A 121,896-nucleotide genomic window follows, 5' to 3' on the forward strand; every position below is an offset into this window, starting at 1 on the left:
GTCATATTTATCGAAAACACCAAATGTGACTTGTAATCAGTGGTATGGTAAAAAAAAAAAAAAAAAACAATAAAAAAGTTACTGTTCTGCAATGCCTCGGACCTTTTACAAGAGAAATGTGGAACTACAATATGGAACAAAGAATAGCTTCTGCCCCTCTCGGAGGAATTATACTTGACTGGGCGAAAAACTCAGATTTACATTTTATCTACAGTTATCTTAACCTATCAATCGAGTAGATCATATTGTCAGGTTTGTTTTTGATAAAGCATATTTATTTGCCACCAATGCTTGGTCTTGGTTTTTATTACTCAAGTTGTTACTTGGAGTGCTATATTCCTTAAAAAAGCACAAATGCATGGTTCAGTCCAAGAGTGTAAATGGAAAAGGTGCTGAACTAGAGATTATAATAAAAGATTCTGAGAACTGTTGGGGCTTGGGGGCTACACTCACTGTTTTTCCATCTTGCCTTGTGACCTTTCTAGATAACCGTGGCCCCAGCCATGATGCCATTGAATTATTGCTTGCATTACTGATAAAGGTTTTACCCATTTTCAGAAACATTGGTGCTTGCCTATTTTTCTCTGTATCCAAAAAAGTGATGGGTGGAAGGTTTTGAATAAATCTAAACCACTGCAAAAGGAGTCCAACCATATGCAAATCAGTCAGGTACTGCCACCAATGGTAGCAGCCCAGCCTGCAATGCTAGGCCAGGTCCCATCTGCACCGAAACACAAGCAACCCCAGACTTGTTGGGCCTCCTCAATGAGGTGCAGCTTGGTTTCTTATGGCGCATCGAGGAAGGCACCCACGTCTAGGTATACCCTCTCTCACATAGGGAGACAAACTGTAACCAAAAAAGTGATGGCTGGAAGATTTTGAATAAATCTGAACCACTTCCACACCACCATTATTTAGCACGCCTGCGCCATTGAAAAAGGGGGGTCCAGCAAATCAGTCGGGTACTGCCATCAATGGCAGCAGCCGAGCCTGAACTGCTAGACCAGGTCCCCTCTGCACAGAACTATATAACGTATGTGTGTCCCAGTAGGTTCGTTTCAGAGCACAATGATGTGCATTCAAATGCTTTATCTTTTTTTTTTTACAATTAATGTCTTCAAATATACCAGCAGTATTGCTAATATTTCAATACGATCACCATTTAATTATGTTATGTTACTTTGAATTTATGTAGCGCCTTATGTACCATTGGTATGGTCTGAAGGCGCTGGTAGGTTGAACGCCCTTGGGAACCGGAGTTCGAGGGAGTCAAAGGTGCATGTGAGCACCTGATATGTGTGCAGCTGGTGTGGCATTCGTGTAATAGCTGCTTCTTAGCAGTAGGTGTGGTGGTTGAGCGATCAGGAGTATGTGTTCGTTCTGGCAGGATTTATCCAGACCAAATGTGGTTGCGTTAGGCCTGAGGAGAACACCTGGCTGGGGGGTGTGTAACCAGCAGTGTTTACTTAGAGTGATGGGGAGTATGCGGCAGATGTTGGTATGACAACAGTTATACCGAATGTTGTCATAGAATCTCTGTGTTCTAGTTGAATGGTGGTGTAAAGAAGAGAGTAAGCGTGTTGCTGTGATATAATGGGTTACATGCTCTTTCAAACTTTCCATGCACCCCAGTCCGCCCCACGCATTCGAATCTTCTTTTTACTCCGGTCCGTTCCGTGTATTGCAAGTTGTTTAATGCACTTCATCCACATATTTCACCCGCACCATCCAGACGTCATCCATCTACATAAGTCACCCGTTTCATCCACATACGTTATGCGTTCTATTCACATACATCGCTCGTTCTATTCATATGTCACCCATTCCATCCACATACTTCACCCGTCTGGTCCGCTGTACGCAACTCATCCGCTCTATGCACCCCTCCTTTCATACGCACTTGTTGGCTCTACCCACTAGTCTGTTCTACACAATCATCCATTCTTACACACTCCTCCATTCTTCCACTCTATGCATTCATTCTTTCCATGCATTCTTCCGCTCTATACACTCATCCATTTTGCACATTCATCTGCTCCAGCGTTCTACAGACACTTCCGCACTCATCCGCTCTGCACACTCCTCCATTCTGCACATTTATCTGCTCTACGCACTCCTGCCTTCTACACACTTCTCTGCACTTACGCACATATCCGCTCTACACACTCATCCGCTCAACGCATTCTTCCGTTCCACACGCTTCATCCATTCTAAAGATTTCATCCTCTCCATTCACTTTGTTCATTCATCATGCATATCCATTTCATTAATTTAAATCTCGTTACTGTTTTCGTAAGATTTATTCTTATTAACCACTTCACTGCTTTGATCTACTCTACTTGTCTGTCCTTTTATTTTGTATTAGCGGTTATTAGATGTCAATATCTCGCATCTAGTAGTTTGTTGGATTGGTGCCATTGAGATGCGGTTATTCTGTTTGGGTTAGTTTGCGTACGGGTTGGTTTTAGGGGAAGAGACAGGTTTGCGGAAAGACACTAGATCTTCAGTTAGGTGGATGTGGGGTGGGAGTGCGTTCCACAGAGTGGGGACCAAGGCTGAGAATGATGATCCGCCTAACCTGACTGAGTTTGTCTTGGGTATGAGTAGGAGGCCGGCTGAGCTTGATCTTAGAGTGCGTGGAGGGTGATAGGGTTTTAGCATGTCTTGAAGATATTGAGGTCCAGTTTTATGCAATGCTCGATGGGAGATGCATAAGGTTTTGAAAGTCACCCTTCGGGCCACTGGAAGCCAGTGCAGAGTCTTAAGGGCTGGGAAGATGTGGTCTCTTGGGCCGAGCGCAAGTAGCAGTTTAGCTGCAGCGTTTTGTGCCCTTTGAAGTTTATTCAGTTGGTAAGCGTGGACTCCGAGGTAGAAGGGATTTGGAAAGTCCAGTCTTGATATAACAATTGATTGGACCGCGGAGAGCCTGTTGGGAAAGGAGAGATATGGAAAGATGCGCCTAAGGGTTTTAAGGTGGTAGTGGCAGGACTTTAAGACGTTGTTGACTTGGCGCGAAAGTGTTAGGTCAGAGTCAGTGGTGCATCCAAGGTTTTTCACTGCGTTGGAGGGGGTCGGTGAGTTGCGGATGTCCAGGGTATTGGGTGTCGTATAAGTTTGGAGTTGCCACATACCATGATTTCAGTTTTGGAGGGGTTTAACAAGAGGTGGCTTTGGGTCATCCAGAGCTCTGTCAAGGAGGCAGGAGGCGAGGTCAGGTTGGCAGTTGGGTTTTGAGTTCAGGAGTTTTAGAATTGGTGGAGTGTCATCAGCGTAGTTGGAACACAGGATGTTGTGTGAACAAATTATTGGTGGGAGGGTGATCAAGTAGAGATTGAACAGGAGGGCAGATAGTCCTACTCCTTGTGGGACGCCTGTGTTGACTGGTCGGGCTTGGGAGGAATAGGTGGAGAGTATTGTTATTTGGTACCTGTCTTTGAGGAATGAGGCTATCCATTTGAGAGCGGTTCCATGAATTCCTAGGGAGTGGTGGCGGTCAAGGAGGATTGAGTGATTGATTGTGTCGAAGGCGGCGGATAGGTCAAGAAGGATTAATGCGGCGCATCCCACGGAGTCAGCCGTCATTTTAAGGTCGTCCCAGATTGAGTTTAGGGTGGTTTCAGTTCCGTGACGGGCTCTGAAACCTGATTGTGCGGGGTCTAGGAGATTGTTGGCTTCGACCAAGGCATTTAGTTGGGAGTAGATGGTTCGGTCAATGAGTTTGGCAAGGAACCTGGTGTTTGAGATGGGGCGGTAGTTTTTGGGCTCGAGGGAGGATTTTTTAATTAGAGGTTTGACATGAACCGTTTTGAATGCGTCAGTAAAGATACCCAAGGAAAGCGAGTCATTTATGATGGATCTTGCGTGTTCTCCTGCACAGGTGGAAGCGAACATTTCTTTGAGGGTTGTGGCCAGGCAAGGCTCTAGCGGAGAGCCGGATGTTTGCAGACAGATGGAAGTTTGAGAAATTGGTCTGGTGATTTTGGACTAAAGGATTCGAACGTTGGTTGTATAGTGGTTGCAGGCAGTGGGTTGGTCGGTATGGGGGGGGGGGTTGTCTGGTGGATGTAAGAGAGCCAGTTTGGTGGTTAGAGCATTTGTTCTCTCTAGAGCCGTAGAGAGAGGGACAGAGACGCACAGTGATTTTGAGGGGGGGGGGGGGGGGTCGGGACGTTCATAGTGCGCGCCGGTTTGGTGAATTCGGGGATGATTTTGTGAAGTTCTTTGCTGGGGTTTTTGTAGTTTAGGATTCAGGAATTGTAGTGGGTGCTTTTTGCTTTCCGGATTTCGGCCTTGTACTGATGCAGGTGTCGGGCCAAGGTGGCTCTGCTCTCCTGGGTTTTGTCTTTCGGCCATTTGCGTTCTAGGTTTTTATATAGTTGTTTAGTGGTCTTCAACTCAGGTGTGAACCATCTAGGGAACAGGCCACGGCGGGCTGATGGTTTGCAAGAGGGTGTGAGCCGCATTAGTGAGGTGTTGAGCCATGAGTCAGTTGTTTATTGAGTTGGCAGGTAGGAGGTGGAGAATGGAGGAGTGCGTTGGCTAGGTCAGGAACGATTATTAAGTTTTTTTTTTTTCCAGCATTTGCGAAGCTTCGGAGTTTCAGATTAGAGTACGGGAAGGGGGTTGGGTGAGGGAATGGCAAAAGAAACAATGAAGTGATCGTACCAGATGATAGGGGTCGGGGGGTTTAGATGTATCCGGTTGTGGGAGCTAAATATGGCATCAAGAGTGTGTCCTTTATAGTGAGTCGGGCCGTTTATATGGGGTTGGAGGTTAATTGCGTCTAGACAGTCAACCAGAGTGTGCCATAGGGTTGGTGGGGATGTCAAGCCATATGTTGAAGTCTCCAAGGAGGGTGAGGTTGGGTTGGTTTAGTTGAAGAGTGGCAATAGAGTCACAGAGGTTGTTTGAGAATTGTCTATCGTAGCCAGGGGGCTGTAGATTATTAGTAAGCTGTGTGAGAATGACTGGGAGAGGGATAGTTTAACGAGGATTGATTCGCAGGAAGGAATGGAAGGTTGGTTGTCGATGATTGAGGCGTGGAAGTGAGACTTGAAGACGAATGCTATTCCCCCCCCACCTCTAGAGGGACAGTTCAGTGGGATGAGGGAGTAGTCGGGGGGGGGGGGGGGGGGGGGAGACTTCATTGGCGATTGGGGCGAAGTTGTCAGAGAACCAAGTTTCGGTGATGAAAGCCAGGTCTTGTTTTGTCAGAGGCGAGGAGGTCAAAGATGCAATGTCTGTTTTTTGCTACCGATCGGGCATTAAATAGGATGCAGTTCACTTCGGTAGGTGAGGTTGGTGTCAGAGCGGAAGGGGGTGGGGGGAGAGAGGGGAAACTGGAGAGGGGTACGGTGGTTGATGATCGATGGGAAAAGAGGGCGAGCAGAAACGTTGGCGGGTTTCAGGTGGTAGTGGGAGGATGCGTGTGCTAAGATGATTGGCTTTGGCCCAGGGGGTGGGCGGTTAGGAGTTGCAGTTGGTGAGAAATTGAGGGAGAGGGGTTTCAGGAAGGGTGAAGTGAGGGGGGGGGAAGGTGGTGATTGGGGGAAAGAGGTGGTGGGTCGAGACAGGGAAGGCGAAGAGTGCTGAGAGATTGAGGGAGACCAGGTACGTTTCCTCTTTAGTGTCTTTGTTGCGATTGGTGTGATAGAGTGTAGGGGGGTCGGAGGGGGAGAGGGATGAGGCTTCTGTTATTGCTAGGGCTAGGTGTGCAGTTTTTAGGGAGGGAAAAGGGTGTGTTGGAGGGGGGAAGATGGTGGGGGTTTGTGGGAAAGGCGTGGGGTGGATGATTGCAGAACGGGGTGTGCCCGGTATGATAGTGAGGGGAGCAGGCATGATCAACGTAGGCTGGTCGGAGGTAGGGTTCGGGGGAGCAGTGGTTTTAGGGTGGCTGGCTCGCCATCGTACCCCTCTGGCTTGGTGTTTGGGAAGGGTAGAAGATGTGAAGGAGGGTGCGATGATTTGGGAAGGGGGAGACGAGAGGCAAGGCAGACAGGAGAGTGGAGGCGGTCCACAGTGGTCGTTTCCGGCAAACCCTGGTGTGGAGTGTGCACGCATGGTTAGTACGAGCTATTAGGTGTAGTTTCAGGTGCAACTTACACTTTATTGGACTTTATAAGTTCGGCTATATCACTGGGTGAGATTAGTCTTGGTTACAGGGTTCCGCTAAGCACAGAGATATTATTCATTTATTCTAGGCTTTAGTGTATTAGTTGTACTGGGTTGCAGATATTAGGCCGTTTTGAAGTGTAGCTAGACTTTAGGATATGCGGATTAGGCGGCCTATTTAGTTGCAACTACAGCACAGTTGTGCTGTTGGGTAGGCTTTCTTCTAGTAAGCTGGAATACAGGTATGGTTTTAGGTGGACTTTTAAGTGCAGTTTAGGAGGGCTTTCTAATGGTAGTTTTAAATTCAATGGGGGCATGCTATTAGGCACACTTCTAGATTTGAGCAAGGGGTGCTAGTAGGCCCCCTTCTAAATTTGAGTTTTGTACAGGTAGGATATTAGGGATGCTTCTATATTCCGCTAATAACTCAATGCTACTGGGCACACTATTGCAGAGAGAGGGATATTATGTACACTGAGATGGTATTAGGCATACTTCCTAGTTCAATGTACACAGAGAGTATATTAGGCACACTTACAAGTTCAATTTCCACAGAGAGGGTATTAGGGATACTTCTGAATTCAGCAAGGGCACGTTATTAGGCACACTTCTAAATTCGGGCAAGGTGCACTATTAGGTCCACTTCTCAATTTGGCTTTGTAGAGAGGATATTTAGGGACACTTCAAAATTCAACTTTGGGCAGAGGGGATATTTAGGCACACTTCTAAATCCAAGTTTTGCACAGAGACGCTTTTAGCCACACTTCTAGATTCAAACTTTACATAGAGATATTAGGCTATTGGGTACATTTCTAAATTCAACTGTACCCAGAGATGATGTTGGACTATTAGGTACACTTCTAAATTCAATTGTACACAGAGATATTAGGCTGACTTCTAAATTCAATTTTGTACAGAAGGGAATTAGACTATTAGGCACACTTCTAGATTCTACATTACACAGAGATATTAGGCATACTTCTAAGTTAAACTTTGCACAGAAGAGATATTTAGGCACGGTTCTAACTTCAAGTTTTTCACAGTGCGGCTATTAGGTACATTTTTAATTTCAACTTTACACAGAGCGGAAATTGGGCACTGTTCCAATATTCTACCAGGGTGGACTATTGGGCGCCCTTCTAAATTCAACCAGGGCACGCTATTAGGCACATTTCTAATTTCAACTTTGAACAGGGAGACTATTAGGGACACAAGTCAGTTCGACTAGGGCACGCTATTAGGCACTCTTCTCAATTCAACTTTGCACAGAGGGGATATTTAAGCGCACCTTAGATTCAAGTCTTGTACAGAGAGGCTATTAGGCACCCTTCTAACTTCACTGGGGTACGCTATTAGGTACACTTCTAGATAGAACTATGCGCAGAGAGACTATTAGGGACACCATTCAGTTCAACTAGGGCACGCTATTAGGCACACAATTCAACTTTACAGAGAGATGCTATTAGGCACAATCTTAAAATCAACTTTGCACAACAAGGTTATTAGGGAGATCGGTCGGTTCAACCAGGCACGCTATTAGGCACAGTTCTAAATTCAACTTTACACAGAGCGGCTATTAGACACAATCCTGAAGTCAACTTTGCACAGAGAGGCTATTAGGTACAATTCTAAGTTCAAGTCTTGTACGGAGAGGCTATTGGGTATAGTTCTAGATTCAACCAGGGCAGGCAATTAGACAAACTTCAGATTTAAACTTTGCACAGTTCTAAGGTCAGCTTTGCACATGTATTAGGTGCACTTCTATTTCCAGTTTACACAGAAAGGATGTTGGGCACACTCCTAAATGGAACTTTCATATATACGCTATTGGACACATTTCTAAATTCAGCTTTCACAGAGAGGATGTTGGGCGTACTTCTAAATTCAACTTTCACAGAGAGGGTATTGGGCACACTTCTAAATTCAACTTTCACAGAGAGGATACTGGGCACACTTCTAAATTCAACTTGTCAGAGGATATTGGGCACGCTTCCAAATTCAACTTTCAGAGAGAGGGTATTGGGCACACTTCTAGGTTCAATTTTCATAGCAAGGGTATTGGGCACACTTCTAAATTCAACTTTTCACAGAGAGGATATTGGGCGTACTTCCAAATTCAACTTTCACAGAGAGGGTATTGGGAGCACTTCTAAATTCAACTTGTGTCAGAGGATATTGGGCACACTTCCAAATTCAACTTTCACAAAGAGGGTATTGGGCACACTTCTAGGTCCAACTTTCACAGAGAGGTGATTGGGCACACTTCCAAATTCAACTCTTTGCAGAGAAGCTATTGGGCGCACTTCTAAATTCAACTTTCACAGAGAGGATGTTGGGCGCACTTCTAGAATCAACTATGGATGGAGAGGATATTATGCACATTTCCAAATCTAACTTTACTCATAACAAGAACAAAACCCCACAGGAAACGGTTTCCTTTGAAAAATGTGTTCTGAAAACAGTAACATCACTACAATTAAGAACAGTCTCGACACAATTTATCAGTCGGAGAAAGAGCAGCCCTTAAATCCCTCAGCAACAAAATGCAAATTACCATCAAACCTGCAGATAAAGGGGGAGGGATTGTTGCCCAATCGGTAGAACAATACCAACAGATGTTGGGTGATTTGATCAATAATGAAACCAACTATAGAAAATGGAGAAAAGATTCAGCGGTAGAGATATCCCTGCAGATCGTGGAAGCCACCCAATATGCATATGAGCGCAAATGGATCACCAACCTTTTTTTTAATATCTCACCAACTCACAGGGGAAAACACCTGCCTTTTATGCACTACCCAACATACATAAGGACTTGAGAAATCCACCAGGAAGACCGACTGTATCAGGATGTGGCTCTATTTTAGAACCGCTGTGTAAATTCATCGACCGCTTCCTGAAACCCTTGAGCCAAGAAACTACCTTGTACTTCAAGGATACGATGAGTACTAGTACCCGTTTTGAAGACCAACCCTTTGACCAGACAGCAGAAATACCAGTGACCATGGCTATCAAAGCCCTATATAAATAGAGCTCCTCACGCTAGAATTATCTATAAAATGTTTCACGTCCAATGGCCTGTTCTACCTGCAGATCCGTGGCACAACGATGGGGGGGGCAGCGTTCGCACTGAGCCTATGTTACGCTCACCTGGTATCCACGGGAACGCTACCCAGCCCTGGTTGGATGATTTGCACTCTCGAACCCTCTCCCGGTCCCTTGGTAAGGCCTCTGGTTAAAGATGGGTCTGCAATATAGGAGAGCTGGATTCAATACCAGATTCTTTGTTTTCCCACCTCCCTTGGCCTCAACTCCTTCCTCCCTCTTGGGCCTTCTCCTAAACTTAAAATTGTAAGAGGTGCATTCTCCGTCCTGCTCCTTGTGGCAGGGGTGCGTATATGTGGGGGGTGAGCAGCGACCAAGTTACTTCACTGGTTCAAGCCCCCCTGTGGGAATCCAGGCCTGCTGCAACTCTGTAGGTTTGCTGCTTTACAGTCTTTATATGCAGTTCTTATGTTCCTCTTAGTTCGAATAATAATGTCTTGCTTCTTTCCTTTTAGGTATGGAAAGGTATTTTGGTGGTGTCATGCAGTTTGAGGATTAGCATGGGCCGGTAGGCAAAAGTGCGGTGTGAGCTATGCTGTCCGGTGAGTAATGCGCAGTGCTTTTTCGCCTTTTATATTGCTAACCTGTGTCTTTTCTCTCCTTGCAGGTTGCGATGTTCCTCGCCGAGCGCCGTAATGTTCCAGCAATGATACTGACCAGGAAATGACTACCCGGGTAAGAATTGTGTGGCTTTCTTAATTCAGGAGGAAACGTGAGTAAACGCTTACTAATGCTGTCTTTCTTTCTCCTCTTTCCAGGTTATCGTATTCCAGGATGCATGCGGTGCCGGATGATGGAGTGTGTCACTTCAGGTGAGTGGAACTGAAGTCGGCGATGGATTGAAGACAAGATACTGTTCCAGGTAAGTTCCGTAGTGTTCTCTCTCTCTGCAGGTCCTTGGTTTCAGGTAAACTGGCATCAAAGAACTGGACACGGTGAACGTTACGCTGCCCACAGCAGAATAACACAAAGCATGTTCTGCTGTTTGGGTGTGGTTTAAATAGTCTCAGGTAAAGTAGTCCAGGTAAAATAGTCCCAGGCCTGCCACACCCAAAAGACTAGACCGCATAGCTCAGTTCCTTGTAACTGAGCTATGTGTGTGCCTCTATGTTGGCTGAACCCACCCCTACCCCCCCCCCCCCCCCAAGTTAAATAGTCACAAGTAAATAGTCCCATTCTAATGTTGGTTAAGGACTGACTCCAAGAGAGTCTTGGATGAGGTTTTAAGGCCTTTGACCTGGCCCTAACTGGAAGGCTGACTTGCCAGTGAGGGACAGGGGCAAGGGTCATGACAGCCTAGCCATCTTACACATGGCAGCGTATGAAGAGAAGTATATATTTACAGACAACCCATTCAACCAACAGATAAAGAGTTGGAAGCTTTACATCAATGACGTGATCTCGATTTGGCAGGGCAACAAAGAAAGTCTGGACGGTTGCCACACCTGGCTTAACAGGATGCCAGAAATTCAATTCATCATGAACAGTAGCCACAACTCTTATCAATTTGTTGGACCCAACCATTGCCAGCAGTGGAGGGAGACTCTAGTGCACACATTACAAGAAAGGTACAGACCGCAACATGCTTCGACATTTTAGCAGCCAGTACCCTAGGAGTCTTAAAAAATAAAACTACTCTATGGACAATACTTGAAGATACATCAAAATTGTTAGCATGTGTCAGACTACCAACAACACGCCAACCGCTTTTGGAAAGGCTAGGGTTAAGAGGATACCCTAAGAGAATCCTTAAAAACTCAACAAAACAAAGGGGGCAAAATACACTCCACGAGAGCCCCTACCGGCCCCAAGAGATAAAGCCCAGGATGAAACAACACTGACGTGTGTATCGGCGTTTGCTCAATCAACGGGCAAGCTGATATCGATAATAAAAACATTCTGCCCAATTGTACAGACAAGCCAACCTGGGGAGCCTCTACCAGGAATGGCCCTGAAGAGGTCTAAACATCTCAAGGAGTATCTAACACATTCGACTGAAATAAACTGACTCAAGGAGCTCGTTATGGAACCAGAGGGAAATTGTGGGACACCACCCATGCGGCACCTGCTCAGTCTGTAGATTTACTATGAAGATTAAAACCTTCACTGTAACCGGCAGGACTTGAACTCAGACATTTCACAAAGTGTAAAACCAGTAGAGTGGTTTATGTAATACAATGCCCATGTGGTTTGAAATCTGTGGCCAAACCTCTAGAGCTGTGAACAAAAGAATACAGGAATACTGCTTGAAAATCAGGTGTAGAATACATACTGCCCCCTTGTTGACACACTACATAGAGCACAAACACGGCCCCGTCGGCATGTTATGGTGGGTGGTGGATGTAGTTAACACCAATACCAACATCGCCAATGCCCTCCTCTGCAAAGAGGCCTGGTGCATTCATAAAAACCCAAGTGAATGGCCTCAATGAACTGATCCCCTTCCCTACAAAAGGGTATGAAAGCCAACTGAGGGCAGTCTAGTTATGCAATATGTCAAGTTGATACATCTGGCACCTTAAATCTGGAGCAATATGCCTCCACCAACTCCAAATGGGCCCCTCAACATGCACGTCTAACCTTGCAGACACCCCTGTACCCTGCCCCACCCCCAACGTTACCACACTGAGGGGCCCTGGCCTTGACTGTCTCTGAACTTTACGATATATCCCTTAGTGGCACTTCCTTCCTTTTACACATCAGGTTCTCGTGAAGTCCCTTGAGAGTGGTGCTAGTATTCTGTGCACCTGCACTCACAGCCCCGATTGAATAAACTCCATGCCTCACAAGGTCAGCGTCTATGGGGCAATAATAAATAAAAACTCCCTTCTCTTATGTAGCAGTTCTGCATACGTGCAAATCAAGCTACATATTTTGTTTTAACCAGCAACTACACCTCATAATAATTCAGTCTTGGTGTTTCCAAGAGAAAAGTGCCGTCTAAAGCCCACTTGTACCTTGTCCAATAGTTGGTGTTTTTCAATGTGTTCCAGTGTTTGTTCGTTCGTAGTTTTGCTGGTTGGGGAATGTTTGAGATTGGTCTGTAGTTTGAGAGCTCTTCCACGTCACCCATTGTGTTTTCTCCTTGAGAAGGTTTGATGTACATAGATTTGAATGCTTGCGGTACTTTCCCAGTAGAGAGTGATAGGTTGCAGAGGTTTTGGTAGCATTCAGATGGTGTACCCTGTGTAAGGATTGTGTTATAGATGTCTGGTGGGCAGGGGTCCATTGTCGAACCTGCCTTGTTTTTTCACCCGGCTGAGGAGTTTTTCTCTTGGACATTTGAGTGAGGCTGTTTAGCTTGTTTTCAGTGTTCCTGCGATGGTTATAGGGTGGTTCACGGTCTGATTGATTGATCTACTTTAAATGATTAGGTGTATGTTGGTAATTTTATTTTTTTAAATTATCTGCAAGAGCATCACATAATTTTTGAGAAGACACCGGGGTTATTGCAGCCACGCAGATTTCACCTCTGGTTTACGATGTTTAATAGTTCCGAGTGTCAGTGACTTTTGTGATACAGTCGTCTTAGTGTTTACATTTGGCTTTTAGTGTTTCCTTTTTGTATGCTTGGATTGGTTTCTGAAAAATTATTCTTTTCACTTGGTCATAGTATTTCCTCCATTCTTGTTAGTTTCCGGTTTGGTTTTTACATCCAAGGTTGCCATTGGTGGTTTTCATGATTATAGCTGTTCTAAGTTACTGGTTTTGATGGTATTCCAGTTTCTCGTCCAGACCAGAGGGTACTTTCAGCTGTATGTGTTTTTGCTGGTAGTTTGATCACAAACAGTATGAGGTGATCGCACCATAGTAGGTTGTATTGGTGGGGCTGTTGAGATTTGTTTTTTTACTGGCAAGGAGTGTGTCCCGCCGTGTGTTGCTCCTCTTACCACCTGTCCTAGTCTCATTGTCTCAAGCTGCTTCGTGATCTCTGAATTTGCGTTCTCTTCTTCGAACCATATGTTGAAGTCCCTGATGATGATCAGGTGGTCTTGTTCGATGGCCAGGTTCATGACAGCTTCTATGATTGCGTTGTAGGTCAGCGGTCTATAGAAGAGTAAGAATGTAAGGTTTGTATGTGGGCCATGTCAGGTGAAGGACGAGGGATTTACCGTTAGGGATGTTCAGTGGGTCAGCCGCTTTTATTTTTAGGTCTTCTTCGTAGGCAAGTCCTCCTCTTTTTACGTTTGCCTGTATGCATTTGAAGTTGTCGGCAGACAGCTGTGTAGTATGCCTTTGTAGTGGTCATCTAGCCAGGTTTCTGCAACGAATAAGAGGTCAATTCTTCTGTCGGAGAGGTGGTCGTAGATCTGTTGCATGTTTGGACATTGATCTTGCATTGATTAGATTGCAGTGCATCTTTTTCTTAGGTGTCCTCTTTTTTTCTTGCTTTTGTCCTTCTGTGGTCTTGTTGGGGTTTTTCCTCATTACCCTCAGAATGTAGGTTGCGTTTGGTAGATCTGTTCCCTCATTGAGTAGGTCGGCCTGTAAACAGTCGTTTTTAGAATGCACTTTTAACTTTATGGAAATCCTGGCTCGTGCTCCATGTTGTTCCACACCTTCTATACCAAGTATTCCGGGGTGGAACACCTCATTTTCTTTCTTCCAGCACCAAGAGAAAAGTTGACCACTCACCACCATCATGTTCAATTAAGAGCCTTAACGGGCCAGTCAGGACAGAAATCCGTTTTTGTAACATCCCCCCTAATGGAGTGCAGCTTGGCATATTTGTTCCTTCTGTTAAAAAAACTGAGTGTTTGCAAACAACTGGCCAATAATTCTTTGAAATGTGCTAAGTTCAGAACCCGTCAAAGATCATATACAGTACAAAAAAAAAAGACAATTTCCACAAGAGCAATCATATGCATTTAATAAATGAAAGAAGCCAAGAATAAGACAGACACAAAGGAACAAATAGAGTTTGGAAAATGCCTCAATCTCCCTAATCCAGAAGGTATTTTTCCTACCTCAACCAAACCGAATTGGTCTGTCTTTTAAGATTTCCAGACAAAAAGTATGTCCTGTGTCCATAATCCTATTCTAGCCCTTGCACTCTAAAACTAACTTAAAAGGTATAAAGGGTAATGTCTCTTGATTTCTCAAAGTGCTGAAATCCAATGAAAAGGTTTCCAATGGACAATATTCACAGTTCCAGGGAATGGCTCCCTTCCCCAGATTCCTTGTATCAATACAATAAGAAAAAAAAAAAAAAGAACTATCAAGTTCCCCAAAATCCAAGATGATCACTCTCTCCCCTTGGTGTATTCACAGTTCTCGGGGAAACTGCTCAGTTCCCCAGGTTTTCTCTTCACATTTAATATGCTGCAGCTTTTTGAAGTGCAGCTTCCACACTCACACATGGTCTGGTACCTTCTCTGCCAGACTTTTCTCACACATTTATAATAGTTCATAATCTCAAGGGCATGGAGCTTCCTTGAGATTCTCTTTACATTATCATTTGCACACACACACTTGTCTTCACCTGGTGTACTCTCCTGCCAGGACATTATTGTACAAACATTTAACTTCACCTGAAATACTCTCTTGCCAGGGCTTTATTTAAATAAAAAAAAAAAACACACACACTTTCCCTTTAACATTAGCCCATTGCTGGGTCATGAAACCTAGTTTGTTCTCGTCATTACATATTTACCTTTTCCCAAAAGGCGGTTGAGGGGTTATCCTTCTCTCCCCTTGACATCTATCAGGCTTTGCTTCCCTTGTCCAAGCACCTTCAATTTTAGTTTGGTTCCTCCTTTAAGGTTGAGGTTCAATAACCCGTTCGTAGTCTGCTTTGTAATTATTTTCACTTCTTTAATGGCCTCCCTTTTGGTGTCTCACTGCATTTTTGTGAAGCAACACACTTGTATTCTTTGGGCTTAGCTGTCGTTTCAGGCCTCCCCTCGGTTCCCTTATCTCTGTGTTACTCCTACAGACAGCATACGCTTGTAGGCAATCTGGTAACCCACTTTTTTCCCTGCACTTACCAGTTGCATTCAGTGTTTCTTTGCGTCCGTCTGTTTCAATTTGTTGGCTCTGCATGCACCCAGTAAACCCATGTACTCTTTCCTCGAGCGGTGAACTGCCTGCACCAGGGCTTCTCCTTCCCAGGGTCGGATTTGCCTCCAAGCCATCTGCCACAGCGTGTTTCCCCTCAGCGTGGTGCTTGGCATCTGTACGGGTTGCGATGCAGCACAGCATCTGCAGTGCTCCTCTGTCAGCTGTGTCAGACACGCATTTAAACTTCGCTGCCAGATTATACATTTTCAAACAACTAGACCGCTGCATTGGTCGCCCAGTCTTGGTGATCTTCATTGCTCTTTTCTTTCTCATCTCAGTGGCGAGGGGACCATTTCTTGAATGTTGAGGAAGTGGGCTCCCTGCCTCTTCCTCGTCCCAGTTGTCAATATACTATTCTTAGTGGGATGTTGGGGAGTATCCACAATAGATCTACCAAGAGATTGGTGAAGAGCGTGACAATACAACATTAAGGCATGTGGAATAGAGGCAATATCACTAAGAGGAAAACGGTGCTTGGGGGGGAGGGGGAGTTATGTGGTTATCTCCAACAGTGCTCAGTCATCTTCCCACAGTTAACCTCCCCAGGTGGTGCTCCCTAGTATAGCAGCTCCCAGGTTCAGGTAGCGGCTGCCGTCCCCTGGCCACATAGGGACTGAAGTGAGACCATCACGAGATTCATTACTTTCTACATTATTTTTTGGTAGTCATATGGTAGCTAATAGGAAATGTATTCATTCTGCCATGGTGGAAGGAATTTTAGACATGGAGGAAGTGGACAGCAAAATGTAATTTCCTGTATAGCTGCAAATAATCCCTTTACTAGCCATAGCACTTGAGCAGTATGGTAGCAGTTATGTTCAAAGGTAGTGTTTGTAAGATTTGTGCATTGCACAAGCAAAGTATGATAACCTGCCAATGCTCTGTCTTAATTCCAGTAAGACCGAGATCCTTCTCATTGGAACTCCTGCCCCTTCCTCCCACCACCCCCAATGTCTGCCCTCCTTGGGGGGCCCCACCCTCTTGTGAGGCAAAGAAACTCAGTCATCTTAGAATTCCCCTCTCTCCTTCCTGCATCACATACCTTGCCAAGAAGGCCCACTTTCAGCTCTACCTCCTAAGAGGCATTCACCATTTCCTCGCCTTCCCCCAGAAACTCATGTCTCCAGAGCTCTGGTTCTCTCCAGGCTGGACTACTGCAACAGCCTCTTCCTCAATCTGCCTATTTCCTACCTCTGCCCTCTCCAACTAATCCAGAATAGGACTGAGACATATCCTTGGCCTCAAGCCCATGGAGCACATCTCTCCAGCCCCAGAAGGCTGCAAGCATCAAATTAAAGACCCTCTGCATCATCCACAAGGCTTTCTAGGGCCTGGGACCATGCTACATCCACCTTTCCCTCCCTGCTAGAGTCCTTTGGTCCTCTAGCTCAAACTCTCTGTAGGTCAAACGATTCTCCAAGCAGAGATTGGGGTGGTAGATTACTTCACTCGGCAGGAGCCGCCCTCTAGAATGGCCTTGCTGCCCCTATCAGACTTGAGCCGGATCATCCTTAAGTTCTGGAAACTCAAGACTTTCCTCTTCTCGTCGTCCTCTGCCAATGTCCCACCTCCCCCACCCCCTGCTGCAATAACTGGCTGTCTGGTCCCTTCTGAGTCCTACAGGGGCCAGGCAATCCTCTGCAGTACCCCACTACCAGCACTTGCCTTCGGGCTCCTCTCCCTGACTAGCCAGAGTCTGGTCCACCCCGGTTCCTTGCACTTTTACCCTTACCCCTGTGCACTTGCCCTCCATGGGCTCCCCTAGCACTTAACCTGCTTCTAGCCTGGGTCTTCAGCTCCACCCCATGCAGTTTTATTGCACTTGCATGATCAGAATGTCACAAGGCCTAGTAGGACTGTTTCTTTTCGTTTTATCCTCCCCTGTTCCCCATCCCCTTTTTACTTGTGGTGCCTGGAAACACTTTCTGCTGTATAAGCACCTTACAAAATGTCAACAAAAAAAAAAAACTCAGTATTTGTTACAAAAATTCACACCCATCGTGTACTCTCATCATCTAGGTCCTCTGTTATGCAGATGTTAGTCATTCCCCAAGCCAATTTTAATATATTACAACAAAAATACTGGAAGACCCTCTTGTTGCTGTATTGTAGCACACATCACCATAGCATGGGTTGCTTTGTATCCCTTTCTTTCTTTTTTAACACTTTCTATCGCATGCACCTTACCAGGCAACGCAGTGTTGTTAATACTGCCCTGATGTGGGGGTTGCGACTGTCTCATCCAAATACACATTCCAGGCAGGGGATGGGCCACTGCTTGGCGAATGTGGGGCAAGAAGTTGTCCATGCCTGGACAGCCCTTGCAAGTCTGAATGGTGCAATTAATTTGCATTGGAGGGCTGGGGCAGCCCCCTGCTGAGATGAAGCAGCAGTCTTCTATCAGTTTCCCAGATCGTGAGGGCTTGGCTCCAAACGACAAAGAAGCAGCCAGCTAAAGACCCAAAGACTACCACTGAAGATGACCAGCCTTGCCTTCAGTCAAGTCCCTGAAAAGCCCTGCCCATCTGCATCAATCCACAGGTGACCTTTGTGCTAGTAGGACCCAATGGTCTGGACCCCTGCACGAGAATCCCAATTTCAGAAGCCTTCGGAAGTGTCCTGGTACGTTCCTGTAGGGTGACCAGCTTTGTTCAAGATATCTCCTGTAGATCGGTCCGCATTCCAAGTTGCAACTTACCTGTTCATCAGAGTGTGAGATGGTGATCTGCTGTTGTGCACAATTAGTGTGCAACCGGGCGGAATGCCTCCTCCTTCTGCTAATGCTCTCCTGCATTAAGAGTGGGGCCTTCCTGGAGCAGAGTATTATTCGTCATAGGTTTCCTGTTGGCCCCTGAACAGAGTGAATTTCGCTGCTGCCAGTCTGTAGTGTCCTGGGGGTCTGGCTGTCCTGCCCCAATACTTCTGGAAAATTCTCTAGAGCGTGTAACTGCTGTCTAGTCAGACCCAATCCCTACACTGCACCTGTGGCCCCTGGACCCCCAGAAACCTGACCAGCTACAAAAGCAGTTCTGAAGACTATCAATAAACCAGAGTTAGGGGCAGGTTCTTGCATACCTGTTTCTACTTGCCCCCCACCATAGTGATTGTATGGGTGTAAATTTCACTCCCTCACCTAGCTGTGATCAGTGGAATCCTGGCCAAAGACCCCTCGGCCCCAAGGGTATCCTCCAGTGGTGTGGGATGTACCTTCATATCCTTTTAAGTGCTTAGCTTCTGGGACATTTACTCTTGTTTGGCTTTCCCCAATACATGCTCTGCACCTTCCCTGCGACATGTACTTGCCTGGGACCTTGACTGAGACATTAGGCCTGCTTACCTAGAGGGGAGGGACCTAAGAGATAGGGGTCTTACACTCTAAGGCAGGATATATAATTTGGGATTGCTTTGAACGGTTTGTTTACTTGCTCATTTCTTTTAAAGTGGTTTGTGGTTTTAGTGAAAAGTGTAGGTGAACTCCAATTGAAATGTAATTTGTCATTTATATAGCGCCTTTTCCCATTGGTATGGCCTCAAAGTGCTGTAGATGAATGCCCTCGGGGGACCCAAGTCCAAGGTATGGGGGGACCGAAGTCCAAGGTCTGGGGGGGGACTAGTCGAGGAGTTTAGACTGCATGTATGCATTTTAACCAATAGAAAGGTAGGAGTGGCCAAGTCCCTATTAGCTACCCATGTTGAGCTGGCATGTGGATGGGTGCTGCAAGGTAGTCTGTTGACTAGACAGGGGGTCAGGGGGATAAGAAATTTCCCTAGGAGGGATTCGCAGTCTGCACTGCATGCTTGTTCCCCAGAGTGAGATGGTGAGACGTGATTTATGGAGCATGGCGATCCTGCCTGATCTGCTGGTGCTGTTGTGCGTAATTAGTGTGTAGCCTCGTGAGGAATTCCTAGTGTGCGATGGGCTGGAAGTCGGAGAACCAGGTTTCTGTGATGAAAAAGCTGTCTGGGTTTTCGGGAGATAGTTGTATATTGTGTGTGTACATTTTTTGGCAACCGATCTGGCATCAATTAGGATGCATGAGATTTGGATGGAAGGTGAGGGTTGTTGGCCCCTGGAGAGGCGGGCGGTGGAGGACCGGAAGGGGAGGAGAGGGAGATCCCCTGCTGGAGGCCCCGCAGGGGGAGCAGGTACTGTGTGAATGAGGGGGAGGGCAGTGAGAGGGTAGAGGTTAAACAGGGAAAGGTGTGTGTGTGTGTGTTTTGCAGCCGTGGAAGGGGTATTGGGCAAAGGAAGCACAAGCGACACCTAGGGATGAAAAGACTGAGGAGGGATGTGTTCGGGGGTGAAGGGAGGGAAGAGGGCAGTGTGGGAAGGTCACCAACTTTGTATAAGAGTGCTATACATGTACTCCATTGCGTATTCACTGGAGCACGTATCATACAGCCCACTGTCTTTACTGGCAGATAGGGAGGGTTACTTCCCTTAAAAGGTTATTCTATATTTATTTTAGGTATTTTGCATAGCTATCACATGCGATTGAGACATTTAAAAAAGGCTTGCTGAATTCAGAAAACACTGAGTCTCAGCTAGTGTACATAAAAGGGGTCCAGAAGGTGAAGGGCTAAATACCTTTATCACTGAGTGCTTGGATGTACGTCCGCCCTTATTATCATCCCCCCCAAAGTTTAGTCCCGCTCATTTTCAGTACATCCATCCTTTTTCTTTCCAAACCACATCTCTAAGCATTTTACATAGGCGAACATGTCCCAATTTCGATGTGGAGTCTACAGATTCTCAATCTTTCAGACGATCTGAAAGCAATTTCCAATTATTTTTTGGCATCCCTTTATTTTGTCACCTAAAACCTCTTGCGTAGAGACAATGGATTGTCAGAAGGGTAATATACTCTAGTCAGTGGGGTTTCTTCTTATACAACAGGCTATGAAGTTCAAAGTGCCAAAGACGCACAACCACACACATTTTATGTCTGTCACATTTATTGTCTCACTTTGATGATTTTAAGTGTTGTAAAGCTCAAACTGCAAAAGAGTACAGACCCACTTCCAGGCCACACCCAGCAATTAATGCATTTGTCTTTTGTGGGACCCATTCACAGGTTATGTTGCTTCGGGTTACAGGATTTACAGCCACTGTCCATATGCTCAAGAATTAGAAGTCTTTCAACCACTTCAGGTCAGGCCCAATGTTATCCATAGGGTGGTTGGGGATATCAGGCAGGTTTCCATCATCCCGAATAGGAACTGAAAGTAAGTCACAGAAAAACATTAGAAAGTAAAACAAAATATATAATACAGCATCAGAGCCGGCATTAGCCAGGGGTGGCACAATTTTGTTTCTTTAGAAGGGTGAGCTCTTGGAATTAAGCACAAAAACATTATTGGATAACACCCGCCCACATCCCCAGATCTTTTGCTTTGCCCAAATTATCCTACCAAAAGGATAGCATGCATCAGGGAGGGGGTATATGCTGGAGGACTGGCTAGGCTCCATATTATTTTACTGGCTATTTATAAGGTCTTTTTGGGAAGACATTTTATAAAACGGCTGCTAACCAAATAAACTCCTCTTACCTGGGTAGGTGTATGGTGTTGCATCGTTTGTCATTGCTGCATATTTAGTGTATGGACTTAAAATTGGGAACACTACAGCTGAAATAGAAAAATGATAAACATTATCAGGGTGATAGTTTTATTTTCTGAAAAGACCTTGCTGTCAATCTTGAAGTTATCACTCACTTAGGTTTTACCATCATCCCCCATGATCACACTCGAGGAAAGAAAGGCCAGGCATGTAAACTTGCAGGAATGTGAACTGTAGATTGCACACTACATTTTAGACCACCTATAGTTTTACATATTCACAACAAGTAGAGCATCATCTTACCATTCGCAAACAAATCGCCACCGAGCCCAAAACTCAAGCAAGAAATGCTACTGGCTCCTTCACTGTATTAATATAGCAGGGGCCATAAGTAGCAGAATGCAAACCAGTGCCTAGAGCAGTGTCTTCAAGCTTGTTTGGCCTGCCCTCCCCCGCCCCTCCCTGAGTAAACTTTGGGCAGGCCAGGCCCCCCCATAAATGCCAAATGGACAGTATGTACAAATGGCTATGAACTATTGCGCACCGTCACTGCACCCTACTCCCAGTATAGTCCCTGGGCTCCCCCACCTGCTCCCATCACAATCTGTGGGCTCCCTCATCCCACTCCTACCCAGTCCCTGGACTCTCCCCACAACACTATCTCAGTGCTCCAGCCCATCCTGCTCCCACCAGTGTCCCAGGACTCCCCTGACCCTGTTTCCCAGCACAGTCCGAGGGCCAGGCGGAGCTGGTGAATTTTTTAAATGGAGGGGCATAAATATTTCCTACAAAAATGCCATAGCGACAGAGCGCAGCAAGGGCTCCCTAACCAATCAAGGCAGGGTGGGGGGGGGGCCCCACCACCCCCCTTATTTTTTTACAAAAAATAATGGGTTAAAATGTTGCATTTTAGAGCGAACTTAAAATTAAAAAAAATTGATAAAAGGCCAAACAGTTTTCAATTGGTGCTGGGGGGGGGGGGGGAAGCATGGTATTTTTGACTGGACATCAATGATAGATAACCAGTTTAAAAGAAAATACATTCTTGTCCCCTGGGCACCACAGCACCTCAGAAGGAGAGCTGATTTTGGTAGGTGGGTAGGGGGAATTGTGCAACAGTCATTTTTAAAATTTCTTTGTTGTACAACCCTCCCCCATCCCCCTCCATTCGCCAAAATCAGCTCAACAGACCAAAACACAAACACATTCACACAGCAATCACTATCATTCAAACAAGCACCCATCACCATACACTCCCCCATAATACACACATCCATACACATAAAAAATATCAGCTCATGCAACCCGACTCATGGACTATATACGGTTTTCTCTCTCGTTCGTGAACCACCACTACAATGTTACTGATGGTTTTCTAACACTTATCCCATTTTTTGGGTATTAGAAAGTACTTGGGCATGGCCATGGAACAACATCTATGCACTGTGAGAAATAATGAATGAATGCGTGGGGGACCGTGGGGGGGAGTGGTACATGAGGAATAATAACTTTATATTTATTATGGAAGCATAGCCAAATATGGATCTGGCAGAAAAGCCACTTCATTTTTTAAAAGACAACAGTGATAGGCGATCAAGGTTTTTTGGAGGGAAAAGACAAGAGGCGGACTGTTGCTCATCAGACTACTAAAGACAAATAGTACACAAGGTAACACAAAACAGAATTTTAAAAATAACTTTAATCTTGCATATGAAAGTTCTGTGGTCCGTTAACCAATTTCATTTATAAAACGAGAAGCCCTACAAATCAACTTTATTTACGTAGCCTTCCATAGCCCAAAAAGTACCAGGTATGGTTATCGTCCTCGTTTGCATAAGACTTCTGCGTGGATAAAGCTGTGAAAAAATATAAAACACGAAAAGAAAACCCTCTGCTTTTATTCCATTTAACCACAACTTCAACACAAAAAATAAATCATGTAGCAGAGCAGTGAAATATTACTTGTGCTGCTCATGTTACATTTTGTGGATGTGATCCCTGCATCATAACCTCTTTTGGACTTGCTGTTCTGGGTTACAGAATGTATAGATAAAGGGGGAGGATAGGGTTGCATGCTAATTAAAGTTCAGATTTTAAATTTAGAATCCTCAAGAGTATGAATATCTTTTTCATTATATTTAGGTTTTATTTTGTATTAAATTCTTTCAAATATGTGCTTTGTGTCTTTTTGCTGTTATTTTGGCTAAAAGGGTGATTGTGGAGCTTGGATACTTGCTTTAACAAAGGACTTTTTTCACCTTCTTGGCATCCATCCCTTAGTCTAGAAATCTGCTGGTCAAATGTTCCAAGTGCTTTATGAATCAATGCCCTACACGAGATGTTCACCACGTTTTGGGTGGCCCTTCATTCAAACTAATTTATTGCAGTGGTCTTTCTAAATCGCGTGCTGTGGAGATTGTACAGAGAAGTGAATGGAAAATGGCTCTTTTATACCTAGAACAATGTAGAAAACAACTTATGGCCAGTTTAATATTGCAAGTACTATTTAGAAAAACAACCTTTATTCAGTTCAGCAATTCTACCTTTCCTTATCAAACGCATATTGTCGATATACCTGCCACAGTATAGGGCAAATTGAAGAGGTTGGCAAACTGTGGGCATTGTATGTAGATTGTGCCTTAAACAGAACAATTGGTGTAACCTTTAGCATATGTGAAAGGACTTATGTTCTGTATAGTACACAGATAGTATAGTGTTTCAAGAAATGTGCAGTGGTAGTCATTCCCAAGTTCTGCCCAATACTCTTCTAGTGAGCGAATACATCCATGGCAACCAACAACATCCTGATCTTTAAGTCTTCTCTTTGGCATACGATGCAAGTGTGCTTACCACCAAGAGGATGAATCAGTTCACATTTGTGAATGTATGGTCGGTCTGCATGATGGGAACGTGGCTTCCTTTTCCTGAAGAATTAGATGCGAGCAACTAAATGTGTACTCTTCTTTTGCTCGCAATGCTAGTCTCCTCGACTTTGGTAGACCAGCTTATTTTTGCAGCTCAGTAGACCTCTTTCGATATTCCCCCCTAAACACCGAAACCGTTTGTGTGCTGGCCTGAGTAACCCATAAGGTTACGTGAGTGGTCCGAGTTAAGATCCAGACATAAGGTTGGTAGTTTGTTGTTTCCCTGTCTCAAGAAAACTAATGAGACTGTCAGGATGTCCAAAATAATCTTCACCGTCCTGTGTCCAAAACCTAATCTAACCCTCACACTCCATTTTCCCCTTGTAGTATGTTTTGTAGAAGCTAAAGTGTCTCGGCTGTTCTCTTGCAGTCTTCCTCAATTCCTGTGTATAAAGTTCCGATATGAAAGTACATCAACTCAAAGTAATGTTTGCTTACATGTTGGTTTATTTCCTGAAGTAGCTTTATTCGCCTAAACAGAGTCCAGCAATGCCAAGGGGAACAATCCACTTCCCCTGATCTTTCCTGTTACAAAGTTTATAGAGAGCGATTGTTTAAAGTGTGTTTACCCGGCCCCTGGCAACCTTGGTTTACTCTCTTACCAAGTATTCCCAAGAGCAGGGGTCTTCCTCGCTTTACAAGCACAGGTATAGTAGTTAGCTTATGCCCATTGGTTTGTTATTGCATTTCATCTGTTATGGGATCCACTTTATTATTCATCATTTTACAGTTCAATAGACCGCTTCCACCCCTTTTCAGCCGGTAGCGGATGTTCTGGCTTTGTGTTATCCTCCGGGCGGCAGCTGGGACTCGCCCTTTTGGTACACCTGGTTTCCCCCCCCCCAAAGTCCAGCAGTGCTAATGGGGATGAAGTAGAGCTCTCCTGGGTTTCTCCAGCACCCACTTACAGCAGCTTCACCATCGTGTAGCAAACCAGCTGTTCGCCGGGTCTTGGTGTCTGATTCAGCATGTGTGATTACTCCGGCATTCTCCTTTCCTGTGCTGTGCACGTGTCCTTTTACATTGACAGCAACTTTAAACATGCGTGTTAAAATGCTCTCCGCTTGCTGGCAACATGTCTCAACTATGACAGGATACAGTAGCAGTCTGCATAGTTTGCGTTCACATCGCCCTTCGGCTCCACAATGTGTGAGTCTTTGTTGTGCGTTGTGAAGATCAAGGTGGCATCGCTGAGTGAAGCCTTGGTTTTCACCGTCTATTGGGCTCCCACAGCAGTCTTCTGCCGGTCTCCGTGTGGACTGGTTTGTAACTTACAGTATTGCACTCCCCCGGACTTCTCCATTTACTCCCAGTATACGGCCCGGATGGGAGGCCCGGGCCGTATACTGGGAGGTTTGTGCAAGGTCCGGAGGGGCAGCACCCACTTAGCATGCACATGGTGGGGCGGGCTGCTGGGTCCCCAAGACAAAGGGGACCCAGACTGCGCGTCGCCAAGGCAGGAAAGCTAGGTGAAGGGGGCAGGTGACAACAGGTAGTCCCTGTCACCTCGCTCCAACTTCAAAGGTCCCCCCCGCTTCCCATCCTGGTGGATGCGGAGCAGGGACCTTTGAAGTTCAAAGAGGGGCCGCCTTGCCCGCAGGTGGAATTTTGCCTATATCTGGTGGGGGCAAGATAGCCCCCCTCATTCTTTTTCCCCCGCCGTTCTCGGTGCCAGCAGCAGGTCAGCTGCACGATTAAATACCACCTCCCTCCCACCATGCAAATAGCTGTAAGGAACCCCAATAGCGGGGGCCAGGTAGACTATGGAACGGGCACAAACAAGGGGAGGCTAAAACGCTGCGCCTTAAAAATAAAATACAACCCCAAGAAGGGCAATTAAAACCTCAGTGAGGACCCAACTATTGGGTCAGGAGCAGAGGGTAAACCTGTTAGGCTCTAGAACCCTCCGTAGACGGAATCTGAACAAATCAAGCACCTACTGGTGGTTTCCTTCCTCATTCAAAACAAAAGCGGATCACGAGCTGGAAGGATCCTTAGTAGTCTCCAGGAACCCTTTTCAGATAAAATCAATACAGGTTAGAGCCTGAGGGGTCTTAAAAAACAGAAAAGGGGTGAGGACCTTTAGCAATAACATGTACTAGTAAGCCTCAAGAACCCACGCATGCATGGGGGGGGTCTCACCGCAAGTGGATCAGAAGCAGGGTAAGTTCCTAGTAAGGCTCTGGAACCCACCCCCCCCCCTGCATTTAATACCCAAGATAAGTGCACTGGGGTACACACTGCTCCAGATAGGATTTTGAGGTGGGAGTATTTTACGCATGATTTTTGAAATTAGAGAGTAAATGCAATTTTAAGAGAGTAAAAATGAGTTCTCCTCTGCAAGAGAGTAAAACGTATCCAACATATACACCCAATGCATACGTAAAGTCAGACCCGTAGACAAAAGGAGTTGTAGATCAAAGTTGTCTGGCTTGCCTTTAACCATTTTATTACACTTGTGGAAAATATTCTGCCATAAAATAACTTGTGAGTACATGCTACATACGCAGCTTCATTTTCAAAATTCTGGGCCTAGAAACTCTGTTAAGAACTATAGAATGAGACTAATGCATTTCCTGCAGATGGAGCGTGAGTAAGCAAGTGTTACAGTACAGAACTTGCTTACATAGTTTGAAAGAAGTGAAAGCAGTCAACAAAACAGTGCCAGGCTAGAGTTTAGGAACTATATAACTTCAAAATCAATTTCTATAACATGTTCTGTGTGTTTTTCTCATTGGAAAGATAACATGTGGTCGGTCTCCTTTCCTATAATTTAAAACAGACTTCACAAATTCTGAAAATAACATGCAACGCTTCACAAATAAAAGTGTTACCCTTACGTAGAGCCAAGATAATATGTTTTGATCACCAAGTATTCCACACATTACTCACTAGCCAGAATCAACTTTTACTGGCTTACATGGTAGCTCGGAGCAAGGTAAACTGAGCCACCCATTACACAATCACACACTAAAACATGAAAAAACAGCCCGATACACTTAAAAAGCAAGCTGATTATAGGTGTGTGTGATTGTCACTTAGAGAATGGAGGTAAACGGATCAGTCTACATTTCAAAAGACAATTTTATATATTGTTGCAAACATCTGCATCCACTAACACTCCTGGCTACACAGTACATGACTGCCCTGTTTTGGGGTGAAGTTTAGTCTCTGGCAAATAAAGTCTCCACTTTCACTCCTCCAACCATGCTTAAGAGGATTGACTATGCAAAACTCCAGGCTTGCTGTGTCCTTGCTAATACACACACACCCCCATCAAATGTATATAATGCTTTTGAAAGCATCACGGCAGAAACAAAGTACCACGGTGAAGAAAACCTACAAGAATTCAGTTAATTTTAGTTTTCTTTTGTCTAGGTGTGTATGGCTGTGAAAGCCTGGCTGGACGTCTTTTCTTCCTTGCATGCCATAATTTTATTGCAGTAGTTGGGTCAAAGTCCCTAAAGGATGGTCCTAACATGACGATTTTCATCAAAGTGTCTATGGTTTCACTTTTAAGGGAGCATCTGAATTTTGTTTTAATCCTGTTTTGTGTGCTAAATGCACGTTCGCATTCTACACGGGTTACACACAGACAAAGCAATTTTGCATACTTTTGCAATATTTGGCATCAAATCACCATGTAGACTAGCAACACGCCTGCAGATTTGTCATACTGCAACCCTTATAGCTCCCCTTAATCATACCATGCAACAGAGGCCATTCTTTTTTCTGTAAAGTTTGGCCATCTAATAAAGAAGCAATCTCATTTTCCTCAACATGCAGACCTTCGCTGTCATACTGAATTCTTACTTTTTTTGCTTGTCCATAAAATGTGGATATGGCATTGAGTGCTTCCCCGATTTCTGACTCACTATTGTCTAAAACTGTTGCTGGTTCTAACAAGTTCCCTAAATGAGTAGAAATGGCATTATCCTCATTTTGGAATCTCTTCACAATGTTTTCTTTTAGATTTGTGACATACTGTTCTCTTAATAAGTTAAACTCTGCATCCGAAAGAGAACTATAAGATAGTATTACACCTTTTAGTGAGATACATTTGCCCTCTGTGTCAGGCGACCCCAACGATAATCTCAAATAGCCTAAATTATCACCATCCTCTTTGAGTAAGGATTCAAGACTTATAAAAGTAGCATCTACCAATGGCTGAATTTCAGTAAATAGTAAAGTCTGTTTCTGCAATTCCCGGCAAAGAATTCCCACAACATTATGTACATCTAACATAAATGCAGTAATAATGGCTGACTTGTAGCTGCTAAAGTATTTGTGCAGTGAAAATGCAGTAGCGTTCCCATCAGCAGCAAGCTCCGATAGAGAAACTACAACCGAAGGGTAGCTTCTGTGGACTGCTTCAACCGCTTTTCTCATACTAAGCCACCTAACCAAGTGTGTCTCTTTCATTTTTAAAACAGGATCGTCGATTACTTCTTGCACCTTCTCAAGTTTTGTTGTTCTTATTGCAGAGGTATGAAATAGGGCATATAAAGAATTAAACCAGGATGTAAATTTGTCGAGGACTGGCATTTTCTTCATAGAGTCTGTGCATGCTAGACTGAGTCTGTGTGCAAGACAATGTGTTTGAGTAAGGAATGGTGAGTATTTGGCCCGGAGTTGCACACCAACACCTGTCTTTGATCCCAACATAACTGCAGCGCCATCAGTTCCAAGAGATACAAGCTTTCCCATATCAAGACCAATACTCTTCATTTTTTCTGTCACCCGTGCTACAATTGTGCTTGCTTTACCGTCGTCAATGCGTAAATTACACAAAAACTTAGTAATTGGTGCTCCTGTACTATCAAGGTACCGGACACAAATAGCCAGTTTCTTTTGAACACCAAGATCCTGACTTTCATCTATCATAATACCAAACACAGGCGATTGCTTTAGTTGCTTAAATAGTTGTTTTTCTATCACAGATGCAATGCTACTTTGTACATCCTTCACCGAATCCCAGCTTACATTTTTGTAATCTTTACTGTGTACAGTAGTAACTCCATTTTTAGCTTGAAGTTCAAGTAAACTATTTACTTTTTCGGATGGCAATTCCTCTTTTGCTGCATAAAATACTGCACTGAACAATCTTTTGTAATTCTCTTCTACAACAATGCTGACATCTTCCTCACTGTCACTACTACCTAGACATTCTGAATCGATGTTGGACATCACAAGGTATGCAATTTTCCGTTCAGCAGTTTGATGATCTTTGGAATCCTTGTGGCGCGATATGGTTGATAATTGAACATTGATGGCTCCTTCCTGTCCCCACACATTACGAACGTTTGCCTTAACACAAACTTTACATAGAAGTCTCCTATTGCCTTGTTGATCCATTTTTGTTTCCAACCATGGATACCTAACTTGCCATTCAGCAAAAGTGCTCCCTTTAACATTTTCTCCTGTATGGTTTTTTTCTGCCGCTCAACTTTGTCAACTACGTTGCGAATAATGTCATGTACAATTGCTCCACATAACAGTACAGGATCTTCCTGGGCTTTTTTTGTACTAGGCGCAAAGAAATCTAGCAGTGTTCTCTTTGTAGCCATTTTAGCGGTCCTCCCTCTGCGTTTCTTTTCTTGCTTCTCCCTAGAATTCTGCCACTGCCAGGCACCTTGCTCCTACCTGGAAAACAGCATGAACAACCCTTCCCGACATGACCTTTCATTCTATATTAGTTATGCAATTGAACATAAAGTTCAAAGCGTATCATAGCTTGAGCTTTTGAAACTATAGCGTACTATACATAACATAATAAATATCCCTCCTGGCAATGTTCTTAAAATGCCAAGCAGATAGTAAGAGTAGTGCCAAGTGTGTAGACATTAATCTCTGCAATTAGCGTGATTCCTTTCCCATGTATTTGAAGTTCTAAGTACATGAGCTGGGATGGTTCTTCTGTTCCCGCCTCCCCACTTTTAGTTCAGCTCTTTGGAGTCCGAGTACTGGTTGGTCCAGCAGGGCCTCCGATACTCTGGTTTTGCTGCTTATTGACCATATACCAATGAAGACCAGAAACATTGGCATAAAGAGGTCTACGAGATGGCATTAATGTGCAGTGAACAGAGGGATTGTTTTCTTAATTTAGGCCTGAACTCCATACAAATCTATGACTGTTCACAAAAGGCGACCGGGACCCACAAGACTGCATCAATTAATAAATGTAGGAAGCTACAGAAGCACACACAATTTAGCTAACTTGGAGGAAAGGAAGACACCAACTCACTCCCGGAAATAGTAATCCAGTGAAGAACAGACTACTTGGGTAAATTGTGCATACTTCACCCCAAGCTTGGTAAAGTCTTTATGCATCTCTCTGCATTGTTACTTTACATTTAAACAGCGCCCCTCCACATCCATCCCTATATAATCCCCATATGTGCCTGGTCGTCTAGTAGCAACAGCGCAGGGCTCCTCTACCTTCCAGGTTCCGTTTGTGAGTGTGCTTTCTGTTCTGCCTTCTTCTTGGTTATGAAATGCCTTCAACAAACTTTACCACCATTTTAGCTAGTACTTCATGCCAGATTCCCCCTACTTCTATGCACTTTAATCATACCTGCCTGGTCAAAGTAAATCCCCCCCCCCCCCCCAACCCAAGGTCGGGAACAGGGGAGCGGAGGCCTCAGAGTGGTACACAAAGGCCTAAAAAAAGGGGAGAGGGCCCCAGGGGAATGAGATGATCAACTCGGCCCAAGTGAATGAGAAGAGGGGTGGGGGGAATGATGCGGCAGGAGCTAGAAAGGAGAAGAAATGCCAGGAAATCAGGACAGGGCCCCAAGGGATGGTTGTGGGGCCCGGCCATTAAACCCCCAGGGCTCATGTCAAAGCAAAATGGGTTGGCCGGAGTCGTCAAAGTGCGCAATGCAAGCCGGAAGGGAGAGACAGGGCTGGTCGGGGCAACGTCAGAAAATAGTCTGGGCACACTTGGAGGCTCTGCCCCCGTCTATCCCCCTCCCCCACTGTCTGGAGACCAACTATCAAAGTATATTTTAAAGCGCAATATGCAGAGAGGTGATGAAGTCTTTCGTGAAAGTAGCAGCTTTAAAGTTTTACTGTGTTTGTTCAAGTACATTTTTCTGAGCAAACACTGTAAAACTTTAACACCGCCAGTTTCGGGGAAAGGCTTCCCTCACCTCTCTGCCTAACAAAATGCAAGTGCACACATCCAGGGGTGCACCTACGCTAAAATTTAGACGGGGTAACCCTTCAAATGTTGGGAGAAACAATAACTTCGGAGATGGTGGAGGGGTGGCAAACTTACTTGTGAAGGGGCATTTAACTTGATTACTTGTAATAAGACTATTCTAGTGCAGCTTCAATGTTACAATCAGTTAACTCTCCTTTAAGTCTGAAACACCCACTTCTTGCAGATCCTGAAGGTCCTAGAAAGTGTCAAAATGGCAGATGGTGTGCAATGAAAGACTCAATATCATAGCATAACAGGACATTGCAGAGTGTGGGGCAGTACTCTGGACGGCCCAAGCAACTTCAGTGGCTGGGAGCAACAGGGGAGAAAATGTAATGTTGTTTCTACCAGTCTGCTATACTAGAATCTCTGCTGCACGGACTGGCTGTGAGACCGTTTGCCTGTCAAATCCAGTTTTACAAGACTGGAAGAGGGCCAGTGCAGCAAGAAGCAAGAGACCTTTAAAATAAAATATGTGACAAAGAGTGCATTTGAAATGCAAGTCATGACATCAAACAGCTCACATCATGATATCACATGAGTGTGCCAATGGCGCTATATAATGTAAGCAAAAACAAAAGAGGTGATGGCTGGAAGGCTTAGAATTAATATTAAACCACTGGCATTGCTCTGGGCAACCCTCCTGACCATCGTTTTTCACCTGCCAAGTCATTATAGAACGGGGAAAAACCATATGCAATTCAGGCATGGCCCCATCCCCAAAAGGGCAGTGCAGCCCGAACTGCTAGGTCACATCCCTTCTGCACAGCAACCTGGGCTCCACATCTGGGTATACCGGTCCCAAACAGGGAAAGGTACAAGAGGGAGACATGGGGCATGTGCGGGGGTGGGGGGGTTACAGGACAGACATGGGGCATGAGCGGGGGGTGGGGGGGAACAGGGCAGTCACGGGGCGTGGGGTGGGGGGGAACAGGGGAGAGACACGGGGCATGAGCGGGGGTGGGGGGAACAGGGGAGAGACACGGGGCATGAGAGGGGGGAAGAAGGGAGACACGGGGCATGAGCGGGGGCCGGGGGAACAGGGGAGAGACAGGGCATGAGCGGCGGGTGGGGGAGAAAGAAGGGAGAAATGGGGCATGAGTGGGGGTGGGGGATAAAGAAGGGAGAAATGGGGCATGAGCGGGGGGTGGGGGATAAAGAAGGGAGCCATGGGGCATGAGCGGGGGTGGGGGAGAAAGAAGGGAGACACGGGCCATGAGCGGGGGGTGGGGGATAAAGAAGGGAGATGGGGCATGAGCGGGGGTGGGGGAGAAAGAAGGGAGACACGGGGCATGGGTGGGGGAGAGAAGGGAGACACGGGGCATGAGCGGGGGTGGGGGGGGAGAAGGGAGACACGAGGCAGGAGTGGGGGTGGGTGGGGAAGAAGGGAGACACGGGGCATTTGCAGGGGGTGGGGGGGAAGAAGGGAGACACGGGGCAGGAGCGGGGGGTGGGGGTAAGAAGGGAGACACGGGACAGGAGCGGGTGGTGGGGGTAAGAAGGGAGACACGGGCCATGAGCGGGGGGTGGGGGGAAAGAAGGGAGACACAGGCCATGAGCGGGGGGTGGGGGATAAAGAAGGGAGACACGGGCCATGAGCGGGGGGTGGGGGGAAAAGGAGGGAGACACGGGCCATGAGCATGGGGTGGGGGGAAAGAAGGGAGACGCGGGGGGTGAGGGGGAAGAAGGGAGACACGGGCCATGAGCGGGGGGTGGGGGGGGAAAGAAGGGAGACACGGGCCATGAGCGGGTGGTGGGGGGAAAAGGAGGGAGACACGGGCCATGAGCGGTGGGGGGGTAAGAAGGGAGACACGGGCCATGAGCGGGGGGTGAGGGGGAAAAGGAGGGAGACAGACACGGAGCATGATTTACAACTGTTGTAAATTGCGTTTTTTTCTCTCTCTGGCAGCCCGGACCATGCGAGATTATATCAGATAGAGGTCCGGGCTGTCAGAGAAAAAATAAACGCATTTTAAAACAGTTTTAAACAGACAGTTGCTTGATCATCCGACCCGACTTCGGAAAGATCAAGCGCTTTTAAATTGCATTTTTATTTTCTCACCGATAGCCCGGACCATGTGAGAAGCCCGGACCATGTGAGATTATATCAGATAGAGGTCCGGGCTGTCAGAGAGAAAATAAAAATGCAATTGAAAAGCGCTGCCAGCAGCAGAAACACAGAAACAAACACCTAACCTCCAAACGGTGCTGAAAGTGCTACAAAACACCTCAAACACCCTCCACGTGTGGCCCTGCTACTTGTACATTTCCCCCTCACAGCCTACAAAAACGCACAAGGGAATAGGAATTAAACTGGGCCTTTTAAATACAGTTTAACTTCCTTTAACATTCGGGATGCTTACCTGGCTGATGTCACCGCGTTTGCAGCCTCCACTCTCAGCTCACTCTGCATATAAAAAAATGCAGCAGGACACGTGTGTTTCTGGAAAGGTCTTCCAGGAGGGGGTGGTTTGAGTCCTGGATTAGGATACATTCTTCTGAGAGATACTGTGAAGGGAAGTGTCTGCCTGCCTCAAGGCAGGAGCTTGCGCACTACAGTGCCATCTAGTGGCAGAAAGTATTTTTTTTTAAATAAATACAGCGTACATGGTACGCAGTAGAAAAATAAAGAATCCGTATTTCCTTTCATTATGTGCGTAAAATGGGACGTTACGCACCTTAACTGTAGGGCTGGCCCGGGTACACAAACACAAGTGGATCATGGGCAGGGGACGTTCCCAGTAAAGCCCTTAAAAACTACCCCAGCGGTGAAATAGTACAACACAAGTGCTGAAGGGGTCTCACAACACAAGTTGATCGAGTGCTGGGAATATTTCTAGTAAGGCTCTTGAACCCACCCCGGCTGAAAATTAAGCAATCTAAAGCGCAGAGGGGGTCTCATAGCACAAGTGGATCAGGAGCCGGGAAGATCCTAATAAGGCTCCTAGAATCCACCCCCAAAGAAATAACTATCCCACAAGCAGAACGTGGGGGCTTCAAAAACTCAAATGGGATCATGCGAATAGAAGATGCCAAATTCATCTCTAAGGACTACACCAAAAGGCTAAAACGCCTTCATCAATGGTAAACTACAAAACACATGACCAAAAAAACTTAATGGCTCGAAGAACCCACCCCGAGGAGTATCAAGTGAAAGGGTTCTCAACGGGGGGGTTGTTTTGCCAAGAAAAGTGGATCAAGCGCCATAACTTCAGTGAAAATCACCATGTGAGCAAGCGAGGGCGCAAGTGCTAAACCTGGTCAGGTTGGACATCAATGAAAGGCACATAAGCGCACACCTCCCCATCTTACTTGGAAAGTACAAGAGAAAGCAGGCAGAACCTGCTCGAAAAGGCAAGCACATTTTGAATAGGTCAGTGCTCACACGCTGTGTCCAAACAATTGTCACAAGCATTCATATGAATGGTGGCGGGGATCAGCCTCGAGTGGGCCCTAATTGGGAGTAGGGGCCTCCCGCTCACCTGATCCCTCTGTCCCCAAAATATACTATTGTTATCCTTCTTATGTGACGTTATGGTTGGTTTTTCTTTCGCACCATGGCTGGTACTAAAATAAAGCTTGTGGCCAAAGTTTTTCCACCTCACATCCTGGTTTGTCTCATTCCTGTAACTGTCATTACTGTCTTTCCTGTCATGTCATACTTGTCATTCATGATACCAGTCACCCGCATCACTCCCCCGCACAAAAACACTTCCAGGCTTAGGTTCTCTGCCTCGATTCAGGGAACGCCAGTCGAAAACTGTCTGCCGGCTGTTTCTCTGGTAGCTTTACACACAACTTCCTCTACCAATCGTACAGGTTTCCCCTGACTCTGTACTTTCTTGGCACGGCGTCCGTTACATGGGTTTCTCCTCCAGGTCGTCCTCTTTCGTTTGCTGCGGACCACTGCTGCTACATCATCATTCTATTTGGCACTTTTTGCTTTTTAAACCATGGTTGCTTTCGGGTAGCAGACAACTAGAATGTTGGTTACAGTTCTGTGCATCCTCGTGTAGCGTTCTTGTCCGAGTACTAGTTATTACTAGTGCTGGTATTTCTTTACTGAAATATATTGATTGATGTATTCCATCAGGGTTTCGAGACGAGTAAGTGGACAAAACCTTCTGGATATGTCGGCTTACCCACACGTGTCGTGTTAGTTTGCCAATGAAAAGGGGCAAAACCTTTAGGTTCATCACAGTTACCAGGGAAGTAGCACTGCAAATTGGTCCCCATTTTCCCCAAAGGGCGTTCCCTCACCCTGTTAATGTATTTGTGGCACAGACTAGTGGCAGCTTTACATAACTCCTGAAAAGAATTTGAGATATTTAGTCACCTACAAAATGTTATTGCATACTTGTTCCTACTGTGGGATTGAAATTTTTAAAGTACTCAGTGGCGAGATGAAAGGGTTCACTTCTGATGGAAAGAGGCAGGTGTGCGTTGTCATCCACGTAGCAGCCCTGCAGATGTCCAGCAAGGGCACACCAGACAAACTCTGTAGTTGCACTGATCGCTCTGGTCGAATGGGCCCTCAGACAGCCAGGCAACAGTCGGTTTGCCAACCGGTGACAATGGCCGATGCAGCCGGAGAGCCACCTGGAAATGGAAGCCTTGGAGAGGGCCTTCCCATGGTTCACATGGCCAAAGTGCACAAAAAGTTGTGACGTCTTCCAGAAACTCTTTGCGCCGTCCACGTAGAACTTCAGCACTCTAGCCACATCCAGCGAGTGCAAAGTCCTCTCGGCCGGCGACAAAGGCGTCAGAAAAAACACAGGCAACACCAAGGGCTTGTTTAGATGAAAGTCCGACAGCACTTTGGGCATGAAGGAGGGGTGCGTCCGCAGCACCACCCTCATTTCGTGAAATGTCAAATAAGGTGGCTTACAGGACAGGGCCCGAATCTCACCCACTCGTGCAGATGTGATTGCCACGAGGAAAGCAGTCTTCCACGGTAAGAACTTCAGTGGAACCGTCTGCATAGGTTCGAATGGAGCGACCATGAGCCTAGTCAGCACCACATTGAGCTCCCACAGCGGGGCTGGAGCCTTCACCGGTGGGAACGAACGGAAAAGTCCTTTAATAAACTCCTTAACCAGACAGTGAGACCATAACGAAGACCGTCCCAGAGATCTGGTGTAGTGGGAGATAGCCGCCAGATGAACTTTGATGGAGGTATGGCCCAGTCCTGCTTTGGCTAACAGCAGCACCTGTGGAGCCATGACTCGTAGAGGGTCGATCTTCTGCGTATGGCACCAAACGGTGAACCTCTTCCATTCATGTCTGTAGCATTTAAGAGTATATGATGCCCTGGCCTTGGCAAGCACCTCCTTGCAATCCGCTGGGAGGTCATAACCCCCAAACTAACGCTGCAGGAGCCAGGCCTTCAGGTTCAGCGGTCCTGGGTCGTGATGCAGAATTGCGCTGCCTTCTCTGGCTAGAAGATCTGCGATCACCGGAAGCTTGACTGTCGAGAAGGTCCGGGTACCAGAGCTGCCTTGGCCACGCCTGTGCAGCGAGGATCATACTGCACCGGGGCCGCATGAGTTGATTAACTAGTCGTAGAAGCAATGGCAACCGTGGGAATGCATACAGAAACTGGCCGTCCCAGCGGAATGAGAATGCGCCCCCATGCTCTCCGACTGGGGAAACCTGCTGGTGAACCTCTGACACTTGGTGTTAGTCGCTGTCACAAATAAATCGATCTGGGGATTGCCCTGTCTGCAGAACAGGTGATCCACTTGGTCCTGGCGAAGCTCCCACTCGTGGCAAGAGCGTAGCTCCTTGCTGAGCGAGTTGGTGACTGTGCTATTCACTCCTGCCAGATGAAATGGGATGAGTGACATCCCCTGTGCGACGGCCCAGTGCCATAGGTCCTGCGCTTCTCTGGAGAGCGCCGGGGATCTGGTTCCCCCCTGCTTCCTGATGTAAAACATTGTGGTGGTATTGTCCTCGACGACCCGCACCACCTAGCCCTTGAGGGACAGAAGAAAAGACTTGAGGGGCCAAAACACTGCTCGCAGCTCCAACAGTTTGATGTGCAAAGTGTTCTCCTCCGGTAGCCACAGGCCTCTTGAGTGGAGACTTCTGGTGTGATCTCCCCATCCTTCCAGGGAGGTGTCAGTCGTGACCGTCTCCTGGTGCGGTGGGGTCTGGAAATCCACACCACCGGACAGATGTGCGCGAATCCCCCCACCACCGTATCGCTCGACAGAAACTATCGTCGTGTGACCTTGTCCTCGAAGCTTGCCAACACTTGAATCCAACAGGCGTCGAGGAACTCCTTTAGGGGACACATCCGTAGCCTGCACAGCCAAATGAGGTATATGCACGACGACATCATGCCAAGCAAAGACTTGATGGACCTCACCCATGCCATCTTCAGCGCCAACAGCCGTTGTACCTTGCCCAAGATGGCCGCTATCCTTTCCTCCGACAGACGCCAGGCACAACACGTTACGTTTCATCCCTCGGGGGGTTAGGGGGCGAAGGGTTGCAAGGAGTTGGAGGGTGTGTTCTTCTTGGCCGGGGTTCCCCCATGGGAGGGAGGGGGGTAGGGGGGGGGGGTTGACTGAGTGACTGAGGCTGGAGACATCGAACGCGCCCTGGCCGCCACGGAGCCCGCTGCAACGGGGCTCCCGGTGACAGTGGACTTGTGGTGCTTAGCCTTCTGTTGGACGCCAGCGGGAGGGGCACCCTCAAAAGGTCTTGGGAGCCCGCTCAACCTTCTTGGCACTGGGAGAGGCATGCTGCTGGGACCCCACCCAGAGCAGGGGCCTTGGCCTGTAGCCACTCGTTCAGCCGCCTGTTGGTCCTTCATCGTGTGGGAGGACATCTCCTGGCAAAACGCACAATCCTCCTTGTGTGCCGGATACAGGCAGTAAATACATTCGGAATGCTTGTTGTCCGAGACGACATTCCGCAAGCCGCAGCTGGAGCAGCTCTTGAACAGGGGAGCCGAATCCTCCTCCTCCGACGACATGGTCCATGCGGCGTAGGCCTGAGAATCTTCTGGAAGCCTCCACAAAGAAACTTGCCCAAATTCGCCCTTATGGGACATTGAGACATCAGACAAGAGGTCCCCGTTGATCAATGGAGCACAAGGCCCGATTGACCAAACAATAGAGTAATACTCTTCCAAAAAACAATAAACGCAGTAAAAGCTTGAGAGCTAAACATGAGGACTCCCAACACTAATCTGCAGATGGCTGCCAGAGGAGGGGCTTAGGTAGAGGGCAGTCATTGGCTGGGGGCAGTATGACCCAGAGCTCAGTGATTGGTTATTAGGAGAAAGACAGTTCAGAAATGAAAACAAACAGCCTGACGACGGGGAATATTCATGACCATGTGACTCCATGCTAGAGAAAAGTTAAGTTTAGCACTACACCCCTAGAAATGATCAGGACAGACTATATAGTTCAGCCGTGGTTATATTGTCACTAGAGGTAATTTACCTTGTTGGTTTCTGCTGCAAGATGGCACAGCCACTCAGCTGGGGAGTCAGGATGTCATATCGGAAGAATTTTAAGGGCAGGCCCAGGTTCCACTACCAAAGGCAAAGAAACGTATGGCTGCAGCAACGCGCCTCAAGCATTGTGGACAAACACTCATCCAAGGGGGCCAGTAAAGGGGATATGTAATCCGAACACACAACAACTGATAACTAGTGAGTGAATATGGGTCCAATGATCTGTGGTAGGGTACTCACTAAGATGTCTGCTGCTAAGGAGGCCTAGAGGGGAGTTTGGGGGGGGGGTGGTGGTTACAGGTGCATAAATAGGTTCGGATGTTTGAGGGTAGTGGGTAGGGGTGCGTTAGGTCAAGCTAGCTTTGTGTCCCATCACTGGTCGTAGACTCTCAGCTCCAGGAGCGGAGTGAGAATTACTTTTTCCTAAAATGTGTGCAACTCTGCATAGCATGGGAGTCCAAACCAACCTCATTGGCCACTGGGGGAGTCTGTACCCACTTTTCCTTTTGGACAAAGTAATGCAACCGAAGAGCGGACTGGATACCTCAGCTGTGCTCTAAGCAGGTCTTGAAAGCCCTGGGTTTGAGCAGTGTGACGAATCACACAGACTCGTCACAGATTCCCTGGAGGGAAGCTTCTCCTATGTGGCCAGGGAAAGGCAGAAGCCACGCGACTCCCAACCTGGGGGTGGCCATCTGCAGGAGGACCACATAGGGGAGGATAAACTCCAGGGGGACACAGGGGGTTATTGAATAAAAACTACTCTTCAGATCTCTTCGTACCTTTGGAACACTCAATTATGGCGTACTGTAATGTGGCTGGGGAATTCCCACCTTTTTCTAACCAACAACACGGTTTGCCTCCTCCCCCTCTTACTCCCCCCCCCAACCCCCTTTTCAACGGAGACGGGGAAGAGCGATAGAGTAATGTGGATGACCAGATGAGGAAACCAATGCTGCGTTCTAGTTGTTGGAGAATGCAAAATAAGCCCAAAACATTTAAAATGGCCACAGGTGACGAGAGAGAGAAGCAGGCAGCGAAGCAACAAGACTGGCAGACGCTGCAGCTGGGATTAACTTGTTTGACGCTGTTCGTAAGGCCAGGAAGGACCAGACTTCAGAACGCCATACATAGGAGACAGCATGCAGAGAAGCGAAACCAGGAGAGGTTTGCCGCATCCCTGTCCGTACACCGACCGAGGGAAGTTGGAAGCAGAACGGCCCGCAGAACTCACTGTTAGCCAGCGGAGCTAAAGCAAAGCTGTGGGTGAAATGATAGGAACACTGAAGCAGCCACAGAAGGCCAGTGAGCCAGAGGAGAATGAACGGGTTGCAGGTGTGCTTTAGGGTGCCACGTACAACACAGTGGGAGAGGGCCCAAGATAAAGACGTGAAACAATAGACACCAATTTTTCTTTACTTTTTTTTTTAATTAATAAAGCTTTTGGCTTAAAATAAACCTTCTGCCAATAACATTTCCAAACATTAATATCCAAGTAACATTTCTGCAGTTCGTTGCCGCACGTTCTGCATATGGGCAAGGGCAAGGTTGGGGCTAGGTAGACTATCATTATTGTATGCCAGGAGGGATTTCTTGTAGACAGAGGCAGACACTGCAAGGGGGGGGGGAAAGAGTTGTAGCTTTGCGGGTTCGAGTGTCTGCTGGGGATGAAGTTGATAAGGTTGATTGGTGCAGGGCGGAGCGGAGCTGTGAGAACGCCTTCCTGCGGGCGGCTGTTCTAGAGCGGATGCAAGTGTTCCTTAACATTGTGGAGGTGGGTTTGAAACTGTGTGGAATTACCATAGTACGGCTCGAGAGTCGTGCATTTCGAAGGTGTACCCAGTGGGGTGGCAAGGATCTGGTTACAGGCGGCTGTCACTGTTTGAGGGAAGTGACCGGGGTGGGCCTGGTTGGGATGTTAAGGCATCAGGTAGGAAGGGTTTAGTTTATTATTTGATAATGCACTCCAAACACAGGGGTAGCCGGGCGCAGCAGTTACAAGAATACTTAAGCTTAGGTTACATACAGAGGATGCATACAGAATATACATTACAAGTGTTATTAACGTTTTTTTTAACATACAAATATAAAGGGATACAGGATGTGGGTACCTCACATCACAAAGGGCAATGAGGTAGTCTAAAGTCTGGTTTCAGAAGTATCGTGGTAATTATTTACAGTGGTTGATCCGGGCCTAGAGCGGGGGGGATCAGTTTGTTAGTCGTCATTAGTCCAGAGCCAACTTTTCACATTACATCTAAATCTAGAGTAGGGTGGATTAGCTCTCAATGCAGTAGGGAGTGCATTCCAGGCACGGGCAGCTTTAACAGGGAAGCTAGCTCTACCCGCTTTTGTTGGTCTGAATCTAGGCGTTTCAAGTAAGAAATGGTTAGAAGCTCTAGTGTGGTAGGTAGAGGATTTTCTGGTCAGTCTGGCCGTGATGTATGGGGGTGCGGTATTGTTCGGTCCTTTGTGGTTGAGAGATAGCATCTTGAGGAGAACTCGGTCACTGATTTTTAACCAATGATGGTTTTTCCCAATGTTGGATATGTGTGCTCTGGGGGGTATGTCCAGGGCTGCTCTAAGAGCATTATTCTGCAGTATTTGCATTTTGTTTATGATAGTTTTACTGGCGCCTGTATCAAGGGCGTTACACTAGTGCAATTTAGACATTAATAGGGCATTGGCTAGTGTGATACAATTGGTTTTGGAAAGGTGAGGTCTGCAAGCCCCAAATAATTTGCAGGTGTAAGCAGTGGAGGAAGCGAGGGAATTAACTGTTTGAGAGATAATGTGGAATCGAGGTAGAAACCTAGAGTTTTTACCTCAGTTGCAACTTTAATTATATTGCCATCTATGTTGAAGGCGAGATAATTGGGGCTAAGTTTTTTGAGGTTAGAGTCGGAACCCAGGATCAGTAGCTCTGTTTTGTCGTTATTCAGGCGAAGGCCGTGAGAGGCCATCCATGCCTGAATGAAGAGGTAAATCTTGTTTACTAGAGCTGTGTCTTCGATAAAGTTGCCAGATAGTGGTATAAGGATCTGCGTATCGTCTGCATAATTGGTCTAGGTTAGTTTGTCGAAGAGTGGCTTAGTGAAGATATTGTACATTGTGGGGGAGACACATGAACCTTGTGGGACGCCACAGGTGATATGTATTGGGTCCACAGAAGCTAAAGGGGAAAACACTCATTGTACGGTTGGCTAGGAAGGATTGTACCCAGGCTATAGCTTCACTTGAGAAATAGGCGGCAGACGCTAGGTGGTTGCATAACACTGCATGGTCCACCAAGTCAAAGGCTGCCGATAAGTGAAGGAGGAGGAGCATAGCTGTTTTACCTTTATCCTTCAACTCGTTGATTTGTGTCTTAAGGTCAATTAGGGCCGTTTCAGTACCCTGTAATGGTCCGAATCCAGATTGGTGTGATCCTAGTAGCTGTTTCGTCTCTAAATAGTTTTGGATCTGGAGGTAGGCTACTCGGTCGATAATTTTAAGGAGAAATGAGACCGTGGTGATGGGCCTGTAATTGGTAGGGATGGCTGGGTCGAGGGTCTGTTTAAGGCGAGGCAGTATCCAAGATTCTTTGAGGTTTGTGGGTACAGTGCTGGTTCTAAAGAATGTGTTAATTAATTTGGATATGAAGGGTGCCAAGTCTCTAGCTGCGTCCTTAACTTGTGCAGGGCATCTAAAGGATGTGTTAATTTGGATATGAAGGGTGCCAAGTCTCTAGCTGCGTCCTTAATAGCTTGTGCTGTCACCTTGACAATTAGATGGTTTCAGGCATGGTGTCACCTTTTCAGTTTCCAATATGGATATGCTGGTGAATCTGAATGGTTCGCAGTTGCTTTGAGTGACTGTTCTAGGTGTATCAGACAAGTGGGTAGTATGGGTTCCAGTGGAACTCAAGGAAGCCGCCTTCTTTGCAATTTTGGTTTGTAGAGTTCTGATTTTATTAGCCAAGGCATTTTGGATGCTGGTGCACCATTGTTTATCCTTGGGGATGTGGTCTATGGGAGCAATTGGATTTTCCATTTCCCGGAGGGTGGAGAAGAGTTCTTTGGAGTTAGAATTAGCTTTACTAATTCTCTAATTAAATGCATCTTTTTTTAGTTTGGAGTATTTCCTTCTTGCATTTTTTAGCAAGGTTGTCAAGTAATGTTTTATTCTCAACTGAGGGTGTGTGCCTCCAGATAGCTTGGAGTTTACGTTTTTGGATTCGTAGTTCTTTGAGGTGGGGGGTGAACCATGAGTTAAGATGGGATTTTCGTTTACTTTTACGTAGTTTGATAGAGGCAATTGCGTCCAAGGCTTTGGACATAGTGTTGTTGAATGCCTCAACTAGCGTATTAGGGTCAGAGTTAAAAGCGCTTGCCATGAGATCTGGTAGGAGGAGAGGAAGTAGTTTTTCAGAAGCAATTTCTTTTTTGTTTCTAGTAGGCATGGGTGGTACCGTTTCCAGATTATCTAGTTTAGGAGGCTCTATGGTAGATGAGAAGCAGATGAGGTGGTGGTGGTCGGTCCAGGTTTGTGGTAAGATATTAGAGATGGTGGTGGTACAGTTTCGGTTGGCTATGCAATCTAATGTGCGTCCTTTTATATGTATAGGGGCTAAAACTTTTTGGGTAAGGCCATGATCGACTAAGATAGATTGGATGGAGTGGGCCCGTTTGTCCTCATCATTGAATCCCAAGTTAAAGTCACCTAGTAGAAGGAGCTGGGTGGAATCTTTCATATTAGTGAGGAGGCTAGATCGGTCTTCCTCAAAGTGACCTAGCGGGCCCAGTGGTCTGTATACCAGAAGGACAGTTAGTGTGCTGTTATTCGAGATAGGTATTTTGGCAGAGAGAAGTTCACAAGATGTAATTGCTGGGTGTGGGGTAAGTCTTGCAGCTAGCTTAGTTTTGGCGATGATGGCCAGGCCACCTAGTACACCTCGGTAGGAAGCACCCAGATGTGAGGCATCACAGTTTAGGCACAATGCACTAGTGTCGCACTAGAAAAACGGGATGGCACAAATAAACATTAAGTACAAAAGCGTGCGGTCGTAATAACGGTTCTCAGTAGGGCGAGGGTGGCAGAGTGCAGGGTATAGACATTTGTATTTATGAATGCGAGTATGCGCTAGAGTATGCGCTAGGCATACAAGGTTATATCAGAGTGATGGTATACTGAGGCAGACGTTCGTTGCAACAGAGTTCAGGTAAGTTTGTAGAGGAGACTGATCGGTTGTGGTCTCTACGTGCAATATAGTTGCGGGCGCAGAATGTTACCTTAGCGGATGAGTGTTGGAGGTCCAGGGGGTCTGGCAGACGGCAGAAAACAGGCTGAGAAAAGGCAAAGGGTGATGGAGGGACAGAGTGAAAGCAAGGTAGAATGTCGGGAGCTCAAAGCCGGAAAGAGAGCACAGGATTTGGTACATACCCTAATTCCTGGAATGCACGAAATGACCGGGCAGGATCCAGACAGGGGATACCACTGGCCTTAAGAGTGGGCCGGCAACGCAAGCCAGCTTGCAGGAAGTCTGGGTACGTTAGGCACGATTTCCCAATTGGAACACAGTGGCAGTGGGCTGATGGCAGGGCCTGCAGCTCTGTAGGTACGAGAGGACATCTAGATGAGACGGATATTGCACATTAAGAGAAACCCAAGCAGGGTGAACGCCAAGGGGCTAGAGGGTCCAGTAAAGGTCCCATGCAACCAAACCAAGATACGAAGCGGTCCATGAGAGAAAGTTAACCAAAATACAATGACTGTCCTCCGAGCATCATAGTGGTCCTGGAAAAGGAGCTAGCCAGACATATCCAGAGTATTTGGAAAGGGGTGAGAAAGGTAACTTTTTTCTACTGCCAAGTTTGTGACAACTAAAAGTGAAACCAAATGATTGGACTTTTCTGTGAACTGCAGCACCACAGAGAGACTTGAGTGAGGGACTGTTGTAAAGTCCAAAAGCAGAGCACTGTGACGAACATTTATTTTTCAGGAGCTGTTAGCAGAGAAGGGGGTCAGCTACAAACCAAGCCCAACTGGCAGTTAATTTGCATGTTACATTTTTATACAGTGTGGCAGGGCCAGTTTAGTGAGATTAGGATTCGTATTGAGAAAACACATTTTTGGTTTACAAAAAATCATGACAAGCACCTTAGGTTTTCAGTTGTAGATTGGGAGCTCATCATAGCAATAAGAACATGTAAGGTAGGTTTTTCATTTTAAGTTAATACATCTTCTCTGTTTCAATTATGTCCAGTAGTTAAAGCTCCTATTTCTGCCATCCACACAATCCTTTTTGGAGATTCTCAAACACTTCTTCCCTGCCCAACTCCCAATACTGGGCTTGCCCACCAGACTAGTTAGTGAAAATAAAGGCGTTGAACCTATTATCTTTTGTGCTCCACTAATCGATAGGAATGAGACTCTTTGAACCAATGAGAAACCCTGTTGCATTCTTCTGGGGGATACACAACCCTTCGGTATTCAACAATTCATATCACTAAGTATTCAAAAATATATTTGGAATGGTCCCCACTTCTTGAGTTTGATGACAAATACCCAGCTCTGACCTTTAAGTCCCAGCTGGCCAGACTGTATTTAGGTCGGAACGATAGAGGTAGTGGGGGGTTGGGGAGGTGGGGGAACTAGCAGGGACACTCCGAAGGAAATAGGGGCTGGGAGGGACTGCATACGATGATCTTACCTGAATGTAACCTATCCTTGCTATCACTGTATATATCCTTGCTCATTGCTTCATTAGTTTAATAATAAAATGGTTTAAAAAAATGTATTTGGTAAAAAAGAATTTCATATAGTTCTATGTGAATACAACACCAATTATTTGTTGTTATTCAATTGTATAAATCATAGAGAATAAATGTTCCTACTCAAACCATAATATTGAACACAAAATACAAATTCCATAGCTTTTGTGTATTCAACACATGCATCACATGACCATGTAGATAAATTGACAAAATTCAAAATACGTGCCATCTTCTTTTTGTCTTTCCAACATGTTTTGGATTAAACCTGTATCCTTCAGTCTTTCTACAAGTAGTCGGACAAAAATTAATCCACATCCTATCAACCATAAAGGTTTTTCTCTTCGCAGCTCAATAAAAGTCACTGACCTTCGGGTATCAATCACAACCACCTCCAACGGAACATTCAATCAGCTATGCCATATACTAACACTTTAAAAACGCAAGCTTTAGCATCCACTCATCACCCATGACTGTTTTTCACTAGTGCATAAAGGTCACTAACCTTCCGGTGTCCATCACAAGTAACCATTGCCACCAAGAGTCAGATGAACAAGTTACTTACACCTGGTAACGTTCTTTCGACTGGATTTTCCCTCCCACATATTCCTCATCTTTTGATATCTTCCCTTCCAGCTTCAGCGTTTTTTTGTTTTTGGCGTCGATGCGGTATGACTCGATGTCCCTCGAGGGCTTCCATCTCTGAGTCTACGTCATCGTCAGTATATATAGCAGGCGCATCGGCCATTTACTTGATTTTACGCCTTCAAATACCAGCATCAATACCAAACTTAAGTGCAAGTGTAATGTTGTAACGGTTGGGAGGGGCATTGAGGAATACGTGGGAGGAACAGTCGAAAGAACATTACCAGGGGTAAGTAACTTGTTCTTCGAATGGATTCTGTCCTCCCATGTATTGCTCATCTTTTGATAGACTAGCAAAGCAGTGTTAGGGTTTGGAGGAGGGAGTACGAATTTTCAGACTTCGATTTGTCATGGATTGAATTTAGGACAGCTTTCCCAAATCCTCCTTCCTGAATAGAGGAAGGATCCAGACAGTATTGTTAAGTAAAAGTGTGAATGGTGAACCAAGTGGCTGCCACATAAATGTCTTTTATAGGCACCCATCTTTGCAGAGCAGAAGATGTTGCCATGCCCCTTGTGGAATGAGCTCTCAGGCCTTCTGGGGGATAATTCCCGGCCAATCTAGATCATTATGTAATAGCAAGAATTATCCATCTGGACAAAGTTTGCTTTGTAACTGGAAAAGCCAGTTTGTGTCCAGTGTACCCACTGAAAAGCTGGTCATGTGGGCATATTTTCACCATTGGTGAAACGTAAAAACTCAAAGCCTGTCTGGGATCAAGCCTATACAGCCTTCTGCCTCCTTGCCAGGATGAGGAGGCGGATAGAATGTAGGAACCATGATTTGCTGGGATAAATGAAAATCTGATAGCATTTTTGGGAAAAAAGATTTAACCCCAAGGACTACCTTGCCCGATTTAACCCCAAGGACTACCTTGCCCTTGTAATAAATTGTAAATAGGAGGTTTACTAGATAGGGCCTGCAACTCACTCATCCTTTGGGCTGATGTCACTGCAACTAACAGAATGGTTTTTAAAGTTAGTAGTCTTAGTAGACATGAATGGAATGGCTCAAAGGGAGCACACATCAGAAATTTCAACACAAGATTAAGATCCAAAATCGAACTGAAAAGGTGTAGGAGGGAACAGGTTAGTGATCCCTTTAAGAAATTGAATGATTAACGTCATCTTGAAATGTGCGCTTGAAGATTGAAAGCGCTGCCAAATGTTTTATTGTTCCAATCTGGAGCCCCAGTTTTGCCAAATGTAAATAAAAACATAGCACCATAGGTGTATTGCATTGGAAGGGGTCCACATCTCTTTCCCTACACAAGCTACAGAATGTATTCCAACAGCAGCGGTACAAAGATTTTGTTGCTGGCCTTTTGGCCGAAAACGAAATCTCCATTTCGTCATCCGGGATGTCCCAATCCTTATATCTCAACCTCTCAGAAACCATGCGTGAAGGTTGATTGTCTTGACCTCTGGATGGAGAACCCGACCCTCCTCTAGCGTGACAAAGTCTTCTCTTTGCGGAAGACGCATTTGAGGGCAGATAGACGTGTCCGGGTACCACGCCCTCCTGGCCCAATCTGGGGCAACTAGGGTCATATTTTCCTGAAATTTCTCAACCTCCTGATCACATGAGGTATGATGGGGGCTAGAGGAAACGCGTACAGCAGAGGAAACTCCCAGTCCACTACGAACACATCTCTTAGAGCTCTTCTTGGGGGGGGAAAATTCCCTGGAGCAGTACAGCTCGCACTTCAGGTTGAGACTGGTCGTGAACAGATCCACTTGAGGGGTTCCCCAAAGGGCAGACATCTCTTGAAGGACTTCCTGAGCTAGTTCCCACTCGTGGAAAACTGTGCTCCAACTGCTCAGAGAGTCTGCCGCTGTGTTCTCTTCTCCGCTCAGTGAACTGCTGACAGGGAGATTCCTTCTTGAATTGCCCAGAATCAGAGCTGCATTGCCTCTCTGCACAGTGGTAGTGACCCTACACATCTTTTGTTGAGGTAGCACAGGGTCGTCATTATCAGGACATTTTTTCCCTGTACAGAGGGCAGAAAGGCCTTCAGCGCTAGTCTGATCGCCCTCAGCTCCAAAAGGTTGATGTGTAGTTTGGACTCCGATGGAGACCAACGACCGCTGACTGTCAGATTATTGGAGTGGGCTCCCCACCTACTGTTCTCTCCGGCCATGGTTGCCAAAAAGGTTCTCCCTTCAGAATATTGGCCTCGCAAGCCCACCACAGGAGATCCTGTGTGACCCCGTTGGGACCTGAAGGAGGTCTGCATCCTGCCCAAGAATTGAGACCACTGTGTCCAGACAGCCCATTGGAGGGATATTCTCAGGCGAGCCTGTAGAACCAAGAAAATGCAGGATGCCATGAAGCCGAGCAACCACAAAAAGGTCAAAGGCTGGAAGACGCCGAGCACTCTGGAATTTGGTGACCATTTACAGAATGTGTTGAGCCCTCACCTCGGGTGGCAAGGCTTTTTCCAAGGATGCATCCAGTACTGCTCCAATGAATTGGAGACTTTGAGATGGTATAGTATGGTGTGGGAGTTCTTGTAATTGAGGGAGAAACTCACTCTGGAGAGAGTGGCAGGTGACGCTGAGATGTTCCAGGGCCTGTTTGGGAGAATGTGCCCCGATATGCCAATCGCTGACGCCACCGCCATCAACTTGTTGAAAACCCTCAGGGCGGAGATTATCCCGAATGACAGAACTCGAAAATGGATAACGAGACCCCGCTAATAGCGAACCTCAGCTACTTTCTGTGCTTGTGATGATAGGCACATGGAAGTAAGCATTCTGAAGGCCCAATGACACCATCCATTCCTGGAGCTAGAAGGCCTAAAGGATCTGAGAAAGTGTGGCCATCTTGAACGTGTCCTTCCTGAGGAACTTGTTCAAGCATCTCAAGTCCAAGATGGGTCTCAATCCTCGGTCCTTCTTGGAGAATAGGAAATAGAGAGAGTACCACCCTTTGTTCCTCTCCGTTACAGGTACTGGTTCTATAGCACCTTTCTCTAGCAGGCTCAAAATGTTCTGCACAAGGAACAGATCCAGAACTTTGAATGAGTGGCTCCCCGGAGGATGGTCCAGAGGCCTTTTTAGAAAGGTCAGGCAGCAACCCTGAGCTATGTTTTCCAACGCCCACACATCTGAAGTAATACCCCGCCATTCGTGCAGATGCAGTGAGTGCCACCCAAAGGGGTCTTGTGCGTAAGGCCTCAGTGTTTGAGTCGGTTTATGGTAGAGTAGCCGTTGCTTGGGCAGGCTTTGCACATCTTCTTTGGCCCCTTTGATTAGCCAGTCCTCTCGCTTTTCCAACTGAGTAGTAGAAACGAAAGGACTTAATCCTCCAAGATAATCCACTGGGGCGAGATGGTTGCTGCCGTCTGATGGCAGCGCCAAGGGATTTGGTTGCCGCCTTTTAGGTCTGCAGCTTCTCTAAACTTTCGTCAGCCTTGCTGCCAAACAGCAGAGTGATCAAAGGGCACGTTGAGGAGTCTGGATTGCACAGCCGGTGCAAAACAGGTCTTCCACAACAACGCAAATCTGCATATTACTGTGCTTACCGCCATGGCTCTGCTGATACTATCAACAGTGTCCAGTCCTGATTGTAGAGTCTCACACATACAGTCTTTTACAACATTCAGGAAGCAGCCTCTCTTCCCCTGCAGGAATATGGTCAGCCGCCATAGCTACACAGTCCCACAGGGTGAATGTACATTTTGCTAAGGTGGAAGGGGTGTTTGCAGACTTGAAAGCCATGCTCCCCGCAGAAAATGCCTTCCTAGCCCAAGCATCCAAACACTTATCCCTGTCTGAGGAGATGGTTGGGTAAGCAGCCTGTTTTGAAGTAGCCATCGCTGCCCTACCACCAGGCTCTTTGGTATTGGGTGCTTTGATAGATAGCCAAGGTCGCTACTTGAGGGCCTGTGCTTCTTGGTGAGATTCTTCTACACCGCTGGACTTGATTTGGGAACGTCCCATTTGCCATAACCCTTTTTTTTTAAAGTGCGACATGAAATGGGAGAATGGCATCCTTCTGTGGACCTTTATCAAGAAAGTCAGTTAGCTCGTCTTTCTCAAATGGTGAAGTAAGTCTGCCCCATCCCCAAAAATCTATAACTCTGGTCATAAGGTGTCTATAGGAGGCATCTGTATGGTCTGCTGGCCTGGTTTGCCAAAGTTCCGGTGATGTGTCAACACCACTAGCAGATTGGAGATTCTCCTACAATCTTTTAACCTGGACTCCTCTGAAATTAGGCTTTCTGGGGCACTATGTGCCAAACTCCAACCCAAATGGTCGAGTGTCATGGTCTGATCGCTCATACTCCTCATAAATGGAGGATAAAGACTTGAAAAAAAATCCTCCTTTGGCAAAGGCTTGTAGGATTTTTCAACTTGTTTTTTAAAAATTGACGAAGGTTAGTGGGCAAACGCGCCAATGGCTTCGAGAAGAACGGCATTGCCTGCCTCAACTGTTTCAACGCTAATGGCGTCGACATTATCAACGATTTCTTCATTGATGGAGCCCTTGAAGGGCTTGACCCTTAACTCGATGAAGCGTTTGATGATTTTTCATCATGTTGGGACCTCCGGGGTTTGAGTGGTCTACAGCCTACATCCCGGGCTTGAGGGCGTGCAGGATTTAGCCTCAGCCGTTTCCTCGTCGGCTTTCGACAGCACAACAGGATCATGACCTCTTTCGAGGGGGTCGGGCCTCCTTCTCGAAAACTTTAAGCATTTCCTGCCTGAATTCTTTGCAATCTGCTGGAGTGGAGGATTTGGTTGGGCAGGTTATTCTCTCCGGAGAGGAATCGGATGAAGACGAAGAAGATCAATAGTGCCTTTTCTTCGGAGAGCACGAGGACTTGTGTGCACCACTCCTGGAGCAAGAAAGCTTTTGAGATCTTTTCCTTCGATGAGACACCCCTCAACTCTTATACTACCCCTTATTCGATGGGAATTTAGTAGGGGGCCTGCCTGCCGCTAGTTTCCCTTCACGCTCTTTGAGACCCTTACCAGTCATGGACTGACAGGACTCAATCTGCCATCCTATGCTCCACACCAAGGCATCACAGACTCACGATGCGCATCCGTGAGGGACATTTTGACGCTGCAGTTGTGGCATTTTCTTAACCCGGTCTTCGGGGTTGATGATGTCGAAGACAAGGCCATCGTACTAGAGTATCAAAGTTTTTTCTCACAACAAAAAACAAAGCGTGCCGTATTTCTCGAAGCGTTAGCTATCTCGGAAAAACAGAACTGAAGCCAACATGCGCTACGTGTTCTATATATACACACCAACAACGACCTCAACTCCGAGATGGAAGCCCTCGAGGGACATAGAGTCGACCACATCGATGCACAGCACCCTCTGCCAAAACAAAATTCCGAAGCTGGAAGGAAAGATATCAAAAGATGAGGAGTACTTGGGAGGACAAAATCCATTCGAAACGCCACATATTGACACTTTAAAGCACCTGCAACTAAGTAAAACCTCATTACAATCTTCAAGGCTTACCACGTCCACTGTTGTTCCAAAAGCATCAAATTGGATAAATATCAGAGTCCAAACACACTGCAATTCAGAGCCAACCTATGAACAAGCACCTATTTTAGCATTCCTATAAATAATGCCAGACTTAATCAGAGACCACTAAATAAGACTACCAAAAGAATCATAGTTTACCTGAGCATCAGTACCACAAGTGACGAGGTAGTAGACTGGAGAACCCCACGCTCTGTCTTAAATGAAATTCATAACCGTTACGCTCGCACAAACGTCATCACGTTCGGGTTTGCGTAGCGAAACTGTCGCTCATTTTATGATGGACAAGTCATAATTCTCGACTATAGGTGTACCCTTCAATTCGTCCCCAATTACTACGGTTACCTGTTCAGGGACATAACAAGCAGGGTTGTAAAATTAATCCATCAAGGGATTCTAAAATATAGATTCCATGCAAACATACTATGACAAACGTAATATTCAGATATGCACGGTGAGCTATAAATATTCAGAGGATATCATCATAGTCCATAATAAACGGCATAGCATTGAATTCATTCCCAGTCCGTTATCAGTATCACGTGTATCGGATTGAAATGTGATACATCTATAGGTGGATATTGGGACAATATCAAGTTGAGATTGCAACACATGCCCTTACCAATAGTATATCAATGCTTCTGAATTTGACATTACACAGCCATAAGTCATCTAAAGGTTTATTCGAAGTAAATGTTAGAACCACCTATCTTGTATTTAATGACAATACCAAAATGCTCAAAAGCATGTGAACTCTCAATGCTATCAGATGAACCTCTCCATTTCTCGCAATAGTTAGAGACTAGTATACACATTTTCAAAAGGATTCTCTTATTAAATTCTTTGGTTTTACTGGGACGAGTGTGCATGTTCCAGTAATGTTTCTCCCGTTTACCCACTTCTGTGTTTTTACTGTGATGAGTAGGAGTATGCCAGTAATGATTCCCAGTTCTCTCTCCCTCTTTATTATTACTTGGACAAGTATGTGGAGTCCAATAACGATTCTCACTTCTCGTTTACTACTTGGACGACTAAGTAATGATTCTCACTCCTTTCCACCTCTTTAATATTACTGGGATGATTAGGAAAGTACCAGTAATTATTCTCGCTTCTTGCCTCCTCTTTTGTATTACTGGGACGAGTATGAGAGTACCAGTAATGTTTCTGTTCGTTCTCTTCTGTCCCCTCTTTTGTATAAATGTCCCTGTGGTATCTTCCCACTCTCCATAGGGAATATTGGGTTGCACTCCTCACTGGGACGAGTAAGATTATTATACTTTTTATGTTAGTTATCCCTCCCTGGTCTCCCACCTACCACTCAGACGTGGGGTTATAGTGTCACTGGCACTCTGATCAGGGCAGGATGTTTCCTTCTCTTAGTCAGACTGGCTTCTTCTCTAGTGGCTTCTCTTGCTCTCTGCCTCTGCTGCGTGTCGGGAACCGATCTGTCATCTCAGCGTTCTTCATGGACTGCATAATCCACCGACTGTCGGTCACGACACTAATTACCACTTGGTAGGCAGTCTGCGATTTCCTTTCGTCAGCTCTTGTGCTATGTTCTTCTTGCATTACCTTCATGCTCCAGCTTGTTTCCTAGTTTGAAAGCTGTGCATCTCAGTCTCGTTAAGCACCCAGCTTATTCAAATATCCCAGGCCTCTGCCTCGGACAGGATTTCTTCTCCTCTTTTAGAACACTTAACTGGGCCTTCCCCAGCAAAGCGTCCAGGTCCTTCCTTTCTATTGCCAGAGTACTCGGCATACCTTGGACAATCTTCTTTACAGTATTGCATTAATGTCCTTTCTCATGATAATGGAGTGTTTCTGCACCACAGTAACATACCTCAATTGGATCTTAATCATGACTAAAAGTATTATTGCTGTGGATACGTTGATACAAGGGAAGACTGAGGGAGATTTTGCCAGAGACTGATGCCCAAGCAATAAAGAAATGTCTTCCTGAAGGACCCCAACAATGATTATACCCCTAAACAAAGAAAAGAACTCGCGACGGCTTTAATACATAATGAAGAGGTAGCTGCTATAGTTGGTGATATGGCACAATCTTATTTGGGGGCAGTTACTAAGGAGCAGGCTAAACAAGTAATTAGTAGAGAGGATGGGAATGTTACCTCTACTTAGGAGAGATGCCGAATGAGCTACAAAGAGAGGCCGCACAAGAAATGGGAGGCCTGGATATTAATAGATATATACTTGGGAGAACTTGTGGTACCCCGATAGACCTGCAGGAAGAGAGATTGGTAGCAACTCTGGAATTTAATTTGGATGAGGGGCTTGCTAATCAGGCGGAATTGGATTAAAAAAAAAAGATGCCATTAATGGCTCTTTACTGATTCTAAAAGTGAAGGTGGACTCGCTGAAACAGAGAGAGTTAATCCATAATGCCGAACCGATGGTAATGAATCCCTTAAAGGGAGCAAAGAATTTGTCACTCCGAAGATGAATACCCAAAATAAAAGTGGAAACAACCAACATTATTTAATGCGCACTTCCTGGGGCCACCTCGAGGCTCCAACTTTAGTATGAAGGATCCTTCTAGTAAACAAAAAAGGTACGGTCGAGGAAAAATAAAAAATTAAATGGGATTATACCGACTCATAACCAACATGGGGAAACCTATTACCGGAGTTCAAATCAAGAACTATTTTGAAAAACATACCTGTACTAGTACGGAAATTAAAACTTGCATACCAGCAAGAGGGATTGATAAATGTGACCACTCGGCAACAGCAGATGCTCCTAGAAAAGTGGGGGATAAAGAGGTGGAAGAGAATGCCATTACCGATCTTAGCATTATAGAATTCTGGCAATGGAGGATAATGTGAAAGAATCATCGGCGGGACGCCCTAATAGTGTGATTCAACAGACTTGCGATGCATCACATATTGGTTTTCCCTCAGATTTAACCAATTATATTGATGAATACTCTGAAAAACAAAATTGGCTGAGAGATAAGAGGGCTCTTGCCAACAGTGCCGGAGGAACAGTTGGAAAACTCTCAAATACATCATACACAGAGAGGTAGGCGATAGAATTAGATTGACACAACCTACCGTCTCAGCCTTAAATATGGTCCTTCGCTCTTTTGTTAATCTCTATGATAACATATGGACTGAAGTTAGATCTCACTCAGAATTATTGGTGGAAATATACGTTGGAGGGCATAGATAAACTGTTTGGGATGCATATACAAGCTAAGCCCCTGGGCCCTGGAACAACCAATGATTTAAAACCAGAAATTTCGACCAAGGCAACATTAATGGTGGATAAAACAGAGGGGGAGGTTTTTGGAAAACCCGAAGAGAAAATCACTATAGAGGTTCTACATCTGGATTTGCAGGTAGGGAGTCAGAGTGAATTTAGGGCACTCACAACTGGAGCAGGTAAATAAACAGGGATGCCCCATTATAGTTTTAAGAAAAAGAACATGGAACAGCCTTGCCATCATTGGACGGTTTTCTGGTATTTCTGAACCTGCCCTAGGTGTTTAATCTCTCGGACAGTAATCATGTCTCATTTCAGATTATGAGCTGTCTGCAAGATTAGTGCAATAGCTTCCTCCCTCTTCCCAGGTGTCTGAGCATATCAAGGATGTCTTGTGGCTCTTTTCCATATAGCAACTGAAATGGGGGAGAATCCCAAAGAGACCCAAGGGTTTTTTTGCACAGAAGAGCCCATGGGATCATGGTGTCCCAGTTCTTACCTTCTGCCTCCAAGATTTTTAAAGATTTTGAGTGTCTGGTTAAAGCGCTCGACAAGACCATTGTTCTCGGGGTGATAGACTGGAGGTCTTCATGTGCAGGATCTCCTTTACCTCAGATATGAGGCAGGACATATGAAAGTGCTACCCTGATCTGCTAATGTATAAAATCCTACTCGGGAAAGATTTTTAAAAGATTTTCTGGCTGGCGTTATTCCCCAGAAGGAAAGTCTCTAGATTTCTATTGGCGCAACTGACAATGACCAAAATGCATCTGTTTCCCAATCTAAATGGTTCTAGCAAACGGTAAATCAGGAAGGAGAACCATTTCTTCAGTTTTCTGAGGGGTTTTAATTTTCTTCGGTTTGTCTGCCTCATCAAAACCTTGAGTACCCCTGTCTGTCTTTCTGTTCTTGTACCTCCGGAGGGATGGGTTAACAACACCTTAGCCAAGATTAGTTTTCTCCTTTCAGCATGTAGGGGTTAGACCCATGGTTATGTAGAAAGACTTCACATCCTCCCCTACAGTCGGGAATCAATGAAGCCTGCCATGACATCTAATCCTTTTCACCATGCTAAGCCAGACTTCGAGGCTAGTCTGATTTATATTTCCTTCTTTCACCTGCTGGAATTATTTCCATGGCGCTTTGTAAGTCCAGGCCAATAGATTCTGCAGTGGCTCCTGTGGGTGTGTGCGCTTTGGGGCTTATTTTGGTGAACTGTAGGGTTCCCCGACTTTTATCAGTTGGTTCTGATCCCACTCTTGCCACAATATATGGTGGGTCAGAAGAAGGACAGACCGGTTTCTTCCACTACAGGACTTTTATTCAAAGTAAAAGAAATAACTATCCCTACGCTATGGGTTTTTCAAACCTAACACAAACTAACTAGAGTGCTCGTCAGTCATCAGTGAGTCCAAAAGGAAGAAATGTCCTCTGTCCAAATAGTAACTAACCTGTCCCTACCACTTCTCAAAACAGCTTAAGCACAGGAGATCGACTTCCTTCTCCTGCGTTCGGCTTTTCAGCACACTCAACTATTTTGAACAGTTCATATAGTTCTGAAATGGGGCTGGTCTTCTCGCTCCTGTCATTGCCACTTTATTTTACACTTCTGAAGTTATTCTTCGCTTGCTCTTTTACTTGGTACACTGATGCTTCTTCTATAAATAGTGTTAACGGTTTCCCCTTGCTGGACCAGTCACAAGGATTCTCAAACACTCTAGTTCCTCTTTCTTTCGCTCGATAGTGAGACTCGTATACACATTCCCGAAAGGATTCTGTGTTACTCACTTCTTTGGTTTTACCGGGACGAGAGTGAATGTTCCTCCCGTTTTCCCACTTCTGTAGTTTTACTGGGACGAGAAAGAGCATGCCAGTAATGATTCTCAGTTCTCTCTCCCTCTTCATTATTGCTGGGCTGAATATGTGGGTTCCAGTAAAGATTCTCACTTCCTTCAACTTCTCATTTATTACTGGGACGTATGAGATTACGAGTAATGTTTCCCACTCCTTTTTGTCTCTTTAATATTACTGGCACGAGTATGAAGATACCAGTAATGATTCATACTTCTTGCCTCCTCTTTAGTATTACTGGGATGAGTATGAGAGTACCAGTAAGGTTTCTTTTCGTTCTCCTCTGTTCTCTCTTATCAATGTCCCCATATAACTTCCCACTCTCCTTAGGGAATATTGGGTTTCACTACTCACTGGAGCGAGTAACATTTATTCCACGTTGATCTTCACAAACCCTCAACAGGGGGCTGGGCGAAAGGTCTCAAAACACCCACTGTACAGCCAGTTTGTTAATCCCAATATGCTTCTAGCTCGACTGCCCCAAACCCAGAATTTTCATATTGTGCTTAGATTCCAGGTTTACACAATTCCAGCATACTACCAGGTTAGAAAGTACACAATTGCAGTGTAGTGCTAGTGTGCAAAATGCCAGTATATTTCAATTCTGCGCAATCGTCTCATTTGGTACCTGCTTTCAAAATCTCCATATATTCTGTTATATTGAAAATTAATTAAGTGATTCCCAATTTGACAATCCCAATCGGTTCAGACTTTGCACAATCACAATATTACCAATATTAATTTCACTATACATCCACTTTGACAATCCATCAAGAATGCACTGGAAACACCCAAATAAAACAAGCAGCTGCCGTAGGCAAAACTCTGCTGATGCAGCTCAAACTAACACAAAAAGGAAATACCCCTTAGAACATAAAGGAATGATCACTAGAGATGTGGCTTTGCAACAGAATTGGGGGAAATGAATACCTCCCAAGGTTCGCAAAATCTACTAGCCCACTAGCATTGGCAAGTAGTTTTTATGAAGGTTGAGTACCATTTGCATGATACTCGAACTTGCTGGGGAGTATGGGGATTGTTAGAAATTACTGCAAACACGTTTCACTGTGCATGCATGACAGCATTGCACCAAATATGAAGCGTGCTTGTGGTGACATGCATCATTTTACAAAAAGCACTAATAGATATTTTGCCACGGGTCACTTTGGGGCAAGTGCATTTGTCTTAGGTCGAGTATGTGAACTAAGGAACTCGTCCTGCAGGTCTAGTGGGATTTTTAAGAATTTGCAAGGTCTGCCTACGTTGACATAGGATAGCAACAACTATGCTGTTGGGGTAGGTAAAAAAGGTTGTTTTCTGAACACCATGTCAAGATCCACTTCTCAACATTGTCTTAAAGTCTACAGTGTGCAAACTGACAGCACCTTGTCTTGCCAGCCATGTATACAGGACAGTGCCACAAAACACTTATACGAAAGCAGTGCCAATCTAGCCAGAATAGACCTCCAACTTCTCTCATACAGGTCTCCCTCATGTTGCAATGTTTGAAGATTAACATAAAAGTCTACAGCCAGGAAGGTCACCTTTAACACTGCACAGAGCTTCACAACTGAAGATAGATCATCACCAAGCAACTTGCCATTTATCAAAGCCCAGTAAGTATCATCATAACATTATGTGGTAACTGTATCCTCCCCCTGCATTGGATAATGTTCCTAGAGATCATGTGATGTACTTCTACCTGCAGATTTCACTAGTGGTTACAATGTATCAGCTAATTCAAACAATTAGACAGTACTATGCATATCAGATGCATTTGCCACATCGATCCCAAGAAGCAAAGGGCCATTGTTCAAACCACATTTTTCGTAACAAACACCATAGCTACACCATGACAACACATGTTAAATAATAGGTAAGGAACATACAAACTACCCATACCTCTTACGCATACCCTTTGCTTACTAAAGAGGTTAGAAGTGGATTATAGACCAGCACAAAAAATAAAAAGCAATGAAATAATGGCTCCCTGCACCTCCTTCCAGGGCTCGACTTACCACAGACGCCGATAACTGCGGATACAGTAAGGACTGGCTCTTTCGCCCAAGCATTTTTAAGGAAGGCACCAATCTCTGCAAAAAGGATGAGATAACACAAAGATAATTAGTCTACTAAGTACACACCACTTTCTCTTGGTTTCGCTGCATCCAGTCATTCGCGCAGGTTTTTTCTTTTTCACCGTTAGTCTAGGCTCTGACATGGCCTTAAAGATAGAGATTCTCTCTATAACATGAATAACTGAATATAATGGCGTTAGTGTCCCTTAATGCAACCATATCAATTAATGCTCCATATATTAGCGTTGGAGCTTACTTCCTGAAGAAATCGAAGGTTGGATATATTTTTGAATCACCGACTAATCAGGTAGTCTAGGTCCACCGGAGGTTAGCCGTCGAAACTAATAGACCCCAAATGTCTCGAAATAGTAAGTTTGCAGTATTGTAGCGAGGCAGCAATATGTGAAAAATGGTCTCTAGGAACGTCCATTATTGTATGCTAGTTGGCAAATGCGATGTAGGTGAGGCCCTGTGTTCTATACAGGCTACCAGAAGAATTACGTGTTAAACCAATGTATTTTGGGTTTTACTGGCTTTATGTATTATTGTTAGTAAGGATTGTTAAATGATCCGGCACCAATAAGCACTTTGTCAAACTGTTATGGTATTTATGAAAACATTAAATTGTATAATATAGTGAAACATTTGCACTTTACCTGTATTGTCTAATCATATGGTATTTATGCTTTTCATTAATTAAAAATGAATTTTTGATATAAAGGCAGTCCTTTCTGCAGTTAATGCATGTCCCTATGAAACAAGAATTCATTTGATGAATGTGTTTATATAGATGGATTTTTTTTTAAACAAGTTTTGATTCTCGCGTTTACACAAAGAAAATTGTCTTTATATATAATTACACTCCATAATCTGAACAATGAAAGGAAGCCCACACACAGGATTGCTTTTCGGGATAACAATTTTCCTTCACATTTCCAGAAAAAGATTCAATACAGAAAGGTCTCACTTGCAAACATTTTCCCTTTCCAGTTTTGTCAAGGAAATAGTCAAACTAGTATGTTTGCTCTCTTGCACATATTCCTTTATTTCTGTTTTAAAGCTCCTCCTGAAACTGTAGACAAAATGTGTTTTGCTTTTTAAACCTCCCCCAGCTTTGCTAGAAGTGATGGATATTTTTCAGAGAATTAAATATAAATCAGTGAGCAGTTAAATTGCAATGTATCTTCTTAGAGTGAGATTAGTTCTGTATGCTCTACAGCCAGGCTATATTGGCTGCATGTCTGTGGAGCCCTAGGGGAAACGTTAGGGAATGGAAAAGTCCTCTGTTACTTGGATTACATTCACTGTATGTTAAAGTTGGCCATTTTTCAAGAGGAAAGCACCCTCCTTAAAAATAGGAAAGCTGTACACTAATACAGGAAAATCAAGCTATGAATTTTAGGCTAATCTGTAAACATGACAGATTATATTAGGTTTGCTTTCACAGGTTCACTGTTACGAGTCTCTTTTAATGCAAAGTATAAGGGGACTGCAATAACTGAAAACTTTAATACTTCTCCATTGCCCTTATATAATCAACTTCAGTATACACTAAATGGGGCGCTACTTTGTTGACACAGAAATTGTTGACACAGAACATTTTCTCAGAGAAATTAAGATACATTGAAAAACAGCTTGAAAAAAAAATAGAAGAAAAGAACACATTGTAAATTGAAATATGAATATGTTATGTTATAGAAACTTGATAAAACGCATGTACGCCCAAGGGCATCTTGGCGCTGTTGAGAGAATAAAGAACAATTTACCATTACAGAGTCAGAGCCATACTGAAACAGAGTGGTTTTCAGTAATCTGCGGAAGGTGAGATGATTCGCAGTACCCCGAAGGGCAAGAGGAAGGTTATTCCAGGCTTTTGCAGCCACCACAGAAAAGACTCGCTCTCCCTTACGTGAGACGGTAGCGAGGAACTGCTAAAAGAAACGCAGAATGGGATCTTAACAACCGGGTCGGAACATAGTGGGTAAGTTTGGCTGGAAGGTACTCCGCTCCCACGCCATAAAAAGGCACGGTGCACCATACACAGATTTAAAGAAGATCCGGTTAGCAACGGTGAGCCAGTGAAGTTTTTTTTAGCAGAGGGGACATGCGAGATCCAAAAGGGGGGCGAAATATGGAGCCAGCAGCCACATTCTGCAATAGTTGGAGCCTGTAATCAGATAGCACGCTTGTGTCTAATAAAGGGAGTTACAGTAATCGAGGGTGCTTTAAAAACAGAGCCGCCACCACCCGAGTCTGACACTCAACGGGAACGTAGGGCAGGACTTTCTGCAAGATGCAGAGTTTAAAGTGACCGGCCCTGCATACGGCGGCCACCTGGTCATCAAGGGTCAGAGAGGCAGAGTTTTACTCCCAGGTTCCTGACCCATTGAATAGGCATGGGGACACGGCCCAAGCTAGTCGGCCAGAATTCCGAGGTCCACAACAGTTGGGGAGATGTAGTACCCACGACCAGGACCTCGGTCTTGCTGTCGAATAAACATGTGTATACCATTGTGGCTAAATTGTTCAGTGCAAGAACACATGTTGGTAATTCCAAGTGGAAGGTATATTGTTGAATACAATGTACCAACATTAAAAAAAAAATAAAAAAAAAAAAAAAAAGCGTGTGGTGTATGAACAAAACATTTCCTTGAAAACCCTTAAAAGGGTCAGTAAGACACTACCCTTTTGCATTTAATTGCCCTAGTACCAATACAAAACAATGAAATCAGCCTTTAAAAAAAGAATTTCAAATCTTTCCCCCACCATAAAGAATAAAAAGTAATGCAGCAGTCAGTTCCTGTCAATCAGCAAATTACAAGTGTGCAAAAACTGCAATTATTTTTCATATTTCAGCCCATTACATAGAAGACATTTTCACAGAACAGCATGCAATCGCTGTATACTAAAAAGAAATTGTGTAGAGACTTGTGCACCCCTACCCAAATTAGAGAATGCTTGACCCAGTGTATACCTGAATAACAATGTAAACCTCCAAAATGAATTAATCTAAATAGTTGAACCCAATCAAGTAACGAAGCAATCAAGGTAGCCTTAAATCTTTGTCAGCCACTAGGCATTAACAATGCATCATTGTGTGGCTCCAATAATCTAGGCTAATCTAGTTTATGGTTAAAGTCCAGTTAATGGTTAAAGATCTTTGTACAGCTGCAGTTTACACTTCTTTTTAAACAATACCAAAAGCCACAATCTGGGCGATTCAGACAAATTGCATGTCCATCCAGTATGTTGTACTCGCCAGATCCTCCGACCACATGCAAAAAGAATGAAGCCACAATCAAACGACAGCGTGGGGATTTGGACTCCCCATTTGTAAACCCTGTGTGCAGAATTTTAGGGTGACTTGTATGCTTTCATGAGGCACTTGCCATATATAATCTTGAAGCGTTGTTACAAGAAACGGTAAAAGTTTACTGGCATACACTACTGCATTCCGGATCTGTTCAAAGGGACCCTGGTTCCTATCCAATGCCTACTGTACACGTGAAGACAAACCTATAGTATAGATGATCGATTCCTGATTTAGAGTCCTGTCTACCGCCCAGAAAAAACATACAGGAATGTACCCACAAGTATTAATTCAGAAAAGTTTTATTATCTGGTTGCATAAATTGCACATGTGCAAAATCTGACTGACCGGTAATGAAGGAGCGGCAATGTAACTTACAGGTTTGCAGATGTAAAACAGGAGTGCCCAAAGAAAAGGAAAGCAAATGAAGGAATCGCCCTTGAACAAAATGAAACCTAGATAAAACTACTGATTCACAGAAAAGTGGTCAATTAATTTCTCTGTCGGCAATTCTCATGTTTTACACAAATGCATTTGCAAAAACAGGACATTCCAATGAAAAACTGCTGCAGTGAAGCCAGAATGCCTTTTACCTCCAACCAATAAGGAACAACCTCACTGCCATTCAGGGTGAGGACGCCCCTCACATTCAGCCCAAAGCAAACCACTGTCTTCTAGTGTTAACTCCATCTCTCTACTGCCTTCAACACTTGACCACAAATCAGTTCTCAACAGCCTCAGAGTCCATCTGGGCTTTTACAAAAAAATGTCCTGTTACGGTTCACCTTCTACATCAATGAGACACACCAGGTTGTCCAGATGGGCACCAGCAAGTCAAGGCATCAACCCGTAATATTTGGAATCCTAAAGGGCTTCATACTTTTATTTCTCATTTTTGAACTCAACCTGAAAGTACTGAACAAACTCTTGGCCAAACTCGATACTAGGAAATAAATATGCCAATGACAACCAACACTAATGTGTTGATAACTCATCTACTGAAACATTAGCATCATCATAAAGTTGAACCCTTGCAAAGAATTCACCCCATCTTTAGGGGCTCCAAAAGCACAACCAAATCCAATATGGATAGAAACCAAGCAGTGCTCCTGCTTTCTGAGCTTCCTCAGTGCAAAATCACTTGGAATAATGACCAGAGACTTCTGGACTACTCGCCAATAAAAACAAATAAAAAAAAACAAAAAACCAAAAAACAAAAAAAAAACAGCTTAGTAGACAAGCATTTGCATGGAGGTGTCAGCTTTAGTGACGAAAAAGATGGGGTTGGTCTTGCGCATCATCTGTAAGTAGCAATAGATTAAGGAATTCCATAATGCCACTGTACGGTGCATGGTGTGCAGGATTGGGGTCATAAAGAGCCTCCAACAAAGCTGTAATCTTTTTTTTTTTAAACATTTTTTATTTTATAACACCACCCCAAACATTGCAATAATTAGGACTTCCATGTTCAAGTATAACATAAGATTACAAGATACGTTCTTCAGTCCCACTCCCTCCCGCCCCCTTAACTTGAGCCACTGGGTCTGTGTCATCAGCCTGCAGTTCTTCTGGCGGGTCCATTGACATCACCTTATCCGTGTCATCCTCACTGTGATCGGACGGGGGGGTGGGGGGCCCACCATGGTGGTCATCAGTTATGATATGATATGGCATTTGTAACGCGCCTATACACAAGTGTTTGCCTCCATTCGATTAGGGGTCCTACCTCCTCCTCTCATCCTCCTCCTCGGCTGACCTCTTCAAACCAAGCTGCCGTTTCTGCCTCTGCCCATTTCATGAGGTCCACCCACCACAACAAGTCTATTCGGCTGCCTTCCAGCACATTGCAATCCTCAGTTTTTGCCAGGATGTATGCCAGGTCTTTCATCTTGCTAATGTGCTTCAGATTACGTGGCCTAGGGAAACCCCCTAGCATGCATGCCCAGGCCGACTCCACCTTCAGCGTAATGCCTTTTCCTGCCAATCGTATCGTTAGTTCTGACCAAAATCTTCCTACCTCCGGGCAAGCCCAGAACATGTGCAACATCCCAACTTCCTCCTCTCCGCACCTGGGGCATCTCTGAATCGACTGGCCACCAAACCTGGCGATCTTACTGGGGGTCAGATATACTCTGTGTGTGACATATAATTGGATCTGTTGGAGCCTCGCGTTCCGGGACACTTTATATCTTTGGGCTCTATCCCACAGCCCATCCGACCTGGGCTCTCCCACCTCTTCCTCCCAGAGTTGTCTCAATTGGAACAGTTCCTTCCCCACTTTGGACCCCAGTAGCTCATATATGCGGGATATCTCATTCCCACCCTCCGAGATGTCATATCATCTCCATGGTGGCATCCGGTTGTTCTGCAAGCACCACCGCCGGCCATTTTTCTCACACTCGTTTTTCAATCTTTAATTGTGGGTGGATTTTAAATTTCTAAAAGGTCTCATTTGAAAGAAATGTTCAGCCCTAAAATATGCTCCCAACAACATTTACTCTAAAGTCAATTGTTTCTCAAACATTTCCATATTTCTATTCTGAAACCTCATTTATACTTTTGAATCAGATTTTCAAACATTAAATTGAAATATGGAATTTGAGCAATTGCTACTATTTTAAATTGTGAAATAGGATTATATTCTATGACTGAACTGTTGAAATGTCCAATTTGAGATAATTATATAGTGTTTGCTAGGTCAGGAATTGTGAACACCACATTTTGTGAAATCATCTTCACGGTCAGTCTGTTAAATTCGTTAAATTGTGAGAATCATTGTCACAATTCAGTTTCCTCCACAATCCCACATGTTTGTGCAGGGTAAATTGTTTGCAAAACACCGACACAGTGCACAGTATCCATTCTTCATAGACAAACTGCAGAATGGAGTTTGCAGCATGTGACATGCCACAGAGAACGGGGCTATTTCTCAGCCCTCTAGGTTCCATCCAGGTCCAACGAGAGATGGAATTGTAGACCTATTTATTGTCTTGGTTACAAATCATGACCTGATCTATAGTTCAGTATTCAATGCAGCTACAACAGCACTCCTTGTATGCAATAACCATTCCCCAGCTTGTCAGTTTCTTTAAAAACCTAGTCCATCATAATTAGGAAGTTTAACTAGTTATGTGCTGATAAATATTCGACAAGTGAATGCTTCTAGAATGTTGCAAAATTTGGACTCGCTGCTTGTTAGTGATATTTGATGCTTGGCGGTAAGAAATGGTGTCCTCTGTTTACATATAGTATTGAGATGGCAAGTGACATTATGGCTGGCTAGTAGTTTGCAACTTGAATTGTTGCACCCTGCTTCCAGTTTATCCTGATCGGTGTTCTGGTGTTCCCAGTGAATTAAGTGCAAAAAGGGGGTGTTCAGGTGCTCTAGTGAATTAAGGAGTGCAACAGAGCGAAGGCATGAAACACAGGTAATGCAGCAGCAGGACTCAAGGAGCCCAGCGACAGGAAAATCTCTGCAATTGAAACTGCATTACGCAGTGGACACAGATAGTTTTTAATACATTCTTATAGAAAGAAAACCTGTGCCCCGTACTAATAAACTGTTGTGTAGCACTCATTCTGTGGTAATGATGGCATGAAGAATTATGTTCGTGTCTGCCTCTTCTTGTGTATTAAGACAGTGCAAAGAAAAGCATGAGATTGCCACTTCTATACGCCATCACAAAGTCCATTTTGGTGATTTGTACATGTGAAGGCATTTTTGGGATAATTAAGCAGTTAATCTTTGTTACCAATATGTGAACTAAGCTTCTTTAGGATAAGGTTGGTTTGTGCAGCCAATTCTTTAGTGAGTTGGCACAAGTCCCTGCAGCCTCTTGTTTCGTCATACTTTTTATTTGACAGATACAAAAAAATGCAAAGTGTATTTCATTATACTCCCAATACTTCTATTGAATTTGTTGTTTGCCTGGTTGAAGCATTCACCAACAATGTCCTAAATTAGCATGGTATAATAAAGAGTATAGAACTCTGAAATCCACCCTTTCAAAATTAGCAAAGAGCACTAATCAAAATCATCAAGAGCTTGGCCAAGGAAGCATGGAAGATAAAACGTTAGCAGGAACTAGGAGGCAGCCAGAAAACCCAATACATGTGATTTCTGGAAAATAGTTAGAGTACCTGTCCCTTAAGAGCGGAATCCTCCGAGTTTCCCTCCACCTTCGCTTGGACCAAAAGGAGATGATTCTGTGCCAATAAATGACAATGGCTGTGACCAGCTATATGTATTAAATAACGATTTGGCTCTGAGTTTCAGGTGGATGAATTACGAGAAGCTTTGTTTTCAATTGCTCCTAGCAAGTCTCCTGACCCGGACCACGTGGTGATAGAAGGAGCATCTAATATGGGTTCCAACATTCACAGTTAGAAGGAATCTATAATCCCAATATTTAAAAAGGTCAAAGAACTGATCCTGCATGCGATCGGCCAATAGCACCGATTTATGTGACAGTAAAATGTCTCGGCAGGGCATTATATTCCAGCATAATCAAGTGGGCCAGAGAAAATCATATGATTTCAAGGCAGGGGTTGGCAAATATGTGAAAGGATATGGAAGTCGTGTTTACTTTGGATTTATGGATCTCTCCCAAGCTTTTGATAGGGTAAATCGGGAAAAACAGTAGCATTTCTTACATTCTATGGGTCTTCCAGGAACCCATTTTGAAACACTAATACCTTTGAATACAGGTTTGAAAGCAGCGGTTAGACTGAACAACGCAGGAAAGCTAACCCCTTTGTTTGACAACCTATGTGGGGTCCGACAAGTTTGCGTTTTTTTTTTTGCGTTTTTGGTCCGTTTGTTTAGTTTGTACGTTTTGTCATACGCCGACAATGCAGTCTTGTTGGCACGTACTCTTTTAGCCCTATAGAATTTGGGTTGTGCCTATGCAAATTAGAGAGATTTGGCAATACATATAAAAAAATCCAAAGTTATTCAAGTGGGCACATATTCTAAGAGTCTACCTCTCATTCGTGTACCGGGGCATAAAACTGGATTGGGTGGCTAAATTCACGTAGTTAGGAGTGACTTTCAACAATAGGGCAAATTGGTTAGAGCAGCTTGCTGAAACCACACAAAAATGTTCTCAGGCCTGTGGTGCATCATATAGATTCACCCAAGAGATGGGTGGCTATTTATCGAGCAAAGTCAGTAGCGGCATGTACTTATGATGCAGAAGTGTGGGGCTGGTGCCCTGCTAAATCAATTTAATGGCAAAGACGACAATTTCTTGCAGAGCATTCTAGGGGCTGTTAAAGGATAGTTCCGGGACTTTTTTTTTTTATTGTCCCTACGGTTCGGCCATGTGTTTTTAAGCATAAATCGGTAGATCGTAGAAAACTTTCCTATGGACCTTACCCGACTTTTCGTCCATTAACGCACTCGAAATCAGCCGCCATTTTCTAATAATCCTATCATTTCCCCCCATCGCCCTGGCTCACCTGCTTTTGCGGCACTAAATCAAATCCCCCGCCCCTGAGCCTGACATCAGCAGACGCGCACCGCCCATTTCCCAACGCCAAAGCACGTTTCGTGTCAACAATCGCTGCGCCTCAGCTAATGAAGTGTCGCCATGGAAATGGCAGGACGCCTCTTTCCTCTATAAGTATAAACACACCGTTTCACAACACACAGCAGCAGATTTTCGATTCCATTACTCTCTCTGTGTTACTTTGAGTATTCTGTGACTCGTTTCTGTGCTCTGGTCAGCTACCTTCGCCGCTTCTAGGCCTTGTGAACACCTGTACCATCTCTGTAAATTATTTTACTTTCTTTACCACACAATGGCTACAATAATGCCGTATATGTACGAGCCCGAGTACACCGAGGAAGAACTACTGGAAAGGCAAGCACGCGAAAACGATGGGGATTCGGACGGCAGTTGGGAGGACCAGTCAACGGATGAAGAGCCTGGACCATGTCGCATGGACGGCGTCTCCACCTGGTGCACGTGCAATCGGTGCAAGCTAATGCCAACTGAGGAGAACTGCTGCTGCCGTGAAAATTCCGGGTGCTTCGCCTACATTTCGGAAGGCGAGCCAAGTCCGCAATGCATCACCGAGCTGCCAGAGTTCAGGGAAGCCTGCCTCTCACGGACCGTGTTGAGGATGATGATGGTGCTTATGCACGAACTTCGCAGCACTGTTCGTCCGCGTAATCCGAGTAACGAGTAAGTATACTCTGGTTGTGATGTCAGTGATGCCACTACTATTTCATGGTCGTCTCCCACATATAAAATTATATCTACATATCATTTGAATGCATGTAAATTGGTTCCATATTGTGCATTTTCTAGATAGAATTTTTTTCAAAGCAGAATGACATTTTTTACCTGAATCGACAGTGATAAGAAAGTTTTGTCATTTTAATACAGTTTGCATCTTTCATTTTCACAGGTGGTACAGGCTGGTGGCCTATCGTTGCTTCACTTGGTGGCTTCACGGGAGGCTCGGACACCGCGTTCGGAGAGTAATACCTGCCTGTGCGGTACTTGCCATTAGACAACATTTCCCCAGCGTCAGTGGACAATACCGCGGATTTTCCCTGGATGTGCTGCAACCGGAACTTTACAATGTGTAATGTTTATTATTTATGTTCAATTGAAATTAAGATCTAAAATAAAACCCAACATATATTTTAACAATGGTTGTTTTGATTTTTTAAATGAATCTAGTGTGTCTCCATTGAATAGTCTTCCTGTGCCTTGTCACACCACATGTCTCCGGCCAGCATCCTCCCTCACGCTGGCCACCCACCTTCAATCCACATAACCGTTGAACCCATATGCAGCAGACATACATATGTTATTTTGCGGGTTGGCATCAAGCCTCCCGGCCTTGCCTCCTCCCCCAAAAATACTTACCACACCACTTTGTTCAAGCGTTGGCAATAAAAGGAAGGCCGTTGGATTTTATTGATACAAAACATGGTTACAGGTAAATAATCCATATGGTTGATCATAATAAATCATCCTTTTGGGCACCGGGTACAGAGATGACCCCCTCTGGCCCGTGCCGCCTTGCCACCACAGGCCAGCCTGCTGCTGACTAACTGCCTAGGCATCCAGGGTCTCCAGGGTGAACTGCACCCATATATTCTCCTGGGAGGGTGAGGTATTTATAAACTCACCCCCCTGCCTTCCATGTACTAGATCCTGCAGCCTGCCTCTTACATGCAGTTAGATGGCCTCTCCTTGGTGAGGCCCTGCGGCAAACGAGTCTTGTTTGCACGACCACCGCCCCAATCCACCCCCCCGCCCTATCAAAGGCAGTTCGCACCGGGGTACTTGTGCTGGCAAGTGGAGCTGTCAGGGAGCGATAAAGGCCAAGAGGTGCCAAAGACCATGTACACTTCAAAGTGGTCTATAGAGCATGGGTTGTTGTTCCCATGTCTACCTCCAGACCCCGTGTCTCCTGCCAAGCACCCCCCTCACGCTGGACGGCCCCCTGCAATCCACATAAGTGTGTCTCCATTCACGAGTCTTCCTGTGTCTTGTCTGCACGACCACCGCCCCAATCCACCCGCCCCGCCCTATCAAAGGCAGTTCGCACCGGGGTACTTGTGCTGGCAAGTGGAGCTGTCAGGGAGCGATAAAGGCCAAGAGGTGCCAAAGACCATGTACACTTCAAAGTGGTCTATAGAGCATGGGTTGTTGTTCCCATGTCTACCTCCAGACCCCGTGTCTCCTGCCAAGCATCCCCCCTCACGCTGGACGGCCCCCTGCAAACCGCATAATGCCACGACATATACACGTCATTCATTCACAAACACACCCCTGTTTCGAATTCTTTATAACCCACTTCATATTCTAATGAGAACTTCTTTGCGCTTTGCTATTCAACCCGTGAAGGTGCTGGTTATCTGCTCTTCGTCTCTGTGAACTTCCGTGACCACTTCGAGGAAACTCGTCAGTTTGCAACCTGTGAACTGCTCCCTGTTCTACGACAAGAAACTACTCTGATCCCTGCATCCAACTGTTTGTTCGTCAAGGTAAGGCCATGTACCATAATCATTTTGCGTCCAATTTCTTTTCGTTCAAGACAGTACATGCAAGGAACTAGTCACATGTTCTGAGTTTAGTCAAATTATCTTTCTATTTTTTTAAAGTTATTCAAATACTTATCCGCATGTGAATAACGTGTATAGTTCCAAGAACCAAAACGAACCTTGCATTGAACCTTTTATGTGTCATTTAATTTTTTAACACATTGGTATTCATAGTGAATTGTTGATCTTTACTTTTCAGAACTTTCCACAATGCCTGCCTGTTCCATTGGCGGTTGCCCTTCGAAGACCCATAATAAATCTGAAGGTACTATAATGCATGTTTTCCCTAAGACAATAGATCAGATAAGAGAATGGGTCCGATATTGCGGATATCCACCGTCTGAGCTTGAAAGTAGAGTCCTAGAAGTCTTTGCGGACAAGAGGGGTGATCGATACCGCATCTGCAGCAGGCACTTTAGCTCAGACATGTACTCCACATCATTGCTAATAAAGAACAACACACCGCGAGCAAGGCGAAAATTGCTCTCAACCGCTATTCCCACTCTATTCGTCCACATCCCTCCACTGGTGAGTCAAGTTTACGTATTTATCTCTCAGCCTTGCGGTAGTGTGTAGCATTAGCTAACAATAATTTCCCCATTTATGTATCCACTCAATATGAAGGCGGAAGATTCTCCATCCGTGTCGTTATTGCAGTCATCAGCCACTTCAAGCGCCTATCGGGTAATCTTACTTAGCTATTCTGCCACTGACTTGTTTTAGGCATGTAAATCAATAGTTTTAATTTATCGTGTGATTATTTTACCTAATGGTACACCCTTGTACTCTTCCTCTAGTCTTTGTTTTCAGTTATAATTATTGTTATCCAAAATAATGCAAGTACTGTCTTTCAGGGAGATGCTGAGGAGTCCAACGTATTCACGACAACCGTTGATGTCACTCAGATGCTCGAGGTACGTTTACGGACAGTTCCATCGATGGAGATCATCAGATCTTACATTCTTGTAGCGTGATTGTTACACAATGTTTCTTTCGTTTTTAGCCATTGATATGTCCTTCTGTCGTCGCCCTCCTATGTGTCTTCTTTTTTCAATATTGTGTTCATTACTAATGAAAGTCCTATGTTTCAGGGAGTCGATGGAGCATTAGTCCAAGAAGAAGGGGGAGCATGCAGTTACGGGTCGGCGCAACAGCTTGCAGAAGTGTGCACCGCAGTTACATCGTCCCTTGATGTTCTTATGCATTTCGAGGTATGGATACTGACAGTTCGATCAAGCGAAATCATATGACGTGATTACATCCGCTATACTTCCTTCTTTATTAACGCAAGTACTATGTTTCAGGGAGATGACGGAGCTTCTTCTACAAGAACATCACCCCTAGTAGTTGATGCAGATATCTGGGTGGTGACACTTCCAACGATCGAGCAAATCGAATCATATTTAGATATCCATTATTTATTTTAGACAACTGATTATTTGTGCAGGTCTATTTAGATGAGCCGTTGACGCCTGCACAAAGTGTATGTTCTTTTTAACAAAATAGAAAACCATACTAATGCAATTACTGTGTTTCAGGGAGTTACTGAAGCATCATCTTCAATAATATCATCAATGGAAGTCTATGAGGAGCCCGAGGTATGGATCTTGACAGTTCCATCTAACTAGATCAACAATGCGCGAATAATTGTCGTTTGAATGTTCTACACAAAGCGTTCATTCGTGTTTTGCTATTGAGATATACGTGGGTATTGGTCCCCAAGTACATTTTGTGTTTTTAATATTATTATACATACTAATGAAAGTTCTATGTTTCAGGGAGTCGATGGAGCGTCAGTGCGTGATGGATGTGCTTATCAAAATATAGTCGTTGCAGCGCAAGAGGAAGTGGAGACATGCACACACGAGTCGGAGCAACAGCGTCCCGATGTTGAAGTTCGAGGCAAGAAAGTTTCAAAGAAAAGAAAGCAAAAGAAGGTTAGTGTCCTGGTCACTATATTATGTTGTTTTTCACTGTTAATAGTTCAATACTGTAAATTGTGTTTAAACTGAACATCCCTTTTCCAATCTGTCCTCTAGTTGCGAGTGGGTGTACGAACTAGATCTACACAGACAGTGAAGCGAACGAGAGATGTTGCTTGTCAAACCTTTTGGCAGGGACTTGAGACTGGAGATGCATCGTGCCAATGGGAAGAATATGAAGTGATTGACAACGGAGCTATACCACATCCAGCCATTGATAGTGAATGTCCTCCTAGTAGTTCGGATGCAGTCGGAGATCAATTCACAGAATCCACACCCGCAAAAACTAAGACCGCGAGAAAGTTGAAGAAATTGTTTTATTCACCCATCGCCGGAGAAGGAACAGATGTTGCAATGGAAGAGAATGAAGTGGACGACAATGAAACACCATCAATATCACTGAACATAGCGGAAGACGATATCAGAGATTCTACCTTTCATGTGAGTGACATGTCCTCAACGTTACAGGCCGAACCAGCTGGGATGCAGAGTGACAGTATAAGGAAAGAGGCCAAATTCATTGTATTCGATAGTTGTTTGATTGATATTATTATTCGGATGAAATGTGGGCATTCGGTTGGTGGGGAAGTATGTGGGGAGCCATTGATTAATGTGACTCGTGCAATTCCAGGCACTAACCTTAAAATACATGCCACCTGTACAATATATCATCCTTTCTCATGGTCTGCACAACCCATGCTGGGGCAACTGCCAGCAGGCAATCTACTTTGTGCAGTGGCTGCACTTTTTAGTGGTTCAAGTTTTAAAAAGTTAGAGTCTTTCTTTCAGTTTGTGGGAATCAATTTCATTGCGAAAACTCAGTTCTACAAATACCAAACCGATTATCTATTTCCAGCCATTAGCGAAGCTTGGAGAATGGAAAAAATGTCTATTGATAGTACATTCGCGGGCAAACGGTTCAGGCTAGCCGGTGATGGACAGTGCGACAGCCCAGGATTTTCAGCCAAGTACTGCACCTACCACTTTCAGGACATGGAAAGTTAGAAAATTGTGAGTTCGGTGGTCGTGCAGGTGTCACAAAGTACATTCTCAGTGGCCATGGAGAAAGTTGGCTTTGTAGCATCATTGCAAGAACTACAATCGCGGGGAATGGTGATCGACCGGATAGTCACGGACAGACACGTTTCAATTGCCAAGACAATGAGAGAAGAGTACAAAAATATAAATCACCAATTTGACGTTTGGCATCTTGCAAAAACAATCAAAAAAATGTCGGCTGCAGGTAAAAAAAAAGATATGCAAGGTATTTCACAGTGGTCCAAGTCAATCAGCAACCATCTTTGGTGGAGCTCAAAAACATGTGGAGGGTCGTTGGAAATTCTACTGGAAAAATGGCGGTCAGTAATGCTACACTGTAGCAACGTTCACCCCTGGACCACAAACCAACATTTCCACAATTGTGAACATGGCCATTTGTCCACAGAGGAGGCACGGAAGAAGAAGTGGTTGATTCCTTCATCACCCACTCACAAAGCCATTGAAAAGATTGTATTTGATAAAACTATAACAAGAGATTTGAGGGGACTCACGGAATTCTGCCACACAGGAGATTTGGAGGTGTTCCACAATATGTGCCTAAAGTACAGGCCAAAACGATTGCATTTTGGCATGGAGGGCATGATAAATCGGACTCTTCTAGCGGTCTTGGCACATAACCATAATGTTGGCCGTCAACAAAGTAGGACGACCGGAACTTTAGGGACGCTTCGCTACAATAAGGCCTTCACAAAAAGAAGTAAACAATGGGTTAACAAACCAGTGTTTGAGGATATGCAATATGACTTTATTGAGAGACTTATTGTTGATGTCCTAGATAGGCACATACATGGAGTTGTGAACGAACCTGTGCAGGGGACAACTGCATTGCCACCCAACATTGCCTCTGTTCCATGTCCACCTAAAGAAGAGCTCATTGAGAAATACACATCACGGTTTAAATGATTGTAATTTGATTGTCTGTTCTCTCGAGTCTCCTCATGTCGCAGGCCCATTGAATATGTGTAGCTATGTATTGTGTAAATAAAAGTGATTGCTCTGTGAGTCCTGTGAGATGGCCTTACACTGAATGTAGCTAACTAGGAATGTGTGCTCGTTCAAAGTGAAGGTCAGCTGCTTTGATTTTTTTCTCGGGTGCCGGAATGGCCCACGACTCAGTATAAGGTTCTATTGTTATTTGACCTTGACAGGCCGGGACCATCCCGAAAGACTTCTTTTTGGGGGTGTGGGGCAATAACCTAAGAAACGATAATGAATATAATTTCAGAAACGAAAGCCATTTAATGTTCGTTCATTAGAAGAAATAACGTCGGCATAGAAGGAGTGGTATTTCGGGGCTGCCCTGCGCACAGACACAATGGAAAATGCAAATATAATGTAAGTAACTCTTTAGATGAGTTTATACCGCAATTTAATTACTATACAGTAGCTTTAAAGACGGGTTAAGTTGTACTTGTTCGTTCTATGTGGCATATTGTTTTGTACCGCGCACTATCTTGAGGAGAACCATCTCCTTTTACGGAAGCACCTCAAAACCTTCCTCTTTGCTTCTGCTTTCTCTCTCCCTCTCCCCTGCTACAACTGGTCCACTGTCTGCGACCTCGGTCCTGGGCCCTTCCACTCTCCACCTGCACTGCCTCCCTGTCAACCCCTGCACTGGGGGACTGTCTCAGTATCCTACAGCCCCCCCCTTGACGTATAATACCCAGTTGCACTGTCCTAGCTATGAAATAATTTCCCGACCTAATATATAAAATGAATAATTTTAATAAAAATCTGATGGTGAGACTAATTTCATTTTTCATGTTTTTAAAACAGGTACATCCTTCATTATTGTATGTGTCACGAGTACCAGACACCGGCGGATGGCTTTTATAACCGCCAGTTGCTCCTCCGCGTGAACAACGTTAGCACCCTGACCATTTTATGGGACGATCGCCAAGTACAAGTATGCCCTTACGCGGTACTAACGGCTAGATGCAACATACAGACCGTTGTGGTGGCCTAGTGCCTCGTTGTTGGAACAGCCATGCGATTATCAGTGCGACCGAAGAGCTTATTTTATCGTAAACCAACACCCTGTGTACTGCACACGAACATCGCTTGCCTCAAGACGAACTATTTTGGATCGAGAGCAAGGAAAAATGCAAATCGCAGAATATTCTCTAAACATTTGATGTCCAATAAATGTACTTTGCCAAATGGACAATCTTGCCGTTTGCTTTTAAACCACAGTTTCATATTTCGAATTGTGGCGCTGTATTGTGAGATGATCTAAGACCCTGTGTACAGCAAAGGAACATCGCGTGCCTCAAAACAAACTTTTTGGAACGTGAGCAAATAAAAATGCAAATCGCTGAATATTCTCTAAACATTTGATGTCAAATAAATGTACTTTACCAAATTTACAATCTTGCGGTTTGATTTAAAAGTACAGTTTCATATTCCCAATTGTGGCGCGCTGTGTTGTGAGCTGATCTGTGTTGGTTTCCGGGTTCTGTGTGTAGTCGCGTAGAAGACGCCTGGGCGCGTTTGCCTACGCAGCACAGTCACGGATAGAGGCGGGGAATATGAATGTTTTGATAAAGTCTGTTTCAGGGGCGGGGGATTTGATTTAGTGCCGCAAAAGCAGGTGAGCCAGGGCGATGGGGGAAAATGATAGGATTATCAGAAAATGGCGGCTGATTTCGAGTGCGTTAATGGACGAAAAGTCGGGTAAGGTCCATAGGAAAGTTTTCTACGATCTACCGATTTATGCTTAAAAACACATGGCCGAACCGTAGGGACAATAAAAAAAAAGTCCCGGAACTATCCTTTAAGAGCTCCTAAACCTGGATTACATAACAAACAGACCAATTTAACGCATGAAATTTTGCAGGAGTTGATGACGTCTCATATCCGTAGAAAGATCAACTGGCTAAACGCACTTGGTAAGACACTGGATAGCCCTGGTTTACCAGGCTTTTTACTGCTCCTGCAACTGTTTCTAGAACAGACATTAAATCGGATAAGGACAAAATACCTAGAGAACCGAAGGGAGCAGCGCACCCTTATAGAAATGAAGAACCAGGCGGTCTCCAATTACCTCAACTATGGATACAACGGGTCGAATGCTGAATATATGTATTGGTTTCATCGTGATTTAAACTTACAACATGGCTCATCGTCTGCTCTTCTGTAAAAAAAATCAAGCAAAGAGGCATAACATTGCATATTCTCTTTACCATCAAAAGATGTTGCAGTGGCCGTTTATACTTCTTTGTCGCTCCTTGCAGAGTTTCTGGTAAAATAGGTTTACGAAATATTTTAAATGTTAAACGGTTATATTGTATGCATCTTATGGAGCAATGCTTTTAAATTAAGTTTTTTAACTTTTCTTTTTAACAACCAGATCTTGGCATGTCTGAATGCCTGGCTTGTCCAATGTTTCTTGGTACCACTGCCACCTCATCAACAGGTTTTATGTGGAGTATTGCTAATAGCGATTGTTTAAGTGGTTTGTTTGCATTGCTGCTTCCCGGAAAGTGTCATACGTCAAGATTTTGATCATTTTGTTTTTTGATAAACAAAGATGTATAGTTTCATCATTATTAAACAGTGGCTGTGGTAGACCAAAGACGTCATGAAGCCAAATGTCAGATATAATTTGCCTTGACACTGATCTGCTTACTAGTTGGGCAAATAGTGATCTGTCTGCTCAGGCCTCCAAATAAGTTGCATACCAGGCCTTTTTACGCATGAAAATCTTGTAAATACGACTGCTTTATTATTTTCCTGTGTACATTTACACACTTGACAGAAACCAGTAGGTTTCTTTTGAATTTTTATCTACATGGATGTAATTACAAGCCATGGATAAACGCCTCTGAAACAATGTATTTCTCTGAAGCCTTTAAAAAATAAAAAAAAAAAAGAAGCTTCACACTGTGATAAAAGGAATGGTTTATTTGCAATCAGCTTGTACTTTGTTGCTGCTCATGGAGCAAACACTGTGCATATTTATTTTCTTAGCATTTTAGGATTCAAAATTTAATAAGATGGAAAACTAAGTTTCAATTGAGAATTAATATTTTGTAACAAATAATGCTTTTTTTTCCAGAGAAAGCAAGCCAGTATTGCACAATTGTTTTTTTCAGAGTTCCTGTTGTGTGTGCATAATCATGCTAAGGCTGACTATTTTTACACTTCAGTGTGTAAAATGATGACTATGCACGGTTGAGTTTACATCCATTTAACCTTGCAGTCAATGGGATACATTACTATAAATGGTCAGTGGCAGCAGAGTCTTTGTTCAAGGGTGAGTGATTGTCATTACACCAATCACAGGTGTTCTAGCCTCTCAAATCTTCAAGACTACAATTAAAACATCCAAAACCTGACTCTCCAGAAGGACAAGCGCTCTTCAAAAACAAAATGAAAGTTACATTTGTATTTAACTTTATGTAGCACTTCATACATGGTTCGTCCAACTTCTAGGCACTGTGATTATTATACCTCAGTCGATACTCAGTTAACCGACTTCTGAAGGATGCTAGCCAATAAGATAGCTCAGCCGGTTGACCACTAGGTGCTGAGATCTGTAGGTTTGAATCCTGGCAAGGCCAACTCAGCCTCGCATCCTTTCAAGGTTGATAAAGGAGTACCAACTTCGGTTTGGTGATAATTGTGATCAATATGTTCTATGTACAGCACTTAGCGCTATATAAATAACCATGAGATTAGATATAGAATTTAGCATGGAGTACTTGCCTCTCTGCACTGTTGTATCATAACATTGGCATACAATTAGGTAATAATAGCTCCAGGAAACGAGGACTTTCATAAAGCATCAAAAGACAATTCTGCCATCGAACCTCAAAACACCATACAATTAATGCTTACTTTACTATGTAATTGGCTAGGTTTTTGTGTTTTCAAAATTTAAATATATACAGGAGAGCTCAAATGGCCAGACCTTTGAGAAATAATGAAAGGTGTATTCTGTCACAATGCTGAAGACAGCTGCATAGTAATGATTTCCATACAGCTTTTGCACATGTCGGCTGGATGTCGCATGCATTTTACTCTCTTGCAAAGGAGAAAAGTCATTTTACTCTTAAAAATCACATTTACTCTCAAAAGTTTAAAAATAGGGAGTAAAATACTCCCACCTCAATATCTTATCTGGAGCACTGTGTCTGCAACTCCGAAACAGCCACTTTATTGAACACAGATTTACAGGACTTACAAATTCTTAAAAATCTGACTAGATCTGCAGGGCGAGTTTCTAAGTGTACATACTTGTCCTAAGAGAAATGCACTTGCCCCATGGTGATGGGTGACAACATATTTATCAGTGCTTTGTGTAAAATATTGCATGTCACCATAAGCACAGTTAATATTTGGTGCAATGCTGCCACCCAAAGGCCAGCCACGCAGTTAAACTTTTGTAATTTATGGTAACCAAATTTTGTTTGCAGTAAATGTCAAGTAAAAATGTTTCCAACATCCCCATACTCGCCGGCAGGGTAGAGTACCATGCAAATAGTACTTGCCCTTCATAAAGTCTCCTCGCTCAGAGTTTGAAATTGAGGGGGCGCTGGGAGACATTTAGATCTTGCTTCCAGCATAGTAGAGCCTGGTTAGCATGAAACCAACAGCTACCAGGAGTTACTTTTGGCTCCTAGGTCCAACTAATGCTTTCCAAAATGTGACTAACTTTGAGCATTTAAGAATGTTAATGAAGAAGAATTAGAACACATCTAATATACATTTAAAGGCATGGTCTAGTAAAAGTTTTATTTAAAAAATAGATAGGCAACATAAAAAAAATAGCATTCTCTTTTTTAAAACTTCCTATGTAAAATTTTGAGCTATTCAAGCTCAAAATTCGCAAATGCAAGCACATGGGCGCATCCATTTTGTGAAATGGATGCCCTCCTGTGCTGGCTTTTGCGGCACTAATGAAGGAAAAGCCAGCCAGCTGTAGTAAACAAAAGCTACCGCTGGGTGGCTTTCCCTTCATTAGTGCTGTACGCGGAGGACGGGGACCGGAGACCAGAGCAGGAAAGCTGCAGCTGAATCTCGGTAAGTGCTATTTATTTTAAAAAAAAAAATAAATAAGCACTAGCTGCGTTTTTTTTCCTAAGTTTTCCGGGCTGGAGGAGCCCAGAAAACTTAGAAATAAAACCGCAGCTTTAAAAACGTATTATGTTTGCGGTCGCTTTTGAAGCAACCGCAAACATAAATACAACGTTATTGTGTTTACATGCCGCATAGTGTTTCTGCCTACAGCTGATTTCCCATTGGGGGCTCTCGGGCTCCCTGGGGGGGAGCCCGAGAGCCCCAAATGGGAAATGCCAAATGCTGCGTGGTTTCTGCCCAAATCTGCTTTCCCATTTGGGGCTCTCAGGCTCCCCGTGGGGAGCCCAAGAGCCCCAAATGGGAAAGCAGATTCAGGCAGAAGCAACGCGATTGTTTTCCGCAATGCTGCGTTGTTTCTGCCTGAATCTGCTTTCCCATTTGGGGCTCTCTGGCTCCTCCGAGCGGGAGGAGCCTAAGAAACTTGGAAAGAAAAACCGCAGCGTTTTCCAACACAATAACGTTGTATTTATGTTTGCGGTCGCTTCAAAAGCGACCGCAAACATAAATACAACGTTTTTAAAGCTGCGGTTTTATTTCTAAGTTTTCTGGGCTCCTCCAGCCCGGAAAACCTAGAAAAAAAAAAACGCAGCTAGTGCTTATTTTTTTTTTTTAAATAAATAGCACTTACCGAGATTCAGCTGCAGCTTTCCTGCTCTGGTCTCCGGTCCCCGTCCTCTGCGTGCAGCACTAATGAAGGGAAAGCCACCCAGCGGTAGCTTTTGTTTACTACAGCTGGCTGGCTTTTCCTTCATTAGTGCCGCAAAAGCAAAAGCCAGCACAGGAGGGCATCCATTTCACAAAATGGATGCGCCCATGTGCTTGCTTTTGCAAATTTTGAGCTTGAATAGCTCAAAATTTTACATAGGAAGTTTTAAAAAAGAGAATGCTAGTATTTTTTTTATGTTGCCTATCTATTTTTTAAATAAAATGTTACTAGACCATGCCTTTAACCACAATGGTTCATACAAAATGGATAAAAGAAGAATCTCTGGTAGCTCCTTCCTACAGGGCGATGCCCGACACCCAGGAGCTGGTTTTAGCTCCCGCTCATCGAATCTCAATTTTGGAACTCTTGTCGCCCATGTGAGTGGGCTAGTAGATGTTGTCCTCCTTGATATGATCTCTTTAATTCAAGCTGCGAGTTTAAGAAAATAATACCAAGAGCATGGAGCAGAACAACATCTTTGATAGTCTCACCAATAACTTTTGGTTCCAATGCTGAAAGGTTCAGGTGCACACATGAAAATAAATGTCCAATCCATTTACCAACAATAAGCAGTTTGGATAACTTTTGCGTTATGTTTGTGTGATGCCGTTTGCTCTGGTATCCGGATCTGCCATGCTCAATGTCTGTTCAAGTACAAGTGCTGCTAAAACAATAGTGTGCAAGTGCCCTAGGATGATGCATTATTCCTATTAAAGCTTGTAGAAAATCCAAAGGTCTTCTTCCTCTTTGTCGCGAGCAGAGCGGAAAGATCAGGGAAGAATGCCAAGAGCACAATTAGACGAGAGGATATTTCCCTTAATCTATTGTAATTTCCTCTCCCAAAAATCATTTCACCTCAATCTCATCCCAATCATGTCCTCTTCTGAAATATACAGATTTTTTTTAGACTTACAGCGTCTCCGGGTCAATTGGGACAAGTACACGTTGTTCCCAATTCAGGCAGGGGTGGAGTCAATTCCAGAGTATGATAGACTCCTGGTAATCACAGACTCGTTTAAATATCTAGGTATCCAGGTGTGTTTAGATTAGAAGTCTTTTCTGCTAAAGAACCCGCTATGGATCATGGACAGGTCCTGCGCGCATACCACATTTTGGACAGCTCCAGCTCTCACACTGATAAGTCAGATGGCCCTATTCAAAATGATGACCCTCCTGATACTTGTATGTCTTTCTGAACACCCCGGTGGGGGATACCATTAGTGGAGATTCCAAAGATAGAGAGGGCATTGACGCAACTGTTCTGGTGTAGATCTCGGCCCAGGATTGCGCAGAGTACCTTCTATGTCTCCATGTGGGAAGGCGATATGGGAGTCCCGGATCACCAAAACTATTATTGGGCCTCCCAGTTAGTGGTTGCCAATGAAAGGCTGCATAGGGACGCACGGTTCCGGCATATTGGGATTGAACTAGATTTTGTTGCTCACGCCCATCTCCTTCTGGTCTTGCACAACACTGCAAAGCTGGCACGAATATAGATGGCCTTGAGACAGGTGATTCGAGTCAGGGTAGCAGCCACTACGGTAGAGGGAAGAGCTGGGAAGGTCACCATGCAGGCCTTCCTATGGAATAATGGGGACCTGCCAGAAATACGGAAACTGGGATTTGGAAGGGCTTGGGGGAGACAGAACATGCAGCGAGTTGGGGCATGGGGGCCGGAAAAGGGGGTTGAGGACACATGGCCACCTTTGTGGATATGCAACACAGGTTCGGGTTGAACGAGAGTGAGGGGTTCTTGAATCTCAGATTTCAGCATGCTAGGAGTCACAGTTTAAGGGGAACTATAACTGCATAGAGCAGATCCTGGTGGAGGCTAATATAAATGTGGAACTTATCTAAAAAAAAAAAAAAATTTAAAAAAGTTCTATATCAATTCATCAGGTGGTTCTCAACTTCACTAGTTACCCTCTTATGAGGCTGGTACAGGTGGGAGATGGACGGTCCATCAATGCAGAGGATTGGCAGGAGGCACCTCAGGAGGTGGCGATTGCTGCCAGGTTCCTGCTAGTCCAGTTTAAAGTCCTGCACACGGTCTATTATAACCAAGACATGCCATTTAGGTGGGCATGCACGAGAAACCCAATTTTTTGCAGTCATGTGTTGATCGGCACCTTCCATCACACGTGGTTGTTCCATAAAAATACGCACATTTTGGCTCACGGTGCAGAGGAGAGTTTTTCGAACACCGAGCCAGCGCCTCCCTGATGCAAAGTTAGTCTTGTTGGGCATAAGGGGGTAAATGGCCTTTTCATGCTACGAAAAGCTTTTTATTGCAACTGCAATGGTAGCGGCCAAGCACAACATTGCCAAGTTGTGGGGAGCTATGGACTCACCTGGGATTGCCCAGTCTGAGCAGGATCTCTATTTTATGGTGCTAGAGGAATGTGTACATAAAGGATCTGGGTCTGTCCACATAACGTTGACAGGATTTAGGTTGCCTGGGGGAGCCAAGGTTGATGCAACAGGGATACAGTATTGGATTGTGATGGCCTAGAGTGGTCTTTATTGTCACTAATGTATCTGTATTCATCTGGTTGATTATTGTACAGGACATGGATGGTGGAGGACGCCATGTTATGTCTTAAGTTATTGTTTTGTTGCTATTATAAAACATGTTTTTAAAAGCATGTGCATTTCAGTCACCACATCAAAAAAGACTAATCACTCAAAGATTTCGCCATGGCCATGTAATCCTGTACAAAATGTTGACTAAGACTGCCCCCTGAACACTGCCAGCTTCTTTTTTTCGCCAGACACGTGACATTTCTCCACGCTAGCAAACATGTCTTGACTAGTGCAGCTCTTGATACATTTGTAATTCTTCTTCCTTAGTAAACAAACTGCACATGGGTGCTTCTAGAACACTTCCCAGTAGAAAGCGTACAGTGCAACAAGTCTGCATGCGAGTGCTTGTTTGGCACGTCAAATAGATTTGTCTGTGATATGTTGTACATCGCTGCCACATATCAGACAGCCCACATTTCAGGAATTTGTGACAATACATCCGACTGCACAATGTAATACCATAAACAGTGCTACAGATGGTGGGAGTATTTTACTCTCAATTTTTAAACAACGTTGAGAGTAAATACAATTCCAAGCGAGTAAAGAAGTTAGTTTTCTCCTTTGCAAGAGAGTAAAAAGTATGCGTCATCCAGCTGATGCGTGTAAAAAGTTAAACTGCATGGAAAGGATTCTCATAAGTCAGTGATTCACAACGTGATAGAAAAGCAGGTTTCTTTTACAATTAACAGAAAGCAGTGAGAGCAGTAGCACCCTCCCCCCAATGGAACAGATGAGCACTAACTCTTTGAGACTCCCTTGCAGGCAAAGAATCTAATGGTCAAATGTTGACTGAACAGTTGCCTTTCCATAATACTCACAGCGCTTAGAAGTTGTAGGAAACCTGCGTGAATCACTACATTAAGTTATATACCTCTCTGGATTATCTCCACAAGACATGTCTTGCTTACTTTTTATTTCAGTTACAAATGGAACAGTTTAACTTGTTTTGTAACCCTTTACACTGGCTGGAGTGTCAGGTTTTTAAAGTGAGAATTCTCGTCTCGAAGTTCTGAAAGATGCTGTGAACCATGCGACTGCGATTGGTTTTATGACAATCACTCAAGCTTGAGCAAGGGCCTTGCTGCCGCTGGGCAATTTTAGTACCATTTACCACATTGGCTCCAAATTGAGGTAGTGGATGTTTAAAGTAGACATTCCATTCTCATCCATGGCTCAAACAATGTTTTGAGGAGCAAGTATTTTACACACTTTTTAATAATAGTGTTCAATTGTAAGAGTAGAAAGGATTTGCCTTCACAAGAGAGTAAAATGTATTTGATAGGCAACCAAAAACACGAGTAAAGTTCAGAACACATTATTATGAAAAACCCACCACATAAAATGCATCTTGGTGCTAAATGCACAAAGCAGGAACTTCGAAAAACACTTGTGCAATGGAACCATGCATTCACTTAAAAGAACATTGTTAGTTACAAAGGATACTTCCCAATGGTAAATTTGTTTCGCTTCTTATTACTGATAGGACCCTATCATGCTTCGAAAATAAATATGCATGCAGATTGCTCCTCTCTGTGACCTCTACAGACACAAAACACAGCAGAAGTTGAAGAAAATAAAAGCATTATCTCACTGTGTGCCATTTCTTTCTGAACGGCTGAATGCACACAGCTCAGAGAGCAAAAGTCCCGTTTTCAAACTGCTTCTCTACGTTTAGTAATAAATAGACAATAAGAATGCAAATACTATTTAAGATCAAACATTAAATGGAATTATATAAAAGTTTCAAAACTAATAATAATGAATCACTAGACAGATTATTTATTGTGCGCTTATACACAAGTGTTACGCAACCACGCATGGGAGGGGATGACATAAGGGAGACAAGAAACTATCTTACTAGGCGGGGTACATTGAGATCATGCAGGTGCACAGAAAAGAAGTGTGGAGGGGGTTTGGGGGATAGTAGGGACCAAGTTTGCCCAGTCAAGTCAGAATATGGTTTAAGTGCAGAGATACCACGCTCATGGGTTCGAAACCGAAGTGCGGTAGTGCTGCGGCAAGAAGACTGGCGAGGGAGGCTTGGGACCTGTGAGGGTCTGAAGGTACACCAGGCATACAGTCAGCAAAACAGAGCAGAAGTACAGTAAGAAAGTGATAGGGCAGAAAGAGATGGTTAGCAGGGGAGAGGGAGAAGGAGGAGGCAAAGAGGAACGTCTTGAGCAATTTCCGGTACTTAAGGAGATCCGACTCAAGACAGAGAGGCAGGGAGGCTGTTCCAGAGGGAAGCACCTGCAGTGGATAAGGACCTCCCCCATGTCTTTGCTTGACGAAGCAGCTCACCCGCAGAGAGTTGGAGGAAGACTAGCGGAGGGCTCAGTAAGGAGTGTATTTAGGAAGAGAGCGTTGCAGATAGACTGGGCCCAGGCCCAGAAAGCCTTGGTAATCTGAGAAATAGCCACCTTCTCCAGGAGTGTGCCCAGGAAAGGAGCGATGGAGATTGGGCGATAGTTTGCCGGAATGGATGGGTCAGCAGAAGATGGAGGAGAGGGTTCACAAGGGAGTGCTTAAGAGCAGGGGGGAACACTCCACTGGCGAAGGAGAGGTTGCAGAGGTCGGCCAAGGCTGGGGCGAGAGAGTCAATGTGGTCCTTTATGGTTTGGGAGGGACAGGGGTTCACCTGTTTGGAGGGGGCTTTCATAGACCGGACTGTTCTAGCGACCTTGTCAGATGTGACAGGGTAGAGAGAAGGGAGGGAGGGGTAGGGTAGGCCAAGGAAGGTACAGGAGGTGTTGGTGCACGAGGTGGTGAGGGGGAGAGAGAGGATAGGCTATCTTGTGTTTTTGAGGTAAAGTGTGGGTGGGAGCAATGGTGGATGAGGCTGCGGCAGGATTGTCTAGTTCCTTGCAGACTTTGAATAGTTTGGCCGTATTATTGAATGCCGCAGAGATGCAGGCTTGAATGAAGACTTTCTTGGAGCGGATGCAGGGTCTATACTGCCTTCGAAGGAGGCGGCAGGCCAGTTTGTCAAAGGGTGCAAATAGTTGGTTGTCTACTCTTATTTTAGAAACCCTGTTGATGTAAAGGCTCAAGGCTCTTCTAGGGTCCTGTCTGTGTAATCTCTCCTCCTCTTTAGATGGGGGAGGAGGGTAGAAGGCCTGGAGGAGGTTAGAAGGCCAGTAAGAATCTTGTGACATGGAGGCAATCAACAGGTTCAGTGTGCTAGGTCAGTTGTGGGTGTGGGGGGGGGGTGATCGACATGGGGCAGTAGTTGGCTGGACAAGACAATTCTGTATAAGGTTTTTTCAGGAGGGAGCACACAAAGGAGGGTTTGAGGAAGAAGGGGAAAGATCCAGTAGCAAAAGAGTGGTTGCCGAAATCAGTGAGTGCACAGGCAAGGGAGCCGATGTCCTTTATGGTTCTGAAGGAGCAGGGGGAAACCTGTTTGGAGGAGACCTTCATGGAGCAGACAACTCTGGTGATACTCATCAGGTGTGACAAGAGTAGAGAGAGGCAGAAGGAGGATGGGAGGCAAGGGGGTGGGGGAAGTTGAGGGGGAGAGGGACGCAGGGGTGCTCAGGATGTCCTGAGTTTTTGCAGTGAAGTGTGTGACCAGTGCATTGCAGAGGGCCTGGTAGGGAAGATGTGAGGATGAGACTGCAGAGGGCTTGGCTAGTTCCCTGCAGACTTTAAAGAGTTCAGCCGGGTTGTTGGATGCACCAGAGATGCGAGCCTGTATGTGGGCCCGTTTCTTGGCACGGATGAAGGTTGTATTGCCTTTGGATCAGGCAACAGACTAGTTTGTCAGAGGGTGAGCCTGAGGCCTGCCACTTTTGTTCCGCAGCTCTGCACTTGCTTTTCAGGGCTGCAAGTTCAAAGTCACACCGGGTGTTCCCTTAGAGGCATGCTTCAGGCAGATCCTCATGACTGGGGCAGATCCTCATGACTGGGGCAAAAATATAAGTCAGAGGTAGAGTCCGGAGTGGGGAGAGAGGAGGGGGGGGGGTGAAGGTATATGCGAAGACAGCAAAGGACACTCGTTTCAGCAGATGGATGTTCATGAACGAGGTTGGCATGGCTGGGAGAGGGTGGGGTGGGGAAAGGTCAGAGGGCCAAGAGGAGATAGTTGTTGGACCAGGATAGCGGGGTGATCAGCGGGGAGGAGAGTGAAAGATCTGTGTGGATGAAGGCATCAAGAGTGTGTCCAGCCGAGTGGGTAGGACCAGAAGGGAGAATGGAGGGGGCGAGAGAGAGGTGCAGAGGTCATGAAGAAAGTATAGAATGTGATTAAGGATTCAAGGTGGATGTAAATCGCTCAAGAGAAGGTGTTTAGTGGTGGTTGTGAGGCGAGAGGAGGAGAAATCAGCCCATTCAGAGAGGAACAGGGTGGCAGAGCCAGGTGGCCTGTAGATGGTGGCAATGCTTGGAGGAGAAGAGAGACCAATTTGCAGACAAGGCTCTCGAAGGAAGAGTAGAGCTGGGAGGGTATGAGGGAAGAAGGGACCCACCCAGGGAAGATAAGAGCAACCCCACTGTCTGCACAGTTAGGGCGAGGCTTGGCGATCTTATAGCCATCAGGGAGAAAGGAGTCAAAAGCAGTGACTGAACTGACCTTGAATCACGTTTTGGTAAGAGCAAAGATATCGAGGTCAAGGTCTTCAAGAAGAAGGCAGATGTTGGCAGAGTGATGGCAGAACGAGCATTAAGCGTGGCTAGATGCAAGAGATCTCCACCTTTGAAGGTTTTCCGAGGAGGGGTATAGGAGCATGGAACACCAGTCTGTGAGGGGTTGGGGGGACAGAGTGTGGAAGGAGCAGTAGGAGTAAGGAGGAAGTTAATGAGGGACGGCATGTGCTGGTCGGAGAGGAGAAGGTTGGGTTGAGGACCCTGAACCAAGATAATGGCAGTGTGATAGACAAAATGTTACACCTGGATAATGCAAAGCCCACCTATGAGGACTTCCCATTTGGTGCCACCATTAATGGGTGAGGATGTAAGGGGAGGGGGAGAGAGAGATGGGATGAGATGAGTCCATAGATCTGGAAAAGGGTTAGAGAAGAGGATATTGGTAAAGATCTGTCTGGAAGTTGCGCTGAGATGGGTGTCTGCAATAGGTAGGACAGGGTTAGTTGTCAGGATATCCTTTTTATGCTTTTTCCTTCCATACTTTGTGAGAGAGGGAGCATGGCAGTTAGAAAAGATGGGGAATATAGAGAGTGCCATAGTGCTGGAAGAAAGGAGACCACACTACGACCACAACTCACCAGGAAGACTTTAGGACAGCAAGAAACAGATGCACTGGGATAGCAATCAAAGCATACAAAACATAAGTAGGGCACCTAAATTTTATTACGATTCAGGTACTCTGAAAACAGAAAACAAAATTGGCAGCACAGATGTAAAGCATCCAGGCAGATACAAATCCAGATGTTCAGGTTTCAGTCACGTGACCCGAGCGTTGCCCTGGCCTATGCAAACAGCTACTGTGTAAATGATACACACAAAAAGATAAAAAGGTGTTGCATTTACAATATTTTAATGCATAAAATGTCTTGTTAAGACCCTTATTTGGAGGCCTGACCATACATCGGTGTAGTTCACCAGCCCATAAGACAACATTGATCACAAAGACACTGTTGTGAAATTTGTTGCTGCACAGGCCAGTAGAGACCCAAATGTAAGGTCACTACATGTTTTGAATCAGCTCCGCAAATAGGTTTTGCTGAAATATTTCACTATGTTAAGAAAGTCAGCTGAATTGAACTGTTGGGGTAGCAGGTATTGGATTGGCAGAACACCTATGAGTGTCATTTGCTTCAGCATGGGTTGCAGTGAAAACCGAACAAGGCGAAACAATCAAGATGAGAACTTGTTTTCCTAGGTTTATTTGGGGAACCTGTAACCATCATCATCATCATCATCATCACCACCACCACCACCACCACCACCAGCCCTGCTTTTAGATTATGAGGTCTCAACACTCAAAGCAGTACAATTTGCTAAACATCTAGTTTTGCCAGAAACCATGCAAGTCTACTTCACAAAAGGATTTCAAATCCTTAGCTGTTCTGTTAGCATCAGATTACTTAAAAACGATATGCTTGAACTTTAGGATCTGTGGGCCCTTCTAAGAGATTAGTTTCAGCAGTGAATGATTCAGCATGCTTGTATCCTACAATATTATGAACTGAGATTCCCCTTTGTCATGATATCGATGACAAGTCATCACACATGCATTGAGGGTTTTTCATCCCATCAGGTGTGTCCCCAATGAAATCCAAATTCTCGGCAGCACAGTAAACAAATCTTTCTTTCACAAGGTTCAGTGGTATATACTCTGTCATCTTCCACGTGGCATAGAACTTAACTAAAGCAGCCTCAAGCCTGAGAACTTTATTATAGTTGATCAAGAAACCAAAGAAATGTTAAACTGCAATAGGAATTTGCTGTGAATTTTGGAATATATGGTTAGGCCGACAGCAACCTGTAGTGGAAGTTCATGTGGATCTTAGCTTTACTAATGCTGAGGCACCCTATGAGCCCTACCTCTCGCTTAGGCACTCGTACATGAGAATTTCTGATAAAGCAGCAGTCGTCAGGTCCAGCTGCGCATTTAAAAAAACGGCAAGGCATGAAACATGAGGATTAAGAGACTGTTTAAGTGTTTTAATATTGTGGTATTGTCATTTTTGTATTTTAGTATTGGCAAAGCCTTTGAATAACTACTGGGCTTTAGTCCACTAATCCTGAAGAAGACGTTGACCAGTGGCTGTGAAAGAATTAACCAATTGATGTCGTCGAAACTATGAAATAAGGAAGTCTGATAACGAAAGAATATTGTTAAAACAACTTTGGACACCTATAGTTGATGTACAATGGTGAACTCGATTTAGACATTAGGCAATTGTAAACTGTTTGATGAATTGTGGTATAGTAGTAGGTGCCACACTGAGTTTAGTAAAAATTAATTCAGTTAGCATGAATAGATGTCTGTCGTATGTCTTTGCTTTGCACAAAAAATGCACTTTGCACGAAAATTTCAAAAACAAGTAATGAGAAAATGAATTGCCTTACTCATTCAAATTGTATGTTTAGAAATGTTTTATGAAATTATAATAGAATAAAATGATTAACAGATACAGTCTTCTCCTCAACATGCTACTTTTGAAACACAATATTGATGTTTCATTTCCATAGGGCAGCACTTGTTTAGTATTTATGGAACATTCCTGTCCCATTAATACACCACTTGAAAAAGGATAACACTGCTTGTGGTGTCACTTTTGTAACGTTGCCCTTCTTAACGGTACCTGCACATTTCCACTTCTCTGCCACAGTGGTTTTCTGTATGCTATAAAACTTCCATATAGAGCCTTCATGTTGGAACGTCTGTTGTAACTTGTTTATGCATGCCAAAGCACAGCATTGTTAACTGATTTCTAAGATATATGCTGCGTTTGATTTTTGTAGATGATTCTTGAATACTGCATCCATGACAAAAACAAACAAAAAATAAGTGCTTTCGGGGATTCTCAATATCATATTTTCCTCTCTACCACCTTTTGAGTAGCCGATTTTTCTGTAGTGTTGCTCAGCATCTGCCACAACCTTCAAAAGGGCCTCTCAAAATGATATCTGACTTGCACATTGGGTAGGGTTATTAGGAGGTTTTTGTGCACTTTGTAAGACGGTGTGTTCATTTTTCACATTGTGTGTAATATATGCCATATGTATGAGCATCTTTAGGACTGATGCACTGGCTCAAAGTAAGTTTCCATTGGCCATTTTCAATCATCTGACCAGCATCAGACATCTTCCAATAGGCATAGCAAGGCATAGATTAGTTGTGCACAATTGATTAGTAAAGACTGCTAAATAAAAATGTGGATTAGCAATCTATACGATTAGCAAATGTGTACAGCCTTACTTTTCATCAGGGCCAATGCAAGACATGTGCCCCCAGTATGGCAGCAGAGGCTCCAGCGGCTTTGCAGGCTTGCTTTGTCACTAGTGCTGAGAAGATGCCTTTTGGTGGACATGTGATCAGACACAGTTACCCTTGCAAATTCAAAAGGGCTTCTGCAAGGGCGTAGCAAATAGTTAACACGCTAGGTTATCGGCAGAGCATTTAAATGGGAAGCTCCTCATCAGTGATGGTTCACTGATGAACCATTGTTTCTGACTAGTGTTCAATTCACTTTCGATCACATGATATGTAATCACAAACATGGCAAGGGATACAATAAGCAGTATTGCATAGCAATTCATTATACAATAATGATTAATTGCTTTCCATTTTGTAAATGTTGCACTAACTGCAATGTGATTTCAGAGACGATTAGTAAGTTTATTATTCTGTGCACCATGCTCCAGAACATCACTGGGAAAACACAAAGGAAAGCAGATAACTACTGTGCAGGCAGACCCCAATGCTTACTTAATGAGCACTTTGGCAGATGGAAACTGCAGGTAAGAGTGACTGGTTTGTGGGAGCTTGTCTTGGTGTGCTGTAAATATTGGGAGGGAGCCGCTGTCAGGATGGTAGTAAATGAGCTAAACCCCCTTCCATTATCTGTCATTTCTTCCTCTGTTCCCTAGCATTTTCCTATTTCATTACTGTTTTGCTCACTTTAGCACCCTTTGATTTTCTACCCCCTTTTTGTTCACTTTTCGCTCTCGTCCACCAGACACTAACACGTTCTTTCATGCCCATCTCCCCTCATCTGTTCTCAGTTCTTCTTTCGTCTATTCCGTACTCATACCGCCTGCTTCCTAAATCAGCATCCAATTCACCTCTCTTCTCTGCACACCTTTGCTTAGCTCTACATTCTGCTCACACTGCAAGGTCTTTGAATAGGATAGGCATTCATGTGTGCATGCAAAAGGCTACTGTGTGTACGCATATGAAAGCATTTTGAGTGCATTTATATGAAAAAGACTAGTGTGCACATGTGAATCTTGGGTGTGCATGCATGTGAAAAGAAATAAAGCGAGTGAAAAGCCATGCTACATGTGAAAGGCTAGGAGTGCACATGTAAGGCTATGGTCTGTCTGCATGCGAGTCGAGTGCCGGGGATGAGCTTGCCCTGTGCCTTCAATGGTAACGCTGTGCTAGTAAGCGTGTCACTGGAATCCTCCTTGTGGAGGATTCCAGTGACATTGAAGGCACAGGGCAAGCTCATCCAAGCTGGGAGACAGGCAACATGCACAAGCGGTTATGAATCCATCCCGCTCCAGACTGCACCTTTTCCTCCTACTGCAGGGCCACTGATTCTACTCACGTGCTGTGCAGCAGTACTTATAAGGAGGGTTCAAGCAACCAGAAATACCCCTGTTACGCTCCGGAGACATCCAGATGAACACGAAGACTGTCCTGAAGAAAGTGGGTAAATCCTTTTAAAAACCACTGAAACCTGTAGACTCAGAACACTAAGGAATTACCGGTTCTTGCTTTCACACTTTGTGGGTTCCTCCATAAGGTGCCCCGGTCCCTCCTTCAGTGTGCAAGCTCATTTTTGTCTTCTACTGTCTCATTATTGAAACACAACATGTTCTCAATTCATAGGTTCACATGCACAGGTTGGGTTATCAGATACTCAAACGTTCAGTTTACTAAAACCGGGTTATCTTTTATTGACATCCTCACACACCTAATTAGTGCTACAGGTCATTAAAATGTCTCTTTACCACCACAAGGAGACCGATTGGGTATGTGCTTGAGTTACTTAGCTTGTTTATTTTACTGTTAAGTCACTTCACACATTGCATGTAATATGCAGTGGGTGTTACTCGAGTTGGGTTACAAGAGATGCCTCCAATTCCCCAATTACATCAATGGCAGGTGCATACTACAAATTGGTAGATATTCTATTCCGGATCCTATCATCTTTTAGATAAGCGGCACACGAGGGCTTTCCAGCATTCAGAGGGCACATAGGCAGCGTTAGATAGAATTCACTCCTATCCTTCGGTCTCCTTTGTATGCACCCTGCACATTAGAGTTTCTCCCAACTCCTTTACGTGGTGACTCTCCGCTTGAGGGCCCCCACGGTTTCACGTGACTTAAGGTTACTAAATCAGCTTGGGGTATTGTTCCAATTTTTGTGTTATAATATATTTGAATATCTAGGGTCAAGTGTGTCCCCTAGTACATCAATCTGGCTGAACAAGAGTGCGGATCGACGGGAAGGTCATTTTCTGGCCGCACTGGTTTCTAAAAAAGGTGTACAATGGATTTGAGACTTATTCATTAACAATAGCTCCACCCCCTTTAGCAAGCTTTCAATGATGGACCTTCACAACTTCACCTATGGGGATACAGAAGATTGCGAGCAGCGATAGGAAATGCTGAAGTGAACGGACAAGACGTTTGCAAAGAACAAATATTGATCTTTAAGGGAAAAGCGCATTTTGCTTCAAACATGTACAGGCTTCTAATGAGCAGGAATAAGTCAACTGAGCAATGAATTACTCAGGACATGGTTAGATGCAATTGGCACGGACAGAACAGTGGGAACGTGGGAGAACCTGTGCAGAAATGTGGCCCTGACCTCATCGAATCTGGGTACGAGAACGTAGCAGATAAAGATGTTTAACATTTGTGATTGAAGGTCCAGCAAGGCACTTTGTGCCATGATTCGGCCTAAACCCGGATTGCCTAGAGTAAAGCACGAGGGAGCTTGAAGTTGCATGGCAGCAAACTTGTCAGCAACTTTCTCTTATTTCTAGCAGTTTCTTCATGTGCCCGTCTGATCTTCTCCGCAAAGGCCAGTTGAACTCTGATACAGTCTTCATTAGTAGGGGTAAAGGATTTTGGTACATTCGGTCTCTCCAGCTTTTTAAATATCTCAAAGTTTTATCATACTATTTTCTGCATTCTCAATTTGATTGTTAAAGAATTTCTTTTTAGCCTAAACAAATTGCAGATCTATAGGACTTTCCTACAGTCTTCCATGTTTATTTAAATCTGTTTTGGATTTAATCCATATGAGCTCTGCCTGCCTCTCTCTTTTTCAAGTTTTCTATAAATGGGTTAAACCTACTATTATGGTTAATTCCGTCTCTCAAGTTTCATAGGGGCTGACAACCAATCTAAGGTTTTCAAAAGCTGAGTTTTATAGGAGGCAGCCATAGGACATGGAGGGTCTAGGTCTGAAGAAGAGGTCATAAGCGTATCTAGGCAGTTGATGAAGTCATCCGATTTCACTTTGAGATTCCTACCGATTACCTTTTCCAGTTTATTAAGTTTACGAGATGGTCTTTCTGGCAGGTGGATCTCAAACTCCACAGAAAAAGGTGATCAAACCAAATGCAAGGTTTAGTTTCTATTGCATCAATCCCGATATTCCTGGATGCTACCCAAGCCAGCATATTCACCTTGACACGAGTCGGTTCATTGTTTTTCACAGTAATGTCAATGCAATTAAGATTTTGTTCCAAGAGTAATGCCTCTTTATCAGAGGCACCCACCCGCCATCTATTAATATCCCCCAGCAATATAGTGGAACAGTTCGGTCTGTTAAGTGGTGCTAGTAAGTCACTTATTTCATCATTAAAATCCGGGCATATCCGCAGGAGGACAGTATACCAGTACAACATTTAACAACTGCAGAAAGAAAAATTCAGGTACACGACAGACACCCTAGAACATCTAGGCTCACCATACATAGCGAAGGAATTTGGTCCGAACTAGACCTACTTGAGGGAATCAATGACTCCCCTTCCCCAAGGGGAAACTGAAATAGTTTTGAGGAATATGTCCAGGTTTTTGCCAAACTTCTTTGATAAGACCAAATTCAGGACCACTTTAATTAAAAGAAAAAAAGGAGGAGCTCCAGGTTCAGATGGAAATCAAAACTAGGGGATGCGGGAAGACTGCTAGGGGACGCAAAAGGCAATGGCTGCCTGAACCTCGGCTCCTCTCATGGCGGAGACTAACGAGATGATAAAAAGAAGAACCCGAAAATAATTGGGAAAAATCAAGGAAACAACGCATAAAGACTCCAAAGAAAGTAAAGGAGCTCCAAGCCCCTCTCCAAACAAAGAGGAAACCAACAGATAAACAAGGCTTCCCTCCCCCACATGGCTAGGAGTATGGCGACCACACATTGAGAGGCGCAATTCGAGTGAGGGTGAACCGAAACAAGAGGAGCACTCGATGACCGAAGGAAAATGCCCACAAAAGTTGCCTGACTTCTCTGTTAAGGTAACAGCCCGTGTGATTCAAGCTCAGCCCCTAAAGACCGAGCGCTGGTTGCCAGGACCGTCTAACCTGAGGCCCGGGGAAAGAAGCAGGAGCAGGCTGACCTCGCTTCCTCCGGCAGAGCATCCCCCTAAACCACCAACTGCAGAGCAGTGCCGTATCACAGGCAGAGGACAGAACCCTGGCTCGGGGATACCACATGGTGACCAGACCCCCGAGTCTGAAACAGAGCCCGAAGGACAGACGTAACTTACAGTCACCAGAGAGTGGGAAGACACCACAGGACGTGAGTAAGCACTCCCCCGCATGCTGCGTCTCGAACAGGGGGACCATCGGAAAAATATCACACCGAACCGATCCATAGAGGATGCGGCAGCAGCAAAGCCAGCAGAAGGCTTCCAATCGCTAGAAGACAGTAACCCGGCAAAGCCGCAATATCCCAGGCATGAGCACGCTCCTCCTCCCACTGCTCCGGAGCTGCCGCGGAACGAGCTATGTGTAATAGGCGGCCAAGAACAGGTAAGGCACGGAGAAGGGAAGCGGTCCACATAGGAGCCATCTCACTTCATTAATCCTTGGGTGTAATTCTGCATTCAACTTGCAAGTCAAACTTGGGTGTAATTCTGCATTCAACTTGCAAGTCAAACTTGGGTGTAATTCTGCATTCAACTTTGCCCATTGATTGTAATCCTGCTAGCCCAGTGACTGTTCCATACCGCTGCACCTGCTTTCTCCTCCCCCAGCCTCCTCTCTTCATACTCATGGCGCTGTCTGTTTCTCCAATTTTTTTAAAAAGCTTCTCTATCAACTATCCTTCCCTTCTCACTAAGTCTGGAAAGATGAAGTTTAAAAAGGATATCTTTGCCTCCAACCCTGGTCTCCCTATTGCCGATACCTATACCAGTGCCACTTCCAGACAGACCCTCACCGACATCCTTTTTGTTGTTCCTTCGCCTTATCCATGGACCCCCCATATGATCTCTGTGCTCTGTCCCGTCTCCTCATCTCCCATAAATGGTGGCACTCGCTGGGAAATCCTCATGGCTTCTTTTGACTCCTCCAGATTCATCCTTAACGTCTACCTAAATGGCACTGTCATGGTCCAAGGTCCCCAGGCAAATCTCCTCTTCGATAGGCATTTCCCTCGCCTCATCAACTTCCTTTCTTCTCCGGCTGTCCCCTCTCATTCCTTGGCTACCTTGCCCACTCTTCCCTCCTCTGCCCATCTTCTGGCTACCTCCACAACTCTGCAGGGCGTACCTCTGATTTGTACCCCTCCCCGGATAGTCTTTAAGGCCGGCAACCTTCTTCATCCTGCCACTCTCAACTCTCGCTCTGCTGTCAAACACTCCTCTGACATCTGCCACCTCCTTTAAGAACTTGACGTTCTTGGTCTTAGAGACATGGTTCACGGCCAGCTCTGTCACGAGATTTGACACTCTCCTCCTCGATGGCTACAAGATCCTCTCTGCACCCAGTTCCATCCGCCCTGGAGGGGGTGTAGCCTTGATTTTTCCTGAGTGGATTCCTGCCACTATAATTCCCACTCAGATCTACTCCTCTTTCGATTGCCTCATCTGCAGGCTCTCAATCTCTCCTAGCCACTGTTGCCACTCTCTACCAGCCCCCTGGTCATATCACCTCTTTTCTCTCCGAGTGGGCTGCCCTCTCCTCCTCTCTCCTGGCCTCAACCACTCAACTCCTCCTCCTTGGTGATATAGATATATATATATATATTATATATTCTTCTCTTCACCCCCCCCCCCTCTTAAGCACTCCCTTGTGCATCCTCTCCTCAAGAAACCCAAGAAACCCACAGCGGATCCCTCTTGTCCGGCCAACTATCGCCCAATTTCCATTACCCCCTTCTTAGGCAAACTCCTTGAAAAGCTGGCCATCTCTCAGCTAAACCTTCATTCTGATTCTGTTGGCTGTCTCCATGACCATCAGTCTGGCTTCAGATCTAGCAGAAGCACAGAAACTGCTCTCCTGAACATCCGTGAAGATCTGCCTTCCAACCTTGACTCTAGCATTCCCTCTGTTCTCATCCTACTTGATCTCTCCTCTGCCTTCGACACGGTCAACCATACCATCCTGCTCAACCGTCTCTGGGATAACTTGGGCATCACCGATCAAGCTCTGACCTGGCAGAGGATTAAATTCAAAACCCTCTGCATTGTCCACAAGGTTTTCTGGGGCCTGGGCCCAACATACCTTCAGCTATCCCTCCGCAAATACCTCCCATCTCGAGCACTCTGCTCCTCTACCTCTAACTCCCTCAGGGTCAGTTGTTTCTCAAAGAAACGAGCTGGGGGTAGATCTCTGTCTTTGGCTGGGGTCTCCCTCTAGAGCAGCCTCCCTGCCACTCTACAACTTGAGGAGAACCATCTCCGGTTCCGGAAGCACCTCAAAACCTTCCTCTTTGCTTCTGCCTTCTCCTCCCCTCTCCCCTGTTGATTCTACTCTCCTTCAGCACCATGCACCTGGCCACCCTCTGTCCTCTGGGCCCAGGTACCTGCTCATCTTGCCACCCTCACACACTGCCTCCGGCCACCCCCTGCACTGGGGTCTGTATCTGTACCCATGCAGCCCTCCCCTTTTCTTCCTGCACTTTCAGACCTACACAGCCTGCTGCCATAAACCCAGCACTTGCCACTTGCTGGCTGCATTCCCATTGTTTGTTGCCTTTTTATTTATTATTTTATCATTTTTGTTTCCCCCCGTCCCCCTTCTCGCTCCGCACTCTCCTTTTGTTCCCCCTTCCATGCACTTCTCCCCCCTTCTCCCTCTACCCTGCACTTGCACGTTCTCAATGTCACTGGGCCTAGCAGATCGTTGTTTTTGTTCTCCCCAGTTTCCTTTCCCTGCCTGGTCGCGCTCTGAAACACTTGTGTATGAGCACGATAGAAATAAAATATCAATCAATCTGCGACCTGGAACGCCATCGGGAGAGCTCACCTGGAACATCACCCCAAGTGAGGAGGAGCCCTGGAGAGACGACGTGGGAGCTGAAGGAGAGAGTGGAAACTCCACACCAGAGCTGCAATGGAGGACTCCTTGAGTGAAGTAACGCCACCAAGAACCCGAGGTGAAGTCCCCCTTCCCTTCCCACAGAGATCTAGAGGGTTGAAGGCATTACACCAGAGAGGGAGAAAGCCCTCCCTGGGGTGGCCGCCATTTTCCTCCTCAGCCAGGGAAAACTAAAGTGCACCAAAAATAAAGCACAAAGACCAGAAGGCACTAGCCTGCACCGGAGGGCGGTGGGTGGGGGGGGGGGAGGGATGCGGGCAATTGGTCCGGGGATGCGATTGGCATCAGAACAGAGATCATTAAAGAACGAAGCCCAAAACCAACCAGAGAGGCGTACTTAATAAAAAGCATGTCGGCCCTAGAGGCGCCCTGAAACAAGGTCAGAAACGTGTCCATAGACGGGACGAGCCCCCCACAGAGCCAGTGCCCCAAATAGGTGTCAAAGGAACACGTAATGGCCAAACACCCCCTCAATACCCACTGTTTGGGAGGGAGGATCCAAAGCCTCTCCTGCAGGGGGGAAATACCCTAGAGCTCCCGCAAAAGGAAACTTCATAGGGAACCCCTCCCCCCCACGAGACACTACCCAGAGAACCTCCCTATCCCCAAGTCCAGCCGGCCACACTACCACGACTTGCCAGCAAGGAAGAACCCTGGAAAGCAGATTAGAAACACAAGGGGTACACCCCTGCACCAACAAGGCAAACAGACCAGGAGGGGAAACAAACAGGGAGGAGCTCCCCACCGAGGTGGCCTAGATAGGCTGCAACAATACCAAAGACAACAGTCCCACGACCTTGAATTCCATGGTGCAAATACCCCCACAATGAGTAACACATTCTACGAAAGAGTGTAAAACCTGATGGTATGTAGAAGCCTGGTTCGTTATAATTACAGAATCATTATCCATTTAGGAATCCAGTTATCCATCATACATTCTGATTAGTACTGATTAGTAGTGACATTAGATTATCCATATTATTCTGCCACTTTGTAGCCATTTGTATTTGCTATAGAATGAGGCCCGTTATATTTGAAGTGCCAGGTAGAGACACATGTTATATTTGTAGAGATATGTTATGTATTATGTATGCATGTAGAAACACCGTGCATCGAGTGTGCACTTAGAATATGCATTGAGCTTTGAGTATAGTGCTTGGTATGAATGAATGTGTTAGGCACTACATTCGGGAATAGAGAAAGCATGAAGACATTCCAATGAGGGACACAGAAGCGCCGCAGAGTGCGAAGTTGTTATGAGTTACAGTGTACAACGTATGCGTAAACAGTTTGCTTGGCAGACAGATAACATGACCCTTGTCCGAGTGGAGAAGGCATTGTGCCTCATCAGGCCCCGGGTTGGTGCTTTGCAGACAGAGAGAAGGTGGGGGCAGGCAGCGCAATGAAGGGAGAGCTTTGCAGGCAGAGACATGCAAGGATAGAGGGATTTGAATGGAGAAATATGAGGAGATGGTAAAATGGTGACCACAGACAGAAGATATGGTATAGATATGATGACAAATGTCACGATGACAAGAACACGCAGTGATTGAAAAGTACAAGACATGCATCACAGACTTTTAGGCACTGCTCAGATTTAGAAATGCTGACAGACCGAAAGAGGCATTGTAGCTTAGAGAAACATATAACCATGGATATGTATGTGTCATTGAACAGTTTAATGAGGGGTGAGGCTCTGAGATTTGAGGTAGTGGCTGCTCTCTGCTGATCTGCTCTCTGAGTACAGAGGGAGTTGGTAGTTCGAGATGCTTGTTGGAGATGGCACACTGACACTCAGATCGAAAGATGACTTGGAGAGGCGTTTGGCAGTGATTGGATGTACTTCGGGAAGTGGTTTTGGGTGCAGTAGAGCTGATGAGATCGATCTGGCAGAGAGGCCTGGCCCTGGCTGGTTGTAGAGTTAGCAGGAGAGGAGAGACAGGGCAACACAGAGAAAAAGGGGAGTATTGCTGAATAAGACATGTGCATGGGGAATTAGAACAGACACTCGAACAGAGCTTTGGCTGACATGATAGATGGGGTAATCAGACAGGGTTTGTCTTAGAGAGAGTGTGAAGTATGGTGTGGAATGGAGAGGAATGGTGTGGATTGGAGTTATTAGAGTGCTTACATTAGAAGCCTGTAAGGCTTACAGTTATTGCATTGCTGGTAGATTTGCAACAAAAGCATAAAAAGGTGCACATTCAAGATTTGCATTATAGTAGTGTTTGCATCATGCATTGCTATGTATGAATATGTATGAATAAAAGTGTTTCTATTATTGAATCGATTCATGTGTTTTTTTTTTGTGTCTTATTGTCTTATGTTAGTGTGTCCATAAGAGTAAGATAGGGGTAATCTAGGAGTAACAGTGCACAAAGGCCCTGAGATACAAGAGCGGGGGAGAGGGGGGCATAGTGATCGACACCCCCTACGAAGTTTGTCTAAGACTGACAGCATGGACGTCCACGCGGGGCTAGGCCAAAGGTAGATTTGTGTTAGTCAACAAGAGAGCCGAAATGAGGGCTCTACGGTCGGACATTCAAACATCCATCCATCCTGGAAATAAGAGGGAAGGTAGAACATATTAAAGGAAAGGTAGAAAATCTGGAACAAACAGATCCATATGCACCTAGCAGAGATGAAATTGAATGCAAGAATGACTGAAAGAGTTAAAAGAACTAAACCTCAAAATGGACGAAATGGAAAACAGAGAAAGGAGGTAAAACCTCTGTATACTAGGACTGGAAGAAAAGAAAGGAGAAACCCTGATAGAGGTGGAGAGGAAGGTCCACGACATCAACTCTTTGGGGCAAACGGAGGCAAGAATGTGCACATTGAGAGGGCCCATAGGGGAGGAATAGTGTTCAGAGGAGGACCACGCTCAATAGTCGTAAAATTCCCTATCTTCAAAGAAAAGTCGGAAATCCTTCTCAAAGCTAAGCAGAAGCAAGACATGGAGTTTCAGGGCTCCAAAGATAAAGATATTCCAATACTTGTCGAGCTTCACCCTGGGACGAAGAAGGGCAAGCAGATCACTCACTCAGTGGCTCACAGACCAGGCCATCCGATACAGATGGGGTTTCTCCTTTGACCTGACCTTAGAGTACAAAGGAGAGGACTATAGAGTGGTCACCCCTGACGAAGCGAAACAGGTTCTAAAACATATGACAGATCAAAACGAAACCAGAGGCCCTGTCTGCCCACAAGGGGCCCACTCACCCCAACTGCAAACAACTGAGGGGCCCCCAAATATGCGAAAAAGCAGCAAGGTGGGGAGAAAGTACGCCAAGCTGAGTCCGGCATCACCAACAAAACCGCCATGAAAAGTTAAAGGGGAGGCGGATACCACAGGCACAGCACACTATGTATATAAAGTAACAGAAACAAGGGACAAGATTAAAAGAGGGAGTCCCCGGCGAGGGAAGAGTTTTAACCCTAGCGGCCCTCCGTTCCAAGAGGGCGTCTCGAACCAAAGGGCCTCGGACAATTACAGTGACCGCGGTCCAGTTAAAGGGTTTAGTTATGTTCACAGTTAATAATGGGGGGGCGAGAGAGACAACAGATGGGTGATATTACACAGGTGGTGCGGCCAATAATGATACACTCAAAGCAAAAGGGCAAAAGGGGAAAAAGCAGACTAATAAAATGGGACCAGCATAGATAACCAAGAGCCTACTAAGGCAGGGCCGGGGCGGGGCGGGCACTCTCAATGTCAAGGGGCTTAATTTCCCCACTAAGAGATCGCTGGTAGCGAGGGAATTTGATAGGGCTGCCCTGGATGATGTCCTTTTTATCCAGGAGACCAGGCTCAAATTAGGGGAGGAGAAACCGCTTAGGGGGAAAGAGGGCTGGGGCCAACGTTTTGGGCGTCAGTAGATCAGAAGAGGGGGGAGTAGGCTTGATTTTAAATAAATAGATAAGATGGAAAAACCCAGCAGTCAACATGTTAATGGGAGGCAGACTCCCAGTGGTTCAAGGCGAGTGGGAAACCGTGCATATTACCCTAGCAGTGGTATACGCACCCAACCAAGGCCAAGGGGTGTTCAACGAGAAAGCTCTGTCCACCATAATGGGAATTGCCAGACGCCATGTGGTGATAGGGAGGGCGGTAGGGGGTGGGGGGGGGCTTTAACACCAGGGCTAACACGCAAATAGACAGACAAGCAACGCGGGTGATCACTATAGATCACTCTAGGGACGAGGGCGGTAAATTCTGAACTAGCCTTGTAGAAAATGGCCTGGTGGATGTTTGGAGATCAATTAACCCAGACAAAAGGGGGTATACGTTCAGATCCGGAGTTCATTATACATTTACCAGAATAGACTACTTGTTATTGAGCACTTCAGGGCCCTAGACGGGGATCATGCACTTCTTCGTATGGACTCGGAGAAGGCATTCGATCGGGTCGAGTGGGACTTTCTCTGGGCCACACTTCGAAACATGGGCTTCGGAGAACGATTTGTACGTGGGATTCAGGCAGTTTATAGAGCTCGAAGGAGGAAGTGGCCGTGAATAGCAAGATTTCTGAGGAATTTAGCATGTCTAGAGGAACCAGACTAAATGTTAAAGCAGAAAAACAAACGCTCATCCCTTATAAGGCACCCAACTATCTAGACACAAGAAGCACGACTACAGGGGAATCCCAACGAGATATCAAAGCCTAATACACCTTGTAATCAAGGTTACTAAAACGCCAGAAAAATTATACGAAGCAAATCTCCTGCCACTAATCACGGAGATAACAAAAGACCTGGAAAGATGGGCCAAGCTAACAATACCATGGCTGGGCCGTCTGCATGCCATAAAAATGGCAATACTCCATAAACTCCTACACCAAGAGCAGATGCTCCCAATCACCATACCACAATCCCATTTCACAGACATGAAAACCATGCTCCCAAAATATCTATGGCAGGGAAAAAAGCAGCGGATATCCTAGAGTGCCATAACCCAACCGAAGGAAGAAGGCGGAACAGGGCTCCCGGACCGTGACTCATACTACTGAGCCTCCCAGCTGAGAGCCATGGTGCCACAGCTAAGAGGAGACAAATCAAAACAGTTGGTCGCCATCGAAAACCATCTAATGCGTCCTGTGACTCTTGGAGAATGGCTCTGGGCACCAAAGAAGGCCTTCCCCCGAAAGGGAAACAACCACTTTGAGATGGGATCGCTCTTGCAGCTATGTTGGAAAAAGGGAGAAATTAGGGGCCTCACGACATGGCCATCCCCCCCATGAGTTGTATATGGGCCTCCCCCTACCCCTCCACCCCCATCAGGAATGAAATCCTGGACCCCCAACGGTATCAGGAATGCTATTAAGCAGGTCTGGAAAGAGTGGGGCAATTCATTAAAACCAATGGATGTATATCTATCCAAGACTTGGAAACAGGACTGCAAATCAAACCCCTAGTAACATTCATGTTCCTGCAACTCAAAGGAGCACTGCTAACTCCAAAATGGAAGGATAAAATCCAGAGAGACCTTACGTCAATGGAGAAAATATTAAGTGAGTCCCTCGCAACCAAGGGCCTCATCTCACAGCTATACAGATCTCACCTGAATGCTAGAGAAAACAGAATTGATGGCCTAAAAAAAAGATTGGGAAAAAGACATGGGCTCAATGATATCGGACAGACTATGGACGCTAAAGTGCAGATCAGCACACAAAACCTCAATTTCGGCCCATTATAAAATGACAGAACAAAACTGCTGAACAGTTGGCATTATGATCCCAAGAGACTCTCTAAAATTTTCGAACAAACAAGACCCCAATGCTGGCGAAGATGCAGTACCCAGGCGGACTACCGGCACATGTGGTGTTCCTGCCCGAAAAAACCCAGGCATACAGGAAGGAGGTGCTTGCTTGGATCAGAAAGGTAGAGGGGATCACCAAGAGTGCGACCCCAGATTGGTACTATTTGGTTTAGAGAGCAAGAATTGGTGGAAACGTGTCCCCCATTTGACACTTCCTACCATTAGCAGCGAGGGTCTGCATCACAATCAGCTGGAAATCACAGACTCTCCCATCTGAGTCTACCTGGGCCAGGAAAGCTAGAGAACTCTATGAGATGGAGATCACCACAGGGGCCCTCCACAAGATCACCTCAAGCAGGGAAATGGATTGAGTGCCATTCCTCGAGACCTATAAGTGACGGAAGATGATCCCAAAAGAAATGACACCCCAAAGGACAGAACACAACCACCTCAGTGACTATCACAAGAGATCTGTATTGTCTCAAGTGGGTTAGGGGGGTTGGGTTCAGTTGAATCAAAAATGTACCTGAAAAACCGTTTTCTTTTCCATATCTGAGTAACACCGACGACGACAATGTTGTGTTAAGAAAATGCTCAACAAGGGGATGCATATAATGAATGCACTAGAACGTTGGCCATTTGACCCCAAGCTGGACCAATGCATTACAATATACACCTGTGCAAACAGTAAAGGGACGACCCAGAGAAGAACAGAAAATCAAAATATTGCTTTTGCATCCAAGACGTATAGACATCAAGAAGCAATTCCATCATAGAAAGGGAAATGTTGGCCTGTGAACATGCAGTGGCATTTCTAAGAACAGCTGTATGGGTAGTACCACCTCCTTATGCACATGCCAAGGTGAGGAAGCACACATCTCCCATGCCAAGACTAGCAAGATTGTCTGGGGAGCTACAAAATTAGACATTCAGCAAGTTTCTAAATGTACCCTTGGGGCTAGTCGTTGGTATTTGATATTTCACTCATGGGGAGTGAAATGTTGTGTGCATGAGAACTGAAATGTATTTATGCCAGAAGTAGTGTAAGTGAATTGTAGTGCAAGTGAATTGTGATGAGTGGATGGTAGCTTACTACTTGAAATTCTAACAATGCTTCAGGGAGGAAGAACATTGAAGCAGACTGTATGTAAATGTAATACAGCCAATAGAAGCTTCCTGAGAGATACAGTGAGTGGGGGAATGGAATACTTGAGCGGAAAGATGGACTTTTACGATAGCTTATAAATAACGCAACAGATACAAGGATGGGCTGATGAGATTCCTGCTTCCGTCCCACAGGCAGACAGTTTTCCATAATAAATATTTCAGGGGCACTTTTCCGAGTGGGGACAGAGCCATTGATCCCTTTAGTTAGGCCTCTCATTATTGCAAAGGCTCACACGTGTAAGTGTAAAGAAATTGAATACGGCATGATCATTTAAGTACCCTCACCCATTACCCTGCCATTGTGCAACAGTACATTCTGTTTGTCATTACGCCATGTGTAAACCACTGCCTCTGGCGTGTATAAAGGATAGATAGTACACTGCACTGCGCATGTCACCCTTATAACAGCGCTTCGCACACCACTTAAGAATGCTCACCTTCACAGTTCACGCTTCTGACACATCAGTTTTGGCAAAGCTATGGCGGCTTTAGCTGGCAGATTTCATATTATTAGACCTCGAAGCAGGTGTGAAGCTTTAGTGAGTATACTCAATCTTGAAGAAATACCTTGCATTGTGCTGCTTTTACTGATCACACTAACAAGTGCTGCCAAGTGCAGCTAGCATCAAAAGACTGTACAATGAGGGTTTGTCTCGGTCAGCAATTAAAGATGAAAGGCGTGACCTTGCCAGGCTGAGACCACTCCCTTCCATTGACAATCATGTATTCCTGAAAGTATACGAGATCTGGACCCAGGAAGGGGATGCGGGGGGGGGGGGCGGAATTCACTTGCGATGAGGTCTTATGTTGCTGTTGGTCATTTGTTTGCTTACTGCTTAACTAAGCAAGGGTTCATCAATCCACCGGAATCACAAGTGGTTATTTTCTACTACAATCCAAATACTTTAGTCTCACTTTTAGCAATCGGACAATAGGCAGAGTTTAGGTGGATAGTATAGGTGGCCTCACATGGATGGGAGAATGGAGAGCACAGTAGATTAATGTTACTGAATGCTATTGTCATGGTAAGAGATTACATACGAAGCAAGACTTCCCTACAGAATCTGGAAACCCACCTGTGTTGCCTTGGGAGAACATAGGCCTGTATTTTATGGACCTACTGCATGGGGCACAAATTCAAGTTGCAAGCTACAAGCCAGATATAAAATAAAGTCACTCGATGCCTCAATCCGATGCATATGCACAGCACATAACGTGTTACTCACCAAGTGTCAAATATCGCTAGTCAATGAACAGTGCAAATGTTGCACCCTGTCCACTGGATACGATGGCAGGATCTGTTCACCATGCACACCTTTGTGTTGCTGTCACAAGGTGAAAATATTAGATTACTTTCTGGAGATAACGGTATCTAGGTGGGAGGGGGGAGAAAACACAGTCCTGGCACATGGACTGCCAAATATGAACGAGGAGGCAGTTCCCAAAGTGAGGGAACTCACGTCCCCTACACACTATCTGGGGCCAAATAAGCCAAACTGTTCAAGGTGTATAAAGAATAAATGCAAAAATATAATACATTCAATAATTGTATAAATTCCACAATTTTCAATAAAGACTAACAATTAAATGTATCAAAAGAAATCAATACAATTAACGAGCCAACGCGTGTCGAGATATCCATCTCTTCATCAGGGGTACAATTCATCCGCAGGTCTGAAAATGGAAACAATTTCCAATGAGTGTGTTGGCATAAAACGCAAAATGCTCAACAAAAAAAAATCCAAATTTTAAACGTTAACTAAGATGGTACCATAAGCTCAGTGATGTATCTCTCAACTTCCATGGTCCAAACGGCACCAAAGAACACAATAATCAAAGGGCTGAGTATTCAGCTTTTAAGGAATGAAATACAAGGCAATATGAGTGGCTACTATGTGCAGTAAGCCTAAGAAGTCTGTGTGAGGGGAGAAGAAAAAATAAAAAGCCTCACCTTCTCATACTCCAAAGGTCTATGGTCTAGAAGATATTCTTGCAAGAGAAATGTGCTTCTAGAAACAGCAGCTCATACAGGAACCCTATGGGTGTAAACACCGGAGTAAAAAACGTACTGTGTGGTCTATCTACAAGATGCGTCAAAGTCCTATCAAAAAAAGTAACGAGTGGATCAATGAGGACTCACCTTAAAAACAGGTGCCCTTGAGAATAAACATAGGGGTGGTGTCAGTAGTCTTGTCACTATTGTGCCAGGCAGATAATGATGTAGTAGTCTCTATAAATGATTATTTAGCAAAAGTCAGATCTGCTTGTCATCAGTAAGATGGATTGCAAGTGCATAGGATTCTAATACATACATAAATTCAGTAATGGTGGAAAAAGAGGATTCAGAGTTGCATAGCCTAGTCACTCGCTATTGTGAATGCGACTCATACATGCAGCTGCATTCACAATAGCCACCATTTGTTATGGCATGCCCGCGAACGTGATGACATAGCACAACGGAGCCCTGGCATCGGATTGTAAATATCTTATATTTTTCATAACCAGGCTCTAATGCACGATTGAGTTCAACTGTAAACCTTTCTTCTCTAATAAGGCTTGCCCCTTAAATACTGAGGCATAATGATTAAAGTCAAATCAAGGAAAGAATACCATGCAGTATCCAGCCATACGCTAAAGTTGATTTAGTCATAAAGTTGACTCCTTAAGTACAGAGGCATAAAGTCAGTGTCTGTAGTCATAAACTGAAGTAAAGAATACCTTGCATTATCTAGCCATAAACTATAGAGACTCAGTGAGAATGTGCCGTACTTATTACCGTTTAGTCATAGCGACAAAGCATCCAAACTATGACGCATCTAGATATGCAGCTAATAATTGGCTAGCCAAAAATGGCTAAGTGACAGTGGTATGATGTTTAATGCCTAATTAATCAGGCAGATAAGGCAATACATTTTATCGCATCCAAATAAGGAGCATCTTATGAAAAAAACAAATTGATGTTTCGGTTATGAACTAAGAAGATCATCAGGGTGAAACATAGCAAAATAAAGGAAAATAAGCTATCAATTGGAGCAAAAGGTATATAAAAAAAATAAAAGATTAGCCTGGGTAAAGGTTCAAGCTTATGGTCAAGAGTAAACCAGAGCAGACTCATTGATGTAATGTGACATTTGTGTAAGGAGCTTGCAGAATGCAAAACAAAGCATCAGATCTACATCCCAACCCTGGTGTCCACGTGTGTTATATGTGAATGCCCTAATCAAGACACTCATTGGGGCATCACGTAAACCCTGTTCATAAGGTGTACAGTCACAGAAGTCGAGGGATTCGATTTAGAAGTGGAGTATGTTACATCAGATATGGGGATTCCTGCTCATTGAGCGAACAATCCGATGAGGCAACATTAATCATGTAGTCTGTTATGGTAACATGATCTGGATTTGTCTCACTAAAGGACTTTCATAGTGTGTTTATCCTTTCCCGCATGTCTAATCCACATAATCTAAGTTTGCCCAACAAGTCGGGAAAAAGAACGAGTTGTTAGTTAAGAATAATCTGAATGTGCTGGTATAGTATACACAACTTGGTGAACGTATGTGGGTATAGAAAAAAATAGCACTAATGTATGCTGATCTTAATGGGTGTAGACATGTTAGTACGTTACGTCATACTAATATTTTCAGTTTAGCAGGTGTGGACTTCTCTGGTGCGCAAACCCGATGAAAAGGAAAATACAAATGTCTTGTATGACCCACTGTGAGTAATGTTTCCTATGTAGGCTTCAAATGTGTTATACGATCGTGAATTTATAGCAGCTGACCCAAATAGAATTCCTTGTTCATACTCAACCGGGAAATAGCATCAAGGCGATAGATCCAATATAATTCACATTACAATACTTTCTTCTGTAAGTCTCCTCCACTGGGGACGGGTGGACTTCCTCGAGTAGGACACATCTCATCTGTGCAATTCAGGGGCGCTCTTTTGGTGAGGAAGGATAGCCCATCGGCAACGCATTTGTCTTGGAAGCAAGACAACGCAGCGCCACACAGTTCTGAGTCCCAATCTTGTGCTTAGAAACCACAACGCTTGTATTAAGCGCGTTATAAATGAACAATTAAATGAAAAGTGTCTGCAGACCGTAGACTCATTAGCTGTTCTAATGTTCTACTTATGCTCCGTCCACTGCTCTTTTGCCTAACGTATGGTCTGGCCTACGTACTATTTCCCACATGGGCGTAGATTACATTCAGACTGTCACAGGAGGCAAAATTATGTCGCCTGATTTGGGATGCCTGATATGACCCCTTTAATGATATTCAAAGAGTGTTGGCAGTTTAGGCTTGGAAAGGTGCCAACTTTGGATTTTTCTAGTAGGCTCTGTAGGTTGCTTAGGTCTCTCTGCCCTTACCAAGTGTCTTTGAAACGTCTACCCCACTTAAAGGCCATCATGGGAGGTTCTGGAAATAGCCAATGTAATAAGGGGTCAAGTTTGATGAAGTTGCAATTTGTCTTGGTGACCGTGGCCACTTGATGGCTCTAAGATGAGTATTTAATATGTACATTATCCTCTTTAGGGATAGGTTTAAGAACGTCTTGTCTTCTGTGCATTTCCTCACTGAAGATGGGCCACTCCAGGATGTCAGAAAGACATCCATGTGTTTGTAGCTTGACATATTCTTATATTTATTTTGTAATGCGTCAGTATTGGAGTCTATTCTTTTAGGCCTTAAACATTGGCTATATGGTAGAGCTGCCTTAAGATGGGATGGATGAGAGCTACCAAAGTGCAGTTTTATTAACATCGGTGGGCTTTCAGTATATATTAGTGGACAACATCTCGTTGGAGTAAGTGACTGAAACGTCAAGGAAATGTAAGCTGGGTTCTCCCATCTTTAGGGGGAATGTAATATGATCATGGTATTGATTGAAATATTCATAGTCGAGTCAACTCCATTGGTCTCCCTTTGCAGATAGCAAAGACGTCATCTATGTAAGTCTTCCAAAAGATGATCTTAGCGATCATGAATCTCTATTGAGAATGTAAGTTTCAAAATGGAATATAAAAATGTTGGCGTAGGTGGGTGCAACTGCTGAGCCCATGGATGTTCCCGATATCTGGAGAAAGAATTTGACATATCTAAAGTAGTTGTATATGATCATGTTGATTAATTCAATGGCAAAGACTTTATGCATTTGGACATGATCACGTTGCAGGAGGAACCATTCCATCGCCTCGATACCTTCTCCATGGGGTATCTTTCATTCCAGTACAGAATGGTTCGAACTTTGAAGAGGAGATCATCTATTTTAACTCATTATGAAGATGGAACTTAAGTCTTTTTTGAGACTACCTAATCAACTGGAAAGGTCTGTCTCCTTTGACTAACTTGAGATGAAGACCAAGAGCGCGTTCCCCCCACAGGTCAACCATCCAGTGATCGCCATGTTAAGCTTAAGACTACCAGGGATCTAAAGAAAATCAACTATATTCACCACACAGATGAATCTCAGTAAACATCCAATATGCCTACAAAGATCTGGCTGAAGATGTCTAAATCATGATGAAGCCAGCCGACAAGGCCGGTGCCCCTGTCATAATGGACATCCGCTTTTACCACCAGGTTTGTCTAGAGTTACTCCATGAACAGAGGACGTATTTAGAACTAGAACATGATCCCACAGGCAAAATCCTGACACTGATAGAGGAAACCATATCGAAGGCCAGTGAACGGAAATGGATTACTCCACGCACTGCAGAGTTTTTGGTCCAGAAACACCCCATTATGCCATTATTTTATGCACTTCACAAGGTGCACAAAAATCCCACGAACCCACCTTTTCGACCAATAGTGGCAGGCATAGATAGTGTATTCAAATCTCTGGCCATTTATCTAAATACAGCTTTATCGACGTACCTTAAAGATACATTACATTTCCTATTGTTACTCAGTGAACCGCAGCTCTCCATCCCAGATCTGATTTTATTTTCACTGGATGTCAACAGCCTCTCTATCTGCATCCCCCATGGAGAAGGTATTGAGGTGATGGAATGGTTCCTCCTGCAACATGATGATGTCCAAATTCATAAGGTTTTTGCCACTGAATTAATTAACATGATCATATACAACAACTACAGGCTTAGTTGGCACCAGATAGTGTACAGGGGACGCAAGTTCCCCAACTTTGGGAACTTCCTCCTCATTCATACAGGATAAGATGGAACATGACAGTAACTATGATTTGAAGTGGTAGGCTATGCAAGTGGCAAAAGATTTTGCTTGCAACATGACCATAACAATAAGTCCTTCTAAAAGCCATCTTCAGAAGAAAAGTATTCCCCAAATAACTTCCTACAAACATAGTCCACTTTGTATTGCACAATAAGAAAGGAGCTCCTAAACTAAAACTCAAAGTGGCTCTTTATCACACAGGGCAGTGAACAGCCGGTAAAAACAAATTGGGTCAAGAGAAGCCGTCACAGGATTCTAGAAGCTGGCTGCTCCAGGAATGGCAGCTTGAGGCTGGAGCTCATGTGCCCATCTCCAACTGCCACTATGGTAGATCCTACCACTGCTGACTCTTTGCCAAGCTGAAAAAAGGTGGAGATGTTGAGAATAGGGAAGATGGAAAGAGGGAAGAGAAAATCCTGGAACTTTTAACCAAGGTTACCTCAGATATAGCTGATATTAAAGCAAAACTGTTTGCTTCAGAGGAGAGACATACGGAGTTATCCACTAAGGTTGACTCTATGGAGAACAATCTGACTTCAGTGGATGAAGGAGCACAAAGGATGACTGAACAGAGAAGGGATTTACAGCTGCAAAATGAGAAATTAACCCTCAAAATCTCTGAACTGGAACATTTTTCTAGGAGAAACATCCGGATAGCAGGAGTTCCTGAAACTGCTGAGAGGAACTGCCCTGTGGATTTTCTGGAGACAAACTTGATAAAGCTGCTTAAATTGGACCACAAAATACCTCTTGAAATTGAAAGAGCGCATAGATCCTTGGGTTCAAAGCCGGCCATAGGATAAAGACCAAGGCACTTTATTATAAAAGTTTCAGAGATTTCATGTAAAGGAATTGGTTATTAAAAGAGCACGAGAAATGGGGGGCGGGGGGTTAATGGGCACCGGTAAGGATGCCGGTGCAGGAAAATCCTTACCGCCCAATTCCGAGGTCCCTTAGCGGGACCCGCTAAGGGACCAGGGCGCTAATTACGGGCCTGTTATTACAGGGCAGTGCATGTGATTGGATAGAGAACCATCTAAACGGCACATACGCGCAAGTAAAAATAGGAGGCTTCTCGTCAGCATCATCTTTAGTCTGTGGGCTAGTACAAGGACAGATCATCTCTCTCCCGGGCAATTCAACCAGTATGTTAAACCTCTAGCAGATGTTATTTAACAGTTCTCCATACATTTCAAGTATAGTTTTAGGATTCAGATATCCTACTGGATCCATCGCCTTGGGGCTCATAAGGCACATATATATATAAAAATTGTCTTTATGCTGATGTTTATACATCAGAACCCCTGATCCAAAGGGGTACCCAGTCAATTTACCGAAAACATTTCAGAGTGGTAGATTTCACTGAAGACCATAATACTGAAAAACACGGTAGAGGGATACGGGGTTAAAATGGGTCGGGATGGGGTGGTAAAAGGATTTTTTTTTCTTTTAAACAGGGGGTTGGGGAGGGGCCAAATTATTATTTTTTTAAAGGTTTTCTGTATTTTGGTCACAATCAAATGTACCGCTCTGAATTTTCCATCAGTAAAATCACATAACCGATCCAAGGGCTCTGCCATTTTCCTAGCCTGCGTGATGGCCCCCAATCCTACTATGAATGCCAAGAACGTGGACATTATTTTTGACAAACATCTTCATTTCAACCCTAAAATCACATGTTGGCACATAAAACGCCCTCCAAACTACAGGCAATTGAGAAAATAATTCCCGATCCACAAGTGCCTCAAACAAATTCAAGTCACAAAAACATGTGGCATGAAGTAGATTATTGTAACTCAATGTATATCGGCCTCTGAAACACTGGATTCATCAGTTGCACTTACTGATGAATAAAGCAGAATTGGCTTTGCCTTAACACCAGGGAATAGCACAACCTCTCTGATCTGATAACCTTATACTGGCTGCCTACCAACACAATCATCATTAGGTCACTGCACTATCCACAAGATGCTCCAGAATACCGATCTCATAGCTGAAAGAAATTTGGTCTTTAGACCGTTTCCTGGGACGGTGGGGGGGGTGCAGTCCTGCCAGTGGGGAGGGAACATGGAAGGTGCAGGGGAGCAGTGCCAAGGGAGGCTCGAGTGTTGGGACTCCAAACCTCGGATAGGCGAAAAATCCCACCTTTTGAAGGCCGCTATGGGAATCCAAAAAAGGCAGTGTTTTGAAGGAGTGGCCTCCATTGAGCTGGATAAAGATATAGAAGCATCTGCAGGGCTGGTGTCGGGGCCTTTCAATCTTTTCAATTGTAACGGGCCCTATGTTGGCAGTCTTATGATACAAAAAAGCTGATTATTTTAATTGATGACATGTAAGGTGTGTGCTGCACACGTTTCAGGCTGCCTTTTGCTGGCACCCTCTGGCCGTCATCGCCCTCTGATCACTTTGTTGGTTTTTTACTTAAGTTTCCCGACATTAGCACCATGATGCCATTGACCATGTATTCGATTTTGAGCAGACATTTAGAGTTTCAGCTCCCTGGCCATCTTGTGATAATCTGCAGCTATTCCTTGATGACTTAATTATAATTTAAGCACTACTTTCTCTGTCCCCTCCCACCCCCAGTTGTAAAGCAAATGTGGCCCCCTGCACACAATGTTGAAATAGGCCCCCATAGTGCCAAAACGTCTTCAGCCGGCTCTTATCACCAGTATTCATAGACATCAACCAAGAAGAAACCCGAGATCAGCCAGCTAGATTAAACCTGCTGTCCATCCCATCCTTCAGATGAAATATTAATGTGGCCCTACGCTGGCTGTGGTTGGGGCTACAAAGTGGACTTTCCCCAGGAACATGCAGGTCAGAAGCCAGATATAAAAGGTTTAAACGGCTTACAAAGAACTGGCGTCCTTGCACGCATTTGGTGCTTACACTGCAAAGTCAAAAACGAGACTATTGAGAATACCCGTTTATGGAGATAATTTCAGGGTGTGATGAAATAGAACCTCCATATGTCCCAGTATAACCCGCATTACCTTGCCAGGTGCCCTGTGGCCTTACCACGCATTGAAGCAGTCTGTATTATAAGTTGGTGTATTATAACATTTCAAAAGCAAAGTTAATAGTTTCCAGTCTCATTCCTGGCTTTTGTTTCCTACCCACAACACTGCCACCTGCATACCCAGAGAGAAAACACACTCCCACTCTAACCACCAACATTTTTAATTCATCATATCTACTATTGCTCTGCTGCACTCGGTTCACACCATCTCCATCTATAGCCCTGCTGGTGCCACTAGATCATTCTTTGATGAATGTGGCAACTCATTGATTGTCTCTCTAATAAACACCACCTCGTTCTCTTATTTAACCTTCCCTCTCCAAACATTTCTCAGAATTGTGACTTCAGTCGTTTCTCTGTGACCACGCACTCCACTCCATCCATAAACTACCAACCCACAGAGGGTAACTCTTTGGTCGTCTTATTCATCTCCTCCTCTCCCTCAGTACCTAATATTACCATTACATCATTGTTTCCCCCACCACCTCCTTTCTACCCCTGACCTCTCCTTACCACTTGCCTCATATATTACTAAAACGAAATTGAAACCTTTTGCCCTTTCTCTCTGACCTACAGTTATCACTCTCCTCCTTCATCCAATGCCTTTTCCACCATCACTGCCTTCTCCAGCTTCCAATCCCTACTATAGGACTCATTCTCCTCTGACTTCCCACAGCTAACTTTTACTCCTAAGACTCAGCGGCCACAACCCATTCATATGCTATCACCGCACAGATATATGTGTCACTGTACGCAACTGGGGGCGCACCTACAACTCTACCAGTCTGCCCTTTACTCTCTCAAGTGCTCTCTTGATCGAGCAAACAAAGGGAATTCCAACTCACCCTCAATGACTCACTCCAACCATCCTTACAGGCTTCAGAGCACACTAAACTCACTCCTAAACCTACAACTATAAACTCTACTCTCAGAGCTAATGGCCTCACCAAATATTTCTCACTTCACCTCCCCACTCGCCCTGCTCCTACTCTACCATCATCCTCTATCTCCATCTCTAGTGACGCTAATACTGTAGAAAGCCTAGCTCTACTGATTAAGGTTAACCCCTCTTGTGCCCATCAGACCCACTTGCTCCACAGCAAGTCAAGTCTATTTCCCCCCTTTAGTGGCCTCTTACTTCACTGAACTCTTCAAACTGCCCTTCGACTGTTTGCTTTCCCTCCATTTTCAAACAGCAAGTGGCTGACACAAACATGCCGGCTAACTTTCACCCTGTGTATCTCCTTACCCACTACTATAAAGTGCACGTAAGGGTTTTGCTCAACTGTTCTTAGACATCCACAACATGGTTCCACTCCCTTCACTTCACAGAAACTACTCTTCTGTCTCAACACCATCACCTCTGCTAAGCACTGCAACCTATCCTCTATCCTAATTCTCCTTGACCAATGTTCTGCCTTTGACACTGTTGTGTTGATCTCCTTAATGGTATTTGCGATCAAGCCCTTGCCCTTCCTGCCAATTTTCTGTATCCTGGAAGCAGTGCACCAGATAAGATTTTGAAGTGAGAGTTTTTAATCTCTATATTTTCCTCTCATAAATTGAGAGTACATTTTTTTTTTGGGAGTACTAATACAAGTCGCATTCCCAAAGCAAGAAAAAATATGTTTTAACTGTAGAACAGAAACGTGTTGTAATAAGCATTTCTTTGTACCAAAGCATTCATGCCCTAAAAGATACATTTTTACCCCTTCAGATCAAGCAGTAAAAATAGTAGAGTGGCACTATGTGCATTAATAATGCAAATGTATCCATGGAGCAGTGCGGGTGAAAGCAGGATGAGAGACATGTGTCCGTTTCCTATTTTTGCTGCAAGTGTTTGTACACCCCATTTTTATTTTTTGGGAGCAATAGTGGCTTATACACCCCTTATTCGTTGGGCTGCCTGGAAGAATACGACCTCTCAACTCACTCCTAACTGTTGGTGTTCCACAATGCTCCGTCTTGGGTCCTCTCCTCTTTACACCCTACAGCTCTGCCCTTGGGGAACTTATCGCCTCCTTTTGGTTCTCATACCAACTCTTCAAAGAAATTTCAAACTGTGTCTTTGCCATTAAATATTGGATGGCTTTGCACTCAGATGTTAAATTCTTCCAAAACACAAGTGCACTTATTTCTTGCCAAACAATCGCTCATCTGCTTCCATGACTATCAAGCTCTTACCCGACACTCTGCCTTACTCTTCAGCTACAAACTTCAACATCATGTATAGCTCCTCTCATCTCCAAAACTGCAATGGTGGCTCACTTCAACCTCCAAAGTATTAGGAAAATCAGGTACCTCCTTCGTCTTCTTGAAGCTGGACTACTGTGTCTGTCCTCTCAACAAGAACATTAACTTTGCTACCAAGACTCTTTGAACTCGCTCATTTCACACCAACTTCCTCTTACCATCATCAGGCTGGATGGTCGACAATGAAAAACAGATTTTAATTCCTTCTCCTGGTTCTCAAATTGATACACAGTAAGGCACCACTGTATCTATCCTCTATCCAACTGCACAAGCCTTCTTGTTATCTTCGCCCTGCCTCCTCGACTACCCTTGTGGCAACTCACCCTCCCTGTGCTTCTTCTTGCTTCCACACTTTCTTCTTGCATGGAATTCTCTTCCCCCTGCCATACGAGAAACAGTCCACACCGACTTGTCCAAAGTCCAGTTGAAACCTACCTTCTTGCCTCCAAGTTATCCTCCTAACCAACCTCTGATCTGCTTTCGAAATAATATTTTCCTCTCAACTCTAACCTGTCCCTCACTTTCTCTTCCTCCACTCTACCACTTTTTCCCTTATGGTTACATCCCTAATATAGCTGGCAGAGGCACCACCTACCTGCATTTTGTTGGTTGTCCTTATTCTATGTAAATCCACCCATATATTGTCCATGATGACTTTTCCTTTTACTCCCCTCCACAACCTGGTGAGAATGTCACTCTAACTTACCCCATTCTAAGTATCTCAAATTTGATATCTATTGTACGTAGTTTTGCAATCAAAATAGCATTGTTCTTCCCTGCATTTGAATAAATACAATATTTATTTACAGTTGATGTTCAAGGTGCAGCAGTGCACAATCAACATTGCTGTACCATGGCTTTAAATGGGCCGGTCCTAAGCAGTTCTAATTTGTCTATACTTGAGTACCAGAACTCTACATTGAGTTTCTCTACATTAGACCCTTGTTGACAAGGATGAATAGCTTTTTAGTGGAGGTTTAGAGTTTCAGCTCCCAGCTGGCCATCTTGTGATAACCTGCAGCAATTAACCCACTGGCTGTATTTTTTTGTCGCTATTATAAAAGGTGCCTCAGGCTGTTTTCTTCTCCAAGGAAGGGCCCCTCCCCCACAACCATAATGTTGGAATTGGCCCCATGGGGGGCGATATCTTCAGCCGGCCCAGCCAATTCTTTAGTAGAGAATTCTAATCACGAGTACCACAGGTGACCTGCTAGTCATGCTGTAATGCTGGGCAAAATAAGCTGTGCTAAGAAAGTTCTTATTGCAAATGATTTGAGATGCTTATTGGTATTCAGAATACATTACCTCCTGTGTTTGAAGTATTTCCATGTTATAAGGACATCGTCTCATACCACCTCCAGCGCACTGCAGCCTATTACTTAATAGCTCTGCCCAGCTCCATTACATCATCTTTCCCTAATTTAGGGTGCGACTATCAGTGTTACCTAGCATGACCAAATGCTGTCATTATGCATCATTGCTCTTTAATTTCCAATTGTTTTTCCTCGTGGACAGGTGTGCATATCTGGTGCTGTGCAAACAGTATGCATGCAATAACAGGGCGGGGAGTGAGGCAGACAAATAGAAACGGGCACACAGAGGGACACGAAAAGCAAGACATGAAGAGTAAAAAAAGTGAGCCAAATATAGAAAGTGAGAAAAATGGATAACTAAACAGGGAAATGGAGAGTGAGATGAATAGAAGAAAGGTGGATATCTGGCAGGGCCCGAGAGCAATTTTTGGATCCTGCCGAGGCCCAACCCACTTCAACCTAGACTTCAGAGTACCTGCACTTCTGCCCCCTACGCCCCACTGCAAGCACTTGTTATACCATGTACACTACATGAACCTTCACCAACACCATTTCTGAACTGGAGAACCAACAGAGAAATTAAAAGTTCATTGCATATGCGATTAACATTATGGCAATTCAAAGAAACATGTATATACTGTTGAGAGAAAGTAACCTGCAAATCATCGAGCACAGGAGGCATAACCTTGGCTACAAACGAAGGAACGTGAAACTAGCAGATGCCTCAAACGAGCAGCAGAACATTTTGCAGCGAATATTATCGCGCTTCTGGGGGAAGAATCATCCTAGTTAACGGACTACGTTCGAAAGCGAAAACAGGTGCAGAAATGCTCGCTCCCAAAAGGGTCGATGACATCCTCCTAGCAACGTAATACTAACTCCTTATATAAACCAAGGTCACTCCATTATCCCTTGCAGGGACCCTCCTCCCTTTCTCCTCACAAGATCATGTACTTTCAGGGAACATGTACATTCCTGCTGCGCCGACCCCGCCCCCCAATTTCAGAATTCATAGCAACCCCACGCATTACAGGATCAATGGTCATTTACGACTCCCCAGTGCTAGGGACCATGGTCTCCAATTTATAGCTGCCTAGTCTCGTGGTTTACGGTGACCACAAACGAAACAAGCTCTATCCAGGCGGCCACTCGCAACGCCCGGGGGCCGCTGACCCTCACAGCAGTTCCAATTAAGCAGTACCAGAACAGTCTCCTTGACAGCCACTTACTCGCCATGTTTCCTTTTCACCCGGAAGCAAAAATAAACTTCAGAACGCTGGGAAAAGTAGTCAAAATACGGTAATCTTATTCAACCCGGAAGAGTAAAAGGTAGTCTGGTGGCCATCTTAAAATGGTAGTGCCTCTACTCTCTGTCCAGTTCACGTTAGAGGAAGGACTATAGCAACGCATCTACTATCCCTGCTGACTGACTAGGAAAAATGTTTATTTGCAAGAGTATCATATTTCGCGTGCGGACTGTGCCAGTGTCTAGTGAATGTAGGTCTGACAGAGGAACTCTCTCACGGTATACAAAAGCTACTTCGTTAGCAGTTCTTTCGTGTATATGAGTGTAGGAAAATGCTCTGATTACTTACCGGTAATCTTCATTACTCCTAGTCCTACTCTTCCTCGTCACAGTACTTACTTCATGAGGCACCCGCCTCCGACACAGGACCTTCTTCTATTTCTTTAAATCCCTATAACTCCTCCCCCACATCCATGTCACTCAGTTTCATATTACCAAGCCGGAGCATGGGACCTTCCCCGCAGGGAGGGTGAGGAGGGTCGTCAGTACTGTGACGAGGAAGAGTAGGACTAGGAGTAATGAAGATTACCGGTAAGTAATCAGAGCATTACCTCCACGTCCACTCTTCCTCGTCCCAGTACTTACTTCATGAGGTATACCAAAGCATCAAAGGGGAAAAGGTCCCAATGAGACAGAGCCAAAAACAGTGCAGCAAAACACACCCACAATAACTCTTAAATCACATCCCCACAGACAAAAACTCCAACCACGAAGGAACCAACCCCAGAGTGGGAGAAACTCAACACATAGCGGTTGATGAAAATGCCTAGACCAGCCAAGGCGGCAGCCATACAAATCTCTTGCAGAGAAAAACCCTCCTTACACCGGGCCAGGAAGCTGCGAAACCCCTGGTAGACCGCCCCTGATTGTGCGCAGGCACAGGCAGGCCAGAAGCCACATAGGCCCTAGAGATCACAACCCGGAACCACCGGAAAATGGAAACCACAGATGCGTTATGCCCAGCCCCAGCCAGACCACAAGCAATCAGAAGACTATCAGATTGGTGGAAAAGGCAAACCAAGCCAAATACTCTAACGCGTCCCGCCGGACATCAATGTTAAGCCGAGCCACCTCCTCATCATGAAAGAAGTCAGGGAGAACCAGACCCTGAGAGGTGTGAAACCCGAGAGACAACTGAAGGGAGAAACTTCGGACCACACCCCGGCACCACCGAGTCTGGCAGCACCCTCAGGAAAGGAGCGTGCCATAAGAGAGACCCAATCTCCCCAAGCCTACGGGCAGAAGTGAGAGCAATAAGAAAAGCAGATTTCAGTGTAAGATGTTTGATATCAATCTCGGAAATGGGCTCAAAAGGAGGCCCCTGAAGGAACCGTAATACAAGAGGGAGATCCCAAAAGGAAAACCCTTTATCAGCACAAGGAAGGGAAGAAGAAAAACCCTGGATCAACTTCCCCACCAACACCTCCCCATCCAAGTGACCGTCAGAGTCCCCCAAAAGGAATTTCATGGAGGCCCGCTGAGAGCGAAGCCTGGAAAAACTGCCAGGCCCCTGTCAAAACCCCTCCTGGAGGAACCGAAGGATAGCAGAGGCCAGAACGCAGGGGAGGGATCCCAGACTGCCCATACCAGTCTCGGAAATGGCCCCAATGTCTGCCTAACACCTTCAGAGTGGAGGGTCTAAGAGCATCCATTTGGACTCAACTACAGGATCTGAGAACCCCTGAGATATCAACCTAGACTGAGCAATAGCCACACCGCCCATTGCATCCGGTGGAATTCTAACCGCAGATCCCCTTGAAGGGGACACGGCCACCTCGGAACCAGCCAAGGTTCCTAGGAACGAAGCTCCAACAGAGAGGGGAGCCAACTCCAGCGGCACCAGAACAGAGCTAACAACAACACAGTCACCCTGGACACTCAGATGCGCCAAACCACCCGGGGCAGAAGGGGAATAGGCGGAAAGGCATAAAGGAAAACCCCAAGGCCACTGTACAGAGAGGGCGTCCATCCCCCAATCCCCTCAACCTGAAACCGAGAGCAGAAGAGGGGAACTTCTGCTGAGGCCGGGGATGCAAACAGGTCTAGAACCAAGGACCCTAATCTGACACAGGTCACCGCAAAGACCTGGGCCAAGGACCAGTTCTGCAGAGGAGTGAAAACCGGCATCTGAGAAGATCCGCTTGAACATTGTCCACCCTTCTGATACGTGAGGCCAGCAGATACACAAGTTGAGATTCCTCCCAGGTGCCTATCAGCGCTGCCAGAGCATTCAAGGAACAGCCGGAACCCCTTTTGCAGTTCACATATGCCAAGGCCGTCGTATTGTCCGATCGGACCAAAAACCGCCGACCGTCCAGCAACTCCTCGAAGTACACCAGACCTTGCACAATGGCACAACTCTTGCCAATTGGATGATCACCGGCTCTCCCCAGATCTCACAACCCTTGAGCTGAGAGGACCCCCAATGTATACCCTTTCTGCTGGTGTTGGTAGTAGGAGAGGTCACCGGAGGAAGGACCATGCACACCTCAGCCTGTAGACCTGAAACCCCCCGCCACCATAGCAGGGACACTCGCAGCGCTGGGGACACTGAAAACAAAACTACGAAAGCCGAGATGTCGGGAGCCAGTGGGAGAGAGTATAAGACACCAGGAGACGTAACCGAAGACAGGCTCAAGGAACTGGAAAACATGTAAGACGCCACGTGCCCCGTAACTTCAGCAACAGGTGAGTCGAGACATACTGCCTTCTGAGAACCCAGCCCAGAACAGCCAGCAAGCGCCCCCCCTGCACAACATCCAGAGTACGCTCTCCCCAGACGTCCGGACAAGCAGTGCAGGGTCTTGAGACTCATAAGCAGGTGACACATCCTAGAAGGCATAGGGACCAGGAACACCCGCAAGTAGAAAACTTGACCCTGAACAGGGAGAGGAACGGGCAAGACGGTAACCCACAACAACCGTTCGGAGAGAACGGATCCCATGGCCAACTACTTGGACCGTGAGCTGGGTACCAAAGTCCTAACCATGCAAACCTGGACAGGAGGAGACAGGAACGGCAACTGATACCCCCTCCAGAAGGAGCCCATTACCCAGGAAGCCGAACCCCATCGGTCCCATACACCTCCGAGAAGATAGAGACGAGGAGCCAGGGAAAACCGCCAGTCACTGCACTTGCACCAGAGGGAAATCACAGGACGTTGAAACAGGCCTGCGCCACAATATAACAGCATGCTTGTCAGCCCACAAAAAGATTTGACCTATCAAAAGGAAGATACTGGACAGGCCAGAAGTCCAGCAGACTATGGCCCCCTCAGCCGACAGAGGAGCCACCAGGCTGGCGTCAAAAGGGCAGAGTACTGTCACAAAGCGGGGCAAAGCAATCCATCCCGGATAGCCGACATCAAAGGCAACCCCCTACCTGAGGTATGCCTATACTGGAAAACTCACTGAAGTGA

General features: G+C 44.9%; 2 protein-coding genes across 3 annotated transcripts in view; one reads left to right on the plus strand and one right to left on the minus strand.

Annotated features, from left to right (window-relative positions):
* The window catches only part of TFPT (TCF3 fusion partner), a 310,340-nt gene extending 310,052 nt beyond the window's left edge, over positions 1–288 (plus strand). For both annotated transcript variants that reach the window (XM_069637997.1, XM_069638007.1), the window contains one exon: positions 1–288. This exon is cut by the window's left edge and continues 400 nt beyond it. The gene's annotated coding sequence lies outside the window, so the exon portion shown is untranslated.
* A 19,926-nt stretch (positions 289–20,214) lies between these two features.
* Positions 20,215–118,551, minus strand: NDUFA3 (NADH:ubiquinone oxidoreductase subunit A3). Its single transcript, XM_069638019.1, has 4 exons — positions 118,402–118,551; positions 58,430–58,504; positions 20,827–20,904; positions 20,215–20,496 (listed from the first exon to the last, which is right to left on the minus strand). The coding sequence occupies exons 1-4, from the start codon at positions 118,406–118,408 to the stop codon at positions 20,405–20,407; spliced, it is 252 nt and encodes an 83-aa protein (XP_069494120.1). The 5' UTR covers positions 118,409–118,551; the 3' UTR covers positions 20,215–20,404.
* Between the last annotated feature and the right edge of the window lie 3,345 nt (positions 118,552–121,896).

The sequence above is a fragment of the Ambystoma mexicanum genome, chromosome 1q, assembly GCF_040938575.1.
Source record: "Ambystoma mexicanum isolate Mex_15411 chromosome 1q, UKY_AmexF1_1, whole genome shotgun sequence".
NCBI lineage: Eukaryota > Metazoa > Chordata > Amphibia > Caudata > Ambystomatidae > Ambystoma > Ambystoma mexicanum.

Coding starts and splice junctions, on each gene's coding strand:
- NDUFA3 (XM_069638019.1), bottom strand. Junction 20,905..58,429: donor CGCAGTTATCGGCGTCTGTG/GTAAGTCGAGCC, acceptor TTTCTATTTCAG/CTGTAGTGTTCCCAATTTTA. Junction 20,497..20,826: donor AACACCATACACCTACCCAG/GTAAGAGGAGTT, acceptor ACTTACTTTCAG/TTCCTATTCGGGATGATGGA.